The sequence below is a fragment of the Nicotiana attenuata genome, chromosome 10 (genome assembly GCF_001879085.1).
Source record: "Nicotiana attenuata strain UT chromosome 10, NIATTr2, whole genome shotgun sequence".
NCBI classification, from domain to species: Eukaryota; Viridiplantae; Streptophyta; class Magnoliopsida; order Solanales; family Solanaceae; genus Nicotiana; species Nicotiana attenuata.
In genome coordinates, this window is record NC_031998.1 from 21,714,707 (window position 1) to 21,858,885 (window position 144,179).

Sequence of the window (144,179 nt, forward strand, 5' to 3'; positions counted from 1 at the left end):
GCTGCTTGACGTTCGCAGGACCAGACTACTCTTCCTATTTCAGTTTTATTTATATATACATTTCCAGACTTGAGTATTTTCGTTTAGATATTGTTATTCAGATTGTTTTAGAGGCTCTGGACTCGTGACCCCAGATCTTTGGGAGCGTTTTATCAGACTTCGTATTTTATTCTCAGTATTATTCTATTATAAATATTGGATTATTATTCTGAAACTATTATAATCTCTTTAGATGGTCGGTTTGAGGTTTACGGTTGATTTGGGAACGATTGTGGTCAGGCTTGCCTAGCAATATTGTTGGGCGCCATCACGACCGGGTTTGGGGTCGTGACAGATAGCCCTTGGGCTTTTATGTTCGAGTGGGGATTTGCTCGAACTTGAAGTAAAGTTAGCCCTTAGTTTTTTTATATTGGCCCTTAGGCTCTTTAGATCAGCCCTTAGGCTCTTTTAGGTCGGCCCTTAGGCTCTTTAAGTTGGGCCAATTCGGCCTCTAGAAACGGCTATAATTTTTCCCTCTTTTCGGCTAAAAGACTTGGTGAAAATTTCTTTATGCCTTAGCATGTATTTTTTGTACCTGTTGGGTTTTTTGAGGGTTCAACGATCGGAACCCAATTTTTCGTTAACTTGTTTGTGTTAAGATATTTTAAAACCTCTTGAGGTTTCGAAGGCTGATATTATCGAAGCCTTTAAATTATTCGAGGGCTGATTTTATCGAAGCCCTTTTTTGTTTGCTTTGCCGAGGGTAGCCTTATTTAACCAATTTTTCGAAGTGTTTGAAGTCGGACGTCTCCGGGTCGCAATATTTCGGCCGTAGCCCTTTTATATGACCGTAGTCTTTAATATGGCCGTAACCCTCGGGTATGTCTTTTGGACTTGTTTCCCGATAATATTTCGAACTTGAGTGTGATGGCCTTGGCCTGTATATCGGGGGGGGGGGGTGCCTCTTTGAGGTCTTATTATTTCAAGCTTAGAAAGCTCGAATAGGTATTCCCCGAGTGTTCGAGGTATGCTTGCACTTGGGTTAAGATAGCCCTTGGGATTTTATGATCGAGTGAGGATTTGATCGAACTTGAAGTAAAGTTAGCCCTTAGGCTTCATAGATAGTCCCCGAGTGAGAGTTTGCTCGAACTCGGGTTAAGATAGCCCTTGGGATTTTGTATTTGTTGCGGATTACAGACATCTTCGATCCGCGTTAATTGGGTCGTAGCCTCTTTAGTTCGAAACTTTCCCCTTGGGTTTATCTTCTATTTCACTTCGAGATTGCCCGAAGTGTCAGTCCCCGAGTGGGGCGACTGTGCCCGTAAAGACGAGAATTGCCTTTAAGGTCTTATGGTCTCGAAATGTTAGTAGTTTGATTCTGTTTGCTTTTGGGATAGCATTCCTCAAGCATGTGTCAGTTGTTCAAATTTTCACCATGGTCGGCCCTTAAGCCTATTTACACAATAAATCAAGAAGAGTATAAAATATGAACATTTTCTAAAGGCAGGGGATATCGGCAAGGAAAAATACTTCTCTCAATAGATGATTATACATGCGCACATGTTGGATATTAGGGTCCGAGTAACCTATACGGGCACGGTTCATCTGACCGTTTGACCCTTACAACATTTTTTCTATCAAGACCCCATTATCACAAAGTGATTTCCTTGCAACACAGTAGATATTCGAGGGTAATGCCCCTAGTACTCGAGGCTTATTGTAGGGAACCTCGGATAATGTTGAATTGCTCTAAGTTAGCACGAACGATGGTTGCCTCGTTTAAAACCTCGCCGAAAAAATCCATTTGGGACAAAAACCGGTCTAAGGAAAAAAGAGTGCAACACATGCTTTAAGATCCAAAGCTTCGTGCCGATCTTTCTCGATAGCCTGCAAGTGTTAGTCGAAAAAATAGAAAGGATTGGATTGGGGTCGTACCTTTATTCGGATTTTGGATACTTAACGTGATCTTCCTCGGCATCAAGCCCCTGTGAATTTCGACCTCGATCATTTCTCCTCTCATTTCGTGCGAAGCTTTACCCGGATCAGCTGCCTCTATGGTCTCCGTTGTACGACTGATATCGATTTCTATTCGACCTCGACCCTCGATCGATATCCCTTTTGATCCTGTCCATGGACCTGCTAGGATAAACGGACCCCGAAGGAGTCCCCGGTTGATCATCCCCGACCCTAATCTTCGACTAATACTGATTATGTACGTCGGCCCAAGTGACTGCCGAGTACTCGATTAAACTTTGCTTCAACTGCTGTGAAGCTATGGAACTCCGAGTGTTTTGACCTTGAGTGAAAGCTTAAACAGCCCAGTCATCGGTGACCGTAGGTAAATCTATTCTTTCCGCTTGGAACCAAGATACGAATTTCCAAAGCATCTCGTTATTTTCCTGCCTTACCTTGAAAAGGTCTAACTTCCTTGTTCCAACTTTAATGGCTCCGGCGTGTGCCTTTACAAAGAATCTGCAAGTATAGCAAACGAATCAATAGAATTAGGGGGTAAGTTATGATACCATATTAAAGCACCCTTAGATAGAGTCTCCCCGAATTTCTTCAGCAGCACATACTCGATTTCACCGTCTTCCAAATCATTTCCTTTTATGGCACATGTATAAGAGGTAACGTGCTTATTGGGGTCCGAGGTCCCGTTGTATTTAGGTATATCGGGCATCCTGAACTTCTTTGGTATGGGCTTCGGAGCCGCACTTGGAGGGAATGGTTTTTACACAAACTTTTTGGAGTCCATTCCTTTTAAGATCGGTGGTGCCCCCGGAATCTGATCGACTCGAGAATTATAGGTCTCCACCTTCTTGTCGTTAGCCTCGATTTCTTTTCTCTCGACTCTATTCTCTTAGTAAGCACCTCAAGCATTCTCATTATAGCAGGGTCAGTTGTCGACGTATTGTCACCTAATCTTTCGGGCACTGGCTCGGTACGGCGAGTAACCTCTTGTTTGAACCTACTTGGTGCCATGTGCTGATTTTGCAACTGAGAAATGGCGTTCTGCTGGGCTTGCATCATTTCAATATATCTTAGAGACTGACACCTTCGTCTCCCCTACCCTGAGTACCTCGACTGTTAGTTCGGCCCTCTCTGTGTACGCTTCCATCGGGGTCCCCGCCTAAGTCTGCATTCAGAGTAATATGCGAACCGACATCGACCGGGTTGACGGGTGGTGCTCCTCCGATGTCAGCTTGTGGCACCTCGATTCCTGGAGCTATAATATTCTCGCTCTCTCCGTGGAGACCGTTGTCATCATGAGCAGCCGTGTTTTGTGAGTTTGACATGATTTATCCTGAAAACAAAATTCTTGACAAGAAACAAGCATAAAATAGTGTGTTATACCAGAATTAACACTGAACAATCACTATTATCCTTAGCCCCACGGTGGGCGTCTAACTGTTTACCTCGAAATACGAGTAACAATTAAATTGGTAATGTGGTTATAAGAATACGTGATCTAATTAAATGCCAATTGATAACTAGCTAAATAAATAAAGGAACTAAATGATTTAAATGGATCAAACCCGTGCAACTGCAAGTTATCGACCCCGATCTGGATTAGACTCGAGATCAAATGTCAAGAACAGTAAGAGCAATAATATCAGTATGAACAATAAGAACTATAAAGAGCGAATAAAAGAGTGTTTCTATTTCTTAGTAGAAGTGTAAGCAAGAACTCATGTATGATGATAATTCCTCTCCCTACAAATGAATAAGGTTCCTCTTTATATAGCAGAGGAATCCTAAATAAGGTATGACTCTTATTTCGAAAGTAAAATACATGTTTGATATCATTAACCGTTAATGGTTCTACCGATTCCGAGATTCTCGCCGGGATCGGTGGTCGATCGCGGATATCTCGTGATTCTGTTACTATGGTGTCGGTTTAGGCCGATCTCGATCCCTTAGTCTTCATATTCTCCGAGCCCGAGCTTGATTCGATACCGGCTCATTCTCGAGACATACCCTCGATCCCGTAAAATCGGATATCCTCGATTTTTACCGTATACAGTATTAATGTATGTCCCTAGTCATGGTTAATGTAATCAACATAAAAGTCAAATTTGACAATTTATTATTCTGGTATGTTGTCTACTATATAAAAAATTATCTTAATTGTTGAATCAATATAAAGAAAATCCCCTTGTAACTTTTTTCATAATTAATTTTAATTTACAAAAAGTTTCAAAATTATCATCAAGAAAACTTAGGGTGTGTTTGGTATGAAGGAAAATATTTTTCGGAAAATGTTTTCCAATTTTCCCATGTTTGGTTAGCTTAAATGTTTTGGAAAATATTTTCCTTATCAACTCATTTTCTCCAATTAGAGGAAAATATTTTCCTTATCAAGAGAAGGGAAAACATTTTCCAAAACTCCTTTTCAATATTCCCCACCCTCACCAACCCCCTCCCCCCTCTCAAAAAAAGGTTTTTCTTTTAAATTTCAGTTTTTCTGTTACCACCCAGTCTACTACCCCTCTACCCCACCCCCAATCCCCCCTCCCGTATTTTTTTTTTTTTTGCAATTTCAATTTTTTGTTGTTTCATTTTTCCGCACCACCCACCCCCACTCTCCCCTCCCCCCGGACAAAAAATAATTTTTTTACTTTTTTTTTTGTAATTTCAAATTTCTGCTTTTTTCATTTTTCTGCCCCCTCCCCCCTCCCCCCGAAAAAAAATTCAGTTTTTTTTTGTCGGTTTAAAGGTTCAAAATTTTACAAGCACCAAAGTTATGAGTTTGGAGGTTTATGTGTTTGGAAGTTTACGGGTTTAGAAATTATAAAGTTTGCGGGTTCGAAATTCTGCGGTTTCGAAAGTTTAGCGGTTCGAAAGTTTATGAAATTTGTGGATTCGGAAATATGTTGGTTTGAAAGTTTATGGCTTCATGTTTATTATATCTAAGTTATTTATGAATACTCATAAGAAGTCATTTTCCTTAATTTGCATACCAAACACTAGAAAATGAATAAGAATACTACTTGTTTTCCAAGAAAATATTTTCTTGAAAAATATTTCCGTTATACCAAACACACCCTTAGTCACCTATCAATTTCCTGCTGATTAATGCTTATGGACTAATAAAGTTCCTACAGGATTAGTACTGTTGTACTCAACTCTAAAATAACATTTCTATATGCGTCCCCCCACCCCCCATCCCCTAAAAAAAAGAAGAGAGTCCCCGTGCACTTGGAAAAACTGAGGATTTCGGGAATAGTTGATTTAGACCAATGTCTGTTTTAATTTGACTATATTTTGACTAAACACAAGTCAGTCTGAAAGCTCACCCGTTTTCTCTGCTGCGAGCAGCTTGTTCCTCTCACATCGGGCTTCTCCGGCGAACTCCTCGCCGGTCTCTTTCTCCGGCGAAATCGATCTGTAGGTTTTTACATCTTTCTCTCTCTTCCTCTCTCTCTCTCTCTATAAATTTGCTACTTTCTGTCTCTCACTCGACAAGAAAACCCTAATCCCCTCGCGAAGTGATTGTTAAAGGTACAATGCAAATGCAAGTGAGATTTTGTCTTTTTTCTCCTCTTTTCCGATGCATAAATATAGTTACAGTTCCGATTTGTAAATATTGCATTGTGCCCAAACTGATCCGCATTGTTAATTACTGTAATTTTTTCTCTCAAAAAGGGAAGACAATGGATTTTTTAAGGCTGTTGTCATTCTTAAGTGTTGAAGTTAGGTTTGAAGTTACATAAACGGACAGTGTAAAGATTTTTTACATTATAGTGAATTTTGACCTTTGATAGCAGGTTAATTACCATATTTATCGGATTATCAATTAATGCTTATCAAGAAGTTTACCTGTAACTACCTTATAAGTAACCTGATAGTGTAAAATACACGGACTGAATGAGCTTTCTTTTGTTCTGTTTGTATTTAAATTGTTTAATTTTATAGCAAGTATTTTATATGGAATTACTCTATATCGTATAGAATGCAAGATTAGTTTATTTATTGAAAAAATGCCAAGTCCTAGACTAAATTACTCTGTTTAATATTTGCCATTATGCTTTTTCTTTTTGCAGGTTATGGAAACTTCATCTAGTGGATATCGGTTTCGGAGAATACCACGCCACTCCTTTGCTGGTTCTGTGAATTTAGATCCCCTGGTGAGTTTGGTATTCAAGTATTTGGACTTACTAATCCTTAACAGAAACTGATTTAGAGTGGGAGGAAATGATTCTTTATTAGTCTCATTCTGTTATCTTTCTTTTAATTCTAGTGCTTTTTGAATTGTTAATAAGAATTACAAAGCCGAGAAATTTAAGCTTAATATTCTTTAGAACTAAGCCGACAGCGCTTCAGTTTGTGCTGCAAAGCAGTTATAGGCGAATTACTAACAAAGCCATACTGTTTGGTCCATAAAGATGCTAAGAAGACCACCACTCGCCTAACCAAATTTTTCATGTATTTATCTTCAGAGTCCCTATGTTGTTTTCAGACTAGATTCACCATGTAATTGTCATCGACTGCAGCCCCTATAAAGCTTGGCCTATTTCCTCCTGCACGATGTGTGCATTGATTTAGAGTTTTTTGCTCTTTGTATTGTCACCACTCACCACCCTTGCAGACCAAATTACCTCACTTGGGCCTTCTAGCCCAACTTATTTCCTGTTCTGTCCAGAAAGTTTAACAATTATGGGAGGGTACTTTGGTCAACTGTGGTAGTCTCTGGTTTGGGTATTTGGCTTTCTGTTCATTGCTGTGTCTCTTTTACACTAGGCCCGCTTATTTTCTGCCCAATTGGTATCATTTGATATTCAAAACTTTTGCATCTACCAATTTTGCCGCGCATTACATTTTCTTTCTAACACTGTTCCACCTGTTATATCAATCATTTTTGCTCTAATCTCTATCATCTTCAACTTGAGAGTATTCGGATACCTTCCCCTTATCCTCTACTATCAGCTTTGCAATTTGTGTTCATTTTTGCTGAAATCCAAATCGAGAAGCCATTACATAGATTGTCTACTTGCTAGAGTAGAGCTATGCACTACAAATGAATGAGGAGAGGAATAAACTTTCTAAATCTAGTGGGTCCCGATGGGGAAGACTGCTATATAGCATAAAAAAGCATTATCCTTACTTGTTTTTAGGACCCGTTTGACCTCAATTCTAATTGGAAATTGAAAAAAGGTAGAAATAGGTTCCTAGTTTTGAGACCTTCACCACGGTAGTCACTTTTCGGCAGGACCCACCGAGCGGTCTAATCTTCCCACAAGACATGGGTTCAGAAAGTTTCTTTGTCTCTCAATTTGACTAATGATCATAGAAAGCGTAAGTTAAGTAGTCTTTTGCAGTGTTTCCTTGTAAGATGACGATCAATATATTATTTTTGTCAAAAATAAGCTGAATCTTGAGAAGGCCTATGACTGTGGGAATTGAGAGTTTGTGGATTTTTATATGATAGAGATTTGGAGAAGTTGGATCATGTTTTCCATCTCAACAACCTGGTGAATAGGAGTTGCATGTGGTTACTTGAGCAGCCATAAGAAGTTGAGACTAGGGGACCCGTTGTCTTTTATGCTATTTATCTTAGTGGTAAAATCGTTGAGTAAGATGATAGATAGAGTCGTTGTAGGAGTTTGAGACTTGTTGCTTCAAAGCCTTAATTGCAGAGCAAACACATGTTAGTCACAGTCATTGTTTCACAGGATGCATTTGTATTCTCTAATCAAATATCTCCCCATTGGCATTATTAAAATGCATAATTGAGACAGATTCTCATGTGGTAACAAGTGGTGGTAGGATTAAGATCAACTCAAAAAGCGCAAGATCATTCTAGGGTTGGTGAATCATTTAGTACAGGTGCTTAATTATAGGTTTGGAGATTTCTCTACCATCTACTTGTGACTGCCCCGGGACCAAGTTGGGTGGAACCCTGTTGTTGTAAGAGTTGAGAAAAGGTACTCATAAGAAAAGGGAAGGAAATACTAATTAGTAGCACACTATCTAGCTTACACAGATATTACATGTCTCTCTTCCCGGCTCCAATTAATGTGATAGCTAAATTGGAAAGACTCCAAAGGAATCTTGTTGGAATCAACAGACGGAACACAAAAGTTTCGTCTAGCTAATGAGAAGGTTGTCACCTTACTGGGCTTAGGGTGAGGGTCCTTAAGAGTTTTCAACAAGGTACTACTTGGGAAGTGACTATGGAGATTCAAGATTGAGGAATAGGCATTATGAAGGGAGGTAAAAAGGGCAGCCTGGTGCACTAAGTCCCCGCTATGCGCGGGGTTTGGGAAGGGCCGGACCACAAGGGTCTATAGTATGCAGTCTTACCCTGCATTTCTGCAAGAGGTTGTTTTCACGGCTCGAACCCGTGACCTCCTGGTCACACGACAACAACTTTACCGGTTACGCCAAGGCTCCGATATGGAGGGAGGTAATAGCAAAAAAATATGAAGTTGTGGAAGGGGGATGCAGATCTTAAATGACCGTATGGACGCAACATTTTGGAGGAATATCATGAAGGGTTGGGACACTTCCAACCAGTGTTCAAAAAAGCGACCGCTTCCTCGCTTTAAGCGAGAAGCGAAGCGGAGCGCCGGGTGTGTCGCTACCTGTACTAAAAGCGACTCAGGTACAGAAAAGCGGTCGCTTCTACCAAAAAAGCGAGAAGCGGGAAAAGCGGAAGAAGCGGAAGAAGCGATCGCTTCTTGAAATAAACAGCCCAAACGAGTCTTTTTCAATTAAAAGACCCAAATCGAGTGAGTCTTCTGTTTTATTCATTCTTCAGCAGCAACCTAGGGTTTTAAACCAGCCCTTTCTTCCTCAAAAAACCAACGATTTCTTCCTCACATGAAGCAACGATTTGTTCAAGCAAACTAGGGTTCTTCTTCTTCAACATTAAACAAGTCAACAACAGCTTTCAAGTTTCAACAGGTATGTTTTTATTTTCATTCTTCTTCTTTTTCTTTTTCTTTTTCTTTTTCTTTTTCTTTCTAAACGTCCAAAAAGCGCCGAAGTGCTGGCGAATTTTTTCCAGAAAATTTCTGCCCAGATTCTGCCCAATTTCTGCCAAATTATATATTTTTTATTCTTAGTTCTTATTGCCTTTCTTACAATTACATGTGTTGTCTATGCCATATTTATTTTAATTTTTTTTAAAATTCCGCTTCACTTAAAAAAAGCGGGCGCTTCGCTTCTCGCTTCTCGCTTTTCGTGAAATGGGGGTTGTCGCTTTTCCTCGCTTCACGCTATTTTTAACACTGCTTCCAACAACTTAGTTACTTATAGGGTAGGGAATGGAAATAACATCAGATTTTGGGATCAATGGTGGTGTGGCTTATTCAACGTCTACATGTTTGAGGGAGGTTGAGTACTAGTGAAAGCTAATATGCAAACGTTGAATATATGGGTGAAATATCGGCTAGGACTCAAATTTAAACATAAGATTTCGTGTTGGATATTTCGAGAGAAGGAAAGTAACAATGCATTTGCATCTTGTAGAATGGTTGTGAAGGGGGATAGAAGTGTATGATTACAACATCGAAGAACTTTTTAGCAAGGTAGTTCCTATTGAAAATAAAGGGTCAAACAAGCAAGGTGGACGAAGAAAATTACATATTAAAAAGGTTTCTTTTTTCACTTGGCTAGTAGAGAGAGGAATGATCTTGAAAGCTGAAAACTTAAGAGGATAATAACATATATTAGTGGGTACCTCATGTGTAAGACTAGCGACGTGGATCGTCTTTTCATACATTGTCAGGCAGCTACTCGCTTATGGTAGGAAATTTGAGATGGTTTGAACTATATTAGTGATTCCAGCGACGTTGAATGAGACACTATTCAGCTGGGCCTTATAAGATCAAAAAGAAGAATGGAGGATGTTGCTTTATTAGCACTAATGTGGATAGTTTGGAAGAGAAATAAGAGAGCTTATGAAAAATTGATGAAGATTTTGTAATGTTGGCTAGTGGCCTCTTATTCCATTTTTTTTTTTGATGAAGTAATATGTTTCATTAAGAAGGCATCAAGAAGATGCAAAGTTACAAGAGGCATATGAGCTAAATAAACAAAAATTACAGGAGAACATGGTTTGCCCCAAAACAAAGTCTCAATCTAGGACAAGAGAGCTAATAAAGTCCAAAAGGTGTCCTGTACTATTTATGGGGGACAACTTTGTCCAGCAAAAAAGGTTGAGCAGGCATTTAGATTTGAGTAAGTGGTTCGGGGTTGAGGTATCATCAAAGCATCTTCTATTCCTCTCGTTCCTTAAACACCAAAAAATAGTTGCAGGGATCATAAGCCAGATCTTCTTGATGACCTTATCAACCTCCCAAAGACCCCAGCTCATATGTGCCTCTCTCAGGGTCTGTGGCATTACCCAGCTTAGACCAAAAATACAAAAGAACATGTTCCATAGGTTTGTGGCTACTGGGCAGTGTAGAAGTAGGTGATTAACTGTTTCCTGGTGTCTCCTACAAAGGTAACATCTGTTGACCAGCTGAAATCCCCTTCTGCATAGGTTATCTTGTGTTAAGCAGGCTTCGTGAAGGGCAATCCAGTTGAAGCATGTCACCTTCACAGGTAACCTTGTCCTCCATATCAGTTTCCAAGGCCATGAATGCAATACCTGATTCTGATTGTTAAGTTGCATGTAGCAATCTTTAACAGTATAAAGACCTTTACATCCCCATCTCATACTGTCTGGAGCATTCTCATCAATGTTGTAGGCCTCTAATCTTGCTAGCATTTCCATCAAATCTTCTATCTCCCAATCTTGAACTGATCTTCTGAGCATATCCCAATTATCATTTGCTCTGTTATGAGCAATAGAAGAATTCTTGTCCAAGGCAATGTTGAATAAGCTAGTATAGTCCTCCATGAGAGCAGTGTTGTTTAGCCATTTATCTTTCCAAAACTTGATATGACATCCACTGCCTGGTTTGAAATGAATATTCTGAAAAAATTCATTCCCCAATTTTGTAATATGCTTCCAGGGCCCTACTCCATGGGATGCACCGACAGTTTTGGTGCTCCAATTGTCTTTAATCCCATGTTTTGCATTGATCACCTCTTTCCATAGACTTGGTTCACATGTGCCATATCTCCAGAGCCATTTCATTAGCAAACCTTTATTGTGCTTGTCTAGATCTCTGACCCCCAATCCACCTTTGCATTTAGATTGCAATACCTTATCCCATTTAATCAAATGATACTTGTGAGAACTGCTGTTTCCTTCCCATAGAAAGTCCCTCCTGATCTTGTCCAGCCTTTTAAGTACCTTTTTAGGGATGGGAAACAGTGACATGACATAGGTGGGTATGCTGTCAAGCACACTACTGATGAGAGTGAGTCTTCCTCCCATAGAGAGGTATTGTTGTTGCCATGAAGCTAGTCTTTTCTCAAAATTCTCCACTACACCATTCCAGATATCACAACTTTTGAATTTAGCTCCCAGTGGAAGCCCCAAATAGGTGGTAGGCAATGACCCTATACTGCAACCGATGATCCCTGCCAATTCCTCAATGTTGCTCACCCGATTGACTGGATATATAATACTTTTCTGCTTGTTGATGTGAAGTCCCGTTAGTGCTTTGAATAGTTGAAGTGTAAGATTCAGGTACAAGATTTGGACTCTATCTGCCTCACAGAAGATCAGTGTGTCATCAGCGTAAAATAAAAATGGGAGATAGTGACTGAGTTTCCAGTGTTTGTGCCTACACTGAATCCTTATTCCACTTTTTTTGGTGCAACCATGAAGTTCCAATTTGTATAAAAGATTAGGTGTCTTTCATAGAGAATCCTATATTTTTGTAGATTCTTAACTTTTTGGTATACCACATGTATACATAAGTTATCCCCTTACCCTTAATAAAATTTGCATCTTATAAAAAAAGAAGTTTTAGAATGCCCAACAATATTAGCATTTGTTTACTCGAATGGTGACAAGAGCATTCTAATCCAAAATCTTCCTTGTTGGAAAAATAAAAACCTATGCATGACCCAAGTGATGATGAGATTGGCGGGTAAGTAGAAACTAGAGTACACTTGAGTTTAGTGCAACTAAGTGAAGAGAGGAGAAGAATGCGATATGTGCAATGACATTTTATAACGTGTTGCCATTGAAGCCTTATCATCCTTTTATGATATTCCTCAGATGCCTGCACCTAAATGGAAGCATGCTATATTCAGTCTTCGTACCCCTTCCATAACTCCATACTTTTTCAAAAGCACCTTCCTTCATAAAGCGTGCTTCTCGGTCTTGAGTCTCCATAACAATTTCCTAATAGGGCGTTGTTGAAAATCAGAGTTCTTTCACCGCAAGACCCCACAATCCTTTGGAGATGTAACATGCTCCCACCTGCCTAAGTGGAACTCCCTAGTCCAATTTGTTTAATCCCATGGAGAATTCCTTTAAAGCCTTTCAATTTACCTGGTGATATTTATTAACTTTGTTTTGGATGCTCTTTCTACCCATATGATGTCTTTATTTCCCTCATCAGCAAGTGTAGAAAAGAGGCTAGAAGCTTTGAGAAGAAACTTCCCGTGTCATGGAAACAACAACAACAACAACTACCCAGTAAAATCCCACATAGTGGGGTCTGGGGAGGGTAATGTGTACGCAGATCTTACCCCTGCCCCGGGGCAGAGAGACTGTTTCCGATAGACCCTCGGCTCAGAAAGACGAAAATATAGTAAAAAACAAGAGGAGAGAATTCATTAGTAACTCCAGTAGAAACCGTAATAGTAACAGAAACATAAAAATCGAAAGATGAATGACATGCAATAACAGTAACCATAATCTAAGGCCCGGGGCTAAGACAAACAACAAGAATAGTGTGGGTCCAACATAAACTGCAAGCCATCTAAGACCAACCCTAATCCAACCCCGCCTCACCCCCGGAATGAAGTAAGGAAAGCTTTATTACCCCTATCCTACAACCCTAATGCTTGACCTCGAGGCCTTCCTATCAAGGGCCATGTCCTCAGAAATGTGCAGTCGTGCCATGTCCTGCCTGATCACCTCTCCCCAATACTTCTTAGGTCTCCCTCTACCTCTTCTCGAACCCACCACGGCCAACCGCTCACACCTCCTCACCGGTGCATCGAGGCTTCTCCTCTGCACGTGCCCGAACCATCTGAGCCTCGCTTCCCGCATCTTGTCATCCACAGGGGCGATGGCCACCTTCTTCCGTATATTTTCAAATAAATCTTGTCTATCCTAGTGTGCCCGCACATCCACTTCAGCATCCGCATCTCTCTGCTACTTTTATCCTCTGGATATGGGAATTCTTAACCGGCCAACACTCTGCCCCATACAACATGGCCGGTCTAACTACAACTCTATAAAACTTACCTTTGAGTATCGGTGGCACTTTCTTGTCACACAAGACTCCAGATGCAAGCCTCCATTTCATCCAGCCCGCCCCTATGCGGTGAGTGACGTCCTCGTCGATTTCTCCGTCCCCCTGAATCATCGACCCTAGGTACTTGAAGCTATCTCTCTTGGGGATGACCTGTGGCCCAAGCCTCACGTCCCCGCCTACATCCCTCGACTCAGCGCTAAACTTGCATTCCAGGTACTCTGTCTTAGACCTGCTCAATTTGAAACTGTTAGACTCGAGAGTCTGTCTCCAAACCTCCAATCCCTCGTTAACACCGGCCCTCGTCTCGTCAATTAGAACTATGTCGTCAGCAAATAACATACACCGTGGCACCTCCCCTTGAATATGGTGTGTCAAAGCATCCATCACCAAGGCAAATAGAAACGGGCTAAGCGCTGAGCCTTGGTGTAATCCCATAACAACCGGGAAATGCTCCGAGTCGCCTCCCACCGTCCTAACCTTAGTCTTAGCTCCATCATACATGTCCTTGATCGCTCGTGTGTAGGCTACCGGCACGCCCTTCGCCTCAAGACATCTCCAGAGCACCTCCCTAGGAACCTTATCATACGCTTTCTCCAAGTCAATAAACATCATGTGCAGATCCTTCTTCTTATCCCTGTACTGTTCCACCAACCTCCTAATAAGGTGGATAGCTTCCGTAGTGGAGCGGCCCGGCATGAACCCAAACTGATTGTCGGATATAGACGTCGTCTTCCTCACCCTCACGTCGTCTTCCTGTGTCATGGAAACAAAGAAAAAAATAAGGATCCATTTAGTTAAATGGAAGACCGTAATTTTCAACAAACAAAAAGGAGGACTTGGGAGTTAGGAATCTAAGGAAGCATAAGAAATGCCTCTTGATGAAGTGGCTATGGAGGTTTTCAAAGGAGGAGCAAGCACTATGGGGCGATGTGATTAAGGTGAAATATGAAAAGAAAACTTTTGGATGACTAGAGGGGTTAACGCTCCTTATGGATTCAGTCTCTAGAGATCCATAAGGAATTTGTGGCCAAGCTTGAAGGATAAGCTTAGTCTTAATGTAAAAGATGGAAAGAAAACACAGTTTTGGGAGACAAATTTTGGGTGTTGGAAGCTTAAAACAATTATATCCTGACATCTATATTTTGAACCAACAACAGGGGGGTTATTTTGAATGAACTTTAGTCTACACAAAGTTGGAACCTAACTTTCAGGAGATGCCTACAAGATTGGGAATGCCAAGAGTAATTGAGTTTTGTAACATTTTAGAACAAGGCAAAGGACTACAGGAAGGTGAAGATACACTTAGATGGCAGAAGCAAAGTAGTGGAATTTACTCAGTCAACTCAGCATATAAAGATCTAGGTGCGCTCTCAACTTAGTTTTTGGCCTCGGAAGCATATATTGAAAGTAAATGTGCCTTATTAAGTGGCATGCTTTTCTTGGTTGGTGGTTAAGGAAGCCGGCCTTACTCAGGAGAACCTAAGACTGAGGGGTATACCAATTGTATCTAGGTGTTATGTGTGTGGACAACTGGACATGATGCTGAGACAATTAACCATTTGTTTCTATATTGTAAAGTGACCAACCAGCTATGGGATTTGTTTATCAACCTCAGAGATACTAGATGGATAATGCGGGGAGGACCTCTGAACTCTTACTAAACTGGAATACAGGGGCAAGCTTTACCACAGATAAAGACGGATGGAATATTGTCCCAACAACTATTTGGTGGACAGTTTAGAAGGAAAGGAACTCAAAATGTTTTGAAGATATAAGCAACCCTCTCCGGAAAATTAAGATAGAGTGTATTCTGCTTTTTGTTCTTGGTGTAAATCAGAATACATAGATGATCCTGTTTCAATTCTAGTTGTTTTAAGCTCCTTGTAAAGAAGAACATGGATTGTATTTTTGTTTCTTTTGAGTTTTGATGAAACACTTGTATTATGGTTTCCAGCATACGTGCTGATGATTTTATGAATATACTGGATACGTTACCTTCTCAAAAAAAAAAAAAACTTTTGCTGGTGATATTGACCAATGCGTGAAGCAATGACTGAAGTACGTGAGAATGTCCGACTATGTATTCTTAATTTTACCTTTTTCCCTCTTTTGCTAGGTACCTCTTATGTTATCCTGCTACCCTCTTCTCAGCTCTTTCAACCAGCAAAAAACAAAGCTAGTTGCAGAGATGCAAGAACTTTAATTTTAAATAACTGATTTTCCTCTTTACAAAGTGGTTTCCTTTCTTCCAAAACTTGACTCCAATTTTTTGCACGCGCTCATACCGTTTGATCCTTATTGGAAGCGCCAAGTGATAAACTGAGATAGGCGAGCTCCAACCCTGCTATTGAGCACCAGCTAATTCTCAATTGTTCACTTCATCCATTGGAATGATCTGACACTTCTTGTGGTTGATCATGGCACTTCCTGGAGCCATATAAGAACCTATGTCAAGTAATCCAGTGTATTAGTGTTAGTGTCATAGAAAACTGAAGTATTGTCTGCAAACAAGAGGTGTGAAATCGTCATTTTACATTGCACTCCGAACTACAATGTTTACGGGGATAGCGATGCATTTTGGGGGCTTCATATGGTCCAATTAGAAAGGGGCCAAGTTTTAGTACATTTTATTGGATGATCTCTAACAGATGTTTTGTGTGTCTTAGTAGAAAGTGTGTTTTGTATGAAACTATTTTTTATACATCTTATAGCCGTATTTCCCCTTTCAATCTCCCAAAGACAAAAAGTTACCTTCACTGTATTCACCAGATTCTGTGTTTAACTTGGGTAGCACATATTTAAGCAGCTTGAAAGCCATTCTTCATAAACCCTGTACAGAATTTACAATCTGCAGCTACTAACTTGATCAAGTATTCTCTCTTATTTATAGCTGGGTTGTGTAATTCGTGTATGGAATGTGGAGGTAGATAATGTCTGTATCCACTATGATAATTTATATTATATTGACCGTTAAGTAAAAAATCTACACAATAAACCAATTCATTCTTAATCACCTTTTTCTTTAATTTTTAAAATCACCACTTGATAAATTCCTGGCTTATTATCATGCTCTCATTATTCTTTCTTTTTTCTCTGCAGCTTGATGAAAATTTGGAGCAGTGGCCACATTTAAACGAACTTGTGCAATGCTATAGAACCGACTGGGTAAAAGATGAGAACAAGTATGGTCACTATGAAAGCGTCAGCCCAGCTTCATTTCAGAATCAGATATATGAGGGTCCTGATACTGATATTGAAACAGGTAAGTTACTACTGTGATAGCTCTTTTCTGAGTATGTCAAGATTAAGGGCATTCATATTCTGATGTATCTGTGTATATTCACAAGTAGATTTGTCATCTGGTGAAGGGGTGCCGACTTGAACAGATAAGTCATGTCACATTTCATGTGCATCTATCTCTGTGTATTCACAAGTAGATTTGTTCAACCATCTGGTGAAGGGGTGCTGACTAGAACAGAGAAGTCATGTCACATTTCATGTGCATCTATCAACTGTTTTTTCAAGCAGGACTTCTCCATGCTCTTCATTCATCATTCCTAAAGGACCTTGTGATTCCATGCATTCCAAATCTCTTAGTTCATCTCTTCCAACATAAACATCTTAGTGGTGCAAATGGTGTAAAATTGTCCACTAGTCCTTTTGTGTCATCTTATCTTAAAAAGCATACTCCCTTTCTGCTGTCCTATCCCGAATATAAGTAAACACCTAAAAAGTATTTTGATTCTTTCCCACCTTGCAAACTAATGAGAATTGTTTCTCATACAACTGGTCTAGTAAACAGGAGATAAACAGCTTTCCCATGGATTTGGTCTTTAAAGTCCCTTTCTCATATTTTTGCTTTTACTAAGAGAATTGTTGACATGCCTCTTCTTAAATTCGGCATGGTAGGATCTACTAGAGATTATACTTACTGTTGGGTTGTGCATTGAGCTATTTACATCCTTCTGATTAGCTGAAAGTAAAACATCTGAAAGTGTAGTTACAGCCCAACAGTGTGCTTTCTGCAATTTTATCACCTTTCTTTTTACTAATGCTTATATGGTGAATTGTCTTCAGAGATGCATCTTGCAAATGCTAGGCGACCTAAGATTGAGGATTCAATTGATGATGAAATCCCCAGCACTTCTGGGACACAACTCTCTGAAACTAATTTCTCTGACCTCTCGAACGCCAAAATCTCTAAGGTTGTTTCCTGTTACACAAATGCTGGCCTTTATAAAGATAGCCTTTCCTTTAAAAGTGACTCAAATCATTAATTTGCAGCATTTTGGTGAATCCCCCCTACCGACTTATGAACCAGTTTTTGACTGGGAAAATGAAAGGTCACTAATATTTGGGCAAAGGATTCCAGAAGCTCATATGTCCCAGTATACGAGGTTTTAATTCATTTAACATTCGTTTGGTCCTCCTGCTCCCTGAAATCTTTCTTATCAATTTTATGGCTGTGGTTATAGTGGTCTGAAGATTGCCGTGAAAGTCCTATCATTGTCATTTCAAGCTGGACTTGTTGGTGAGCTTATATTGTTGAATACTGGTCTTGATTATTAAAACGATGTTTCTGCTTAAGATTTCTCTATTCATTTGAGCCTTTGAGATGCCAGCACTCCGTATCTGAGTTTCAGAAGTTTTTTTGTAGAGCCGTTTTATGGCACAATTTGTTTATATAATAGGGAGCGAAGAGAAAAACTTTCAGAGGATTTTATTTTCCATATATTGCCTTCCGAAATGCAAGAAGTAAGCTGCTTATGTTTTGCTTTTCTTTTTTCTTGGTTTTCATTTTTTTGTTCCATTAGTTTCTTTTGATGCTAGCGTGTCGTAATATCTGCTTATTGTGATGCCATCCCCAGGCAAGCAGTTCCTGTGAACGGCGTTGTATTTTTCATCTTGATGCTCCATCAGCATCTATTTGTCTGCTAATCCAACTAGAAAAGCCTGCAACTGAAGAAGGTGGAGTGTCTCCTTCTGTTTATTCACGAAAGGAACCAGTAAGCTTGAGCTCTTCTTGCAACACCTAAGCTAATGATTGCTTCATTTCAATACATAATTCGATTTAAGTGATCTGGGGACACTGACACGAAAGCTTTAATTTGACGATCTTAAGAATTTATCTTTATCTTCTTTGCGGTTACACTTATTTAGCATTTCATACACGGTTGATGAACATTTAGGAGTTAGAGTTTGGGGGGGAATCCTATACAGATCTCCCATTAGCCTGAAAAAGTGAAGATCTTCTGTCTACGTCCTGCCATTTTGGTCTTCTTTTTTTTCCCTTAGAGTCTGAAAGAGAATAACTGTACTAGACTTAGGTATATAGTATTAGATATGAACTAACTGCAGCCAACTAGATAACTTTTATGCCAAAATCTTCTAAAACAGAAGTTTTAGGTGAGTTTGACAAGAGTCAAGAAATTAAACTGGTTTTTTGAATTAGTATAGGTTATCTTTTAAGAGATCTCTTTGCAATTAACAGGTTTGCTTATCATCTCTATTTACACCTTTTCCATCTTCGTGGTACCAAACAGAAGGGCTTTCTTCTGTTTTTAGTTTAGTTACAGACAACTCTGCCTTAGTTTGCTACAAGTTGGGTCGGCTATATGAATCCTCTTTGTCCATGATTCTCCATTTAGTTCATCTCAGGCTGGCATTATGCAGAATTAAATTAGATTAGTTACAGAATGTCCCTCAAATTTGATTTATCCTTTTCTGTTTTTAGTTTGATTTCAGAATGTGCCTCAAGTTTGATGTTATCCGTTTTATAACTACCCTATAAGCCGCATGTCGGTTTTCACTTAAAAAATGTTGAATTGTCAGTCTAGCAACTTTAATAGTACTTCTAGTCAGTGTTATCAAAGGCGAAAAGCGCAAAAAAGCTCTAAGGTCCGTTGGGGCTTTAGGCGCAAACCACAACTAAAGCTTGGACTTTAATGAAAAAAGGCGCAACTAGAGAAAAAGTAAAAATATGTATATGTCGTCCAAGACTAATAATTATAAACATGAATAACAAATATATGGACAAAGAAATTGAAAAAAATTTACAATAAAGCGAAATATCAATTGTTTAATGTCGCCGTTTCAGGATTACACCCACTGGCAAGGAAAAGTATGCCTTAGAGCCTTGATGCGACACTAAAGTGCCCACAAAGCGAGGCAAAGCGCTCAACATGTTTTGAGCCTCGCTTTAGGGCTTAAGCACGCCTTTGACAACACTGCTTCTAGTCTGTCTGTAGTTTCTCCTAGGAGAGGAATGGAGGTTCTTGATACATCTGAGTCATATAGGAATTGCTGGCATCCCTTTTATCTTCTGCGAGAAGTAAATCTTTACCAACTTTCTTGCATTTGTTTTATGGTGATTGGTAAATTCATTACTTTGCCAGCTCTTTTACCAAGTACAGCTTAAGATATGCTTTTCCTGAGGTTTACCTATGCTAGTTTCTTCTCCACCCGAAGAGTGTATCTTTACTGTCTTGTTGCAAATGTTGTTTTGCATACACTGATGTCCTCCAGCTTGTTTGTGAGTTGATACATTTCGCCTATATGCACTCATCTTGCATGTAATAAGATGGTTATTTTCTCTTTTCATTGAATATTTCTACCTTTAAATAGGTTCATCTGACAGAGAGAGAGAAACAGAAGCTACAAGTGTGGTCGCGGATCATGCCTTATAAGGAGTCCTTTGCCTGGGCCATCATTCCACTCTTTGATAGTAACATTACTTCTGTTGCTGGCTCTGCTTCTCCCAGCAGTCCTCTTGCTCCAAGCGTTTCAGCTTCAAGTTCTCAAGAGGGTATCACTGACCCAGTTTCAAAAGTTACAGCTGATGGAAAGCTTGGTTATTCAAATGGGAACTCTATTGTGGTCGAAGTGTCTAACTTAAATAAAGTCAAAGAAGGATATACCGAGGAATCACTCCAGGTTAATTTCATTCTTCATTTGTTATCTTTTTGATTCCTATTCACTTATTTGTTCAAAGAATAAAATAGTGGTTTCTGATTCTATCTGACTTCAATTTTACCATTAATTTAGTCTTCTTTAGTATGTACAGTATGTTGATCCTTCTCCTTTTAATTACATGATGTAGTGACATAAATCTTGTTTTTTTGGAACAAGATAACTTGTTTATTATTAACAATGAAAGCAGTCCTTAGCACAAAGACGTGCTAAGAGGAACCTGAGTTACAGGACCCCAAAAAGAACAAATACTTAGTCCTGTGCTAGTTACAAAGACCCCAAGATGTCAACCACTGAATCTACATCTTCTATTGGTGCTTCTTTGCACCAAAAATGAAACAAAAATATACAATTCATAATGATCTTCTGTTCAGAGTTGACTATCCCTTCAAAGCATCTTAAGTTCCTCTCGTTCCAAATTATCCACCAAATACATGCAGGGATCGTGTTCCCCCAAGTCTTGTTCCTCGGTAAGTTGGCTGGATCGTTCCAACATACTAGCATATCTGCAGTTGTCCTGGGCATTGCCCAGTGACATAAATCTTGTTCTCACTAATGTCCTTGTGTGTTGAAAATTTGTAATTGATGAATTCAGTCTTTCGGCGTATTTGCAAGAATACTACTTACCAACAACTATTTGTGCATGAACAGTGCAATAATTATCTTGTATCAGTCGGTAGAGTTTCAATATTTGTGCTAATAAGTTTGCTCAATCTAAATACCTTTGTATTTTCTCTTCTGTTTCGTACTTCCCCGTATTGCCTCATGAATTGGGACACATTTGATTCCTACTTATGTAGATGTGTAATTCCTTCTTTTGAAAAGTCATGTTGTGTAAGCATTTCCGCCAATGTGAATTATTCTGTCATTAGTAAAGTACTTCTTTATTGAAGAGAAAAGGATGTTTTGGAAGGAATTCTGAAATGTATTTTAGAAAAGGTCAAGAGGCTGAAGTTAAGGCACATCCCTCTCCCTGTGTTGTTTATACTTGCCACGAAAGCACTTAGTTTGATGATGGATAAAGCTGTTATGGGAGGCTACGCCACGGGTTACACAGCAGGGAATACTAATTGCTCCTAAGTTCGTTTTCCTGCCCTGCAGAGGGGCGCGCAATGTTGTTATCAACTTTGCTTATTCCCTATCTGTGCATTGGCTGTAATTGATAAAATGCTATAATTTGTTAAAGAGGGAAATATACTTAAAGTTCACCACCACTGAGCCTTATGAGGAATTTAATTTTACACCCATCCCTGCGCATGAGGTTGTTCTCCTGTTACTCAATTGAAGTCAAAAGCTAATTTAAACGTAGCTATTCAGGATCCCTTGTGTCAATTGATATCTGATTTTTTGCTTAAATTTCAGGATCCAAAGCGAAAGGTTCATAAACCAGTAAAAGGTGTCTTGAAATTGGAAATCGAAAAGCTGCCAGCTAGCTCTGCTGAAGTTGAGAATACTTTGGAGAGTGGGAGTCTGGCTTATGATTCTCTTGATCACGGAGACCATTTGACTGATTCGGCTTCTATGAAACGCCCTACTAATGGTTTCTTTTCTAAGTCTAAATCCTTTGAGATGAAAGAGCTTGTTCGGAATTTTTCAATTGCTCAGGAAAATGTGGAAAATTCTGCTGATGATGTAAGTATCATCTCTCAAATCAATGTTTTCTCTGTCTTTTAGTTCTACAATTTCAACTTTTGTATTGTATGGAATGATTCAACTGGCATGTTTCAGTGGTAGGTTGTTTCAGATTCATTTGTTTTTTCTGTTCAGCTTCTATGATCTAAACTGTTATATAGAAGCCTCGGCCTTCTGCCCGATGATCGGGTACATCTTTATCTGAAGATGATACTATGATTATCTTAGATTGGATACTAAAGTAAATCTTCTGCTCCAATAATGTGCCCAAAACAGCGTTCAGTTTATTGCAAGGGCTAAACTGCTGAGCAAGATGATTCTTACAAATCCTGCGATATAGTTTACTTTGCTTGGTGGTTCTTGCCTTTATCTGCTTGTTCAATGAGATTTGATTCATTTCCCTTCACTGATTCAGAATAATTATGTTCGAGTGTACAGTTTGAAGCTTTTGACTTCCGCACGACGACAAGAAATGAACCTTTCTTGCAGCTCTTTCACTGCTTATATGCCTACCCCTTGACTGTTAGTATGAGTCGGAAAAGAAACGTGTTTATACGTGTTGAACTGAGAAAGGACGATACAGACATTCGGAAATCACCTCTAGAGGTATGTATTTGTGCTTTCAGAGCAGTTTATCTTGTAAATTCCATGTGGTTGGATACCTATCTAATTGTATATCATTAGGCTATGCATCCAAGGGAACCAGGTGTACCACTTCAGAAATGGTCACACACACAAGTTGCTGTTGGGGCAAGGGTCGCCAGCTACCATGACGAGATCAAAATTTCTTTGCCTGCTATTTGGACACCATTGCATCACCTTTTGTTTACTTTCTATCATGTTGATCTTCAAACAAAACTTGAAGCCCCAAAGCCGGTAAGTTTGATGTTTATTGGCTTTTGAGGGACGCACCATCTTGGTTTGTATCCCCTGTTGTTCTTGTGACAATTAAACTGACAGTTTTAGTCTTCTTCTTCTTCTTCTCATGGGGCGTGTGTTGGTGTGCATGTCCACCTATTAGAATTGGTGCACAGCTTCATGGCAGACTCCTTATAAGTTGCTCTTTGCTTTGTTTACTTCTGCCAGGTGGTAATTGGATACGCTTCACTTCCATTGTCCACACATGCGCAGTATGTTTTCTTTTCTTTGACTTAAGAGTCATTGTCATTTCTCTTTAACTTTAATATCCATGTTTTTCTATGTCTAGTTGGATCTTTTTCCCCCTTCATGTTAGTGCCTTATTTACAATATTCTCTTTGAGCTTTGCTCTCAATGTGCTCTATGAAGAAAATCTTTTGTAATGGCAATAAGGACATAGTTTTCCAGTGAAGGGTTTAGGAAAAATCTGTAGGATTTTGTATGTGTCTGCATTTAATTTGGATACTAGTTAATAATCCACTTCAATTGATCTGTTATTAGCTTGACCATCTTTTCCACGACCTTCAGCCATATGTAAAAACCCTGACTAGACTGATATGATGAAGTAATAATCTCTGCCCCGACTCCGGCAAAAGAGCAGCGTAAAAGTGTGGGATTTGCCATCTTGGTAACATGTGTTTGTAACTGGCAATTAATGTTCAAAGCATAATTGATGTAAATATGTGTTATTTTGAGATGGATAAGCTTTGCCAGCCAAAGAAACTACTAATAGAATCGAGAAACTGGGAGCATTAAGGTAAGAAAATAGCAGTTTTTTTTGGGTTGGGTAAAGATAAGCTTCTCATGTGAAATAAACCGAAGACAAAGCTAATGGAACTTTAGAAATCTTGAATGAAGATAATTCATATCATGAGCTTCACCTGAAAATGTATGAACATTTGAAATCGGTTTACTTATAGTTGGAGAGAGCTGCAAAGTCATTTTCTCTTCATCAATTTTGGGTGATATATAGTTGGCAAATTATGGAAACAGTACGGTTATGTATGATCAAAATCTAACGGGCAATAAGAGAAGGACATACATTCCCTCACTTCTTTAATTTCTTATAGCAGGATTTAGCAAAAGGAAGATTAAGTAAAATTGAGGTAATGTGAAAGCAGATAGGATGGACTACAATTGATATGGTTTATTGGGCATTAGAATCTCAACTCATTTCTCACGTGGTAAATATTTAACATTTTTAGAGCCCCTTTGATTTAGGTAAATGAAAGTAGCTTTTAAGTACTAAGTGCTGAAATACACATTTCAAGTGTTGGTGCTTACAAATAAGTAGTTACATTTTTGGATAAGATTGCTAAAAGCGAAATAATCAGTTGATGCGTTTAGAAATAGTTTTCTAATCAATTAATAAATTTTATTAACAATGGGCAAGTAAATACCCGAATAGTTTCCTTTACAATCTTCTCTTACTTTGTCGGATAGCATCTCGCCCGTGGCGGGAAATTCTGAGATGTTTTGGAGTTGAGTGGGTGATGCCGGGCATGGTGAAAGAATCAATGTTTAGCTGAGAAGAGAAGAAGCAAGGCTTCGGATGTTGTTTCTCTAGTACTTCTGTGGGCCATATGGAGAGAGAGAAAGCTTTTTATGGAGTAGAGAAGGATTTTGTCCCCTCGAGGAATAGCATCCTCTCGCATATTACTTTTTGGAGTACCCATGAGATTCCTATATGTATAGAAGATTGTGTGTCTTTTGTAGAAAATCATTTCCTTTTCTGAGGTTTTCTACTTTTTTGGTATATTTCTTGTATACGGGCTTGTTTGCCCTTGTTTAATATAATTCTAATTACTTGATAGAAAAAAAATACCCGTATATAAGAAGTATTCCAAAAAGTAGAGAACCTTACAAAACTTCCTATCTTACCCTTAATAAAATGGTTTATAGCCATACAAGTGTATGACTTTTTTTAGACCACAAGTTTTAGAAGTTTTTCTTTCTTAAATTCGTACCCAGTCAAACTCCATCACATAAAATGGACGGGGGGAGTATGATGTTTTGCTTGCATACATTAGTCAAATTCAGTGTTGTGAAGAGCGTGAAGCGAGGAAAAGCGACAACCCCCATTTCGCTTAAAGCGAGAGGCGAGAAGCGAAGTGCTCGCTTGTTTGAAGTGAAGCGGAATTTAAAAAAAAAATTAAAATAAATACTGCATAGACAACACTTGTAACTGTATTCAATGTAAAAACTAAAGAGTAGCATCATTTAAAGCACAAAATGAGCATCCTATTCTTCTACAAGATTGTCAAATTCTGGTATTCCACTATCATCATTATTATATTGCTCGTCATCTTCTTCAACTTCTTCTTCTTCATCAACCAGGGCATCATACATCCACAGCGCAAACATTGTAACTATACGATCCCTCAAAATCGCTTTGGCATCAATTTGAGGATTACCACTTTTTCCTCCCTTATCTCCAGATTTTTGCGGGAAGTAACAATCCAGAGGACCTTTGGTCTTGCCAGTAGATACACAACTAGAAGACATTGTTTGCATCCTTCCCCGCTTTTGTGATTTTGATGGAAGCGACGAAGCATCGTCACCTTCTTCTATTTCATCGTCGTCATCATCAAGATTATACAGTTCTTGTTCATGAAGCATTTGAGTCTTTAACTCTTTTTTTTTAAGGAATGCTTTCGATTCTTCCTTCACATGCATCGGAACATCAGGACAAGATGCGACATTTGGATCACCGCCGATTAGATGCGCTTTTCGACGATAGACTCCCCCATTTGAAATCTTGTCACAAAAAAGACATCTAATTGCCATCTTGTTGGTCTCGCTAACTCTTGCAGAGTGAGCCCAAGCCGGGTCTTTCCTATCTTCTTTTGGTGCCATTAAAAGAACAATTACATAACACATAAGGAAGGCAATAAGAACTAAGAATAAAGGATATAAAAATAAGAGGAAGGGCAATATATCATTTTGTTAAAAACTAGGCAACATAAAAACAATGGAAGAAGAACTGGGCAGCATTTCAACGAAGAGGAGAAGACTTAGAAAGAAGAACCAAAGGTAAAAAAAAAATTCGCCAGCATTTCGGTGCTATTTGGACGCTGAAATAGTGAAAGAAAAAGAAGAAGAAGAAAAAGAAATCATCATATACCTGTTGCCGCTGAATCACTGTTGAAGTTGTAATGGGAACCCTAGTAGCCTCATTAGAGTCTCTGTTGGTGCTGGTCGTGTTTTAATAAAAGAACACTAAACACCCTTCTTTTTTTAATTAAATAGGCTGGCAGCTCTTTAAAACAAAGAAGCGCTCGCTTCGCTTCGCTTCGTCGCTTCTCGCTTTTTAGTGGGAAGCGCACGCTTTTGTCTACCTGACTCGCTTCATATAGTAGAAGCGGTTAAGGGGTCGCTTCGCTTCGCTTCTCGCTTTAAGGGACCATTTTTCAGTCAAATTATTACTCTCTCCGTTCCAGTTTATGCGGTATACTTTTCTTTTCAGTGTGTCCGATAAAGAATGTCATACTTCCTTATTTAGAAACGATTTAAATTAACCTTTCCATTTTACTCTTAACGTGGTGATTTATAGCCACAAAAATGTCTATAGCTTATTTTAGACCACAAGATTCAAAAGTTTTTCTTTCTTAAACCCGTGTCCAGTAAAACACCACTACATAAATTGGGATGAGGGACTAAAATGTTATTTGAATAAATAATTTGTAAAATAAGCTAGTCTAATAATTTCGGAACTTAAATGAATTGAGTCATAAATTTATTTATATTTGAATCAATTAATAATCTTTCAGTAATTTGCTCATTTTTAGTATTTACAGTTTTAAAGGCATTTTAGTCGTTTTAACCCACATCAACTTGCTCATTATCAGATTAGGCACTTCTATACAGACATAGGCTTCTTCGTAAAATCAACGCTAACACTTAAAAAGTGTTTTTAAAGACTTGGTGTCTAAAAGCTACTTTCATTTTGCTAAGCTAAACCGGTTTTTATTGCTTTTGGCCAATCCAAAGGAAGTCATTCTCCTAAAGACTTACTCAATCTAATAAGGGCATTCAAGAAGGGCCTACGGGAAAATGGACATGGATATTTGGTCTTGAGGAGCTGGCATTGCAGAGGAGAGTATTCAAGACAAGTATGGAGCGCATAATGGAGCATGGAGGACTGCGGGAATTAGCTTGCTATATGGAGGGGAAGGTATAGGATAAAGTTTATAAAAACATTAACCTAAAGGCAGGGAATGGTGCCTTGATCGACTTCTAGAATCATATGTGGCCTAATTCTGAAACTCCTCGATAATCTTTAGCATCTCCTCACAGCAAATATCAAGTGTCATAAAGATGATGAAACGGGAGTGAGCAGGACTTAGATTTAGTAGAAATTTATAAGATTGAGAAACTGAAGAATTCATAATCTTCCTTATCAAAAGAATTCCAAGGTGTTCTTCAACGACTGCACAAAAAGAGAATTTCCAGCTGCGATGATGATACCTGGAAATTGGAAGGACAAATGGTGGTTTATTGTAAAGTCATTCCATCAGATACTTCGTGAAGAGAGATAACATAGATTCCCCACCCCGGATAGATATTTATTCCAATAGCACCCAGGAAAACTTTTTTTTTTCCTTTTTCTGTTTTGTGGTCCTGTTGGCAGCAAGGAAAACCTTAGTCCTGAGAGCATGAGATTCGTGTCAGTCCATGCTTCATGTTTAAAAGGAAAGATGTGAATCGTGTACTGCTTCATTGCATTGTAGTGCATCGAATGTGGACTTCAATTTGGACCTCATCATGAAGCGGGGATGCTAAGAACAGTTTAAGGGTTACTTCACAGTTTGGTTTGCAAAAGGAAAAGGAAAAGAGCCACAGTATGATACATCGTCCCTTTGGCACTTAATGCAGACAACCTGAAGAGAAAGAAACTGGCGAGCTTTTTAAGGCGTAAAATTTAGCTTCATACAGATTAAAGAATATTTATATTTTTGGAATGCATTTCAGGTCCCAATTGACGTGGAGGACTGATGTAGAGTGTGATATTTGTTTAAGATTCTTTACTTTCTATGTGTCTTGTATGCTACAGTCTTCTCCTTCTAGCATACATCTTTGTCCTATAAGTAAAAGGAGGTGGTTGCTCAAAAGAGGAACTTTCATCCAAGAACTTTCACTAGTTGGTCTGCTTATTGTTGTTGTTTGTAAAGCTTTGGGAAGGGAAATTAAAGCTCTTTCTTTCCTTGCCAATGTATATTCTCTTGAGAAGTATGCAATTTTTAATGTGCTGGGGTTTAATACAGGTTCAGAGCTGAGATTTCCTTGCCAATCATGAAAGAATTAGTTCCTCATTATCTTCAAGATAGTGCCAAGGTTTGTTTCAAATTATGTTTGCCATTGTTAACCTTCCATCCCTACTCTTCATTTTTTAGTTGCGCTTGATGTATGAACTGATTTGCTTATCTTTGAGTTGAGTATATTTCAATATTCAACTCCTGATATCATCTCTTTTTCTGGGAGTTCAATTTCGTTTGTCCTTCATGGCTGATGTTTATAGCTGCACTGAAGGGCTAAGGCAACTCTTCTGTTTACCTATCAAAAAAGAAAAAAAAGATTGACATCTTCTCTAGTTGAATGTACCAAGTTGTTACTTTTACGTGAAAAAGTTCCTGGTAGCTTTTTCACGAAAATTAGTTTTTCTTGGTATGCTGAGGAAAGCCCTGCATTTAAGGTGTATACAATAATTAAAGAGCCCCACAAAAATGATACTTTACATAGAGCATCCAATGATCGAACAATATAATGCTTATCACAAAGCTCAACAACCTTCGACAATGAGCTCTTTCCAATTCCAAGCCTTTATCTTTCGATAATCTGCTGTCGTTGTGACAGTGAGTGAGACCTAGCCTGGGTTTTTCCTCAGTTTTCTTTCTTAATTTTTCAAGTAAATGCCATATCCTGAATCATTGCTTTTTTCAGCAAAGATAATATCAGAACTGCTACTCTTTTTCTGCTGCCAGCCGTAGATAATTGTTTTGTCCTAAGGCAGCTTCCATCCGTTGATTAGTTTTCATGCTACCTTTGCCATTTGTCCAAGTCCCACGGGATTTCACACTTTTGGTTTATTATTATTTTTTTGTTAATTTTTTGTTTGTTTTTGTTTTTGGCAGGTAATAGATATGATTGTTCTGATGATATCATAATTTCTTTATGTTTTCTTTCTTGCAGGAGAGGCTGGATTACTTGGAAGATGGCAAGAATATATTCAAGCTTCGTTTACGACTATGTTCATCATTGTACCCAGTTAGTGAACGCATTAGGGATTTTTTCCTTGAGTACGATAGGCACACTCTTCGGACAAGTCCCCCTTGGGGATCTGAGCTTCTTGAGGTAACTAAACTAATGCTGTCATTGTTCATTCTATGTTTTTACCTGAGGTAGTTATCCCATTCTTAAGGTACTGTGCAAATATTTGCACGTTGTTTTCCTTCTTTTTTTGTTTGTTAATTTGTTTGAAAAGTTTACTGAAAAAGACTGAACTTTCGAACTTTACAATTATCCAGGCACTAGCTTAGTGCCAGCCTGCCAGGCTTCTAAGTTTATGCTATAACACACCATTTTACCTTTTAAGTAACACTGAAACTTATAAATCAATGGAGATGTTGAAATAGATAGTGTGGAACCTATCTTCTTTTTTATGAGAAAGGTAACAAATGTTATAAATATCATCAGCACAAGGTGCTGTGTGCCATATCTAAAATTCAAAAAGCAAAACCAGTACTTAATTCTTCTTACAAGGATTCTAAAACCTCTAAAATAGGCTTTAATTCGTCCGTAAATTTCTCTTTGCAACAAAAGTGAAATAGAAGAAAACAATTCATTTTAATCTTTTTTTCGAAAAAGGTAACAACAGTTCATCTTAATCTTCTTTTTAAAACTATATCTATCCCCTATATTTTGAACTTCTTTCCTTCCAAATACTCCACCATATGCATGCAGGGATTACTTTCCATCTATTCTTCTGTCTGACACATCTGCCAAACTGTTCCAGCATGCCAATAGCTCTCTAGTCAATGTTGGCATTGTCCATTTAATGCCTTTCATGTTTAGAAAATTGGGAAAAGGCCATTATTACCCCTGTTCTATTGTAAATAGTACACGTTTGTCCTTTGTTTCACTTTACGTCCAAAACCCACCCTACCGTTAACAAACTTGATGAAATTGCCCCTAACCCTAACGGATCGCCAATGTGGCAGCTGCCCCACCCCATTTTTTCCATGTCAGCTGCCAAGTCACTTATTTACTCAATTAAAAAAGATTAAAATATATCCCCCAACCCCACCCCCTCCAGGCTCCCTACTTCTTCTTCTTCCATGAGTTCTTTCATCTTTGCTTCAAATTTTTCAATCCAAACAATGCCAAGTTTTTCATCAAACTGACTCAAGTTACAACCATAACTTCTCAACATTAATATTCTCAACAAATTCCAGCTAACACTTTGTTTAAACTTCACCAAATTAGAATACCCATTTTATATTCTCAAGCATTCTTACAAATTCTTCAATGGCGATTTTTTTTCCAAATCTGTAAACATCAGTGTTATTCTTCCCATTTCAAGCTCCAATTTTTATTTTTGTTCACTCGATTTCAGTAGGAAACAAGCAAGAATTTCAGATTCTTGAGTCTTTTTTCAACTTCAAATTTTGGCAACCCATAAAATGGAGTACAAATTTGTTCTTCACCTAAATCCACGAAATTAATGTTTGATTCATGATTTTAAGCTCCAAACAACAACACCCAGCTAATTTCCTCCATATATAACCGACAAATCGAATTGTCAACTTCAATTTTTCGACACCCTAAGAACACACCATAGTGGATTTCGAGATTCTCACCACTAAATTTTCAAACTTGAAATAGAGATTAGAATGCACGTCCAAACTATTCATCGGCACGGATGGGTGTTTTTACTGTTGTGATTACCTTGGACCTAGGTGAAAATAGGACCCAGTAAATTGGTTAATGGCTCTTTCCAGCATTTCTTGTCCTGTAGATTATCCTCATTTTCATGTTCTAGCTTTTGGGGTGGATTTTTTTGTAAGGACTAGAAACAGGTTGATCAGTTATTCTATGCTAATTGGGCATTGTTTCCTTCTCAAAAAAATTGGGCATTGTAAATAGATTGACAGACCAACGTTTACACATAATATAGCATGCAACTCAAGGAATATATCTGTAGTATATGATAACGAAGTTGAGTGCATTTGTGTGGGCTGTATATTACTTTTTGGAAAAAAGTGATAGAGGTTCCACCATTTTGGTGCTGCTTTTGTCGTAACTCAAGGAGAAAGAAAGAGAAGGGGAATAGTTGAGTGGAGATTAGGCTGACTTGGCAGCTGACATGGAAAAAATGGGGTGGGTCAGCTGCCACATTGGCGATCCGTTAGGGTTAGGGGCAATATTATCAAGTTTGTTAACGGTAGGGTGGATATTGGACGTAAAGTGAAAAGGAGGACAAATGTGTACTATTTACAATAGTACAGCGGTAATAATGGCCTTTTTCCCTAGAAAATTCTACCAAAATTGATTGGTGATTTCACAATGCAAAACCAATTGGCTGTTGCTTTCTGCGTCCTTCCCACCAGAACATCTTGAACAAAAGCTGAATCCCCCTTCTCTTCAAATTTTCTTGGCTCAGACAACAATGTTGTCAAAGGCGTGCTTAAAGCGCGCTTAAGCCCTGAAATGAGGCTTAAAACATGTTGAGCGCTTCGCCTCGCTTTGTGGGCGCTTTAGTGTCGCATCATGACTCTAAGGCATACCTTTCCTTACCAATGAGTGTAATCCTGAAAAGGCGACATTAAACAATTGATATTTTACTTTATCGTAAATTTTTCACAATTCCTTTGTCCTTATATTTGTTATTCATGCGTATAATTATTAGTCTTGGACTACATATACATATTTTTACTTTTTTTCTAGTTGTGCCTTTTTTCATTTTTTTTTTGAAAAGGTAACAAATTCCAATATATTGATAAGATTTGTCCCTAGCCAAAGATTGTGCTAAGGAGTAACAGGTTACAAGACCCAAAATAGACAAAAACCAATCTTGTAACTCCTACAAGGAGCCTATGAGATCTACTAGAGATTCTACATCTTGTACAAGTGCTTCTTTACACCAAAAATAAAACAAAAATATACAATTCATCTTAATCCTTTGTTCGTGGCTTGCCACATCTTCAAAACATCTAGAGTTTCTTTCCTTCCAAATGGTCCACCAAATACATGCTGGGACAATGTTCCACCACTTCTTTTGATTTGCGCCTTTTTTCATTATAGCCCACGCTTTATTTGCACTTTGCGCTTAAAGCCCCAACGGATCTTAGAGCTTTTTGCGCTTTTCGCCTTTGATAACACCGTCAGACAAACTTCTTTTGTTGCCAGCAAAATAAAACAAGCCACCTTGTATGGAATTTTGACTTTCCGAGGCCACAAATTAGCCTGTTGGCCAGTATGAATCAAAACATCATTTGAGAGTTTGACTATGGAGACTCGCTCGTCGTGTTTCAGCCAGACAAGCTTGTCCACTTGATCATCATTAGTGCCTTTGAATCGCTCCAGGGCCAACTAACGTTATGCATGGTGAGGTCCCGTGATGCATGCTTTTGCAAACGTTATTTTGCTAATTGACGAAACTAGCGAGGATGTCAACCAAAAGATTGAGTGATGCAGACGCACTCTAGAGAGTAAGGTTTTCTGGGTAATTTGGCGTAAAGACTAGATATATGCACTACAAGTTGAGTCTGAATAAGAAGAGGGAAATTGAGGTGAGATTAGACGTGATTGCGGTGCCTAAATGCCATTTCTGATATTTGAGCTTGATGTTCCAAGAGAATAGTATGATAATGAAGATGTTACAAAGTCGCAATAAGATGGTTGGAACGGAGAAGGGCTACCAGTGTGTTATGTCATAAAAGGGACACACCTATCTAATGGAGATGCAAGTTCTATATATTGTAAGACTAACAATGTTGCAGGAGAGAAAATGTTGGGCCTCAAAAGTTTAATATATCCCATTCTCCACAAAAAAAAAAGTTAACATATCCGCAAGATGAATGTTATAGAAATAAGGATGTTAATATAAATGTGCAGCCGTACAAGATTAAATTAAATTAAAAATGATCATGTTCAGCAGGAGGTGCAAGCAGCACACACAAAATATGGAAATGAGAGGAAGTCACTTGAGTTGGTTTGGTGATGTCCTATATCTACCTTTAGATGTATCGGTCTAGTAGGTGGGTGAAATCATGGTGAGTGGAGGTGTTATAATATCTTGAAATTACTGTAGACGTCACGAAAAAGGATACAATGAAAGAAAACGATCTATATAGGTGATATCAATTAGCTAAGATAAAGTGAGGATTCATATAGTCGGCCCCAACTTGCTTGGAATTGAGGCGTAGTTGTTTTTTTTGACCAATTTTGCTTTTATCATTTTGTAAGGATTCCTTTGCATAGCCGGAAATAATTTAGTGTTGCCAAATATATAGGTTAGGGGAGTGTGCATGTCCCTTCTTTGCTTAATTTAATGATGCAAATACAAATGTGCGGTGGGAGTAGTTGATCGCGGTGGTTGTCAATTGGGTTGCTGATGGTGGGTAGTGGTGATTATGCGGTGGTGGTTGGGGTGGAGGTGGTTAGTGGATAGAGTAGTTGTGAAAAGTCACATTCTCCAGTGTTGTCAAATGATAGCATCTTAATGATTTTAAAAATTTGTGCAAGATCATAATGAATCAGGCCTATTCAGAGCATACAAGTAGTTGTAAAAGAAAAAAATACAAACGCGCTTAATGGTAGGAGATTTGAGTTATTCAGATTCAAACCTCCATTAAGTGAAAACAAATGGAGCCTAAGTAGCTTCCACTTAGCTTTGCCGATTTATTTTATTATTTTACCATTCTTATCTATTGCTCATGACCATTCTTGCTTCACCTCGTCACTTTTCTGTTCTTGTACTTGGTGTTTTCCTCATTCAACTCGAGTTTGATTCATTTCTTCAAGACACCAACAGTGGTGAAAACCTCTTCCTTCATTTCAACGCGCAATTTAGAAGTTTCAACTGGTGTGTCAGTCCTATGTTCCTCATGCCTATGGATTATCTTGGGTCAACATTAGTCCAAGTCAGCTGACCTGTCAAGTACTACCTAAAATCTGAGTAGTCATCAATGTTTGTCAGATCACATATCAAATTAGCAGTTTATGTCAGTTGGTTTGTCTGGTCAACTGTCCACTTTAGTCGGTGACATATCATTCTCAGATCTTCGTCTGGTTAGCACCATGGATTGCCAGCAATTTGGTCAAATTGGCAACTTTAACTGGTAGCATACATGTCTTCAATCTAACCATGTCTAATTGATTAACAGTGGCATCATGGCCATGTCAATCGCCTGGCAATGCCAAGTCAGTTTGGTCTCACATCAGTACTAAATCAATTTTATTTCCGGCCGCACATTCAAGTTTTAATTTACAAATTCAAGCTGTTTCACCAGCTTTTATTTGTGGGGGTATGTTAAAATTAAGAGATAGAATATTCATGATGGTTATGTCATTGTTGAAAGTCAAGAGAATAACAAAGAATATAATATTCTAAAGGTTATGTTATAATAATTAAGAATCTCAAGAATTGGGAAACTTTGCTTGTTTCATGTAACTCGAAACTCTTGCATAATGAGTGCTCTTGTTAGTTGTTAATTACCACTTCAAAATAAAAGTTCTTTCTCTTTCTAAACTGTCATGACATCAAATTGTGTATTTATGGTGAAAAGCCTTATTTTCTAACCTCTCTGATGATGTTCTGCTTGTTAGCCGCTAAAAAGTAGTGGAAGCACTGAACATGTTGCTTTTCAACTGATGCAGTGTGATGAACTGGTACTTAAACTTGTCCAACTTTTGCAGGCAATCAATAGCCTGAAGAATGTTGATTCCACAGCTTTGCTTCAATTTCTTTATCCGATCTTAAACATGCTTCTCCATCTTATTGGCAACGGGGGAGAAACTCTTCAGGTCTGAGACAAACATTGCTGGTGCTTTTAATGATAGCTGTCTTTTTTATTTCACTTGCTACATAACAATGTCTTTTTTATTTCACTTGCTTATATAACAATGTACCTCTTTTCTTCCCTTCGCGATTGTTGTCTGCTGTGGGCTCTGCATCATAATTCTAAATGGTAAGTGCTGTGTTTTCTCTTTTTCATTTTCCACTTTCAGGTTGCTGCATTTAGAGCAATGGTTAACATTTTAACAAGGTACAGTTTATATTTCCTTTATGCTTCAGTTAACATGGTCATCCTTTATTATTAACATTAAATCTCTACCCCATAGGGTGCAGCAGGAGTCTGTTGATGAAGCTGAGAGAAATGCTTTCCTAGTAAACTTTGTTGATTATGCTTTTGATGATTTTGGGGGTCGTCAGCCACCAGTCTATCCTGGTTTGTCCACAGTGTGGGGAAGTTTGGCTCGCAGTAAGGTAAAACTAGTGACCTCCACTTTTCTTCAGTGAAGTATTTGGCTTTATATTAAACTTGGGCGTTTACTGGCAAGAACTCTTGGCAATGAAAGGGTTAGAAGCTTAGAAGAATTTCTCATAATCTGATGCGAGATATACATGTTGCTGAATGTTATCAATTCTGGTACTTAGATCAAATAATACAATGCAAAAGGTCAAATCTAAAATAATGGACCTTCAAGTATAAAGAGAACAACTGTCATGGATGACGAGAGATTGATGAATGAAACTTTCTCCACTCTTTTAACAGCAGACAGTTAACAATGTGGCCTCTCCATTCCTTTGTTTTCTCCTGTCTGTCAGTATACTGTATCCAATCATTCAATTGTGCTTTATCTATCATTGCTTTTCAAGAGTAATGAAACCAGAAGCGGGGGCGATGCATCATTAGTCATGACCAATGATAGTGAACATTCTATCATGGAATGTTAGGGGACTCAATAGAGTTAGAAAATGGAGGCTGATTAAAGGTCTGTCACGCAGAGATTTTTTGTTTCCAAGAATCTCAAATAGAAGGGGATATCAGGGAGATAGTAAAAGAATTATGGGGTAATAGATGGGTGAAATTTGCACAACTAGAAGCTAGTGGGACTAGAGGGGGTATTGTAGTTATGTGGGATGGTAGAATCTGGAAGGGGGAAGTTTGTTGCTTGGGAGCACATACAATTAGTTGTAAATTTTCTGGTAAGACTCAGGAATACACATGGCATCTTTCAGTTGTGAATGCTCCTAATGACATGAGAGAAAGGGGAGAAGTTTGGTGGGAGCTGGCAGGCGCTAGAGGTCTCTTTAGTGGGCCTTGGCTGGTATGTGGGGACTTCAATAATGTGAGGTTCCCATCAGAGAAGAAGAATTGCAATTGCATCAGAATCACAAGAGCTTTGAATGAGTTCTCTAAATTTATTGAAGACATGGAACTGGTAGACATCCAACTATCCGGAGGTGATTATACATGGAAAAAGGTGAAAGGCATGAAATAGCAGCTAGATTGGATAGGTTCTTGATTTCTGCTGACTGGAATGAAGATTTTAGAAACATAAAACAAACTTAATACAATCAGTGCTTCACAGCGTTACTTCATATCATTCCCCACTGATGCTTCAATGTGGTAACTGAGATCCAGTCAAATCCTACTTTAAGTTTGAGAATTGGTGGCTACAGACTGAAGGCTTCAAAGGCAGAATACAAGAATGGTGGAACGCTTTTGCTTGTGAAGGAAGGCCTGATTTCGTTCTAGCTTTTAAACTTAAAAGCTCTGAAGGTAAAGCTTAAACAATGGAGCAAAACTATCCAAGGTAATTTAACATTGCAGAAAGCAAGTATTCTCAACCACTTGTAGAACTGGAAGAGATACATGATCAAAGGAGCGTGACCGAGGAGGAAATATATACAAAAACTGTCTCGTCTATGGAATTTGAGGAGATTGCAAACCATGAAGAAGTGACGTGGAGGCAGAGATCTAGGGCCCTTAAGCCCTTTGGTTGAAAGAGGTAGATAGGAACACTAAATTCTTCCATAGAACAGCTAATGCTCACTTGAGATACAACAATATTGATCAGATGATAGTAGAAGGGGAATCTATGCAGAATCCTGAAGATATAATGGGGGAGGTTATCAAGTATTACCAAAACCTCTACACAGAAGAAGAGGAGTGGAGGCCACTAGGTGCTATCAGAAACAGTCAGATGATTACACCAGAAGACAACTTAATGCTTCAGAGTCCTTTTGGAGTGCAGGAGATATGGGATAGTGTAAAGGCATGTGCTGGAGATAAAGTACCTGGCCCAGATGGATTCTCAATGGCCTTTTTCATTAATTGCTGGGAAGTGGTAGCTGCTGTCCAGAACTTTTATGACCAGGGAATATTTGAAAAGTGCTTTAATGCTACTTTTGTGGCATTGATTCCTAAGAAGGTGGGGGCCAAAGAATTGAGAGATTTCAGGCCTATCAGTTTGATAGGCAGCATATACAAAATTATATCCAAATTATTGACGGAAAGACTCAAGAATGGAAGGTGGATTAACTGGATAAAATTATGCATCGTTACTGTGAGATTTTCGGTCCTCATAAATGGTGCACCAGCTGGTTTTTTCCCTTCTCAGAGAGGTCTGAGACAGGGGGATCCCCTATCTCCTTTCCTATTCATTATTGCTATGAAGGGATTGATTAATATGTTGAAAAGGGCTCAAGCAAACAATTGGATAAGGGGCTTCAAGGTGAATTGCAGGGCTGATAGCAATATGATGATTTCCCACCTTCAGTATGCTGATGACACTCTTGTGTTTTGTGAAGCTGATAGAGAACAACTGAAAGTATTAAGGGTGATTTTCATTCTTTTTGAAGTCACATCTGGACTACACATAAACTGGCACAAAAGTTTCATCTATCTAGTCAATGAGGTAATGGAGATACATAATCTTGCTAATATTCTTGGTGGGAAAGTAGGTGAACTGCCCGGTGTATATTCGGGGATGCCATTGGGAGCCAAGAACAAGTCAAAAGGAATTTGGAATGGTGTACTGGAGAAGTGTGAAAAGAAGCTAGCAAATTAGAAGAATCAATATCTATCTATGGGAGGTAGACTAATTCTGATCAACTCTGTACTTGATGCCATGCCAACTTATATGATGTCTCTATTCCCAATTCCTGCGGATGTAGTGAAGAGAATTGATGCATTAAGAAGGAATTTCTTATGGGAAGGCGATGGTGAGAAGAAGAAAATACATTTGGTTAAATGGAGTACTCTTACAACTAGCAAGAAGGCTGGGGGATTGGGAATTGAAATCCTGAGAGTTCAGAATCATAGTTTGATGATGAAGTGGTTGTGAAAATTTGCTGCAGATGAACAATCACTGTGGAGAGAGGTAGTTAGGGATAAGTATGGTATGGAAGGAAAATGAACAACCAAACTTGTGAGAAATCCATATGGTGTCCGTTTATGGAAGTCAATAAGGAATTTGTGGCCAAAACTCGTTAACAAGTCGAAATTCAAAGTAGGAAATGGTACGAAGATTTCCTTCTGGGTTGAGAATTGGCTAGGCCAAGGACCCTGAAGCTACTTTTTCCTTACATATATTTTGAATCAAAAACAACAAGCAACAATAGATGAGGCATGGATGTGAGAATGCACAGGAGAAAAATCTTATATTGATTAATGTGTTGTACAACCCTATTTATATACAGTAATTACATAATAATAGGTATCTACTTCCCGATGTGGGACACTAAACATGACTAACTACTTAACACTCCCCCTCAAGCCGGTGCATATAAATCATATGTACCGACCTTGTTACAGATGTAACTAATACGAGAACCAGTAAGAGACTTAGTGAAAATATCTGCTAGCTGATCATTCGACTTTACAAACTTTGTAACAATATCTCCTGAGAGTATCTTTTCTCTGACAAAGTGACAGTCGATCTCAATGTGTTTAGTCCTCTCATGGAACACCGGATTTGACGCAATATGAAGAGCAGCTTGATTATCACATACCAGTTCCATCTTGCTGATTTCTCCGAACTTCAACTCATTGAGCAACTGCTTGATCCAAACTAGCTCACAGTTGCCATAGCTATGGCCCGATATTCGGCTTCGACGCTGGATCGAGCAACTACATTCTGTTTCTTGCTCTTCCAAAAGACCAAATTACCTCCTACTAGAACACAATATCCAGACGTAGAACGTCTATTAGAAGGTGATCCTGCCCAATCATCATCTGTGTACCCAACAATCTGCTCGTGGCCTCGATCCTCGAATAGTAACCCTTTGCCTGGAGCTGACTTTATATACTGAAGAATGCGAACAACTGCATCCCAGTGACTATCACAGGGAGAATCCATAAACTGACTTACAACACTCACCGGAAAAGAAATGTCAGGTCTAGTCACTGTGAGGTAATTCAAATTGCCAACCAACCTCCTATATCTCGTAGGATCTCTAAGAGGCAGAAGCTTAGCATTCGGATCCATAGGAGTGTCAACAGGTCTACAACCCTTCATTCCAGTCTCCTCAAGAATGTCTAAGGCATACTTCCTCTGTGAAATAAAATACCTGAGCTAGACTGAGCGACTTCAATACCTAGAAAATACTTCAATTTGCCCAGATCCTTAGTCTGGAAGTGCTGAAAGAGATGCTGCTTTAGATTAGTAATACTATCCTGATCATTGCCAGTAATAACAATATCATCAACATAAACCACCAGATAAATACACAGATTAGGAGCAAAATGCCGATAGACAGAGTGATCAGCTTCACTACGAGTCATGCCGAACTCCTGAATAACTGTGCTGAACTTACCCAGCCAAGCTCGAGGGGACTGTTTCAAACCATATAGTGACTTGCGCAATCGGCATACAAGACCACTAGACTCCCCCGAGCAACAATACCAGGTGGTTGCTCTATATAAACTTCTTCCTCAAGATCACCATGGAGGAAAGCATGCTTAATGTCTAACTGATAAAGAGGCCAATGATGTACAGCAGCCATGGACGAGAAGAGACGAACATATGCTACTTTAGCCACGGGAGAGAAAGTGTCACTATAATCAAGCCCAACCCAAAAATCTAAGTGTATCCTTTTGCAACAAGACGAGCCTTAGGACGATCAACCTGGCCATCCGGGCCGACTTTGACTGCATAAACCCAACGACAACCAACCGTAGATTTACCTGTAGGAAAAGGAACAAGCTCCCAAGTGCCACTCGCATGTAAAGCAGACATCTCCTCAATCATAGCCTGTCGCCATCCTGGATGAGATAGTGCCTCACCTATAGACTTTGGGATAGAAACAGTGGACAAAGATGATATAAAAGCATAATGAGATGATGATAGACGATGATAACTTAAACCGACATAATGGGGATTAGGATTAAGAGTGGATCGTACACCTTTGCGGAGTGCAATTGGTTGACTAAGAGGAGACAAGTCCGCAGTAGGTGCATAATCTGATGCAGGACGTGAATCACCTGGACATGATGCTGGATGTGGAAGACGATGATAAGTCAAGAGTGGTGGAGTTGCACAAGGTTGAACTGGACTAGGTGGTGGAACTGGAGCTATATGTGGTGGAACTGGAGCTATAGGTGGTGGAGCTGCAACTGGAGCAGTAGGTGGTGGAGCTGGAGTTGTAGAGGAAGATGAATGGGAGATAGTGACTGAATCTCCAAAAGATGAAACTAGTAGCACCTCAGAAATATTTAAGTGATTACCTGGACCTGTGAAGTATGATTGGGTTTCAAAGAAGGTAACATCAACAGACATATGGTACAACTGGAGGTCAGGAGAATAACATCGATACCCCTTTTGCTTTCTCGAGTAACCCAAAAATACACACTTAAGAGCACGAGGAGCTAACTTATCTTTTCCTGGAGTAAGGTTATGAACAAAACACGTGCTTCCAAAGACACGGTGTGGAAGAGAGAACAAAGGCAAGTGGGAAAACAGGACAGAGAATGGAACTTGATTCTGGATAGGTGAAGATGGCATACGATTAATAAGATAGCAAGATGTAAGAACTGCATCCTCCCAAAAATGCAACGGAGCATGAGATTGTATGAGTAGGGGAGCAGTTTCAATAAGATGTCTATTCTTTCTTTTAGCTACCCCATTTTGTTGAGATGTGTACGGACAAGATGTTTGATTAATAATCCCATGAGAGTTCATAAACTGCTAAAATGGGGAAGACAAATACTCTAGGGCATTGTCACTACAAAATGTGCGGATAGAAACTCCAAATTGATTTTGAATTTCATTGTGGAAGGTCTGGAAAATAGAAAACAACTCAGACCGATTTTTCATTAAAAATATCCAAGTGCACCTGGAATAATCATCATTGAAACTGACAAAGTAGCGGAATCCCAAGGTAGAACTGACCCGACTAGGACCCCAAACATCTGAATGGACTAAAGTAAAATGTGACTCTGCTCTATTATCAAGTTGCGAGGGAAATGGGAGCGGGTATGCTTTGACATGACTCACACTCTAGAGTGGACAATAAGCCAGGTACCATTTTCTGAAGTTTTGACAAACTGGGATGTCCCAACCGTTTATGTAATAAATCTGGTGACTCGGTAACGGGACAAGTTATTGAAGGAAGACAACATGTGAGTCCATGTGATTTTGCAAGGATAAGGTAATAAAGTCCATTTGATTCAGGTCCGCTACCAATGATTCGCCCCGTACTGCGTTCCTGTATAAAAACAAGGTCATCAAGAAATAAAACAGCAGATTTAAGTGATTTGGCTAAGCGACTAACGGCTATGAGATTAAAAGGACTACCGGGAACATAAAGAACTGAATCTGAAGGTAAGGAATGAAGTAGACTTGCTTGACCTATTGCAGTTGCCATGGTTTGAGACCCATTGGCCATTTTGACTGTTGGAAGCGATTGAGAATATGAAATACTAGTGAAAAGATATTTGTTACTATAAATATGATCAGATGCACCTGAATCAATGACCCAAGACTCAGAAGTTGAAGATTGGGAGATAGAAGTCACACTACTATCTGTTTGAACAACGGAAGCTATCCCTGAAGATGTCTGTTTACATGCTTTGTACTGAAGGAACTAAATATATAAAGAAACCATCTGGATTGGATTCAATGCATTGGATCCAACGGATTGTGAGTTAAAGGCTTCAGATATGAATGCCATTATAATGTTGCACCGGAAAAAAGCAGATTTTTTTTCTTCTGGAAATTACTGTTCACGCCGGAAAAATCACTATTCACGTTGGAAAAATATAAATGTGGTCGGAATTTGATTTAAATTGGAGGGGTAGGCTCGAAATTGCAAGGGGAACAAGCTGTGGTGAAGAGTCGTCGCCAAAAAATGGCTGGAAGGTGCCCCACGCGCCGGCGCGTGACGTCGGAACTTCGCGTGGGAGCGTGTGGAGGGTTTTCTGACTGAGATTTTTTTACGGGTTGGTCGGCGGAGGCCGATCTACTTCGTGGTGGTGTTGGTTCTTGCACAACACTGACCAAAAGTGGATTTTTAGTTGCAGCAGACCTGTGTTTGCCAGAAAAGACTTCCGGTTGACTGATTTCTCTTCGCGGAGTCGCTGGAATTTATGCACAGCGATAAATCTCTCACGATTGCTGTGATATCATGTGAGAATGCACGAGAGAATAATCTTATATTGATTAAAGTGTTGTACAATCATATTTATATACCGTAATTACATAATAATAGGTATCTACTTCCCGATGTGGGACACTAAACATGACTAACTACTCCCTCCGTTCCAGTTTATGTGAACTTATTTCTTTTTTGGTCCGTTCCAAAAAGATGAACCCTTTCTAAATTTGGAAACAATTTAGCTTAAACTTCCAATTATATCCTTAATGAGAAGCTTTTATAACCACACAAATACTCTGACCCCATTTTAACTTGTTTAGGACCACAAATTCCAAAAGTCTTCTTTTTTTCTTAAACTCCGTACCCAGTCAAACAGGTTCACATAAATTGGAACGGAGGGAGTACTTAACAATAGAGTTCTACAATACTTTTGGAGCTATTATGTGGAATCAATACTACTCAAGATCACATGATATGGCAAGGGAATGGGCGTGGGAAGTTTTGTTAAGTATGCTTATAAGGAATTCAACCTTTCTAATAATCAGGTTGGATGTTGGCCATGGAAGATGATATGGAAAGTAAAAAATTCCCAGCAAAGTTGCTTGCTTTACATGGTTATTAGCAAAAGAAGCGGTTCTAACACAAGATAATTTAATCAAGAGAGGTTACCACTTGTGCTCTTGATGTTACTTATGTGGAGAGGAGGCAGAGATAATTAGTCATCTCTTTTTGCATTGCAACGATTGGAAACAGCCTCTCTGCCCTTTCGGGTAGGGGTAAGGCCTGTGTACGTATTTCCCTCCCCAGACCCCACCTTGTGAGACTATACTGGGTAGTTGTTGTTGTTGTTGTCGTTTTTGCATTGCAAGTTGACCGTAGAATTATGGAGAATTTTCATCAACTTTAGGGGAATTTTATGGGCAATGCCAGGAAGAATACTAGAAGTTCTAGCTTGCTGGAATAAAGAGGGTAATCTTTCTAGTCATTAAGAGAGATGGAGAATTGTCCCAGCTTGCATATGGTGGACAATCTAGGAAGAGAGAAATTAGAGGTGCTTTGAAGACAAGTTCAGTAACATCCCGAAGATGAAGATGAAATGTCTAGCTCTTTCTATTTTTGGTGTAAAGGAAAGTTTTTGGAGGATCATGAATCCATTTTTGATGTTCTAGAATCCTTGTGAGAAGTCCAAAGACCAAGGATTATAAGTGCTTTGTTTTTTTTGCACTCCCTTTTGTAATTATGGGTGATTTCACAATTTTAGTGAAGTCTATATACTAATATACAAATATGTTACCTTCTCAAAAAAAAAAAAAAGGATGACATTTGGAGGTAAAATGGCATGCTTGTTAGCCACATAAGTTTCAAATATCTATTTATAATGTGGTTGAATGGAGTGGCTGGATTTCAAGGTTCGAAAATCTGCTTTAATAGCAACTGAAATATAGAGATTAAGTGCAGAATCTGAAACGTAATAGCAACTTCCAAACGGAACTGGGGAGAAACTAAAAAGTATATTGTTTCTAGGTTCAGAAGGTTAAAAAGGCATGGAACTCCTCCTCCAGTATACCAGAAAGAAGTCGCTGCCATCACAACCCCATGACAACCTATGTATAAGTGATACTTAACCCTAGTGTTGATCTAGTAAAGTTACATGGTTCATATATATCAACTAGGAGCAAAGATAAGGCTGGGCAGTTCTATATAAAACTGACTCATCAGAGAAAACACAGAAAACATATAGGGATTTAGCACTTAGCAGGGGACTGCCAAATCAGATAGTTCTCTATAAGATTCTCCTGCATCATTTTGTAAGGTTTTCTATCTTTTTGGTATACTTCTTGTATATGGCACCCTTTTCCTTTTGTTTTAATGAAATTTATTACTTTATAAAAAAAAAATATATTCTCCTGCATCATTAAGACTGGAATTTCATTTAGTAGGTGAGCTTTGGATCCAAGTATATCATGTTGACTTCTGCAGTGTCATTGTCAGCTCTAGTTTACTGCACAATAAATATTTTAGTGTCACAGAAAAGGACTCTATGTATATGACATCTGCTGGTTCAGAAACTAAGAAACTAAGGAACCATTCAGTTGTTTTTTTCTTCTTATGTTTTAACTACTTTGGTTTCTGTTATAGGCAAAAGGGTACCGCGTTGGGCCAGTCTATGATGATGTCCTGGCAATGGCTTGGTTTTTTCTTGAGCTGATTGTCAAGTCAATGGCACTGGAGCAGGCTCGATCCTTCTATCACAATCTTCCATCGGGTAATTGCAGTTGGGCTTGCTTCGATTTGTCATTATTGTTATAATCTTATGCTTTGTAATCATGCTTTGCTTTGAATCCTCTTATCTGAAAAGTGCATTCAAATAAGGTCTTTACAAAGGGTTGTACTCATTGTTTTCCTTCTACCTGGTCATCTTACAATACAGAGTAATAGAAGAAAACTGATCTTTTGCATGTGATCAGGAAAAAGAAACAGATGTAGTTTCCCAATTCCATTAGTGATCTTTATTAGACGGTCTTTTGACCAGATCTCCTTCAGCCCTAAACCACAGCTCTGGTAGGTGTTAGACGATCATCTGAAACTGTTATATCATGTTATTTGACTGGATAATCCTAATGATACATCCTGGATTGTGCGGATTGCACAGAAGCGCGAACAAAGTCGTTTGGATGGAATATCTCAGTGTTGTATTAGCTAGTGATCAGAAAACTCGATTAAGGTATTCAAGGCATTTGTCGTTGCGCAACGCACTGAGGGAGAAAGATAGAAAGAGAACTCCTAATTAATCTGGAAAAGGCTAATGTATAAAAGAATCTTACAACAAAGAGAACAGTTAAAAAAGTTCCAGCAGGCCAATCTACTCCAAAATGTATAAGTCGCGATAAACCGATACATAAGACTTCAAAGGCTGAAGACATAGAAGAATATGTTGCTTTCCTTTGAGTGCAAGACATGCCCTTGGCTTTATATGCTTTGTCAAAGTCATTTGATTTTGTATTTTAGTGTCAAAAGTGAACACACTTTTCTCAGTCTCGTCAATCTTCCTATTTACACTCTCTGGCCCCGTAGCAATCACTCTCTGTAGACCACAATTATATAATATATACGGCTAGATGCTTGGTAAGAAATAAAATTGTTTAATATGTAAGTTGGTAGCTTTGGTCAAACCTTTTTTCATGTGTCTCTTCTACATAATAGTCTAATCAATGTGCAATGGTTTTGCTTTACTACCCAACAATCTCATTTTCATTTAAGGATGTATTCACGTTGTCGAATCCATTTATATCCATCATGAATGGTGAGCCTGTGTTTGCTTCGTGGTTTCTTAGCATTGTTTTGTGCTAATAACCATGGCTTCCTTTAGAATAATGCTCATTCAGAAGTCAGGTTTTGGAGTCTTAGACTACTCGTTATTGAATTGGTTTGGATGCATTGTCATTCTTTTAAAAATTAGATGACTGCTGAATAGTTGTGTTTGGAAATTCACCAAATAGGGGATTTATATTGATAATCTGCATTTTCGTCCTTTTGAGCACAGGTGAAGATGTCCCGCCAATGCAGTTGAAAGAAGGTGTTTTTAGATGTGTTGTTCAATTGTACGACTGCCTTCTAACAGAAGTTCATGAACGCTGCAAGAAAGGTCTAAGCTTGGCCAAGCATTTAAACAGTAGTTTGGCTTTCTTTTGTTATGATCTTTTATCCATCATCGAGCCTCGGCAGGTTTTTGAACTGGTAAGCTTTTCAAACTCGACTTTTCCTCTTCATTCTAATTTAGTATTCACCCCTAAAACTGTTATTCTTGTTCTTCATCACTCAGCCTATATTTCCTCTCTTCTCCAGTTGATGGTTGTGACATATTCCGGTGCTTCAGTTCCTATTGGAGTCTTCCTAGAGGTGTTTAGCCCAATATTTGAATAGTTAAGAAGTCTGGGAGCTCTGGAGTGCTATCTCCAAATCTACCCAGCAGTCATCTGCTAATATAGTTTCTCCCCTACTTCAGAGAATCTTCTTCCGCCATAATTGTGCTTCCCAAGATGTTCTGATCCTTCCAATAATTTACTTTCATCGTCCGGCCGTTTATTCAGTGCTGCTAAATTTATTTATCTCCTAATCATTGGCACAAAAGTGGAAAATTTGCTGTTACTAGAGCCTTGCTCAACTAAATTAAGATCCTTTTGGCCACATCCAACCAGCTAGGGTTGGGGCTAATCTCAAGTGTGATTGCTGCCTCTCTCTCTCTCTCTCACTCTCTCTCACACACACACACAATATTATTACAATTAGAACAAATCTACCATACCTATTTTATTTTATATACAGTTCTTTCCGGAAAAAAAGGGTATTGTAGGTTTGTTCTAATTGTAATAATATTGTAGGTATTATCCTATATTCATATACTAATCTGTTTTTGCTCATCTACGACAAATCTTTCTAAGCACCCTGACGCTAGATTCAGAACACTACATTCTACATATAAAACAACAATAACAGCCTCAATCGCAAACTAGTTGGGTTGGCTATGTGAACCCTCAAAATACATTTGGGCCCGATTTGGAACAGTTCATATCTACACCGAATTTATGTTATAAACTTTTATACTGCCAACGCCTTACATGATTTCTTCTTTTTCTTTTCTGACCAGCACATACCAACCAGTAAAAGTTTCCTTGGTTGGCTCAGAAACACTAATCCACACCTAATTTGCACTAACAACCTTTTTATTACTAACAAGGTTCCTATTTCTTTTCACCACCATAGCAATTAGTGGAATCTTCCTTTTTGCTCAATTAACTAAACAAGCTTCTCTCCTGCAAGGAAATAATCTCTCTATGATAATTACTAAACATGTTGCATCTGCTAAAGCTTCATGCCCCCCTAAAAGTTATGTTTCAGTTACTTTGATTTCAGATTTTAATTCTATCTTGTAGCTGTCTGATAAAATAAGGTCAGATTAGAAGTCCTCGATCTAGTTTTCACTGTTTGGTATACTATTCCTTTAACATTAGAAGAAAATGCCAAAAGAAACTGAATTTCTTAGCATGATTAAGGAAAAACAGAAAGTTGATTATGTATGCTTAAATGACATTATTTACAGAAAGATGTTATTGTGTTGGTCATATTTAATTTACAAGGAAACATAGATTTTCTTCAGCCCTGTTGGTTTATTCTTTTTTTGATAAAGTAAGTTGCTTCATTGAAAGGCATCAAGCTGATGCAATGATTATAAAAATAAATATGCTAGCTCCATTACAAGATGTTATGATGGGATCTTGGAGCTAGCCAAGAACAAGAGAATATACCTCAAAGAGGCTAGTCAAGAGTAAGGGAGCTCAAAAAATCTAAAAAGACAGTAGAACTATTTACATAGGACTGTTTGGCCCAACAAAAAAGACTAAGTAGACATCTGGCCTTCAGCAAGTGAATTGGAGTTGAGACTCCATCAAAACATCTGAGGTTTCTTTCAGTCCATAGGCACCAAAAAATGCAAGCTGGTATCACCCTCCAGGTGTCCCTGAGGTTTCTTTCAGCCCTGTTGGTTTATTCAGCAACAAGTAGAGTTTTCTTTATATCATTATGCTATGTTATGTTACTTTAAGTTGTTCTATTAATTATTCTTCCCACAGTCTAATAGATATACATCTTCCCCATTATTGCTGTCGTGTACAGGTATCCTTGTACCTCGATAAATTCTCTGGAGTGTGTCAGACGGTGCTGCATGACTGCAAGCTTACTTTTCTACAAATTATATGCGATCACGATCTTTTTGTTGAAATGCCCGGACGAGATCCTTCTGATAGGTAAATGTTCAAATATTTTCTGCCATCTTCTTTTGTTCAAATACCTTGTTTATATTGCTATAGCACTACCCTGTTTTATAAGACATCTATTCTCCAAAGTCAAAATGGCTAATGTTCGGTTTTTGAAAAGTAAAATCTATAAGTTTATTATATATTTGAAAACACAAAGAACTTCGAATTTAAATATACTTTAAATAAGGAAACCAACAACAACAACATGATTTAAAAAACACGATGACCAAGTAGGTCAATAACTGGGAAATTCAAAGACTTTTAGAATGAATTGGAGCATGATGATCCCTCGTAAAAGTTATCTGGATGGGAAAATTTTAAATCTATATATTGAAGGGGTGCCTGCCTTGTACAGAAAGGCTACTAAAGGACATAAAAAGGACTGAAAATTGCTTAAGAGGTCCTAGATGTAAACAGTCTTGTCTATACTAGCAGTAACCTGTCATATGAGCAATAACTGGGAAATTCAAAGACTTTTAGAATGAATTGGAGCATGATGATCCCTCGTAAAAGTTATCTGGATGGGAAAATTATAAATCTATATATTGAAGGGGTGCCTGCCTTTTACAGAAAGGCTACTAAAGGACATAACAAGGACTGAAAATTGCTTAAGAGGTCCTAGATATAAACAGTCTTGTTTATCGGAAGGTGATCCTACCCAATTAGCATCTGAGTAACCACCGATGCTCATGGCCTCAGAATTATCCTTTGCCTGGGGCTGATTTTGTAAATCGAAGAATGCAGATAACTACATCCGAATGACTATCACACGGAGAATCCACAAACTGACTCACAACACTCACAAAAAGGAAATCTCGGATCCATAGGAGTGTCAACAGGTCTACAACCTGTTATTCCTGTCTCCTCAAGAATGTCCAAGACATACTTCCGTTGCAAGATCACAGTACCTCCCATAGACTGAGCGACCCCAATACCTAGAAAATACTTTAATCTGCCCAAATCCTAAGTCTGAAAATGCTGAAAGAGATGTTGCTTCAACTTAGTAATACCTTCCTGATGGACCTGATCAAAACAAACAAATAATAGACCCAGTCTAATCCGACAAGTGGGGTATGGGGTGTACGCAAACCTTACCCCTACCTGATCATTGCCGGTAATAATAATATCGTCAACATAAACCACCATATACATACAGAGATTTGAAGCAGAATGCCAATAAACACAGAGTGATCGGCTTCACTTTGAGTCATGCCAAACTCCTAAATAACTACACCGAACTTACTGAACCAGGCTCGAGGTGACTGTTTTAGACCATAGCGTGATCAGGGCAACTGACATACAAGACCTCTAGACTCCCCCGTGAGCAACAAAACCAGGTGGTTGCTCCATATAAACTTCATCCTCAAGATCACCGTGAAGAAAAGCATTCTTAAGGTCTAACTGATAAAGAAGCCAATGGTGAGCAACAACCATGGATAGAACGAGACGGATTGGTGCTATTTTACCACGGGAGAGAAAGTATTACTATAATCAAGCCCAAATATCTGAGTATACCCTTTGGCAACAAGGCAAACTTTAAGCCTATCAATCTGGCCATCTGGAGCAATTTTGACTACATAAACCCAATGACAACCAACGGTAGATTTACTTGAAGGAAGACGAACAAGTTTCCAAGTACCACTCGCATGTAAAGCAAACATCTCGTCAATCATAGTCTGTTGCCATCCTGCATGGGACAATGCTTCACCTGTAGATTTAAGGATTGAAACAGAGGACAAATAAGATATAACAGCATAATGGGGTGATGACAGATGGCTTCACCTGTTGATTTAAGGATTGAAACAGAGAACAAATAAGATATAACAGCATAATGGGGTGATGACAGATGATGATAACTTAAACAGACATAATATTGATTAGGATTAAGTATGGACCATATACCTTTTCTAAGTGCAATCAGTGGACTAGGAGGAGACAAGTCTGCAGTAGGAGCAAGGTCAGGTGCATGACGTGAATCAATTGGGCCTGATTCTAGACATGGGCGACGGCGATAAGTCAAGAGTGGTGTTCTTGTGGTTGGGATCTAGGAGAGCAACACTAGATTCCTTCACGGTTAATATATATGTAAGACATCTGTGAGTGAGGATGTAGGAGGTGCTATCGTAAACTCTTCTGGAGTTGGTTTAGGTAAGACCTTAGATGTATCAAGGTGAGCAGAAGAGGTAAAGTAAGGTCGAGACTCAAAAAATATGACATCAACTTACATAAGGTACCTATGAAGATCAAGTGAGTAGCAACGATATCCCTTTTGAACTCGAGAATAACCAAGGAAGACACACTTAAGAGCACAAAGAGCTAACTTATCTTTTGCCAAAGCTAAATTATGAACCAAGCATGTGCTCTCAAAAACACGAGGAATAGAGTATAAGGGTGACTGAGAAAATAATACTGAATGCAGAATCTGACTCTGGATGAAAGATGAAGACATCTAATTAATCAAATAACAAAGCCGTGAGAATTACGTCGCCGAAAAAACGCAGCGGAATATAGGACACAATGAAAAGTGTGCGAGCAGTCTCAATGAAGTGCCTCTTCTTTTTTCTTTGCTACCTAATTCTATGAGGGGTATACGGACAAGATGCCTGATAAATAATTACCCAGAAGTCATAAACTGCTGAAACTGAGATGGTAAGTATTCTAAGGCATTATCACTGCGAAAGATGCGAATAGAAATGCCAAAGTGATTTTTATTTCATCACAAAAAATCGGGAATATAGAAAACAACTCAGAATAATCTTTCATTAGGAAAATCCAAGTACATCTTAGTAATCATCAATGAAACTAACAAAATAACAAAATCCTAAGGTTGAACTTACTTAGACCTCATATGTCAGAATGAACAAAAGAAAAAATAGACTCTGCACGACTCTCAGCGCAACGTGAAAATGTGGCTCGAGTATGTTTTCCAAGTTGACACGTCACAATCTAATATAGTCAAACTAGACAAACATCATCTTCTGAAGCTTGGATAAACTCGGATGTCCTAAAAGTCTGTGAATTAGCTGTGGAAGATCTGTAACTAAACATGTTATGGAGGGATTGAGTGAGTTAAGGTAGTAAAGACCTTGTGATTCGCGCCTTGTGCCAACCGTCTGTCCCGTATTGCGGTCCTCCATAACAAAAAATTGTCAATAAAATATATACCACAATGGAGGGCACGAGTCAAATGACTAACAAATACAAAGATTAAAAGGACAGTCGAGGACATAAAGAGCAGATAGGGGATTAGCTTGTCCAACTCCTTTTGCTTTTGTTTAAACTCGATTGGCTAAAGTAACATTGGGAATAGACTGTAAATAGACAATATATGTCAAAAATGACCTATTAACAAAAATATGTCCATGACCCACAATCCAAGAGTAGTAGACCTAGGAAACACAAGCAAAGGAATTACTAGCAACAAAAGTATCAATATGAGCAACATAGGTTATAGAGGTGTTTGCTTACTTGCTCGATACTGAAGGAACTTATTATACTCCCCTGCAGATAAAGATATCCCATGTTTACCTGCAGTCTTGGTTTGAGCAACTTGAGCATTTTTAGATGGTCGGTCATGCAAAGTGTAACACACCTCATGCGTGTGTCCAAGCTTATTACAATAACACCACTTGGGTCGAGATCTAAAATGACCTCCTCCTCTATTCTCCATAGTTTGGAGGTGCCTGACTTACCACTGTCTGGGATGCGAGAACAGAGGATTCATTTGTCTGTGATGAGATCACTGGTGACCGGGTGCTGTAGCAAGGCTAAGTAATCGAGAGAATAATTCGTCAACTGTAGGGACAATCGGACTAGCCAAAATTTGGTCGTGTATTGAATCAAGGTCATTACCAACAAGTGTAAGAACTAGGAGCATCTTCTGTTGTTGCTCTTGTTGCTTTTCAACACTAGCAGAAACGAGCATCAAATTCTGTACACCGGAGCCCTTGCACCACAACGCAATACAGGAAGCCCAAGCTAAATAGTTTGAACTTCCCATTAAGGGCTCCGAAGTAATCATGAATCTTGAATTCCCGTAACCCGTATTTTTAGAACCAAATACATCAAATCCCAACGACATTGTTGGATTGAAGAAAGGTCTAGCAAAAATATCACGTAATAACAAAAAAAATCAACTGGGTCTTGCCGAAACAGGCGAAGGAAACATCGTTTCTGCCGGAAAAAATTCAAAATGATCGGAATAAAAGAAAATAGTATGGTTAGGCTCGGATTCACTGGACTACCAAACTGTCCTAAAAGACAATTAGTTAATCAATTAACAACTACTCCTCAATCCCAAGCTAGTTGGTCCGGCTATATTTATTCTCTATATCCATTTCATCTGTTTGGACTTATTTCATTCTAATATGGATTTAATGATTTGTCTTTTAGCAAATTAGGAATTCATTTAACTTAAAATTGTATGTCTCATACTTATCCGTGTCTGATATAGGTTAAATAAAGCTAGAACTCAGTAAGCCAACAGGTATAAGAATCTTCATGTATCTCCCCTGATGTTCTCAGACTTGTGATACTCCCCTCGTAATATCATTTTCACCATTTATGTATTTGATATTGAGTTCTTTCTTCTCAAGCACCCATGACCCACCAAGGACTCTCTTGACAACAACATTAAAGTACTTAGGACACTATGACATAAACAGTGAAAGTCACTAGAAAAATTGCGTAACTGCTTTTGATTAGGTTAAAAAAGAGGTTTCACGATGAACCATTTTGTGTCTTTGATCACAAGGAAAATGATGCATGTGTTAGTGCAAGTCCAAGTGAATGAATTTAATTTTAAATGAAGCCTCAGTTTAAAACAAAAGCAGGGGAATGCCTTGAATAGGGGCTAATTTCATAAATGTTTGTGGTTGTTGAGAAAGGTACTTAATGCGAAAGGCTTATGATATTGATAGCAAGACGTCTAATGATTGCATAGTTGTAACAGGCCCTATTTGAACAAACTAAATTCTTATTATTGTCTAGATATCTAATACTTTTTCTTTATTGGGATAAAGGTAAGATCATTATTGATATGAAGAGGAATCTTGCATACAAGGTACATAGACAACTAGATAATTAAAATCTGCAAGCACACATGACTGTGTTGCAAATAGCAGCCAAACACCAAAACAGATTGGAATGTCATGTTTGCACCTATACAAATTCCACTAATACCTACAGAAGCGTTTCTTTTTCTCCTTCCGTGCACTTCTGTTTCTCTCCTTAAGCATTTTCCACATGAATTCTAGAGGAGACACCTCCCATGCTTTTCTTCTATTCCTTTTCCTTCTATAATGTCATTTGAAGAGCAGCTCCTTAATGGTTCTTGGTATTACCATTCAAGCGCAGTAAATGATACATTCTCTCCTGCATTCTTGCACGTGAAAGACCAGCTAATACTAATTAAATTTGTTTTTTCACAAATTTTCTACTGATTGAATGGATTCCTGTGGCGCTCTCCAAATTGAGAAATGTGGAAAGTACCTGTCATAGAGTTCTCACTTTTCCTGCGCAAATTATAGAAAAGCTTTTCCATGAAAATGTTGCCCAATTCCAGCAATCTCTATCTATTATTGATGTTTTGTGCTTGTAAAGTAGTTCCTACAAGGTGAGCTCTTCCATCTCGCAGTCTTGTAAGTTTCTTATTGAAGCTCAAGTCCCTTGAAATTATGCCTTCCACTCTTTGCAATCTCGACAACTACTGCAATCTGCTGGCTGGAGACGTTGAATATAGCTAGATAACATCCACATAGACGGGCGTCAACGCACAATTTCTACTTCCAATAGTTTCCTTTCAGCTCTATTTCCTACTTTAAATCTCACAGTTCTATTGAAATTATCTTCCCTTTCATTGTGCTCCTCCATAATGGTATTCCATATGGTCGCTTTACATGATAATAAAAAAATGTTACCTAAAATATGAACAGTACTTTCATGGACAAAAGAAGTTTCTCTAAACATCATATTTGAAGTATTCTTCAATGCATCATGGTATTCTATTCCCCAAAACAACAACCTATCATGGAACGATGTATTTTCTTGGTTTAAACTTCTTATTTTGATTTGCTTGCGTTGCCAGTTGATGATGCTAGCCATGTTTCACTGTGTTTCTAATTTAAGGCCATTTTTCATTAGTTGGTTGACCTGATCGCCAGTTTTAATTTGTGGGTTTATATTTTTAATGTACAGGAATTATCTTGCATCTATCTTAATTCAAGAGATTTTCCTTACATGGGATCATGATGACTTATCAATGAGGGCAAAAGTGAGTACTTAATTGGATGCTCATATACTTGGTCAAAAATTTCCTCCATCTAGTATTATGCTCTTTGTGAGGAATTTTGTGCTATCATCTTGCCTAGTTCAGGCTTCCGAGCTATACATAAACCTTTCACTTTCTTTATTTGAAGGCTGCAAGAATCCTGGTGGTCGTCATGTGTAAGCACGAGTTTGATATTCGTTACCAAAAGCAAGAGGATAAATTATATATTGCTCAATTATATTTTCCCCTTGTTGGCCAGGTGCGTGATTCTAATTGAAATGTCTTATGAGCTTTGGTGTTCCCTTATCGGTAATGTTGTTTCTTATGCGTCTTGTTCGAAAATCCTTATAATGTTTGAAAATTTCTTGCAAAGCCTCTTGAGTGCTGTACATTACAAGGTTTCTGAGAACATATTTACTGGGATTAAATATGCACTTGACATTAAGGATGTCTGCCTTTCGGTTTTGGTATACTTGTAAAAACGAGCATTTTTTGGCCCAAACATTTATAAAAATTTAGTACTTTATCAATTAGTAATCTACATCTGAATCAGAAATACAACAACAACCACGACCCAGTAAAATCACTAGTGGGGTATGGGGAGGGTTGTGTGTACACAGACCTTACCCCTACCCCGAGGAAGTAGAGAGGCAATAAACAAAGGAGATGCTCTAGCAAGATTTCTGAATCAGAAATCTTGAACGATTTTTCTGAGCTCGATTGACATGTTTTTACCTCATATATCTGCCTCAAGCTTGTGCTTTGCACTTGATGACCTAGTAGACACGCTGAGATTTTCTATGCTTTTCGCCTTTGGTAACACTATAATGTTCTTCTTGCCTTTCATGACATTTTTATACGTGTGTGCAGATCCTAGATGAGATGCCTGTCTTCTACAATCTGAGTACAATTGAAAAACGTGAAGTCCTGATTATCTTTCTGCAAATAGTACGCAACTTGGATGATGACTCACTTGTTAAAGCTTGGGAGCAGAGCATTGCACGGACCAGATTATTTTTCAAACTCTTTGAAGAGTGCTTGATGCATTTTGAGGTTAAAATATGTCTGAACTGCTACATTACTTAACGTTCACAATGCATTCAGCTTGAAGCTCGGATTTCATGATCATTTGGCAACCATGTTGTTGCATCTCTATAATGATGTCAATAGCCAAATAAAAAGATCTTTATAAGTTCGATGATAAAAATTTCTGAGATGCTACCCAAACTTAGTAGTCTCTCATTAGAAAGTAGAAACATAACTTAGCTGGATGACATAAATTAGGTTTTTCGTGGAGAAGGACCCAGTGTGTCATTAGCAGTAGATTTTATCTGGTTTATTTGTCATTCTGGTCTTCCAAGAGAAACAGAATTCACTATGTCAAATGCCTTTTGTTATTTTCCTGATCAAACTGTAGAATGGTGGTAATTGGACCTTCTAACAGTTATGAATGCTTCAGGAACAAACTTAAACTACTATGGATGATGTATGAGAGAAAATGTGATCTGTTTCTAGATTAAAGGTTCTGCCGCATTGCTAATTATTCTAGAACAGAGCATATCATTGGAGCTTCGTGGGAATTAATTTCAACTGGGCAATTTTGCCACTCTAGGATGCTGGTGTATGGTATTATTTGTCTGTTACTAGCCGGTTTGGCTCTGAGGCACTCATTTTGATTCTACATATTTTGCAGCATAGGAAACCTGCTGATGGCATGCTTGTTGGTAGTAGTTCTCGTAGTGTGATGGGGGATGGACCTGCATCCCCAAAATATTCTGACATTCTTTCACCTGCAATAAATCATTATATGTCTGAAGCAGCGCGGCAAGAAGTCAGAGTACGTTATATGTTTCAAAGTTGACCAATTCTTTTAAGATTCATAATCCCCCCCCCCCCCCCAAAACCACCCCCATCCTTTTTTTGTGATAAAACTCTGTCTTCCTTTTCTCTTCTGCGGTGCTCAGTATCTAAGATCTATGCATCCTCAGGGAACTCCGGATAATGGTTATTTGTGGCAGAGAGTCAACTCCCAATTAAGCTCACCTAGTCAGCCATATTCTTTGAGAGAAGCGTTGGCTCAAGCCCAATCTTCCAGAATTGGAGCATCAGCGCTAGCATTAAGGGAATCTTTGCACCCAATCTTAAGGCAAAAGCTGGTATTCTTCTATGGGTTTTATTTGTATTACTTCCTAGATTGAGAAACCTTTGATTGCTCAATTATGATATTGATGCCTATCGCTAGTTAGAAGTCATGAACCTTGTGATTTTCATAACATACATACTCTGACTTTTAAAGAAGTACATTAGTCTCTGTTACTTAATGGTAAGAGAATTTCAGGAACTTTGGGAAGAAAACCTGAGTGCTGCTGTTAGTCTTCAAGTTTTAGAAGTTTCCGAGAAGTTCTCACGGACTGCTGCAACGAAGCACATTGCTACTGATTATGGAAAACTTGACTGTATCACATCTATATTTATGAACGTGTTCTCACGTAATCAACCACTCTCCTTCTGGAAAGCTCTCTTTCCTGTCTTCAACAATGTCTTTGAACTTCATGGAGCTACACTGATGGCAAGAGAAAATGATCGCTTCTTAAAGCAAATTGCTTTCCAAATTCTTCGACTTGCAGTTTTTCGGAATGACAATATCAGGAAAAGGGCTGTAATTGGCCTGCAGTTACTTATTCGGGTAAGGCTTGTAGCTGAGGTTTGTGTACCAATGTTCCTTTTCAATTTACTATTTTGAGTAATCTTTATCTATTGATTGCTAAACTTTGTTGAATGTTTCAATCTGCAGAGCTCGTTTTCTTGTTATATGCAGACGGGAAGATTAAGAGTCATGCTAACCATTACATTGTCAGAGTTAATGTCTGAAGTTCAAGTAACACAAATGAAACCTGATGGCACACTAGAAGAAAGTGGTGAAGCTCGTCGTCTTCGAAATTCTTTGGATGAAATGGCAGATGAAGCTAAGAGTTCCTCCTTATTATTAGAGTCTGGGCTCCCTGAAAATGCACTGGTTGCTGTTCCAGAAGGATCGACAGAAAACCGCTGGTCCTGGTCTGAGGTTAAAGTTCTTTCGGACAGTCTTCTTATGGCTCTTGATGCCAGCCTGGAACATGCACTTTTGGTATGTGTTGACCTTCTTAATCACTGCTTTGATTCCAAATTACTACTATTATTCTGCAATGATATTTTGTCATTGACTCTCTTGAAATTCCCTTGCCACTACTATCTGTAGGGCTCTGTTATGAATGTTGATAGGTATGCAGCTGCAGAGAGCTTTTATAAACTAGCAATGGCATTTGCTCCTGTACCAGATCTTCACATAATGTGGTTACTGCATCTTTGTGATGCTCATCAGGAAATGCAGTCTTGGGCTGAAGCTGCTCAGTGCGCTGTTGCTGTTGCTGGTGTAGTGATGCAGGTATAACTTGATTGGATCACCTTTCCGTTTCAAGTAAGGGAAGGAGAAAGTAATCCTTCTTCACTAATAAAAGACATCTTTTGTTATTTGTTCCCAAGTTAGTGCCAAAAATCCTTTTTTAATCTATTTCCTTATTAATGTAGGATACATAGCATATTTTTCTAGATCACTTGGACTGATCGTCCATTCCCTGAGCCGAGGGTCTTTAGAAACATCCTCTCTATCTTCACAAGGTAGGGGTAAGGTCAGCGTACGCACTACCCTCCCCAGACCCCACTTGTGGGATTACACTGGGTATGCTGTTGTTGTAGGACTGATCTCCAATTTCCATGAAAATGGTTGTGGATTTACGGCTTCGTATCTTGAGGTCTCTTTTCTGCTAAAGCATTTAATGCTACTCAGCAATAACTTGATTTTTCTCTGTTGCAGAGAATGCAATCTTCTGCTGATCATATTAACCTCATTGGTGTGATTTTTTCCTTTCTCGTGTATTCGCCTTTAGCAATACCATTTACTTCAAGTTAAAGGTACAAAATGCAACCAAAAAATATCTTCAACAATGCGTGTTGGGGTCTTTACATTTTTGTTAGAGACTTGTGCAGAGATGTAGGGATAAGGTGGTTTAAAGAAGCATCTCGTTTTAGAGAACTAGTACTAGTTTTCTTTAAAAGACAAATATTTAGTATTTAAATGAAATAGATCGGAATGAATAAAAACAATAGTTGATTGACTGATGCAACAAAATGTAATGATTTCTCTGATCACTTCTATTAATACTTTTTGCATGCAAAACTTGTATTAAGCACTTGATAAAAATGCAATATATGTGTTTTAGTTTATCAACAACTCTACTCTTGATGCATTACGAACCTAGACTCATCCTGGTTCTTTACACGCTAATCTGTAGACCTATATTGCTCAAAACCTTTTTGGAGTTGCCATTTGCCTCTGCTATTCAGAGAGCTAGATTTCATGAAAGATCAAGTCATCTACTTGGTCGTTGGTCTAGGAGAGACCTAAAATAAGTGATTTCTTAGAGTTGAGAAGGCCTTGTTCATCTGGTCGGAATGGTTGCATTATGTGCACAAATAATAAGGTCTATTCTCATTTATTTCAAGAATTATCCTTTTCCAACAGAATTAGGGAGATATCTAGGCTACCTGAGTGATTCTATATGACTCCTTTTTCTCTTGGTGAAGTTTATCTGCTTAACTAAAATTTTGCCTATATGAAGAATGGTAAGTTTTTCAAAAAGAAGTGTTTAATTGATTATGATCTGGTGTTTTTATACAAGGCATAGGCGCTAGAGAATGTTCCTAGGTCAGTTTATATCCGAACATTTTTTAAATATAATATTATATGTGGCGTAAGCAGTAGGCCTATTCATGACATCCCCTTTATCGATCCTCACCGAGATTGGAGGGTTTTCTCAATTTGATGCTACTCTGAACAGGTTCTCAAGTTATTTCCCAGAAAGAGACATTACTTACTGACTTCTTTGTATGCGCTGTGTAAAGCTGTCCTTGTTTTGTCACTGTTATTATTGCCGTGACTTAGGGCCATGTTAAACACTGTGGAATGAATAAGATGAATTGGAATGGAGCATTATCTAATTTCGGTGTACAGCATGAAACATCTTGAAATATTCTATATCTTTACTGGAAGCAAAAATCTGTCTAGGCAATAGCAACTAGTTGAGATTTGCATTATGTTTGGCGTTTGATAGAAGTATCTTTAGTTTGTTTGGAGATTATATGTCAGTGTAGGGATAAGTGTGAGACTTAAAGAACCTCTAGTTTTAGAGAACCATTATTTATCCTAAAAGACAAGTTGTTGAGTGTTAGAGAAAAAGAGGGGCAGCACGGTGCACAAAGTATCCCGCATTCACGCAGAGTCTGGGGAAGGATCGCACTCCAAGAGGTGTAATGCAGACAGCCTACCTAATACAAGCATCAGTGGCTGCTTCCACGGCTCAAACTCATGACCTATATGTCACACAGAGACAACTGTACCATTGCTCCAAGGCTCCCCTTCAAGCTATTGAGTGTTAGAGAAATAGGCATAAATGGTGGGGAGTAGTTATTTAGAATTCATACAGCCGAGCCGATTAGTTTAGGATTGACAAATGGTTGTGTATAGGCTCGAGTTTCTTATGATTAGATTCAGTGTTTTGGAGAGCGCAAAGCGCAAAAAAGCGACAAGGGCTCGCCTCGCTTCAAAAGCGAAGCGCACGCTTTATTAAAGTGAAGCGCAATTCTTAAAAAACATAATGTAAAATTATAAATAATCAAAAACATCAATTTAAATACTTAAAAGTGGGTACTAGGTACCACCAAATCATCCACAAACCATCCACAAACCATAGGACAAGCAAAATCAAAGCTACTAAATTACTAGAAGTCAATCAACATCTTATTCTTCTACTCTTCTTCNATGCTGAAAATATAATAATAATTTTATATGCTGAAATAAAATAATAAATGAAATACAATAATTAAATATATATATATATATATATATATATACAAACGAAAAGGAAAAAAAAAGAAGAAAAAATTGTTCCTTCCCCTGTTCTGACTGTATAAAGTCGAAACAGAGAGAGAAAGAAAGAAGAAGCAGAAAAATGAAGAAGAAGAAGAGTGGTCAACTGGTCTGAAGAAGAAAGCAGAAGAAAGAAAAAACAAAAAAACGAGAAGAAATTACCTGGGTTGGTCTTCGAGGTCGACTGGTCGAGCGACTGAAGAAGAAGATGGAACCCTAGCTTTTTTTTGTTGACTGAAGAAGAAGATGAGCGACTGTCGAGCCTCTGTTTTTGGTCGAAGAGGGTTTTTTGTCAATTTAGGGTCTGTTTTGTCTCAGACCCAAAGTTCTTTTTTTTTTAAAAAAGGCCCCTGCGCTTTTTTCAATTAAGCGATCGCTTCATCACTTTGGTCGCTTCGTCGATTTTTTCGGGGAAGCGTGCGCTTCTGCAATTCGAGTCGCCTCAAGGAACTGGAAGCGAGACAGCATCGCATCGCCTCGCTTCGCGCTTTAAGCGACGAAGCGCTCGCTTCTTTAAACACTGACTAGATTTCTTCCCTGCGGATGTGCTTGAAGTCATCACCTGGTACCGCCTGTTGCCTTTGTTCATCGGTCACTATTGACGCTTTTAGTTACAGTTAACCTAGTTTTCGTAGATCCAAAACTGGTACTAAATGTTATGGTGTTAGATATTGCGGCGCTTGAACTTAGCCTACTAGGTCTTCGATCAACATTGTGTTTTAATTTGTAGAAGTTAAAACATGACAAGATTTGTGTTGATATGATGCTGACATGAATCTGTACCATCTCTCCAGGCCCTTGTGAGTAGAAATGATGGTGTCTGGAGCAAGGATCATGTGAGTGCATTGCGCAAAATATGCCCCATGGTCAGCAGTGAGATCACTTCTGAGGCCTCAGCAGCTGAGGTGGAGGGATATGGTTCTTCAAAACTCACAGTTGACTCGGCTGTAAAGTATTTACAGCTTGCAAATAAGCTTTTCTCTCAAGCTGAGTTATTCCATTTCTGTGCAAGCATTCTAGAACTTGTAATTCCAGTATATAAAAGCAGAAAGGCGTATGGACAGCTTGCGAAATGCCACACAATGCTTACTAATATCTATGAATCCATCCTTGAGCAGGAATCAAGCCCTATACCTTTCACAGATGCCACATATTATAGAGTAGGATTTTACGGTGAGAAGTTTGGGAAGCTGGATAGGAAAGAATATGTTTATAGAGAGCCTCGTGATGTGCGATTAGGTGATATAATGGAGAAATTGAGCCATATCTACGAGTCGAGAATGGACGGAACTACATTACATGTAATTCCTGATTCTAGACAAGTCAAAGCAGATGAGTTGCAGACTGGAGTCTGCTACCTGCAAATAACTGCAGTCGATCCAGTTATGGAGGATGAAGATTTAGGAAGCAGAAGGGAAAGAATATTCTCTCTCTCTACGGGAAGTGTCCGTGCTCGAGTCTTTGATCGGTTTTTGTTTGATACCCCTTTTACTAAAAATGGAAAGACCCAAGGAGGCTTGGAAGATCAATGGAAGCGGCGAACAGTTCTGCAAACTGAGGGATCTTTTCCAGCGCTAGTGAACCGACTCTTGGTTATCAAATCAGAATCTCTTGAGTTCTCCCCGGTTGAGAACGCTATTGGAATGATTGAAACTAGGACAGCTGCATTAAGGAACGAACTTGAAGAGCCTCGAAGTTCAGAAGGCGATCAACTTCCCCGTTTGCAGAGCTTACAAAGGATTCTTCAAGGTTCTGTTGCAGTTCAAGTGAGTGTTATATCTTTGTATATTCTCTATAGTTGTAATAAATCACCTGATTCTTGTCAATTATTCCTGATATTTCTGCAATTTTTATGCATTTAAAGAGCTTATCTTCAGCTGCTCCCTAGTCTAGAACTTGTCCAACAGTGCATTTCATGTTACTTTCGATCTGGTTTTCCTGTTGGAGTTTGCTTATCTAAGTACAAATAAAACTTTTACAGGTTAACAGTGGAGTCCTCAGCGTCTGCACAGCTTTCCTTTCTGGTGAACCTGCAACTAGGTTACGTTCGCAGGAGCTACAACAACTTATTGCTGCTCTTCTTGAATTTATGGCTGTGTGCAAACGTGCTATTCGGGTACACTTTAGGTTGATCGGGGAAGAAGATCAGGATTTTCATACTCAGCTTGTAAATGGGTTCCAGTCTCTCACTGCAGAACTATCACATTATATTCCTGCAATTCTTTCAGAGCTGTAGAAGTAATTTAATTGATATCCTTAGTGTTTTTTTGTATGTTAGTCTGTGTTCCTCCTATGATCTGTTTATATTATTTGTAACGATTTGGTTTCTCTTCAGGTTGGTCTTTGTTCATAAATTAGCATTCGATCTCCATCTTTGTATTTATTCATCCCTTTGCCTTCAACCATACATCATCTGTTCTATGATTCTCAATTAATAGGCTATTTATAGAAACTCTCCAGGTCCTTCATCCTGAAACTATGACTGAACTCAGCAATTTGTTCTGTGATTCTCAATTAATAGGCTATTGATTGAACTATGCGTTCACCTTTACGAGCCATCAAAGATGAAAGAACGCCGTTTATGGGACAATTCTCCCCTATAATTACCCAACTTAACGATTGTTTAGGACTAATTTTTGCATGTTTGGTTTGTTAAGAATAGTTTGATGTCGCTAGTTCAACTGTCCCTCAGAGACAGGGTCGAGTCCCATGACGAAGCAACTGTTGATATTGAAGCAGCTAGCACGTCTCTGAACATACCTATTGACCAGAAGTACAGAGTAAGCAAAGCTACGAATTCCTCAAGAAAGTTGAGTACTAGAAAATATTCTAGGATACATACTTTAGACAAATCATTCTATTTTGATTTTTTACGCAAAGTCAACTACGTTATATTCTTTTATCTTCCATTTGGGAAAGTACCCTACTTGTGATGAGAACAGATTGATGTTGAGAGAATTTACCTAACAAAAGGGAGGAGTTAGTTTTTAAAGAAAAAAGGTCAAAAATGACTAATGGTGCAAAAATAGCCATTAGGCAATGATCAATTGCGTCTGACCGTTGCTTGCCAACTATCTGATTTTAAGGCTAAAAAGAATCTATCTATATATTATTAGAAGGAGTTCGAAATTTTTCTAATGATTTTTTGGACAAAAAATACGTTTTTACTACTAAAAAAAAAGTTACGTAACTACCTAATTGCAGTACTATAGTGCGAATTACTTTAACGGAAATTTAGCCGTTAAAGTAATTCGCAGTACAGTATTGCGAATTAGTTAAAAAAAATAGTAATTCGCAGTATAGTACTGCGTATTATTAAAAAAATATTTTTTTTAAGTAATTCGCATTACAATACTGCGAATTACTTAATCGCAGTACTGTACTGCGATTTCTGTATTAATTTGGCCCCATCAATAATTAACTGACATAACAATAATTCAAACACATAAAACGTAGTATTGTACTGTGAATTCCTTAAAAAAATTCTGCACCCCAAGCTCGGACTTGCCTTATTTAAAAGCGTTTCAATCTTATGAAAATTCATTCAATACAAACTTCAAACTTCCGTTCATACTTCTCTCTTCTTCTTATCAATCATTTTTGTACAATGTCTGAAGAGGCAAAAATAAGGGTTTCATTATATTGGAGGGGGGGGGGGGGTGAGGTTGTGCTGGAGAATAACTGTATGAGGTATAGCTCACCTCCACAGTGTCATGTTAAATTGCCGCTTACTATGGAGTATGATAAATTGGTTTCGTTGTTATGTAAAAAAATGAGTGTGAGAAAGCGTTCGGTTAACCTTAAAGTAACTGGTAGGTTTCCGTATTCAGTGACTCCGCAGGGGTTTGCTTATTATTCTGAGTTTAACATCGAGGATGATGAAACTCTTAGAGATTTTTTGCGGATTTCGGATGAATACAGGGAATTTATTTTAATAAAATTATTGAAAATGTATGTCAAGGTGGAAGACGTTCCCAATAATGAGGGCGTGCATAGTAGGGATAACCCCCAGTCATAGGGTGGTTATTCTGGAGCAGTTTTTGTCGGACAGATTGCTGATGAAAGAGCTTGCCTTGATTTAAACTTGTCACCACCGGCGAATGAGCAGCTACAAAATAATTTTTCGACTTTATATAATCCACAAGACGACTGGTAAACTTCAATTTTACTACGCTTTAGCGATGTTTATTTTATGTTTTAATTGGATTTGTATTAACACTTATATTTTTCATAGGGGGTACCGTCCGGATATGAATTTTACAAGTTATGACCCCGTCCCTAGTTGGAATATGCGTAGTTCTGGAGTATTGGAGCACGGTGGTCCATCCGGGAGTCATCACCAACAAGAAAATATCCATCATGAAACGTCAAGACAGTACGACTTGTAAGTAAAGTGATATAGCTATATCAAAAGTATTTATGTAGTTGGGTAACTTATCATTTTGTTCTTTTTGTGCAGTGAAAACGAGCTTCTTGATGTTCCTGACCTCACACAGTTGCCCATAGACGACGTATTGACTCGTGATTTGGCTGATGCGCAGAGTCAGGAAGATGATAGTGATTATGACAACAATGCGGATGAGTTTGGGGATGACACACCCTTCCATGATGAGGGTGATAATGAGGAGGAAGTGAATGTTGAACCTGAGCTGACGAGGGAGCATGTTCCTCCACCTCCCGCTAGACAAAGAGTGTACGAGTCCCACGTGCTATTTCATGAGCGGAATATTCCCTACCTTGATAATTTGCCAAGTATGCCGAACGTGGATGCCCTCACAAGGGATGATGACGAAATTCGGTCAGCGATGTGGGATGAGTCTAGACCAGCTGTTCTGACAAAGGGCATGTATTTCCCCGATAAAGCTCGCCTAATTAGGGCTGTAAAAATCTACAGTATAAGAGAGTGCCGTGAGATGACGGTAAGTGAGTCAACTACGGAGGTATACAAGGCTGTATGACATAGGTGGTTTATGGGTTGTCACTGGATGTTGCGTGCCAGCAAGAAGAAATCAGGTTTGTGGAAAGTGGGTAAATTTATTAGCGAGCACAGATGTGAAATGGACACATTCAATGAGAATCACTTCAACTTGGATGTGGACTTGATTTCTCTTGTCTTGATTCCATATTTGGAAGTGTCCATTAGGTTCAAGATTAAAGAGTGTATTACAGCCGTCCACCAGGAGTATGGTTGTACTATAACCAAAAGAAAGGCATATCTCGGTCGCAAACGTGCCTTTGAACTTATTTATAAGTCTTTTTCAAATCTGCCCAGGTACATGGCCGCACTGCAATACTTTAACCCCGGGACTGTTGTTGAATGGAGGCGTGAGCGGAGTCCGGACAGACCCGAATATATTTTCAACTATGTGTTTTGGTCATTTAAAGCAGCAATTGATGGTTTTGTGCATTGTCGTCCTGTAATTTCCATAGACGGTACTCATGTCTATGGAAAGTATGATATTAAGCTTTTGATTGCAGTTGCAGCTGATGCCAACGGACAAATATTTCCACTAGCTTTTGCCATATGTGCCAACGAAAGCGAAGAGACGTGGACGCTTTTTTTGAACCACTTGAAGCAGCACGTTGTCAAACAGCGTTCAGGTATTTGTCTAATATCTGATCGGCATGGTGGTATTTTAAGTTATGTACGCCACTTGCCTGAATGGCAAGAACCATAGAATGAAGAGACTTATTTAAATTCGAGACGTGAAGTGATTTTTCAATTATGAAGAAAAAAATACAATAGATAATATCACGTAATTAAAGCCTTAGTAAAATCAAAATCAAATAATATTGAACTAATAAAAGAATTTCAAGTAACGAATAAATAAACTTATTCACAAGAAAAAAAGTTATAAAATTATATAGATAAAACTTATTTGAAATTCAGATGAGAAAGTATCGTTTAAATTATAATGAGAAAATTCATTCAAATAACAAAACATAACTAAAATCATAATAGATAAAGTCCAAAATAAAAAGTTATAGAACAATGAATTAATTTCAAGTAAAGGAGTAACAAACTAATAATCAACTTTCTCAGGTGTAAGAAAACTATATTATCTCTATGTTATATTAAATGAGGTAATAAGCAAGGACAGTAAATCTAAAGTCAAACAAATAAACAAATCACATAATAGTGCAATTACACTGAGCAACAAATAAAGCAATAACAATAATCGAGGAAGAAATGAAGAAAAAATGGTATAAAATATAAAATGATAAGATGTATTAGAATTTCAAATTCAGAAAGCGTTTTTGAGTTATAATGACAAATTTCATATAAAAAATCACGTAACTTAAATCTTAATAGATAAAATCTAAAACCATTTAAAGAGTATCATGCAGTAAAGCATAATTTTAAAAGATAGTTGACTTTAATAATTAAATTTTAAAAATCAAAATTATAATAGAATGTCAAAGGAGAAGAAAAACTATAGGCATATAATACAAAAATACCAATTATTTAAAGAATTGGTAGATTTATGTCACGACCCCACCCCGGTCGTGATGTGGTCCAACACACTGCTAGGCAAGTCCGACCAAATTAATAACCTTAACCATTTTAATCCAGTTCATGAATTAATTAACACGGATAAATTACTAAGTCATAATACTGAAATAGAGTTAAAACATGCGGAAATCCCAAATATCAATACTACTACACAGCCCGAAGAATCTAGTGTCACAAGTCTGAGCCTCTAATACATGAGTATCAACCTACTACATATCGTTCTAAAGAAATGCGGAAATGAAGCAATAAGATAGAAGGGAAGATCAGGACTGCGGACGTCATGCAGCTACCTCGATACTCCCGGATATGAGCTGCTCGGCAGAAAAGTCCTCACTCAGCCTCAGATGCACCTGGATCTGCACGCAAGGTGCAAGGAGTAATGTGAGTACTCCGATCCAGTGAGTAATAAACATAAATAAAGACTGAGAATAAGAAATCCTGAATAGGCACATAGTAATCTATAGATGCAGCAACTTAAACCAAGTGGTATAGAGTCAGTGAACCAATGAAAATAATTATGGAAAATACTGCAACTGATAGGCAAATAAATGACAGTCAAATATGAAATGCAACACGTAGTACGATACTCTCTAGTACCCGTTGCGGTGTGCAGCCCGCTCCATTTATTTATCGTCGACGGCGCTCACTGAGGGTGTGCAGACTCCGGGAGGGGCCCCTTACCGCCCAAGCGCAAAATAAAGCCATCTCGTGGCATCAATTAGGCCCTCGGCCTCATATCAGTATCAATATAATACCGCTGCGGCACGCGGTCCGATCCCATACTCAGTCCAGAATCACATAAGCCCCTCGGGCACAATAATATATAAATATTCAGCCCAAACTTCATTAGAAATATTATTTAAGTTTCAAGTTTGAGAAAAAAAATGGCTGAGTTTGCAAAACAGTATTAAATACTAGGACTGAGTTCAATTATATATAAAAATGGTAAGAAACCAGTAATAGCAATCCCTGAAGGATTCAATCAGTTGGCACGAGGCCCAAATACAGTAATCAGCTCAAATTATAATGATAACAAGTGATATTCAGTCAAATACGCAGTAAATTCATCTATCGGGACGGACCAAGTCACAATCCCCAACGGTGCTCTACCCCACGCTCGCTATCCGGCGTGCAAGTCACCTCAATATAGCACTACGATGTGCAAATCCGGGGTTTCAAACCCTCAGGACATCATTTACATCTATTACTCACCTCAAGCCGGCCAAAATCCTAGCTCGTTGTGCCCTTGCCTCTCAAATGACCTCCTCGCGCGTCGAATCTGACCAAAACCACAACGAATACATCATAATATGCCAATGAAACAATACCCAATCGAAAACAATAGAAAATATCAAAAATTTCGAAATTAGCAAAACCCGAGCCCCGGGCCCACTTCTCGAAAATCAAAATTTTTTACATCAACGGGTTCCTTATCTCGCCACGAGTCTATACATATAAAGATACCAAAATTGGAGTCTAAATGACCCCGCAAATCCCAATTTTGCTCTCTTAAGTTTCAAGCCCTAAACCACCATTTTTGCCCATTAATTACTTGAGTTTTCAGCTCTAATCTATATATTTACACCATAAAATCGTGTTTTAAGTCCAAGAATCCATACCTTATCGAAACCCCTTGAAATCCTTCTTCAAATCGCCCACAATCCTCCAAGTCCGAGTTAAAAAATATGAAACCCTTCAAAAATTCGCGAAGATGAATTTAAGTACCTCTGCCCAGTCGAAACCGCTTCTGCGGTAAAAATCCCGCTTCTGCGGTATTTTCTCCGCATTTGCGGATTCCACTAAAATCTCAAATACCGCATCTGCGGTCAACCAGTCGCATCTGCGACTCCGCAGATGCGGTTCCCACTCCGCATCTGCGGTCCCTGACGAGCCTACACAAAATCGCACCTGCGGTCCTCAACCTCGCATCTGCGAGACCGCTTCTGCGGTCCCATTTCCGCAGAAGCGAAAATACCAGAAGCAGCAAGCGATTTAGAATCTTTCAAGACCAAAACTTCCCGTTAGCTATCCGAAATCACCCCAAGGCCCCCGAGACCTCAACCAAAAATACCAACACCTCCTATAACATCATTCAAACTTGTTCCAATAATTAAAACACCTCAAACAACACTAAAACCATCATTTCTCATCGAATTCAAGCCTTAGTTCTTCAAAAACTCCCGAAGCACACATTCGATAAAAAATCCAACCAAATCACCTCCGAATGGTCTAAAATTTTGCACACACATCCCAAATCACCTAACGGAGCTACTGCAACTCTCGAAATTCCATTCCGACCCTCGGATCAAAATCTCACCTATCAACCGGAATTCGCCAAAATACTAACTTCGCCAATTCAAGCCTAATTCTACACCGGACCTCCAAAAACACTTCCGATCACACTCCTAAGTCACAAATCATCCCCCGAAGCTAACCAAATCATCGAAAATCATATCCGAGCCCTCTAACACATAAGTCAACATCCGGTTGACTTTTCCAAACTAAGCCTTCCTTAAAGAGACTAAGTGTCTCATTTCTTACCAAAACTTCTCCAAACCAACTCGATCACACAAGACACGGTAACGAACCATAAAGAAGCAGAAAATGGGGAAAACGGAGCGGTAACTCACGTGACGACGGGTCGGGTCGTCACAATTTATAACAAGGAAAAAATTAATTTATATTTTTGACGAATTGAAATGAAGATGTACAATAAAAAAACGTTTCAAGAAAAGGTTTTAGGAATAACAAAAATATATAGCTATATCTATATTTTACATTATTAAAAAGAGATAATTAACAAAAATATTAAGTCAAGCAACAAGCTACTAAAACGTCATAATAATAATAATAGTAAAATTTTGTATTAAAGAAAAATGAGGAACTGAAAAGTTATTCGACGACCATACGAATCTTTTTCTAATTTTATTCGATTTTCTTATTAACATGTTTCACTGGATAAAAAAAAAGAGAAATTAAAATTTAATTCAAGCAATATGATATAATATGGTCAAACAAATTAGATCATAGAACATGATTTATATTCTCCGTGCTAGTTACTCCCTCCGGCTTAAAATAAGTGATTTTTTGGCCTTTTTCTTGTGGTCCAAAATAAGTGATTTTTTCAGATTTCAAGAATGAATGAATTATTTTTTTCCTACATTGTCCTTTGAGTAAATTGTGCTGGAATATGTGTTAGGAGTGTTTATGTGAGATAGTAAAGGTTAATATGGTCAATTCCATTACTAATTAATGCTAAAATGTAGATTTCTTAATCTGTGTGAAAATATCCAAAAAATCACTTATTTTGGACCGGAGGAAGTATAGTGTAAAGGTTGAAGAAACTAAAATAAAAAAGTGAAAATTGACCCGTATGGTATTTAATAAGGTCTAGTTTTGGTATAATACTTTTAAAAAATCAAATATCAAAAATATCCTATCGATTTTTTTCAAAATCGTACCAAACTGATCAATGAGCACCCTTGTTGTGCATATTGACTATATGTACGTTTGTGTACTTCAATAGATCGAGAGTTTTGATTCATTTACTCGGCCTAAATTTGAAACTAAGTTGGACTCTCACACCTTTTCGTCATTGTTATTTCTCCTAAAATTGTCTACTCCATCTCATCTTTGGGTCTTTCTTATTACTCCCTCCGGTTACTTTTACTTGGCATGTATATTAAAAATAGATGTTCACTTTTACTTGGCACTTTACGCATATCAAGAGAAGACAACAAATTTTTTTCTGTTTTACCCATAGTATTTATTACTCATTTCAAATCATTTTCTCAAATTCAGTAAAATATGCATCAATTAATATGGGTATCATGATAAATTATACACTTCATTTATTATTTCTTAAGGGGCGTAAAAAGTCAAAATGTGCCAAGTAAAAGTGACCGGAGGGAGTAATTAATGGGAAAAAGATTGAATTTATCTCTGAATTTTACGAAGTTAGTCATTTATGTCCTATGTTAAAAGTTTGCTTAAATCATTTCTAATAGAGCTCTAACTTTAATAACTATTTTAATGGTACATATTTAAATTTTCACGTAAAGTGAGATACATAAATAAAGTAAAAATATCAATATTTGCCCTTGAACTTCACAAATTACTTAATCATGCCCATCTTATCTTATTTCTTAGAGCCTGTTTGGATTGGCTTGTTTTATGTGTTTTTAAGCCAAAATCGCTTTTAAGCTATTTTGTAGTATTTGGATAAAGTAAAAAAGTGCTTTTAAGCACTTATTTTTAAGCTAACATGATAAAAACAAGCCAAAAGCCAAAAGTTAGAATTTCCAACTTATGACTTAAAAAGCTATTTTGACTTAAAAGTCACTTAAAACAAACTCATCCAATTGGGCTCTTAATCTTTGTCTAAAAAGAAAAGTACTATCATCATAGCCAATGACTATAAAGAGCTTCCACATCTTGAGCAATGGTAAACTTTTCTAAAAAATTTTGGTTGAGAACAATTGCTATTTAGGTATTGCATGTAGACCTTTTTATGGCTATTGCAAGTAGGAATTTTTTTTTTTTTTTTTTTTTTGATGATACCTATGAGAAAGGTAGTAAGTCCAACTTACAGATCCATTCACAAAATGTTTAAATGTTTAGAAAAAGTTCTATATTGCTTAGGACGGTGAAAGCTCCTAGGGTGGTGATTAGGGGTGGAAAATGGTCGGGTCGGGTCAAATATGGACAGGTTGAAACGGATAATGCAAAAGCGGATAAATTATCTGACCCAACCCATATCTAATACGGATAAAAACGGTTTAACCGGCAGATAATATGGGTATCCATGTTATCCGTGGCTTCTTAAATATGACCACTTTTGGGAGAATTCCTAGTCTCCTAAATTTGAGGAACCCCAAATTTGAGAACTTATAAATGTAAAAGTCAAACCATTAGTTATTCATTATTTATCTACATTCTAAATGAATAATATGGTTCTTATCCATATTTAACCCGTTTTTAAAATTTTCATAATCCAATCTATTTTTCAATGAATAATATGGGTGGATAACTATATCCTTTTAAATATTTTGTCACTACTAGGTGTATGGGACAAAATCTTGCTGAGGAAGTTGGGCGTGGGAAGATCGTAAGGTGAAAAGACTGTGTTTCGATTTGGGCAGATAGGCCGAGGTCGACCAAAGCCCAACAACGAGCAGTTGCTGAACGAGCCATAGAGGTCGATGTCGAGTACCGAAGAGTAGGAGTAACGGGTAGTGTAGTCTCGGAACTAGTGACAGGAATATTCTCCTGGATATTCCCCTTGTTGTACTTTTTAGGGGTATTAGAGAATATCCCATATAAATAGAAAAGGGGGGAGAAGAAAGAGGGAGACACGTGAGATTGAATCAGAGAAAACTACTGTAAGAAGTTGACCTTTGAGAGAAAATACAAAGTTCACCTTTCCATAGTAATTGATTTTCGATTATTCTTCCCTTTCACTCACATGATCCAAGAAAGCATTGTTCATATTCTTGTTTACTGCCACGTTTCGTTATTAGAAGGAAGAATCTTTCACATCATTTGATATTTGGGTGAAATGTTCTTCCTATTTACATTTATTGTCATTTCCCATATTTATTGCTCATTATTCATTCTTCATTTATTCTCTAAAGTGTGCATTTAGTGATTGAACACACGACCCTGGGCATTAGGAAAACGGTATCACTTAAACTCTTAGCTAGATCTAAGAATTATTATGTTTGACTAAGATTCACCTTTCACCTCAATTATCTTTTAATTAATTTAACAAAGAGTGCTATACTTTTTGGACAAATAATTTGACGCTGTCTGTGGGGAGTTTCTAGTCAAAATCACAGTCTTTCTAGATCTACAAAAACACACCGATAGCAAAGCACAAAATTCTCTTTCCCCTACTTGCATAATCTAACATGTCAGGAAATGGAGAAGAAAGACTAAAAGCAGTGGCAGACCTTACTACTAATCTCCTAAATACCATCAATGAAGCTCATGGAGAAGACGAGGAGAATGTGACACCGAGCGCCTCACCCAAGCGAAGTGATTCACCCCTCCCCCCTTCATGGCAGCGTTACCGCTTCTCATAGAAGGGGAGCCTCCACATCCACTATGGGAGAAGCACCACCGTCAGTAAAAAAGCTACTAGAAGCATGGCTAACGAGCCGTATACTCGATTAACCCACTCAGATGGCAAGCAGAGAAGGTGTGTGAATCTACATCGCCACAACAACCAATGAGCAACATGCCCAACCTCCCTCGACAGGTATCACTCACCCTGTTAATGATGTAGGTAACGACGCCCTCGCTGCCATTCTCAGAAAAATGGAAGAGATGGAGAACGAGAACAAAGCACTCCGCGACCAAATGAGGGAGCATCAAGAAAGGATAGATAAGATACCGGGCACCCTAAAACTCCTATCAAAACGGACGCCGACCGGCTTGTGGAACAACCATATAGCAACGAGGCCGCACCACATGCTATACCAAAAAGTTTCAAAATGCCGCCATACCTGAAAATATATGACGGCACGTCGGACCCAGAGGATCATGTGACCCACTATGTCACTGCAGTGAAAGGCAGCGACCTTGCAAAAGAACAAGTATCATCCATATTGCTGAAGAAGTTTGGAGAGACCCTAACCAGCGGGGCCCTGACTTGGTACTCACAGTTACCTAAGCGCTCCATAGAAATGTTCGAAAAAATGGCCAACAAGTTCGTCACCTCCCATGCCGTGGCCAAGAAAGCAAAGGCAAGTATGGGTGTTCATAAAAAATCGAAAAACCGAACCAAACCAAAAACCAAACCAAACCGACCAAAAAAATCGATACTTTTTGGTTTGGTTTGGTTTTGGTTTTGAATTTTAAAAACCGATAAAATTTTGTTTGGATATGGTTTTGATAAAAAAAAAAAAACCGAAAAAAAATCAAACCAAACCGACTATAGGAGTAGCTATTTCAAATTTATTATTACACCTATATATATATATATATATATATATATATATATATATATATATATATATATGTATATTTTTATACAAAGTTTTAAAAAATTGATGGTAAATGTTAATAGATTGTACTTTTAGTATAGTTCACTACCTTTATATTCTAGTTTGATTGGTAGTTTTTTTTGTTAAGTGTAAGAATCCATTTCGTGTTAAAAATAATATATTTTTAATTGAGTCCTTAAATTATTCATCACTATTTGATTCAATTATCATCAATATATCTTGGTAAATAATAGATTTCTCAAAGGGCAATTGATTTGACAGTGTTACGTTGAAAATGTGGTCGCCAAAATATGTGTTTGGTAGTGTATGTCTTATATTTAAGAAAAAACCGACAAATAACCAAAAAAACCGAAAACCCGACATAAACCGTATCGAGAAAAAACCGACTTAATTGGTTTGGTTTGGTTCTAATATTTGAAAAACCGAATTACTTGGTTTGGTTTCTTTTTAGGTAAAAATCGATCCAAACCGAACCATGAACACCCCTAGAGGCAAGGGTGAACGACATATTCGCCATCAAGCAATCTCCTGGCGAGGGACTTAGGGACTTCCTCGTCCGGTTCAACCGTGTAAGAATGACCCTCCCAAATGTATCTGAAGGAATAGCGGTGGCCGCTTTTCAAAATAGGCTGAGCAGAAGTGGGTCGAGGGCGACCAAAAAGTTGCTAAGCCGACTCATGAAATACCCTCCAACCACTTGGGATGAGATACACAATGCCTACTGTGCCGAGGTAAGAGCCGACGAGGATGATCTAAATAGGCCTACTCAACGCCTGAACTTGGTCCAAATGGAGTCTAGGAAAGACCGAAGAAACGACAACATAAGAGATCTAGCAGGGTCACGACCTAATCGAGAAAGACATCAGCCTTACATCAGAGGCACCCTCATGCCGTCTCCATGTCATGACGAAGGTCCATCCAGGCCGCGAACGGGAACCCACCGAAATGAAAGAGGTATGCACCCTTATTATCGGCTTATAATTTTTATGTTTCCCCCTCAGAAATAGTCCACACATTGGAGAAGCTCGGCCCAAAGGTAAAGTGGCCACAGAAAATGAAATCCGACCCAAGCACCAGAAAGTCAAATGCCCTCTATGAATTTCACCAGGTTCGGGGTCACAAGACCGAGGACTGCATCTCCCTTAGACAGGAGGCCGTGAACATGCTTCACCTAGGGCACCTAAAAGAGTTAATGAGTGATCGAGGGAGGGCCAACTTCGCCCGAGGGCGAGAATAGCATCAGGGGCCGCCAAAACCACCTATCCCGGTTCGGACCATTCAAATGATCATCGGAGGAAGTGATGACACATCCATCAACAGCGTGAAGTTCACCACCACTCACAAGCTCAAGCGATTAATCACCCACAAACGGTATGACGAACTTGAAGAAAGTATCATCTTCGATAAGTCGGATACCCACGGTTTGGTCTTTCCTCACTATGATGCCCTTGTCATTACTTTACCTGTTATTGATACTGATGTAAGGCGTATCATGGTCGATGATGGAAGCGGCGCATGCATCATCCATCCTCGATTTCTCACCCGAATGGAGCTCGAGGACAGGATAGTGCCACGTTGTATCACACTAATAGGTTTTAACAATGCAGTTGAGCGAACGTCTGGAGAAATCACGCTGCCCTTCTTGGCCGGTGGCGTTACCTTGGAGACCACGTTCCACATCATGGACCAAGATACGACATACAACGCCATCATAGGCCGACTATGGATACACGCCATGAAAGCCATCCCCTCCAGCTTATACCAATTCATTAAATTTCCCACCCCCTGGGGAGTATTCAGCATCCGAGGAGAGCAACACACAGCCCGAGAATGCTACCGCATTGCCCAAGATTGCACATACACCCAACAGTTGAAAGGAAAAGCCGAGGAAGCGTAGCAATTAACGAAGTCGGGGTAGGATGGAGAGGAAACGAAAGACGTCATCAGTGACCCTGAAATCACAGAAGCCACGGGGTCAACCGTAGAGGACCTCAACCCCGTCCAACTAGATGATGGCGACCACAGCAAGAAAGCTTTCATCGGCCATAAACTCCAAGATCCAGGTAAATTTCATCAGTTCTTAAAAAGTAACGTAGACCTATTTACTTTTTCCCATGCGGACATGCCAGGTATCCCAAAGGAGATAGCAACTCACAAGTTGAACGTCGACCTATTTTACCCCCAGTAAGGCAAATCAGACGAAAGTTAACCTCTGCAATAAACGACCAACTCATCGATGCCACAGCCGGGCACGAACTGCTAAGTTTCTTGGACGCCTACTAGGGCTACAACCAAATCCTCATGGAGGAAGAAGACCAGGAAAAAACCACCTTCATCACCCATTAGGGGACGTACTGCTATAGAGTGATGTCGTTCGGGTTAAGAAACGCGGGGGCAACGTACCAGAGGCTAGTGACCAAAATGTTCAAATATCAACTCGGCAAGACCATGGAAGTTTATATTGACGACATGTTGGTCAAGTCAAAAAGAAAGGAAGACCATATCGACCATTTGAGGGAGGCCTTTGATATATTCAGAAGGTACGACATGAAGTTAAACCCCGAGAAGTGTGCTTTCGGCGTAACATCTGGAAAATTCCTCGACTTCTTGGTATCACAACGAGGCATCGAGGTCAATCCCGACCAAATCAAGGCCATAGAAGGAATCCTAGAAAATCTAACCAGCAAAAAATAAGTGTAAAAGCTGATCGGCTGAATAGCCGCCTTGTCAAGGTTCATCTCGAGGTCATCCGATAGGTGCCACAACTTTTTCGCCGTACTCAAAAAGGATAACGGACTCCAATGGAATATCGAATGCGTCAACGCCTTAAAAGAACTGAAGGCCTACCTATCTTTGCCACCGTTGCTCGCCAAGGCAGAACCCGGAGAACACCTCATTGTCTACTTGGCCGTGTCCGATGTCAAAGTAAGTGCAGTCCTGGTACGAGAAAATAAAGGTACGCAATCTCCAATCTATTACATCAGCAAAACTTTGGTCGACGCTGAAACAAGGTACCCTCACCTCGAGAAGCTAGCTCTGGCCCTCGTCATAGCCTCACGGAAGCTTAGACTTTATTTCCAGTGCCACCCTATCTCAGTGGTCACGACTTTTCCTTTAAGGAGTATCTTGCACAAACCCGAATTCTAGGGTAGATTGGCCAAAGTGGGCCATAGAGCTGAGCGAGCATGATATAACCTATCAGCCGCGAACAACGATAAAGTCACAAGTTCTTGCCGACTTTGTCCCCGACTTTAGTGCGAAGGTAATGTTCGAAGTCAAAAGGGAAACCGCCATTAGTTCTACCGAAGTACACGACCAATGGGTCTTGTACACCGATGGCGCTTCTAACGTATCAGGATCTGGACTAGGACTCGTGCTCGAGGTCCCAACAGGCGAAGTGGTTCGCCAATCCATACGATGCCCTGATATGACTAACAACGAGGCCGAGTTCGAGGCTGTGATTGCAGGGTTAAAATTAGCACTCAAATACGGATCACGGCGAGTCATCCTTCGATGCGGCTCGCAACTCGTCGTCAATCAAGTCACAGGGACTTTCCAAATTAAGAAGCGACAGTTACAGAAATATCAGGTCGAGATTTGCAAACTATTACCCAAGTTCGACGAATGTCAGTTCGATCAAATACCTCGAGCGGAGAACATCGAAGCGGTCGGTCTTGCCAAATTGGCAACGACCACCAAAAGCATAACCGGAGAGGGGGACGTGGTAATTCTCCTCCATTCATCGCTAGACCAAATCAAGGTGCGCTCTATAAACCTAACTTGGGACTAGCGCAATCGTATTATCTCATACTTGCAAGACGGAGTGCTCCCACCCGACAAAAAAGAAGCCAGGAAGCTTCGAGTGTAGGCGGCCAGGTACAACGTCGTCAATAACGACTTGTACAAAATAACATTTGGTGGCCCCCTAGCAAAGTGCTTAGGGCCAAATCAAACACGGCGCGTCCTCGAAGAAGTACACGAGGGCCACTGCGGAGCTCACACTAGCAACTGAGCTCTCGTCAAGTGCCTCATACGGGCAGGCTACTATTGGCCCACGATGAAGAAGGAAGCCGCCGACTTCGATAAAAGGTGCGAGCAATGCCAAAAATACGCCCCCATGATTCACCAAGAGGGAGAACACCTTCATTCAGTCACTTTGCCCTGGCCTTTCATTAAATGGGGAACGGACATCGTTGGACCCCTTCCGGCGGGACGAGGTAATGTAGGATTTTCTTTTAGTTTTAACTAATTATTTTTCCAAATGGGTAGAAGCAGGTGCATTCGCGCAAATACGTGAACAAGAAGTAATCACATTCATATGGAGAAACATCATATGCCGCTTTGGCATCCCCAAAGAAATCAATTGCGACAACGGTCCCCAGTTTATTGGAAAAAAGAGCACCGAGTTCTTTGAAAAATGGCACATCAAAAGAATACTCTCCACGCCATATCATCCCGCAGGTAACGGTCAGGAGGAATCCTCCAACAAAATGATATTGAATATCATGAAAAAGAAACTCGAAGGGACTGTGGCCAAAAGTGTTACTAGAAGTGTTATGGGCATATCGCACTTCGCCAAAGACGAGCACAGGGGAAATGCCATACTCACTAGTCTATGGGACTGATGCAATGATACTAGTTGAGGTCGGGGAGCCCAGTCCGAGATACTCAAATAAAAGCGGGCCAAGCAACTACGAGAACAGTAGGCAAGACCTCGATGAAGCCGAAGAGCGAAGAGACATGGCATACATAAGAATGATAGCTCAAAAACAACAGGCAGAGCGGTACTACAACAAAAAAGCCAAAATCAGGCCACTCAAAGTCGGGGACTACGTACTCAAAGCCAAAACACAAGCAAGCAAAGACCCACGAGAAGGCAAATTGGGAACCAATTGGGATGGCCCATACAAAATCACGGCGACAGCAAGCAAAGGGTCATTCCAACTGGAAACAATGGAAGGAAAATTACTACCAAACAATTGAAACGTCGCCCACCTCAAATACTTCAACTTCTAAGGATAGACGTTTCCCGAGTCGTACTCTTTTTTCCTTACCCGAGTTTTGTCCCAATTGGTTTTTCTCGGGAAGGTTTTTAACGAGGCGACGGAGAGAGCGTCTCGGAGTTTAAGTATAAGTTCATCGCTTGATCTATCAACTACTTTTCAAGCTCGACCAATGAAGGGACTAGATAGACTAGGACTTCAGAAAAACATGCAAACTTCAACGTATGTAAACTTCTCCAATGAATGTATAAAAAAAGCGAAATATGCAAAAACATGAGTTTTTCATCTCCACCAAGTTCCTAGATTACGCCAAGAGTCAAACATTCGACCTCGCTCGAATCGACTCACATTCGACCTCGTTCGAATTTACTTACATTCGACCTCGTTCGAATTTACTTACATTCGACCTCGTTCGAATTTATTTACATTCAACCTCGTTCGAATCACTTAAAGAGTCAAAATTCGACCTCGCTTGAATCGACTCACATTCGACCCCGTTCGAATTTACTTACATTCGACCTCATTTGACTCACTTAAAGAGTCAAACATTCGACCTCGCTCGAATCGACTCACATTCGACCTCGTTCGAATTTACTTACATTCGACTTCGTTCGAATCACTTAAAGAGTCAAACATTTGACCTCGCTCGAATCAACTCACATTCGACCTCGTTGGAATCACTTAAAGAGTCAAACATTTGACCTCGCTCGAATCGACTCACATTCGACCTTGTTCGAATTTACTTACATTCTGTAACGACCCGACCGGCCGTTTTGAGCTCTAGCACGTCGTTCCACAGTTTGAGGACATGAGAAGCTTCATTTTAGATATTATGACTTGTGCGCGCGGTCGGAATTAAATTTCGAGAAATTCGGAGTTGATTTGGAAAGAGAATTCTCATTTCGGAAGCTTTAAGTTGAAAGAATTGAGTAAGATTGGATTTTTGAGTAAACAACCTCGGAATCGGGATTCGAGGGTCCCAGCAGGTTCGTATGATGATTTCAGACTTGGGCGTATGTCCGGATCGGGTTTTGGAAGACCCGAGAACGTTTTGGCACCTATTGTGGAAGTTAGCATTTTGGAGGAATTTCATAAGTTTGGGCTGAAGTGCATTTCAGTGTTATCTATGTCTCTTTGGAATTCCGAGTCTGGGAATAGCTCCGTATGGTGATTCTGGTGTTGGGAGCGCGATCGAAAGTGAATTCGGTGGTCCGTAGGGTAATTTTGGAGTCATTTGGCTAAAGATAGAAATTTGAATGTTTTTGAGAAGTTTGACCGAGAGTTGGCTTTTTTATATCGGGGTCGGATTTCGATTTCGTAAGTTGGAGTAGATACGTAATGTCGAATATGACTTGTGTGCAAAATTTGAGGTCAATCGGATGTGTTTTGATAGGTTCCGGCATCGAATGTTGAAGTTTGAATTTCTCAAGTTCATCAAGTTTGATTTGGGGTGTGATTCGTGATTTTAGCGTTGTTTGATATGATTTGAGGCCTCGAGCGAGTCCGTAATGTGTTTTGGGACTGGTTGGGGTCCCGGGGGCCTCGGGCGGATTCCGAGTGGTTAACGGATCGAATTGGAAGTTGGAGGAAGAACTGAAGTTGCTGGCTGCTGGTGTAACCGCACCTGCAACACTTGGGCCGCAGGTGCGGAGCCGCAGAAGCAGCCCTTGTGTCGCAGAAGCGGAAAATGGCTGGGCTTGGCTGGGGGCGCAGGTGCGACGAATCTTCCGCAGAAGCGAGATCGCAGAAGCGGTCATGGATCTGCAAAAGCGGACTTGAGCGAGTTGGCTGAGACCGCACCTGCGATGGAAATTTCCTCAGGTGCGGCTGGTGCACCGCAGGTGCGGAAATGCTGGAAGCAGTGTGTTCTTTTAAAAATCGGGAGATGGTCATTTTTCTCCCATTTTCAGTTGGTGTGGGCGATTTGGAGAGCTTCAAGTGGGGTTTTTCATCATCAACAACAAGGTAAGCTAACCCCACCTATATTGAGCTAAATATATTGATTATGTATGGATTTTAGCATGTAAATTGGTAGAAATTTGGGGGTTTGAGGAAAACCTAGAAAATTTGTATTCATGGATTTGACCACGATTTTGGACATGAAATTAAGAGTAAATTATATATTTGAGTTCGTGAAGTTATGGGTAAACTTTATCTTCGAAAACAATTTCGGAATCCGGGCACGTGGGCCAGGGGCAATTTTGTCAACTTTTCGATCGGGGTTAGGAATTGTTATAAATTGGATTTTAATGGGTTATTGAACATATATTAATGGATTTGCATAATTATTGGCTAGTTTTGGAGCATTGTGCATCGATTCGAGTCTTCGGAAGGGCGTGGAATGCCGGTTATGGATCTTCGGAGCGAGGTGAGTCTCCTTTCTAACCTTGTAAGAGGGAATTGTCCCCATAGGTGAGTTAATTGGTTATGTGCTCCTATTTGTGGGGGCTACGTACACACGAGGTAACGAGAGACCGTGCGTAGCTACTATTATGTTTATGTCCGGGTAGTCTAAGACCCAAAATTATGCTATACTTGGAATATTTGTAATCTTATTGACCGTTTGACTTGCTTAGATCACATCGAATGAGTAAATGAATTCCTAAACAGATTAAATTTCATTTTCTGGACTTGTAAAAGAGAAGTTTTCACCTCCTTGAATAATCGCTTTCCTGATGAAGTCTTGATTGACTGTTAAAACGTGTGTTTTTATGTGTACCTGCGTCGCACGTATGATTCGCGAGCGGGGTAATAGATGCATCTATGGTTCGCGCCATTCGACCTTCTAGCAGTGTGCAGTTTAAATATTTTTTGATCGGGTCGTAGTCCTCGGCATGATTTGCGCATACTTGTATTGCTTGCCTTGAGATTTATTAAAGTGATACTCTTTCTTCCCGGTTTGAGAATAAATGTATAAATGATGAAAAAGGGATTTGAGATTTTCTTATAAAAGAAATAATTGCTTACCTGCTTTACTTTATTGAACTATAATCATGCTTATATAAATCCTTAATTTGTTAAATTATCGATTTAACATTATTGGACCACTAGTAAGTGGCGAAGTCGACCTCTCGTCTCTACTTCTTCGAGATTAGGTGGGATACTTACTGAGTACACGTTGTTTTCATACTCATCCTACACTTGCTGTGCATTTTGTTGCACAGGTGCAGGTATCCCTAGCGGCCTTCTGGGCGTTGCAGCATGGATGATACGGAGACTAGGTGAGCTGCATTTCTCGAGGAAACCCGCAGCCAGTATAGTCTCCTTCAGAGTATTGTGCTGTATTTTTTTATTCCTGTCCACTTTATATTCCGGACAGTTACTGTATTTTATTTCATTCCCTAGTAAACGCTCATGCACTTGTGACACCGGGTTCTGGGATGTCTATGGGATTATTCAGTATTTGAAATTGTTAAAGATATTATTATTTATTTAGTGGACTTGTTCTTTATTGTTTAAATATATAGAAGAAGTAAATTCAGAGATTTCTAAAACAAGAAGTTATTAATTAATTAGTGTTGGCTTGCCTGACAATAGTGTCCGGCGCCATCACGACCCTTAGTGGATTTTGGATCGTGACAACATGGTATCAAAGCACTAGGTTCCCGTAGGTCTCACGAGTCATGAGCAAGTCTAGTAGAGTCTCGCGGATCGGTACGGAGATGTATGTACTTATCTTCGAGAGGCTACAGGGCTGTTAGGAGTACTTCCCTTCTTGATTCCTCGTGCGGTTTGATTCCTTCGAGGCTTATGCCTTTATTTCCTTCCTATTCAATCTTATGCGACGTGGAGCGCTTATTATAAATCAGGAATTGAGAAATTTTAAAGGTACTATAGAGGTGGTACGGGATGCTTCTCCCGGCGTAGTTGATTGACTATTGTCGTCGCCTTGGGGAAGGATATTCTGTCGTTTCAGCTCGGTAGCTGTATTTCTGAGAGCTCTGAGGCTAGGCACAAGTTGCCATGATTCTTATGAACGATTGTCGCACAGCATTGACGTGATGGTTGGATGCTTGCCTACGTGTTGGGGCAGTGAATGACTTGAAGGGAGGTTTACTCAGAGCATGATCTAGAGATTCGGTATTTTATTACCGGCGGGGGTAAAGCAATCGGGCTAAGAATGTTCAGGCTTGGGTTGATGGAGTAACGAGGCTTGGTGGTTGCGAGCCTGGTGGAATTTTCATCTGTGATGAGGTGCCATTGTCCTTGTTGAATGTACTAAGTCCGCCGGTGTTAAGACCTTCTACAATTCGCCCTTGGGGCAGGATCTTTTAAGATAGTATTGGAGAAGCGGCTGTTAGAGATCGCGGGGTGCGGTGGTTCAGGATTGAATGTGTATTTCTAATGCTGACGGCTCGAGAAAGATGATCTACGGAAAGGTTTAAAAGTTAGTCGCGGTCTGTTGGTTCAAGTGCTACCGAAATAGATTTTGATCTAAGGCATCAGCAGAGCAGCAAAGGATGAGGAAGGACGTTTGGAAAGTGTCATGCGGTGGTTAAACTTCTAGAAGGCCAGGTGTAAGAAGTGGAGGTCGAGTAGCTTCTTAAAGAAGTGAGTTTGCCCAAAGTGGGAGAGGGGCAGAGTAGCGTATGGGGTCAGTGACAGGATAACTACACACCCGGAGAAAAGGTCTAGAGTGATTTGGGATTCAGGGTGGTCAGTGACTGGGTCTACGGACATAATTTGAAATATGGGCTATTATTCGGCGGGGGATTTGATATGACGGAAAGGAGCTGCTTGATATGAAGAAGGATACAACATAACTTTGAATTAGAAGATATTGTCGCATATTTAATTAACGTCCACGAGGAGTGAATGGACTTGTGCAGCTGGTGGATGAGCACGGGTTCAGGATGAGTTATTGATGTCGTAGTTATTGTACACTGTGCAGCGGCGTTGGAAGATGTCGGCGTGAAATCTCCACAGGTGGGTTAACTCCTGTGAGTAGATCAACGGTCGCGTGGTTGGCGAAGCTTCTGCGAAGAATCCTGCTGGCTATCTGGTGAGAAGGTCGGGCATGTGAATGTGGTTAATAAATTAGAGTATTCATAAATGGTTCACAAAAAGATTTCGAGGATCTTGGCGGGTTGGTTGTGCTAGATTATGCCAACAATGAAGAAAAAATCTTGTTGGATTCCAGAGTTGTGTAAGGGTGGCTTCAAGGTAAGTGGGAGAGTCCCACTGCCTACGATTGGGTTGTATGATTATCTTCTTATGAGGTTTCGGGTTATCGGCGTATTGGTAAGTTGTTTCGGCTAAGGAAAGAGAACATCAGTAGTAATTTGAGCAAAGGAATTGAAGAATGTGTCCTATAATTGGCATCATCGATTCATGTTCGAGCTTTGGGAAGACTCAGGAATTATGCTTCGCGTGGAAGTGAGTTGCAAGGAAGGTATGAGATGGCTCGTGGGATTTGGGACAGCATGGTCTCGTGTTACAAGGCCACTCGGGTTGAGCGCATTAGGTGTTAAATGAAATTGTTATTGTTCTAAGGCAATTAAGGATAAATTGGAAGAGGTTGGATTGGTTAGCCATGGTTGAGTTGGCATACTGGTGGCAGTGATCGGTTCCTTCAGCGTGATTAAGTTATGCAAGTGATTTGGGATGGTTCGTGTGAGGCTTGTCGGCCGTCGTTATTGGATTTATTCGGAAGTATTCTAGTATTATGGCCTGCTATGTGTAGGCGGATCCCGGAAGGGGGCTATGGTGGTTTAGGCCACTACTTGAAGAACTGCGTCTTCTACGGTTGTGAGAATTCACTCGTGTGTTGCTATGGTTCTCTTGGAATGAGTTAAGTAAAATGCTTCCATGTGAGGAAGTGTTTACCATGTTAGTGGTTCAGGAGTTGTAATGAAAATCGTGTTCTATCGCATGGCTTGTTAGGTGCAGTGACCAGTACAAAATTTGAAGGTGAGGATCAAGGTTGTGGTTCGGTGTTTGATGAGGATAACGAGCTTGGATGAGCAGGAAGGGGATTTGGATATTTGGAGTAAGTAGGTATTGTCTACAGCGTCGCCTGAGATCGGTGATTTGTGGGGAAAAAAAGGGGGCTTCGCATCCTGGTTGAGGATTCTTGATCGCTTTCCAGCGTCAGTGCGGCCGGTAGAATGGATGTGCAGGCTTGTTATCTGTTACGGAAAGATCATGGGAGCGTGCCCCACAGGAAGATTGTATAAGTGTGGCATGTAGTCACTTGATTGATTGGAGAATGAAACCATGTATAAAGATTGTGGTGATATGGTTAATTTGAGAATTTATGCCCGGAGGGCACTCAGTTTATTGGGTTGCGGACTGTGGAGGATTACTTCGATTATGATGGTAGTCCTTGTGTGTTATGGGAAAGAGGGTTTATTATGCACTCAAAAAGATTATTGGCCTAGTTCGGTACAATCATAATCGGCTTGAGGTCTGTGGATGGATTTAAATATGAATGTGGGCTCTATATTAGGTCGAATGTGTTCATTTCAGCATAGCTCTCCTTATGGAGGAGTATTCGGACGTTGGATGTTAATCCGTCGTCGGCTATTTCATGTAATGCTATATTGTGCCGTGTGAGTTGCGAAACGGCTTGGTAAATTTCTTATGTGTTGAGATTTCCGCGTAGCGACGGTATTATGTGAGCAGGATGGCTCTTCAGTTTCAGAAGATATATCGCACCCCAGTTGTGCTTGAGTTTGTTAGCTTATGGCGCTATATGTCCCCTCAGGGATGGTGTTAGGCACTTAGCGTGCTCGTGACCGATATCCGGTAATTTGTTTTAATGATCAATTTAGCTCGATGTGTATCTCCTTATGTGAATTTTATGTGTGGATCGGGTGGCACGCCGCCATGGGTATGTTGTTTGGATCGGGTTGCAAGCCGCAACAGTGTGATGATGATTGCAGTCCCTTATATTCTATTTTGTGTGTTTTGTTTCCATTTTTCCGAGGAAATTCCATATTTGCTGCGTGAGTGGAGTAGTCCCTTCCAGAGTTCGTATTTCTTATGTATCACGTTCGAGTTGGTAGCCTATTGGCACGTTGTGGCATCATATGAGACTTTTGGCCATGTCTGGGGTGGCTTGTTGCCTGAGCAGTTTGTACTGGGTGAGACAAGGTTATTGGATCTAAGATCAGTGCAATCGGATTGTATAAAGTATATTAAAGAGCAAAGATCATTATTTGGTTCAGAACGAGGTAATGTTATTGTCAGGAGTGTAGACTCAATGATTTGTTGACTTGGCAGTTGGTTATGAATTTCTACGCATCTCCTCCGTCGTGGCGGTATTGTAAGAGTTGGAACAAGACTTATACATGTCATGAGATGCGTTGTGAGCATCAGATTCGAGGGATGTTGGTTATTATGATCAGAGGATGTTATTATGGTCCTGTGAATGATGTGGTGCATGGTGAGAATTCAGCAAAGGTATGCAGTCATGTTCTGGTACCTCGTGTAGTGATTGCTACGTTGTTCATATGTTGGAAGCACGCCTGGCGGAGAATTCCGGGTGTTGGAATTGGGTTATAAGCTTAATTGTTTGAATAAAAGAGAATATCTTTAGATTTGATCGAGTTAATGTGCTCAACTGAGCTGTGGTAGCACGGGTAGGTGCTCAAGGTGTAAACAGTGATTTCGGACAACTCCGGTGCAGTTCCCAACACGTTCGAGGATGAACGTATGTTTAAGTGAGAGAGAATATAACGACCCGGCTGGTCGTTTTGAGCTCTAGCGTGTCGTTCAGCAGTTTGAGGCTATGAGCAGCTTCACTTTAGATATTATGACTTGTGCGCGCGGCCGGAATTGAATTTCGGGAAGTTCGGAGTTGATTTGGAAAGAGAATTCTCATTTCGGAAGCTTTAAGTTGAAAGAATTGACTAAGATTGGATTTTTGAGTAAACGACCTCGGAATCGGGATTCAAAGGTTCCAGCAAGTTCGTATGATGATTTTGGACTTGGGCATATGTCCGGATCGGGTTTTGGAAGATCCGGGAACGTTTTGGCACCTATTGTGGAAGTTAGCATTTTGGAGGAAATTCATAAGTTTGGGTTGAAGTGCATTTCAGTGTTATCTATGTCCGTTTGGAATTCCAAGTCTGGGAATAGCTTTGTATGGTGATTCTGGTGTTGGGAGCGCGATCAGAAGTGAATTCGGTGGTCCGTGGGTCATTTTGGAGTCGTTTGGCTAAAGATAGAAATTTGAAGGTTTTTAAGAAGTTTGACCAAGAGTTGGCTTTTTTATATCGGGGTCGGATTCTGATTCCGTAAGTTGGAGTAGGTCCGTAATGTCGAATATGACTTGTGTGCAAAATTTGATGTCAATCGGATGTGATTTGATAGGTTCCGGCATCGAATGTTGAAGTTTGAATTTCTCAAGTTCATCAAGCTTGATTTGGGGTGTGATTCGTGATTTTAGCGTTGTTTGATATGATTTGAGGCCTCGAGCGAGTCCGTAGTGTGTTTTGGGACTGGTTGGCATAATTAATTGAGGTCCCGGGGGCCTCGGGTGGATTCCGGATGGTTAACGGATCAAATTGGAAGTTGGAGGAAGAACTGAAGTTGCTGGTTGCTGGTGTAACCGCACCTGCGAGACTTGGGCCGCAGGTGCGGAGCCGCAAAAGCGGCCCTTGTGTCGCAGATTCGGAAAATGGCTGGGCTTGGCTGGAAGCGCAGGTGCGACGAATCTTTCGCAGAAGCGAGGCCGCAGAAGCGGTCATGGATCCGCAGAAGCGGACTTGAGCGAGTTGGCTGAGACCGCACTTGCGATGGAAATTTCCGCAGGTGCGGAAATGCTGGAAGCAGTGTGTTCTTTTAAAAATCGGGAGATGGTCATTTTTCTCCCATTTTCAGTTGGTGAGGGCGATTTGGAGAGCTTCAAGTGGGGGTTTTCATCATCAACAACAAGGTAAGCTAACCCCACCTATGTTGAGCTAAATATATTGATTATGTATGGATTTTAGCATGTAAATTGGTAGAAATTTGGGGGTTTGAGGAAAACCTAGAAAATTTGTATTCATGGACTTGACCATGATTTTGGACATGAAATAAAGAGTAAATTATATATTTGAGTTCGTGAAGTTATGGGTAAACTTTATCTTCGAAAAAAATTTCGGAATCCGGGCACGTGGGCCCGAGGGCAATTTTGTCAACTTTTCGATCGGGGTTAGGAATTGTTATAAATTGGATTGTAATGGGTAATTGAACATATATTAATGGATTTGCATAATTATTGGCTAGTTTTGGAGCATTGTGCATCGATTCGAGTCTTCGAAAGGGCGTGGAATGCCGGTTATGGATCTTCGAAGCGAGGTGAGTCTCCTTTCTAACCTTGTAAGAGGGAATTGTCCCCATAGGTGAGTTAATTGGTTATGTGCTCCTATTTGTGGGGGCTACATACGCACGAGGTGACGAGAGTCCGTGCGTAGCTACTATTATGTTTATGTCCGGGTAGTCTAGGACCCAAAAGCATGCTATACTTGGAATATTTGTAATCTTATTGACCGTTTGACTTTCTTAGATCACATCGAATGAGTAAATGAATTCCTAAACAGATTAAACTTCATTTTCTATACTTGTAAAAGAGAAGTTTTCACCTCCTTGAATAATCGCTTTCCTGATGAAGTGTTGATTGACTGTTAAAACGTGTGTTTTTATGTGTACCTGCGTCGCATGTATGATTCGCGAGCAGGGTGATTGTTTATCTATATTTGACCGCGTCGCATGTATGATTCGCGAGCGGGGTAATAGATGTATCTATAGTTTGCGCCATTCGACCCTCTGGCAGTGCACAGTTTAAATATTGTTGGATCGGGCCGTACGTCCTCGGCATGATTTGCGCATGCCTGTATTGCTTGCCTTGAGGTTTATTAAAGTGATATTGTTTCTTCCCGTTTTGAAAATAAATGTATAAATGATGAAAAAGGGATTTGAGATTTTCCTATAAAAGAAAGAATTGCTTACCTGCTTCACTTTATTGAACTACAATCATGCTTGTATAAATCCTCAATTTGTTACATTATAAATTTAACATTATTGGACCACTAGTAAGTGTCGAAGTCGACCTCTCATCTCTACTTCTTCGAGATTAGGCGGGATACTTACTGAGTACACGTTATTTTCGTACTCATGCTACACTTGCTGTGCATTTTGTTGCACAGGTGCAGGTATCCCTAGCGGCCTACTGGGCGTAGCAGCATGGATGATACGGAGACTAGGTGAGCTACATTTCTCGAGGCAACCCACAACCAGTATAGTCTCCTTCAGAGTATTGTGCTGTATTTTTTATTCCTGTCCACTTTGTATTTCGGACAGTTACTGTATTTTATTTCATTCCCTAGTAAACGCTCATGCACTTGTGACACCAGGTTCTGGGATGTCTATGGGATTATTCAGTATTTGAAATTGTTAAAAATATTATTATTTATTCAGTGGACTTGTTCTTTATTATTTAAATATATAGAAGAAGTAAATTCAGAGATTTCTAAAACAAGAAGTTATTAATTAATTAGTGTTGGCTTGCCTGACAATGGTGTCCAGCGCCATTACGACCCTTAGTGGATTTTGGGTCGTGACACATTCGACCTCGTTCAAATCACTCAAAGAGTCAAACATTCGACCTCGCTAAAATTGACTCACATTCGATCTCGTTCGAATTTGTTTACATTCGACCTCGTTCGAATCACTTAAAGAGTCAAACATTCGACCTCACTCGGATTGACTCATATTCGACCTCATTCGAATTTATTTACATTCGACCTCGTTCGAATCACTTAAAGAGTCAAACATTCTACCTCACTCAAATCGACTCACATTCAACCTCGCTCGAATTTATTTACATTCCACCTCGTTCGAATCACTTAAAGGGTCAAATATTCGACCTCGCTCGAATCGATTCACATTCGACCTCGTTCAAATTTACTCACATTGGACCTCACTCGAATCGACTCACATTCGACTCCGTTTGAATTCATTAACATTCGACCTTGTTCGAATCAACCAGCAATTCGACCTCGCTCAAGTTAATTGATATTCGACCTCGATCGAGTTAACTAAGTCAGGAACTCTTACAAAGGAAAAAGCATATGAAGAAAAACGAAAAGAGCCAAAAACATACAGCAAAAAGACAATAGCCATTCCATTCCAAAATAGAGTATATCTTACAAAGGGCCAAAAAGACCCCCTCCAAAAAAGAAAAAGAGAAAAGAGCAAAAAACTATGTACAAGAAAATCTTACTGCATCATCTCCGCCCGGCCCAGCAGCACCATCTCCACCCTCGCCATTTAAGTACTCGTCTTCGTACCAAGCATCCGGCTCAATCTCGTCCAAATCTTCCTCGTCATCGTCCATCCCTGGGTCATAGCCGCAAGGTAGCACGTGCCTTAACACGAGCATCCTTAAACTCTGCCTCAGAGGCTTTCCCGGCTGCCGTCAAACCTCTGTATATGTCAAGATGAGCCTCAACATGGATCTACTTCTCGTACAAGTCTTGTGGGACATTGGGATACGTGGAAGCATGAGAGGTAGACGACTGAGCCTGTTGTTGCGCTTTCTCGACCTTAAGGACAGCTATTTGCTCGTTCAAATATTGAACATCTCCTTCCAGTCCGCCTATCCTCTCTTCGATCCTCGCCTCTTTAAGAGCAAAGGTCTCTACTTCACTAGCCCGCTCTGATCTGAAGACGCGAAGGGTGCCCACTAGTGCCGTCGTCTCCGCCACAGCAGCCGATCTAGCTCTATCAACTCGCTCCAACTCCGCAGCTTTGGAAGCCAGCTTGTCCCTTAAGTCGTTAACCACAGTTTCACTCTGCTCAAGCTCGACCCGTAAAGACGTCACCTGAGCTTGGAGGTCGACGCACTCAGCCGTGACCCCCTTGCTCACCACGAGCTCATCATTCTTGGTCCTTAACGTTTCTTTGAGCTCGCTACACCTGCCAATAATCCTCATGAGCTCACCATCCTTCTCCTCCAACTCGTCATCCTTCGCCTTTAACTCCTCACTCTTCTATTTGATGTTGTCACGGAGAGTAAGGTACAAAGCATCCTCACCAAGCATGTGGACCAAGGCTTTGTGTTTGGTACGGTACTCTCTTTACTTCGACTCCATCTTCTTATAGACTCTCATCCTCTTCTCCTCCCGATGGGCACTCTTAATCTCCAAGATGAGGGTCTGATAAACAGACGAAGAAAGGTCAGCAAAGACAAATAATGTAAAAGGAAGAAATCAAAACGATAAGAAAGGACTTACTTGCAGGGCCATCCCCAAAATGCCTAACGATAGGTCCTCATCCTTCAACGTTTCCAAGGTCCTGTTCTCGGGCTCCGCGCATAGGGGGGCCAAAAATGGAACCACGCCCTCCAAGTTGACCAACAAGTTGAAGTCCACGGGGATGACAATATTTTGAGTGGACCCCTCGGTCCTCACCTGCACTCAAGTAAAATTCTTGTTACATCTCGCATTTTTCGTACGTTAAAGTTTCATCTTCAGTCAATTGACGTACACTCGGGGAAGAGATTATCTTGAGGTTAGCATAGTTATGCTATTTATACCAAGCAATAAGTAAGTGCTATGAAGGAAAGGGTACACGAATTAAAGAAAATGAGTTTCGTTGAAGGTTGTCGAATTTGGATAAAATACGGTCCGAGCTATACTACCCGATACTTATGGACTAATACCATGCAAGGTGCCATATGACCACGATAGTATGATATATAAGGTATATTAAAAATAAGTAGAATTTTAAATAATTTGAGACAATTCTTAATTATGCGGATAATTGGTTAATTACCGGGTAACGAAATATTACCTAATTAATTAATTGGTTATGTGATAAGATTAAAATTACCCCCCACCCCCACATGGAAGCAAGCCATTTCATAAAGAGATGACTCTTAGTCATTCTTGATAAATGGCAAAATGACGTGTCACCAAAATACTTCAACAACGTGCAGTGTTATCAAAACACTTCAATTCCAAAGATCTTTCAAAACAAAACCATACTACAATCAAATCCTAAATCTCATTCCTAATATTTTCAATACAAAGACCTTACAACCAGAAGTAAAAGTTATCAATTCTCCTTGCAACCAATTCCAGCGAGAATTTTTAGAGTCTTAGCAACGGAGTAATTTTGCGATTCTAATGAAGTATAGTGCAACCTTTGCCCAGAATATCATACGGATTTTTCTCTACTCCAGGTATGTTAAGGCTAAGCTCTTCCTTCATTTTGGCATGACCCCGTAATTACATGAGTTTGATAACGAGGTATAGAGAAATATTCATATCCTGGAATTTACATATATTTTCCTAGTTTTGTAAGTTACAATATTCTACTTATCGGGACTTCATATTCAGAGTATTTCCTTCTTCCAGTCAAGAGCGCAGAGAATCTACATAGATTGTATTACAGTATTTTCATTACCATCGAGCTATAATCGATGGGCAGACCCCTATTGGGCAACCTCTGATCAGATGGTAAGTTATATACCGAGCCTGCTGTGGCCGAGCGCCTATGAGCGAGCCTAGTTGGCCGAGATACAGAGCCTAGAATGGTCGAGCGCCTATGACTGAGCCTACTACGGCAGTGCAGTTATATATATGTACCGAGATTTATAGGGCCGGACAACTATTTTACTTACTATATTGAGAGAGTTGAGTTAGTATCAGCAGGTAAGCATATGTTCAGATTATCAGTTCAGTTTCAACTTTTAGTATATTGCCTTACATACTCGGTATATTATTTTGTACTGACGTCCCTTTCTGGGGTCGCTGCATTTCACGCGTGCAAGTTCAGACAGAGAGACGGGTAGACCTCCTTAGTAGGTGTTGCCCGAATTCAGCTTTATCGGTAGGCTCCCCGTCCTTCGGAGTTATCGTGTCTAGAAGTTTTGTGTACATCTTGTGTATTTACATAGATAAGTTATGGGTAGGCCGGGGCCCTGTACCGATCACAATACATCTGTCAGTAAAGGCTTGTAGACATATCTTGTCTGTTAGTGCAGTATGTTGGGATTGTAGACCCTGTACGTATATTTTGTTGGCTTGTCAGTTATAGTGGTTATGGCAGCCTTGCCGGCCCAGCTTTATGTTGAAATTTAGCCAGAGTTAGTCTCTATTCAGTTTTATATTTTGATTCGCACAATATCTTGTAATGTGGCCCATGGCCAGAGTATGACATTACATATTCAGAGCCTCTTAGCCGCAAGTGGTACGCAAGGATAGTTAAGGCACCGGGTGCCGGTCTCGCCCCCAGGCTCGGGGCATGAGAAAAGTGGTATCAGAGCAGTTCTGTCCTAGGGAGTCTACAAGCCGTGTCTAGTAGGGTCTTGTTTATAGATGTGTGGTGCATCACATTATATAAGCAGGAGACTACATGGCATTTAGGAGTTGGTTACCCTTCTTTCAAATCTAAATCGTGCTGTAGCATTGAGTTATAGAAAATTTGGGTTAAACTTACGTGTTGGCGTTTGCATGCACAGATGATGGTAACTAGGAAGACTACGGCTAGCCAGAGGAGAGAAACAGTAGTAGGTGAGGGGACTAGCAGGGTACCCCCAGTAGATGGGGCCTAATCGGAGGCCCAGTGAGAGAACCCTTCTCAGCCATTACCGGCTCCTCCACCACCTGAGGAGATTCCTAGGGAGACCACATATCTAGTTCCCCTTCCGCTTCCATCAGATCAGGAGTTGAGAAGTGCGGTGCATTTGTTGGCACAATTAGTGGCTACCCAACAATAGGCTAGGGCATCCGCTAGTGCAGGACCTTCCGAGGGATCTGGGAGTTCAAGGGTCTAAGAGTTTATTACTTTGAGTCCCCCAGAGTTCACGGGGACAGATCAGAGGGAGGACCCGCAAGATTTCATAGATCAGCTTCACAGGATATTTCGGGTTATGCATGCCACGGAGAAAGAGGCAGTCAAGCTAGCAGCTTTTCGACTCCGAGATATAGCCATCCTTTGGTACGAGGGATGGGAAAGGTCCAGGGGACGTGATGTACCTCCAGCTATTTGGGAGTATTTTTCAGATGCCTTTCTTGACCAGTACTTACCGCGGGAAATCCGACAGGCCCGAGTCGATCAGTTTTTAGCCCTCAAGCAGGGCAATATGAGTGTTCGAGAGTACAGTCTTCGTTTTGACTCATTGGCCAGATATGCACCATCCATAGTTGCTACTATGCGGGACAGGATCCACATGTTTATAGCAGGGTGGGCCCCGGAGTTGACCGAGGCATGTACCACCGCTGCATTGCAGGATAGTATGGATATCTCCAGGATTCGGGCATTTGCCCAAAATATAGAAAGGGGTAGGCGTTGGCAGCAGGGTACGGAGAGGACTGAGTCAGGGCAGCATAAGAGGATGAGATTTGCCAGGTATCAAGAGTAGTCTCAGGGTAGTTACAGGCCCCAGTAATTCGAACGGCCACCTAGACCTCCGCCACCTCAGCTACAGGGTTACAAGTATGACCGCTATACTCAGTCAGAACCAGGTGAGAGCTCCCAAGCATCGGGTTTGCAGTGACAACGAGGTTTAGGGCATACATGGCCATTTCCGCCGCGGTGTGCCATCTGTGGTAGAGGACACTTGGCCCAATGCCGAGCTGGTTCCGATGCTTGTTATACATGTGGACGTCCGGGGCATATGATGCGAGATTGCCCAAATAGAGATTCTGGGGGTATAGCGCAACCAGCAAATTCAGCATCAGGATTATCTATGTCCGTGTATCCTTCAGGGAGCGAGTCTTAGTCTTCAGCTGGTAGAGGTTGAGGCAGAGGTAGAGGTTCCAGTTCAGGTGGTAACCAGAATCGTAGCTATGCGTTAGCAGGTCGGCAGGACCAGGAATCCTTACCAGACGTTGTGACAGGTATGTTTACCATTTGCTCCCACGATGCTTATGCCTTAATAGACCCAGGATCTACTTTATCGTGTATTACCCCATTTGTCGCGGGGAAGTTTGGTATAGTGCCTGGAATACTAAGTGATCCTTTTGCGGTATCTACACCGGTCGGAGAATCGATTATTGCTAGATGAGTTCACCGAGGTTGTACGGTATCATTTTGCGATCGTCAAACCTCAACCGACCTAGTTAAGCTAGAGATGTTGGATTTTGATGCTATCATGGGCATGGACTGGTTGGCAGCTTGCTATGCCACGGTTGATTGTCGAGCAAAGATAGCTAGATTTTTCATTTTCCGGGTGAGCCAGTCCTTGAATGGGTAGGTAATCCAGCGCACCCAGAGGTAGGTTTATTTCTATCTGAAGGCGAGGAAAATGATCGCAAAAGGGTGCATTTATCATATTGTGCGAGTTAGAGATGTGGATGCAGAGATACCTACACTTCGGCCTAATCCAGTAGTAAAAGAGTACGCACATGTATTCCCAGATGAACTTTCAGGTATTCCTCCAGAGCAAGAGAATGATTTTGGCATCGATTTGCTTCCGGGAACTCAACCAATATCCATCCCTCCGTATAGAATGGCACCTGCCGAATTGAAGGAGTTGAAGGAGCAGTTAAAAGATTTGCTGGAGAAAGGTTTCATCAGACCCGGTACTTCACCTTGGGGTGCACCGGTACTGTTTGTGCGAAAGAAAGACGGCTCGCTGAGGATGTGTATCGATTATAGGCAACTGGACAAGGTAACTATTAAGAATAAGTATCCACTTCCAAGGATTGATGACCTGTTTGATCGGTTGCAGGGGTCTAGATGCTTTTCAAAAATAGATTTGAGGTCGGGGTACCACCAGGTCACAGTTCGGGAGGAAGATATTCTCAAGACAGCTTTCAAGACCCGATATGGCCACTTCAAGCTCCTTGTCATGTCCTTCGGGTTGACGAATGCACTTACCGTGTTCATGGGCTTGATGAATAGCCTATTCCGGCCATTTTTAGATCTGTTCGTGATAGTATTTATTGATGATATCTTAGTTTATTCACGTTCAGAGGATGAGCATGCGGACCACCTGCGAGCGGTGCTCCAAACCCTCCGTGATAGTAAATTATATGCTAAGTTTTCTTAATGTGATTTCTGGTTGAGGTCTGTAGCATTCTTGGGGCACATTGTATCAGATGGAGGTATAAAAGTAGACAGTCAGAAGATTGAGGCTGTGAAATCCTGGCCTAGACCTACCACTCCGACAGAGATTCGTAGCTTTCTAGGCTTAGCAGGATACTACCGGAGGTTCGTAGAGGGTTTTTCTTCTCTTTCAGCACCATTAACGAAGTTGACGCAGAAAACAACTAAGTTTCAGTGGACAGAGGCCTGTGAGCAGAGTTTCCAAGAGCTTAAGAACAGGTTGACCTCAACACCAGTTCTAGCACTTCCAGAGGGTCCAGATGGTTATGCCATGTATTGTGATGCCCCAGGAGTCGGGTTAGGATGTGTCCTAATGCAACATGGGAAGGTAATTGTATATGCTTCAAGGCAGTTAAGGAAGAACGAACAGAATTATCCGACCCACGACCTCGAGTTAGCTGCGATTGTCCATGCACTTAATATATGGCGATATTACTTGTATGGTGTTCATGTTGATGTATTCACAGATCATAAAAGCCTGCAATATATCTTCAAGCAAAAAGAGTTGAATTTGCGATAGAGGTGATGGCTTGAGTTATTGAAAGATTACGATGTTAACATTCTCTACCATCCAGGGAAAGCTAATGTTGTAGCAGATGCCTTAAGTCGCCGATCTATGGGTAGCTTAGCACATGTAGAGGCCGAGAAAAGACAATTAACTAGAGAGATTCACCAATTGACTTGTTTGGAGGTTCGGTTAGTAGACTCTGGCAATGGAGGAGTTGTACTCCAAAATACTGCAAAATCATCTCTCATAGCTGAAGTAAAGGAGAGGCGGTACGAGGATCCAGAGTTGGTCGAGTTGAGAAAGCGAGTTCCACAGCAGAAGAAGCCGTTGTTAGAAATTAAGGGATATGGGGTTCTCAGATATAGGCGGTCGTTTGTGTGTTCCAGATAGAGCAGGGCTACGAGACATGATTATGTCATAGGCACATTATTCGTGGTACTCCATTCACCCTGGGTCAACGAAGATGAATCATGGCATTAAGGATGTGTACTGGTGGAACGATATAAAGAGGAACATTGCTGAGTTTGTCGCTCAGTGCCCTAGTTGCCAGCAGGTGAAGATAGAGCACCAGGGGGCTAATGCAGACTATAGAAATCCCGACATGGAAATGGGAGGCGATAAACATGGACTTTATCATGGGTTTACCTCGTTCTTACCGTAAGTTCAAATCCATATGGGTGATAGTCAATAGGCTCACGAAATCAGCTCATTTCCTACCGGTCAGATCTACATATACACCAGAAGATTATGCAAAGTTATATATTAAAAATATATGCGACTACACGGAGTACCAATATCTATTATATCTGACCGTGGGGCCCAGTTTACAGCACATTTGGAGGTCATTTCAGAAAGGTCTGGGGACTCAGGTGAATCTCAGCACAACTTTTTATCCACAGACTAATGGACAAGCCGAGCGCACAATTCAGACGCTTGAGGATACGTTACGAGCATGTGTATTAGATTTTAAAAGGAGTTGGGATGAACATCTAACTCTTATCGAGTTTGCATATTATAACAGTTACCACTCCAGTATCCAAATGGCTCCGTATGAGGCTTTGTATTGGCGAAGTGCAGATCTCCTATAGGGTGGTTTGATGTTGGAAAATCTAGGTTACATGGGCCAAACATGGTTCAGCAGGCCATAGAAAAAGTAAAGCTCATCCGGGAGCGACTGTTGACAGCTCAGAGTCGTCAGAAGTCATATTCTGACGTGCGGCGACGAGATTTAGAATTCGGGGTTAATGACTGGGTATTCTTAAAGGTGTCACCTATGAAGGGTGTGATGAGGTTTGGCAAGAAAGGCAAACTTAGCCCACGGTATGTTGGGCCTCATAGGATCATTCGGAGAGTGGGCCAAGTAGAATATGAGTTATAATTACCCTCAAAATTGGAGTCTGTCCATCCGGTTTTTCACGTATCAATGCTACGGAAGTGCATTGGCGATCCTACCCAAGTGGTGCCCACGGTTGATGTACAGATTACGGAGAACTTGTCATACGAGGAAATCCCGGTTTCCATCCTAGAACGACAAATCCGCAAGCTACGGAATAAGGAAATAGCCTCCGTGAAGGTTTTATGGAGGAGCAAGAATGTGGAAGAGATGATGTGGGAAGCAGAGGAAGAAATGAAGTCTAAATACCCCCACCTATTTCAAACTGAAGATATGGCTCGAGGTGGGATACCACAGCACAGCTCTATTCAGGCCAGTAGGTCATCAGGTATGCTCTCATTTTGACTCTCAAAATTTATAATGGATAGTTGTGTGAAGCCAAGTGTTGCTATTTATAGACAGTGGCTATGTGTGGCATGTATAGTATGTTTTCTGGCTGCGTACAAGTTGGGTTTAGTCTAGTTTACGGAAGAGACTCCGGCAAAAAAAAAATTCCCAAAGTATCTAAGAGTATACATTCGAGGACGAATGTTTCTAAGGGGAGAAGAATGTTACATCTCGTGTTTTTCGTACGTTAAAGTTTCGTCTTCAGTTAATTGACGTAAACTCGGGGATGAGAATATCTTGAGGTTAGCATATTTATGCTATTTACACCAAGCAATAAGTAAGTGCCATGAAAGAAAGGGTACACGAATTAAAGAAAATAAGTTTCGTTGAAGGTTGTCGAATTTGGATAAAATACGGTCCGAGCTATACTACCCGATACTTATGGACTAGTACCATGCAAGGTACCATATGACCACGATAGTATGATGTATAAGGTGTATTAAAAATAAGTAGAATTTTAAATAATTTGAGATAATTCTTAATTATGCGGGTAAATAATTAATTACCGGGTAACGGAATATACCTAATTATTAATTGGTTATGGGATAAGATTAAAATTATCCCCACCCCCATGTGGCAGCAAGCCACTTCATAAAGAGATGACTCTTAGTCATTCTTGATAAGTGGCAAAATGATATGTTACCAAAACACTTCAACAACGTGAAGTGTTATCAAAACACTTCAATTCCAAAGATCTTTCAAAACAAATCCATACAACAATCAGATCATAAATCTCATTCCTAATATTTTCAATACCAAGACCTTATAACCAGAAGTAAACGTTATCAATTCTCCTTGCAACCAATTCCAGCGAGAATTTTTAGAGTCTTAGCAACGGAGTAATTTTGCGGTTCTAAAAAAGTACGGTGCAACCTTTTCTCATAATATCATACGGATTTTTCCCTAGTCCAGATATGTTAAGGCTAAGCTCTTCCTTCATTTTGGCATGACCTCGTAATTACATGAGTTTGATAACGAGGCATAGAGAAAAATTTATATCCCGGAATTTACATATATTTTCCTAGTTTTGTAAGTTACAATATTCTCCTTATCGGGACTTCATATTAAATTGAGTATTTCCTTCTTCCAGTCAAGAGCGCAGAGAATCTACATATACGATATTACAGTATTTTTATTACCATCGAGCTATAATTGATGGGCAGGCCCCTATTGGGCAACCTCTGATCAGATGGTAAGTTATATACCGAGCCTACTGTGGCCGAACGCCTATGAGTGAGCCCAGTTGGCCGAGATACAGAGCCTAGTATGGCCGAGCACCTATGAGCGAGCCTACTACGGCAGTGCAGTTATATATATATATATATATATATATATATATATATATATATATATATATATATATATATATATATATATATATATATATATATATATATATATATATNTGTCCCGGAATTTACATATATTTTCCCTAGTCTTGTAAGTACAATATTCAATTGAGTATTTCCTTCTTCCAGTCAAGAGAGCAGAGAGTCTATATATATATATATATATATACCGAGCCTTATAGGGCCGGACAACTATTTTACTTACTATATTGAGAGAGTTAAGTCAGTATCAACAAGTAAGCATATGTTCAGATTATCTGTTCAGTTTCAACTTTCAGTATATTGCCTTACATACTCGGTATATTATTTCGTGCTGACGTCCTTTTCTAGGGGCACTGCATTTCATGCGTGCAGGTTCAGACAGATATATGGGTAGACCTCCTCAGTAGGTGTTGCCCGAATTCAGCTTTATCGATAATCTCCCCGTCCTTCGGAGTTGTCGGGTCTAGAAGTTTTGTGTACATCTTGTGTATATATGTAGATAGGTTATGGGTAGGCCGGGGCCCTGTTCCGATCACAGTACATTTGTCAGTAGAGACTTGTAGACATATCTTGTCAGTTAGTGCAGTATGTTGGGCTTGTAGGCCCTGTACGTATATTTTGTTGGCTTGTCAGTTATAGTGGTTATGACGGCCTTGCCGGCCCAGCTTTATGTTGACATTTAGTCAGCGTTAGTCTCTATTAGTTTTATATTTTGCTTCGCACATTATCTTGTAATGTGGCCCATGGCCATAGTATGACATTACATATTCAGAGCCTCTTAGTTGCAAGTGGTACGCAAGGATAGGTAAGGCACCGGGTGTTGGTCAGGCTCGGGGCATGACATCTCTCCTCAAAAGTCCGTGCCTCCTCGGGGTCGATATCAGAACCGGACCCGTCATCCTTCACATCGACCATTTTTCCTCTACCACCAGCGGAGGATGAGCCCACCTGGGCTGCCCCCGGTGTCTCTATTTTCGCAGCAGCCTCCACCATCTCCAACGGCCTCGCTTCCACGACATTCTCCGGTTGGGGAACAGTCCCCGTAGCTGAAGCGCATATCGCCTCCATATCCACGATCATGGCCCATTCAGGTGCGACCACGACCTCAACTCGTCGCCTCTTCAACAGCGCCGCTTCCTCCTCACCGGGGGAAGATTCGTCCACTAGATGAACCATCGAGCAGGCCGGGATCTCCACTGATGGAGTGGCCGTCTGACGACCAGGCTCGCTTAATACTGGAGTTTGGGAAGAAGTATTTCGCACAGACTCGACCAACACAAACTGCATCCCTGCCGAAGCAACCGCCTGGCGAAATGCGGGGACATGAGCCTTCACCTTCTTAGAAGTTCTCTGACCTAGCATCAAAGGAAAACCATGAACAACAAAAAGTAATGTACCGCAGCAAAAGCAAAATAGTTATAAGAGCTAAACCCGACTTACCGATCGAGGGCTTGAGCCCGAACCTCTTATAAGGACGCCCAGTCACGGATCCCTATGCTGTGAGGCACAATGCGGGCCACCCAATCGCTGATATCGGTGACAAAAGAAGGGGGATGCCTCTCAGCTGTAAAAGGAAAAATGACGTAACAAGTCACGAATCACGAAGAGAAGGAAAGAACGTACTCCAAATAACGATACTTACGAGCAAAATTCCATCGTTCAGGAAAGCCGCTAGGGTTTGCCACCACGTGCTCGATTTTAATAAAGAAATAATGGGCCCAAAATCGGCGGTTCGTCCTATCATCCATCCCTGCCACCAACCCTTTGGTTCCTCGGTGGCGGAGGTGAATCATCATGCCTCTATGGAAGCTCGGCCCGAAGAGATGCAGTAGATGGCATATAGAGACTTCGCAGTCGGCGAGCTCCGCAAACTTCGCCAATATAAGGAAAATCTTGTAAAGGTAGGGAGAGAGCTGTGCCGGACAAATGTGGTAGTAGCGACAGAACTCCTCCGCCAACGGGGGAAGAGGAAGAGAATAACCTATCTGGAATGGGTAGGCGTAAACACACAATACCGAGGCCTGTAAACTTGTATCACGTCATCTCTGGCCGGAACCAGGTCAATGTGGGCTGGAATGCCGTATTTAGTCCTAAGGGCGGCGAAGTGTTTCGCCTCCATCTCTGACTTCGCTGACTCCGATTCAAGGGTGGGTTCCTTAGAGAAGTCGGACCTAGAAGTAGGGTTACGAGGAATGATCTCCTCCATAGTAGGAAAGTTGTCATCCTCTATCACCGCTGATTCTCCGCCACCAGAAGGCATGTCCACTGATAATGGAGTAGGGTCAGAAATTATCTCAGCGTTGGGGGTCACGGTAGCCATTTTCCGATGATGTGTATACGAAGGGACAGAAAAATAAAAAAAGGTGGCAATGGCAGCAGGTACAGGAAGCAAAAACACAAGAGGGAGAAAAGGAAGCAAGTGCAGGGCTTAAGAAACTAGAAGAATGCAAAAGTTTCTTTGAGAAGTTTTCGCTTCTTTATTTATAGACCTCAGGGGCGTTCGAGTCAATGCAAGCAACCGCCAGTGGCCTTAGAATCGAAACAACAGGGACTCGAGGAACGAGGCAACGCATCAGGAAGATGCGCAATGATGATGCCTGTGTTGTGACGTCATCCTGCACCAACCCTATGACCCACGAATCTCAAAGCGACACGTTATTACTTCGGCAACGGACACCTCTACTCGATCACCACGCCAAAAACTTCTTCACAAATCGCCGATTGAAAAGGTCCGCTCATCGGGGCCGACCAGAAGGCAACCCCGACAAGCGGAGGGACTGACTGTATGGGTCAAAATCTTGCTGAGAAAATTGGTCGTGGGAAGATCGTAAGGTGAAAAGACCGTATTCCGATTTGGGCGGATAGGCCGAGGTCGACCAAAGCCCAACAACGAGCAGTTGCTGAACGAACCATAGAGGTCGAGGTCGTGCAGCGAAGAGTAGGAATAACGGTTAGTGTAGTCTCGGAACTAGTGACATGAATATTCTCCTGGATATTCCCCTTGTTGTACTTTTTAGGATTTTTAGAGAATATCCCATATAAATAGAAAAGGGGGAGAAGAAAGAGGGGGACACGTGAATTGAATTAGAGAAAATTATTGTAAGAAGTTGACCTTTGAGAGAAAATACTTCCATAGTGATTGATTTTATCGATTATTCTTCCCTTTCACTCACATGATCCAAGAAAGCATTGTTCATATTCTTGTTTATTGCCACGTTTCGTTGTCAAAAGGAAGAATCTTCCACATCATTTGATATTTGGGTGAATTGTTCTTCCTATTTACATTTATTGCCATTTTCCATATTTATTGCTCATCATTCATTCTTCATTTATTCTCTAAAGTGGGCATTTAGTGATTGAACACACGACCCTGGGCATTAGGCAAACGATATCACTTAAACTCTTAGCTAGATCTAAAAATTATTATGTTTGACTAGGATTCACCTTTCACCTCAATTATCTTTAATTAGTTTAACAAAGAGTGCTATAATTTTTGGTCAAACACTAGGGATGATTGTTTAAAAATCAAATTTACGACAAGAGGCATGAATGGTAATTTGACAAAGTTTAAGGGCATTTCCTAATTCTTTTTTCCGCTCCTCAAGTGGCAAAAGGATTCTAAGGCCCCGTTTGGCCATAAGTTTTCCCAAAATAAATTTGGAATTTATTTTCAAAACTCATGTTTGGCCATAAATTTTGCTCATATTTTGGCCAAATCCCAAATCCCAAATTTCAAATCCCAAAATCAGCTATTGAGCTAGTTTTGGGCCAAAATTCCAAAACTTGGGAATTATATACATGTTTTTCCAAAATAAAGTTGGAAAATATGTTTTGAAAGCGTATGTCCAAACACATTTTCATCTTCAAACCAAACTTCACCCAAATTGGATTTTTCAAAATAAATTTGGGATCTAGCCAAACGCTAGCTAAGAGTATTATCTAGAGCCCGTTTGGATTGGCTTAAAAAATGGCTTTTAAGCACAAGTGCTTAAAAGTAATTTTTAAGTGCTGGGAGCTTGTTTTATAAATAAGCAGTTACCTGTTTGGATAAAAGTGCTGAAAGTTAAAAAAAGTTATTGAAGTGTTTGGTAAATAAGTGCTGGTAAGCACTTTTTTCTATTAAAAAGACAAAAATATCGCATAAAAACAAATAAAAAACCTACATCCTCCTCTTGCTTACCAAACAAAGACGAAATCAAAGGACATGGTCATATATTTGAAAAATGAAAATAGACTACTGCCCGTTGCGATATGGACATTGAAACTTTATGTAAAAATTACAGAAGCAGATTTCTCCTCCAAATGTTGAGGAAAAGGGTATTTGTATTTTAATGTTATGTTAAAAAAAAGAGCATTTATAAGGGAAACTTACACAAATGTCCCAAATAAATTTCAACTTACCAACCTCTAGCCATTAGTCATAAACTTACCAAAACTAGCCAACAAAAATTGAAAAACCAAATAATAGGGTTCTTTCTCTCAAAGAATCACATGCAAAAATCACCTTTCATATTTTTAAGCGTGATTAGCAACATTAGATACAAGACGGAAAGGAAATTTCATGGACGGGGTAGCAAATAAGGTGATGAAATACAAAAATCTATACAATATTCCAAAAATCTAAATAAAAAAGGAATTTTTTCAATGGGTATAGTTGAAATTCATTGAAAATATATAGATAAGTCAATATACAAAATTTGAGGAAGATTGGAGGTGATTTGGACTAGTTTTGTATCAAAATTCGTAATTAAATCGAGTTCAAAAAAATCTTCTACGACACATGTATCAAACATGTATCATGCATGTATCTCACACACAGGTATACATGGATATACATGTGATACACAATTGATACAAATATGATACATATGTTATACACAAATGATACATAGTGTGATACACATATCAATTTTTTTCATGTTCAGCTTTTACTTCGAATTTTTAATTCAAACCACCTCAAAACTTCACCAAATCATCCCAAAACTGAGATTCAAGCTCCTTAAGTTGTGCCCAATCTATTCTAATAACACCCACTCAAAACAAAGCAAAAATTTGATATTTTTTTTGCTACAAATAGCTAATTGGCCAATTTAGCTAATATTAGTAATATTTTACCAATTGGCCAATTTTTGTAATGAACTACTTATAAATGGACATAGCTGGTAATTCCCCCATTTATAATAGGAAAATAGAAGTGTAGATAAGCATGAATATCACATAGGAAAGGTGAACGTGTGGGTAAGAATAGAACATAAAGGAGAAGAAGAGGAAAGAAGATGAACAGAAAGTGAGTAGTTGGATGTTTTATTGTTATAAGGGAGAAGTAAGTAATTTCGTTGGTCAAAATAAGTTGGCTTTTAAGCCAAAAACGGAGAAGTTAGGATATACTAACTTGTGGCTTTTAGCTTTTTCTAAGCCATTTTAAACTTTTTTTAAACTGTTTTTTATTTTGCCAAAACACTCCAGTTACCTAAAAATGGTAAGCCAATCCAAACAGGCTCCTAATCTTCCACATTAACCAAATTGCTCAATCTAACACTTCAATTCTCCATTTCCACAGACATAAACCCGAAAGTCCCTCTTCTTCCCCACTGCACTTCACTACTCCCCTTTGCTTATCCTTCACTCTCGGATCATCCCTTTCACCTTCAAAAAGCAAACAAATAGTAGCATTCTGAACTCTTTAACAGGACCGGCATTTGCATTTTGCTTTCCCCCAAATTACAAGCCGTTCTTGCTTCTGTACTACAATTTTTCAGAACTGGAGTCGTCAATAACAGAAACCCAGCCCAAAAAACCAGCACCGGGTAACGGTCAGATCCGATACCGATCACCTTCAGCAACCGAACTTTTATTAGAACAAATACAACAACAGGACCCGGGCCCGCCACTTCAAATGGAGCATGAGAAAATGATAAAACGGAACAAGCAACAACTACACGGTGGAGATTCGTCACTCTCCGATAAGATCCATAGATACCGTGGGGTTATTTTAGTAATTTCGGTTCCGGTATTGCTTATTTGTTTTGTGCTTTTTGTAATGCCGACGAGTGAATATTCTGAATCGATGGGAGGGTCAGTTAATAGGAAGTTTTCACCGAAATTTGGATCGAGGAATTATGCGGTTATATTTGATGCGGGTAGTTCGGGGAGTAGGGTTCATGTTTTTTGCTTTGATCAGCATTTGGATCTTGTCCCCATTGGCAATGATCTTGAGCTCTTCGTGCAGGTAAATTTTGGAACTGTGTAAATAATTCATACATACTTTATTTAATAAGCATTAATTAGTAACCTGATATAACAGGTTGAGTTATACTGATGATGTAAAAATAAAATTGCTAAGTATTTATTTATTTATTTATTACGGATATAATTTTATCTCCCACTTTCTTGATTATTCAAACTTGCATTAATATAATAGCATATTTTAATCAAGCATAAATTTTGAAGACAATTTTGTCTTTAACTAAGCTAATGCATGCGTTAAAACCATTGCATTGTTAATACCATGGTTTCTTATGCATTAGTTATGCATAGGATAATACCAAATGGGGTGTATAACTAATGCATATGTTCAAAAAGTGTACCAAACATGATAATTTGTATATTAATACACAAAGCTAATGCATGCATTAGTTTATCTAATGCATCCTACCAAACGACCTGAGTTATATTGATGATGTAAAAATTCACTACATTGTCAGTTTATTTGTTCTTCAAAATGCTATTCCCTCTGTCCAATTTTATGTGGCCTCATTTGATTTGACATAGAGTTTTCTTCTTCCATTGCATTTATTCACTTATCCTTTGAAGGGCAGGAAAGAGCCTCTTGCACATACATGGCTCATTTTCCTCTTGCAGGAGCACTGTAAAAAGTTCTCCCCCTTCAATGTCAAAATGTGGACGAAGGATTCTGTGATGGTTACTACGTCTTATTTGAGATTCATCAAATGTCAAATTGTTCCCGTTTGGATCAATGTTCGCTCTCACTCGGACCAAAATCTTTCATCTCGCTCCCACTTGGAATAAGATTATTCTCGATCCCACTTGGAGCAAGATCACGTTCATTCACATTAAGTGATGAAGGTGGGTCTTGATGAGAAACTAAGAAAGAACATAAGACTTTTGAAAATTGTAGTCTAAAACAAGTCATGGAATTGGTGTGACTATAAATCATCTCATTAAGGGTAAAATAAGAAGTTTAAAGTTAAATTGTTTTTAAATATAATGTTTCGTTCTTTTTGGGACATACTAAAAAGGAAAGCGTGCTACATAAATTGGACAGAGGGATTACAAGAATAGACTCCATAATTGCAGGTTGAACGACCTTTATGTTCTACTTATTGAGCATATTTGGTGTGACAAGAATGTTTTGTAGGAAATATATTTGTTGAATGAAATCATTTTCCAGGAAAATTTAGAAAAGTGGGAAAATAATTTCTGTCACTTAGACTCTGCCACTTATCAGTGGAAGTTAATTTACTTGATGAATATCGAAACTCGAACTTCATATTGGTTACTTCAATTAACATTTAGACGTTGTTTAGCCTTCAATACTCAAAACTATCATCAAGGACGTTATATTGTACTCTTATTACCCATTTTAAATTAGCATATCCAACCTACTTTTATACACAACCGACATTGTTAATGACGATTTCCCAAGGTAAAACATTTCTCGTAGAAATTTTTTCTCCATACTAAATGTACCCTGTAAGTTTGGATGAGTGCCTATATATAGTGTAAAGGCTTTCTCTTGGCACCAAATGTTCATCTCTAGTTGGCTTTGGCACTACAGAAAAAACCGGGTTTGAGTGCATATGCTAGTGACCCTGCAGCTGCTGCAAATTCTCTTCAATCACTTCTGGAGAAAGCAGAGGATGTAGTTCCGGTGGATTTGCGCAGTAATACACCAGTCAGAGTTGGGGTGAGTGGATAATGTTGTTAGAATTATTTCGTTAATTGAGATTTGGATTCTCTAGCCTGCCCTATATGCTGAATACTGATGTGGAGTCTATCTAGGCAACTGCAGGTTTGAGGCAGTTGGGAGGTAATGCATCTGACAAGATTCTTCAAGCGGTAAAATTCATTTCCTTCTTAGACCATCATTTGGATTCTTCTCCGATTTTGGATTTCTTAATACTTAGAATCACTAAAATATCATTTGAAGGTGAGGGATTTTCTGAAGAGAAAAAGCAGCCTCAAGTCAAAGGCGAGTTGGGTTACTGTTCTTGATGGGAATCAGGAAGGTGCTTACCAATGGGTATGTAATGTCAACTTCAACTTGTTCTGCTTTTCTTACTTAGAACTACCACTCCGTTCTATGTTAGAGGTGGTTGCTTAATTTAAATTTGAGCTTCTTAGAGACTAGCGAAAAAAGAAAAAAATAGGGTAGTGGTTATGATCTCTTGTCAAGGATCCATTTTGTGTTAGTTTACCTCTCATGTGATGTTGATTCAAGATTGTTGGCTCTTTAGGCTCAGATCTAGGGTAAATAGAATGAAAGGAGTGAATTCTAGCTCAGGTTCAAGTAGGGAACGACTAGAAGCATAAAATGCAAGATAATGAATGAGGTGGGGCCCTTATGCCAATCTTTCAGTATTACCAATTAAAATCTTGAAGAAGCTGCCTTTCAAGAAGCTTCATGAATAGCAACTCAAGTTGGAGTTGTTGAGCCATAGAACAAGACTCTCTCTCCTTTCCAAATGCTTTCATGTTGCATTCACTTTCTATCCCTGTAATTTCCACAGAAGTATTTCGGTCTCCTTCAAGCCTTTAAGCCATGTTTAGTGACACTAGACAGGATTGCAGGAAAATAACTGATTACATCTGAAAGATGAGATTATTTATCCTACGTATGTAGGAAAGGAGAGCTTTGTGATGGGCTAAAGTCAGAATAACCTATCCCTTCCATAGGGGTAGGGATAAGGCGTTGAGTGTTAAAGTTTGGTGAATAACTTATTCTATCCTAAAGGTAGGGATGAGGGAAACAACTTTTAAATTTATCCTTAGTCCTGTCCTACAGTATTTGAAACAAAAGGTAGAATAAGAAAATTGGAAAGACCCAAGCCCTACGCCATGCAAACTAAGCCTGGTATTTAAGTGGAGAAAGGTAGAGGGACGGGCCCATTAATCCCGAGTTTGGTCCTAAGGGTTGGTCTAGACGGATTTCTCGGTCATGACAAAAGGAAAGATTTTCCTATTTTATCCTGTGTATTGAACGTTGTTTTGGATTATTTGGATTATACTTTTAGTAAGTGATCATTTTATTTCCAATAAAGAGTTGTGCAGAAAGGAAGTGTTGCAATCTTGATCAAAATCTAACAATTGTAGCTCAAAAGTGCTTGACAGAGTGTCAAGGCAAACCTATTTGGTTTTGAGGGCTTGAGATGAAGGCATAAGTTTGAGTAGACACTTGAGTTTTGGATTGAGGCATGTTAGGAAATTGGCCAGAGATAAAGGCATATGTCTAAGTAGACATCTGTCTGCTGGACTGAGGTTTGCTTTTGGGTGACTTTGTGGAGGAAAAAAAAAGAAACCTTTGCGCATGATAAGTAGATGAACATGTTGTATGCCTAAAATAAGTAAGTAAAAGTGTGATATTTCTAACAATTTAAATTTTTAAATGAGAACGTTCGCATAATGTTGTAATTCGATATTGTATTACTCATACGAATGATCCAATATGGTATTAGAGTAGGTAGTATTATGGACTTTAAGTTAACTATAATATATCAGCTAAACATTTCCACGTGTGTGACAACAAAAAGCATCCCTCATGAGAGAACTTGTTTTGGACCTATAATAAACAAATAAAAGTTTCTCCTCTTTACAAGTTAAGCTTTTCGAGGCAATTTACATAATTCAACATGATAGAAGTGAGCCACGTGGGTAGAAATTTGATCTTGCCTGTGGTAGTAGCTTTGAAATAGAGAAAGAAAAACATATATAACCTTATACTTGATCGGAGGTCATTTAGCGTTTCTTAATTCCTGGCTACTCGTCTTGATGAATTTGGGATGAATTGGCCAAGGGTTTTGGTCTAGTGGTAAGAGTACAACACATGATGTGTGAGTTAGGCAGATGTCATGGTTCAAATCCTACCGTAGACAAAAATTTGGTATTTAAGTGGAGAAGGGTAGAAGAGCAGACTCATTATCCAAGTTTCGAACCGTGCGCCAGTAGCCCTCGGGGATTTCTCGGTTAAAAGGAAAATGAATTTAGGATGAATTAAGAAGTGTCATTCTCTTTGTTTTTTCTCAGCTTGATTTGCCATACTCTTCAGATAGGTGATGTTACCTACAAATACCTCGTGTGAATCAGAATCTAAAAGGCATATGGCTTGCATTATTCAGCATCAGAGTCATCACCTTATCTTTTGAGACAGTGTTTTTCTTTTTTTATTTCACTAGCTACATCTCAAGTGTATGTCACTTATCCTACATGTGTTGTGTGTAGGTAAATGTAGCTTGTTACCAAATTCAATTCATAGCTTTCTAATTCTCCCTCCGTGAAATAGTGAACTCTAAGTTATCCCTATTCAGTAATGGTGGAAATTTGGGGAATTCATTAGAAAAAGTTAAGGCTTGCCCCTTTTTTCCCTTTACATGATAACTATCAAAAACAACATTAAGCTAATCCATGGTACAAAACAAGGAGGCTTGATTTTCTAGTAAAATTGTTTTGCTATTAAGATAATTGTATATGTAGATAGAACTGATCACATGGGTTGTAGAACTTGTCTAACCTTGTGTTCATAAACTGAGGGTGGGATAGATGAGACAACCAATTGATACAACTAGCTGAATTTGTATTGCCAATGTCTGTGCAGGTCACCATTAATTATTTGCTAGGCAATTTGGGTAAGAAATATTTTGATACTGTTGGGGTGGTTGATCTTGGAGGTGGCTCAGTACAAATGGCATATGCCATCTCAGAGGCAGATGCTCAAAAGGCTCCAAAGCTATCAGGTGGAGAGGATACTTATGTGCAAGAAATGTATCTCAAGGGGGCAAAATATTACCTCTATGTTCACAGGTCCGTCTCGTCCTATATAAAGAAATGATCTCAGAAAATATCAGCGTACCCAGTTGCCGCCTTTTCAATTTACCTTGAATTTCTTGTCTGACTTATTGACATCTCACTTGTCATCTGGACATGTGGCTTTCCTTGTGTTTACTCACCCTTTACTTGTTTGCAGTTATTTGCACTACGGCTTGCTAGCAGCTCGAGCTGAGATTCTGAAGGTGACCAAGGAATCTGGCAGTCCTTGCATCTTGACAGGGCATCATGGTATTCACTACTCTCAATGCTGCTATATTCTGTCCCATGGTTGCTTCTTCTGTTGCATTGTTCTTTTAAGTATCACTTACCCTACCCTTACCCCCCCCCCCCAACCCAACCCACCCCACAATGATTAAGTAAGAGAAATGCCCCCTTTTCTTGTTGAAGTTCAACTTTTCTTTGCCCCATAAGTCAAGGGTTGGCCTTAAATGTTTCTCTTAAAGCAACTCACTCATCTATTTCCAACTTACGGCAATTCTTTTATCTATCCAATTCAAAAATTTGCCTGAACTTATAAAAAAATAATCTGTCTGAACTCCAATAATAATAATAATTTTCCTGAACTCATGGCAACACACGCAGATCACGTTATATTTTATCCAACTCCATATCTGAAAATGTATGAAATACGGACAACTGGAGAAAGAAAGAGACTTTTTCTACTGGAATAGAACTGAATTAGAATTAATGAAATTATCAGAAAGGATTCACTTATGTTCTCTATCATCATTGAAAATGTTGCAGAAAGTAGTAGCATAAGATACCTAATTTACAAAGGCCTGTAACTCCTATTGGTATTATAATTATTCTTTTTAACTATAATTTCCTATATGAGCAAATGTATTGACAATTTGTTCTCTACAAGGGTCCTACAAGTATGGAGGAAAGACTTACACAGCATCAGCAATGTCTCAAGGATCAAGCTTGACAAATTGTAGGATGGTAGCCCTGAAGGCTCTGAAAGTTAATGAATCAGCATGCACCCACATGAAATGCACCTTTGGTGGTGTGTGGAACGGTGGAGGTGGAGATGGTCAGAAGAATATGTTTGTTGCCTCATTTTTCTTTGACCGAGCTGCTGAGGTAAAAGTCACTGTTGAGCTAGATGCTTACCAAGATTTGATGGCTTTAGAATAGTATACCTTTTTTTGCTGTTCTAAGAAGGATAAACTCCCTATTTCTATGGTTATCTGACTATCGTAATGTGTTGTGGGCATAGGTTGGTTTTGTTGATCCAAATGTAGCTGTTGCAAAAGTTCGCCCAATTGATTTTGAGAGTGCAGCTAGACGTGCTTGTGATACTAGAATCGATGATGCCAAAGCTACATTTCCTCGTGTGGACCCTGATAACTTGCCGTTCTTGTGCATGGATCTTGTCTATCAGTACACTCTACTTGTAGATGGATTTGGTAAGACTAGATATCCTTCAGAAAATACGCGATCCCACTTCATCATTTTTAGTATGTTTCAGTCAGACATTGTATTCTTTATTGGACAGGACTTGATGCTCGTCAAGAAATGACATTGGTGAAAAAGGTGAAATACAAGAATTCCCTGGTTGAAGCCGCATGGCCATTAGGCAGTGCCATTGAAGTCGCGTCATCAATGAATTAACTTGGAGATTCAAGATTAACTCAAACCAGTTTTGCCTTTTATTAGCTTGTGGTTATCAACTATCAGCTATTTCCGACCTGCAACTGGGCTCGCCGTGCTCTAGAACATCATCCTTGCCATTTAGTTGGATGCCTGGTCCGAGCAAATTCAGATTGTTTCCCCTTTTATTCAGAGAGGGTGGGTGATTAAGAATAATGATAAGATCTGTTTGTGATTATATTATAGGAAACACTGATTTGTTTCACGATATGATAGATTCATATTTTTACTTGATTCTTTTCATTCATTCCTCTTTGCCAGTTCCGACACCAACCACTTCTGAAAGATAACTGGAAATCTTTAACCTAGCAATCCTGATATGGGCTTCGAAATGTGAATTTGTTGAGTTGACTCTTGCAATTATCCAATGAGACGAACATATACACAGTATATCACAAACTAGTTCCCCCAGCTGGTGGTCTTTATTTAAAATGAGTTGCAAAATCTCCTAAAATGTTCTTAATGGTATATTAGCTAAAGTAGCTCTATAACATGAAAAAGAAAAATGAGACCAAACTTGCAGTTTGCAGCCTGCTTGTTAAGCCGTCTCAACTGTTGCCTCAGCTGGTCTTCAGAAATAGAACAGGAAGAAATCCATGAGGAAAACTACTCTTAGAAATAGACAGACTTAGGTCGACAAAAGGTCTTTGACCAACAAAATGAGCTTTCTCCAGAAATTGAAATTTTTGTGTTTTTTACTTATTTTTTGTCGAACAATTTGTGTATAAAGTCGATTTCCTTGTTGATTTCACTGTTCAAATTACGAACTTGCAGCAAAAAAATTTAATTTTATTTTTGATTTCTGCTATTTGGAAGTTGGAGAGAGAGAAATTAGAACTTTTGAGTTGCATTATGGCTGATTTATATTTTTTATTAAACGCTTAAGAATCAAAGCAAATCAAGAGCGTGAAAAAAGCTGGTTGTATGAAGAATAAACAATAGGGAAATTACCAGCTATGTCACTCTACAAACTTTCCTAACAAAAAATAGCCCAAAACAAAATATCTACTAAAAAGGCCCAAATGTCATTTTTGGCCCAAATAGTTTCAAATAATGTCAGTTTCTTTTTGTATCCGTTATTATACAAAACCGAGTTCTCTCTCTTTCTCTATATCTCTCACTCTCTCTCTCTCTCGCTCTTTCTGCGATTTTTTCCTAAATTCAACCAAAATTGATGAAATTGACGACAAAACAAGATACATTTTCGGTTATTTTCGTCTGATTCCGGGTATTTTGGAGTAGAAAACCTCTTATTTTGTATATTTTTCTGATTGCATGTGTTTTGTAGATCGATGTTGCTTTTATNCATGTGTTTTTGTAGAATCGATGTTGCTTTTATTTAGGCTTTTGCGACTGATTTTGTAAGTTTTTGTCGAGTTTTTGTATTAATTTCTTCACAAATTTCTGTAACCTTTTGTTCGCATATTTTTTTAAAAGAATTTGTCATTGAAACAGAGCAATATGAGAAGACAAACTCGTTCGATGAGTTCATCACCTTATTCAAAGTCTGTTTCAATAGAGAAATCGAGCAACATCAGAAGAGAAACTAGGTCGATGAGTTTATCTCCTCATTCNTAGAATATAAGTAACGTCGTCGAACGGGGTCACCTACAAAATTTATCAACTATCATTAGTGGTGACAAAGCAGATGCCCTCAAAATACATATACTAGAGAGCCTACAAGATTAAAATAGCTTAATGTCATGTCAAACCAAGCAATATTTCAGGAGTGGGGTAGACATAAATGCTACATTAAATTGAAAGCCTTTGCTTTTGTGCAGGTGGACACTAGTTTAACAGAATCACACAAAGGGTTCAAGATATAACAGATCCGTAAATTCGGAATGATTACATATTCTATGCACAAGTATCTACAGATTCCAGTCATACCTTCATCTGATGTGACAATTCAAGATTGTCCATCAGCATTGTATCATATTTTTTTCCAAGATCAGTGAATGACTCTACTGCATTCTTTAGGTCTGTAACATTCCATCGTCCGATCAATTGCCTTATGTAGTCTAGCAAAGGCAGTACTGGGAGTTCCCTAGCAGCCTTGAGCGCTGCATTGATCGACTCCGCAATGTTTGAAGTCATTGTCAATGTTCTGTTGACAGTGGAATATGCTCTCGACCATCTTTCATACCCAACATTCACTAAGTAATCTTTGACCCTCTTATCAATTTTCTCTACCTTGCCATGTGGTAATCAAACTTCTCAACTGTGTATGCTTTGGCCATAGCAAAGAATATGTCTTTGAGCAGCAAATGGTTTTTTTTTTGTAATTTTTTTGTACATTATTCCATAGATGCCATATGCAGACACAATGAGGTACTTGTGGATACAATGTTGCCGCTGCATTTTCAATGCCTTTATGCCTGTCCGAGACTATGAACATTCCCTTCCTTTCCCCAAATGCATCCTTGAATCTCGCAAAAAACCACTCCCAGGAAGCATTATTCTCTGAATCTACTATAGCATATGCGAGTGGTAGGATATTACCTGCTGGATCTTGTGTTGATGTTATCAATAATGTTCCTCTATATGCCGATTTAAGTAAAGTTCCATCTACAACAACAATCGGTTTGCAATACTACCATCCTTTTATAGACGGATATAGTGCAACGAAAGCATACATGAACAAGTCTTCCTCTATTTTTTTCAAATTTACCACCGACATAGGATTTGTAAGAACCAACATATAAAAGTAGCTTGGCAGCTTTTCATATGATTCGCTTGGGCTCCCTCTCAGTACTTGAACTGCATATTCTTTCGATCTCCATGCTTGCATATATGTCATCTGAAGACCATACTGCTTGTTCATGTCTCCAATTATGTCATTAGGAGTGTATATTGTTTTTGGGTCTTTATACTTGTCTATCAGAAGACTGCCGATGAGTTTTGCAGTAGCTTGACGTTGTGCATAAGATCTGTCTTTCAGGGGGCATGAGTGCACTTTGCTGAAATTTCTGACCTTGAAAACGTTTGTTTTTTTCAGGCTCGAAGACTTAAAATACCAATCACAGTTGTTGTTGATGCATACTAGGCAGTACCTACGACAAGGATATAAACTTTTCCATCAATAAACAGAGCGACATGAAATACAATGATACATAGTGATACACACTGCAATCAACAATACTAGATGAAAAAATACAACGACTATACAGTACTAGACGGTGACAACCACAATTTAAAAGTGTACAGCCACATACTTACAAGCAACAACTTATTTTCTGCATAATTATGCTTCTAACATCAACTACGATATACATTGAGATACATAATTATACAATAAAAATTTTGATACCTGCTTTCACTTGATCTATATTTTTCCGTTAATGCCAAGTGCTTCATGACTTTGATTATCGTTGCCTTGTCTTTATAAATTTGACCTTCTTCTACATCTGTGTGTTGAGGGTCAGTTATTATTGTATTTTCATTAGATTCTGTATCATTCCAGTCTTCTCCATCCCCAAACTCGATCATCTTAATTGTATCGCCATTGTATCTCTCCTCTACAACTGAGCTTTGTGCACATTCAGAGGAAATCACAGTAGAATTGGAATTGTAGCAGATCATGCCCATATCCTTTTCACTCGATGTTATACAAAGGGGATACATTGTAAATTCTGAGCTTTTTTCCAGCTCAAGATATACACATAGACCCATACTATTGTGTATCACTATTGGCGGAGAACTGTTTTGGACAGTGTATTTGATTTCAATATCATTCAATGAAGTATCTATCTTAAGTTGTTTCGAAATCACGTCTACAAAATCTTCAAAACTTATATTTAGAGTAACTATTACAGCGTCTGCATTATAATCTACAAAGTTGTTGTCAACATTCCATCGGCCACCATACTGAATAAAAATTGGTAAATTTGCCATAGAAGTAGCTGAAATTAGGTCAAAACTCACTAATTCCTTGATTGATTGTGATTGCAGTTCGCAGTTCCTTCTACACAGAAATTGCAAAAGCTGTATCTACACAGAAATTGCGAAGGTATATAGTGAAATTGATCGATTTTGAGTGAAATTTGGAGCTCATTTTGAGATTTTTTTGAGAGAGAATGCCGTGATTTACAGAGGTAGAGAATGTCGTGATCTGTTAAATTAATACACACAGGGAAGGAAGGAGGATTTTTAGCGTGATTCTCGGATAGAAGAATCCTTCCTTACGTGTATCTCTAATTTTGGGCTACTTTTGGTAAGTGTCTAAGTTTGGGCTACAGCTCGGTAAGTTTGTATTTAAATTGGCTATTTCTGTACTTTTCCCTAAACAATAACAGTAGTTTTTTTTTATCAGTAATAGGATTATTATTACTTACTTAAACATATTACATAGCATGGGATCACCTGAGGTGACATTTGGGTAGGGGCTTGGGTACGTAGACCCTTCATTCAAAAGGACATTGTCACTTGCAATGTTTTGGTTACCTAGAGTTCTAAGCATATTACAAACATTTATAGGTAGTTTTTTTGATGAAATATAATTCCCGCTCATATCCTTGGTAAGCATTTTCTTCACAATAAACGACGGTGCAGCAAACATCTTAATTTCCCCGGGCAAATATTGTTTGGTTTTTTGGTTTTTTGCATCCTTTGCAAGCGCATCCGCAATTGCATTCCCTTGCCTAAAATTATGCCGTAGTAGAAGGCCCTTCTCCTGGTGCATTAATGACCTGCAATGGTGAATTAGATTAGTTAATATGGCATGACCGTTCCTAATAGCCTTAATCACTTCTATGGAATCTGTTTCTATTTCCAGTGGAAATAGATTGAACCTTTGTGCTAGTTGTAGTCCTTCATGGAGTGCCTGCAGTTCAATATGAAGTGGGCAAAGAGCGTGACTAAATTTTTGAAATCCTATTATCCATTTCTCATTATTATCTCTGAATACCCCGCCTAGACCACTTTTTTATTTTCAAAAGCTCCATCAATATTAAGTTTTAGCCAGCCCCTCTGGGGTGCATGCCATTTGATGTTGATGGCTCTCATGCTTTTGATGTGTTGGTTCGTAGAGGTCATGAAGTAGAATTCTAGGGCATGATTTGCGATTTTTTGGATAGACAGACTGAGAGTCGTATTGTTGGTATTATTCTTATTTCTATTTATCCAAATTTCCCATATTATGAACGGGAAAAGCTGTTGCCAATTGATATAGGTGGAGCTGAAACTTTTTGTAAGGTTTTTTATTTCCAGCAGCCAGTGTTGGGTTATAGATATGGAGAAAACATTAATTCCTAGGTTTGCCCATAGGTTATGACAATGAAGCATCTTAGAAAAATGTGACTAGGGGATTCCTCTTTATTGTGGCACATGGCACAGGTATTATCTATATTAATGCCAATGTGATGCAAGTATTGGCGATATGGGATTCTGTTATGAAGGCATTGCCAACCTGATTTTATTAGGGCAGTTAAGTTTCCAAATCCACGTGAAATCGTATTGATGGGGACTAGCATCTTGTATAATTTTGGAGCATGATTTAGTAGCAAAGCAACCATTGGAGTTAAAGGACCATTTTAGAGTATCTTGGCTAGTATTTAAAGGTATAGGAATTTTCTTGATGTTTGTTTTGATCTCCTGAGGAATAGTGAACGATATTTTTGATAGGTTCCAGTGATTATTGCAGAGAATATCCTTAATCTTCATTGTTGATTCTTCTCATTTGAGAGGACCTTCTATGTGTTGTCTTAAGGTTTGACAGTTTGGTATCCAATTGGAGGTCCAAAGGTTGAGATTTGAATTTTTGCTGGATTCCATGTAATGCCTTTTGAGCAAATAGACCACCCATTGAGGATACTTTTCCAAACAAAAGAATTATTTTTTTTGGGAGTATTTTTTGCGTATTTTTGAATTAGGATCCTGGACCATAGGGCATTGGTATTGGTCAAGAGTCTCCAAGCAAGATTGCTTAGAGATGTTAAGTTCTTGTTTTTTGTTGTTGTTAACCCTAGGCCACCTTCCTCTTTTGGTCTAATAATATTGTTCCAGCTTATGTAGTGAATCTTTTTTGATTGACTAGTGGATCCCCAGATAAAGTTTCTTTGAATATGATCAATTTGTTTTAAGGCTTTATTGGGAAGATGTGAGTAATGCATGGCATGACTAGGAATTGAGTTGAGGATGGATCTGGCGAGGGTAGTTCTTCCAGCAATATTGAGAAAATTTGCTTTCCAGGAGGTCAATTTCCTTTGCGTGATCTCTATAATATATTGATAATCTTTGGGAGCAGGGTGGTTATTGAGGATGGGGTACCTAGGTATTTCCCAAAGGAATTGTCTATCTTTATGTTGAAAAAGGATGCTACTTCTTTAGCTATATTGGGGGGGGGGGGGGCAATTTTTTGAGAGAATAATTTTGGATTTTTGAAGATTGATGTTCTGCCCTAATAATTTGCAAAAGAAGGAAAGACTATTTTGTATGGGTTTGCAGGATTTCTCATTGATTCTAGACATAAGAGTTAGATCATCTGCGAAGAACAGATGTGATATTCCTGGGTCTCTTGAACTGAGATGAACGGGGTCCCATTGGCAGATGTCTACTTGATGAGAGATCAAGCGGGAGAATATTTCCATACACAGAATGAAGATATATGGAAATAAGGGGCATCCCTGTCTTATTCCTCTACTTGGGCTAAAGAACTCAGTCATTGAGCCACTGACTAGGATTGCAATTTTACTAGAGCAAATGCAGTTCAAAATTAGTGTAGAGATTGTTGGTGGAAAATTGAAGAATTTAAGCGTTCTATAAATGAAGGACCATTCTAATCGGTCAAAAGCTTTTTCTAGGTCGTTTAAGGACCATATTGGCCTTCTTCCCTTTCATATTCTTAAATTGGTTTATGATTTCTTGTACTAGGATAGCATTATCACTAATTCTTCTTCCTTTTATAAAGCTAGCTTGAAAGGGGATAATCAAATTATTTAAAAAAGGTTTTATCCTGTTTGCGATAATCTTGGTAATGACTTTGTACAAAGTATTACAGAGCCCAATTGGCCTAAAATTTTTTAGGTTGTTAGCATTACTAATTTTTGGAATAAGGCAAATATATGTATTATTAATATTCATAGGGAGAGAGTTGTTACGGAATACTTGCATGCAAAAATTTATAATTGAAGGTCCAATAATTTTTCAATATTTTTGATAGAAGAATGAGTGTATACCATCAGGACCAGGAGCCTTGAATGGTTTAAAAGAGAAGACGGCATTTGTGACCTCAATAGGCATTAATGGGTTATCCAGGATCTTAAGATCAATTTTATTAAAATTTGGAGGATCAAGGCGGATACTTAATCAGTTTGTGAATTCATGAGAAGTTGTGAAAGAGTTGTGGAAGAATTATTTGGTGTGGTTTAGTATTTCTACTGGATCATTGATCCAATTGCCTTGATCATTTTTAAAGAACATTATTTTATTTCTCCTTCTGTTATTCGTGGTCATAATGTGGAAGAACTTAGTGTTTGCGTCTCCTTCTTGGACCCAGGAGATTCTGGCTCTTAATTTCTAGTAATCATCCTCAATTTTTAGATAATTGTTATATTCAGTTTGAAGGGAACGTTCTAATTCCTATAGGAATATACTATTATGGTAATGACTAGATTCTTGGATGCATTTTAATCTGGCTAGTATTCTATTTTTTTATCCTGTGCATGTCCCCAAAAATATTATTCTTCCACACCTTGACACTGGTAATGAAAGAATTGGAAGAATCTTGATAATTGGAACCTTTCCAGCTATCTTTGACTAGGTTATTAAAACTAGGATGTCTGCACCAATTTCTAGTCTAAAGGGTGGGTCTTGGTAGAGCAGTGGTTGATTTAGGGATTAGTTGTAAAAGTAAAGGGTTATGATCTGAGTGAGTTTTTGGCAAGTGAGTAACTGAGGCATTAGGAAATGCACTGATCCATTCACTATTTGCTAAAATCTTGTATAATCTTTTCATAATGAGGCCTTTATTTTTCCTCATGTTGACACCCAATTTTTTCCTATATATTTTCAATATGCAAAATACTTTCAAAATAGCGTATATATACAATATATAAGCATGTCCAAACATTTTTTTAAAAATAATTTTTAAGGTTTTAAATTGATTTATTTCCCTTTTATTTCATCCATAAAATCCCAATAATTATGTCCAAAATTATTATTTGGGTAATTCATCTATTGGATTTTCATATTTATGCCAAAATATGGCTACACTCATTTTCTACATATTTTTACAAATTCATTTAGTATTTTTAAAGCTAAATTGCACACAATTGCAATATTAGCCATTTTTAAGGTTTAATTGTGTCATATATTCATAAAATTAAGTCTGTTATTTTTAAATTATTAATTATGTGTTATAAAGCATTTTAGTATTTTTAATTTATTCTCAGAAGCCATTTACTATTTTTTATAAATTAAAAGGGGAAAAAGTGGCTATTTAAATTTTAGCCTAAATTGGCTTTCAATTTAACCCCAAATTAAACCCAATTCCCCAGCCCATTTCTAATTTAACCCGACCCCTAAACCCTTTAAAACCAACTCGAATCCGGATTTCCCACCTACCCTTTTAATCTAGGCCGTTGATCATTCAGATCAACGGCCACCATAGCCCCTTACCTTAATTAATCCCAAACGACCCCAAAACCCTACCATTTGTTACAATCCGCCACCTTAGAATCCCCTTCCTCTCAAACTCTCTCTGCAACACCGCCTAAACCCTAGCCGCCGCCACCCAAATCTACCCTAATTCCCTTCAATCCCTACATAATCCATGGACTCCCATGGTGATTGGAGGCATGTACTCGTCTCCTATGTCTACTGGTTACCTACTTTCGTGGTTCCATGGACAGATCTCGAAGGGATCTGGTCCAATCCCTGCACAACTTCTATCTCTAGTCTTTTTCCGGCCATCCATGGTTGTTCAAGTCAGATCCTTGACTTTTCCGGCTAGATCGGTAACTTTTCAAAGTCTTTCTCACTTTCTCTAGGTTCTTTGAAACCCTAGCTTTAAGAGATTTTCGATTTTCCTTCAGATCTATCTTAGATCTGTGCACGTTATGAACTTCTTGATGTTTTCCAAAAGGTTTTTCGATTTCCTTTCAAAGTGACTCTTCATTTTCAAATTAGGGTTTCTTAAAACTCTTCTTAAAGACCTCTGCTCCGATTTTCAGTGTTGTTTTACTATGTTTAAACGATGTGCTTATGTTTTTCTACTATCTGGTTCATCGTGTTGAAACCCTAGGTACTTTTGGGTTTTAACCGAGTTCCGAAGCTGTCTTTTGTTTATTTGTATGAATGTTTGTTTTGATTGATTCCTTTGTGTTTGAATCATTTTCTTGCTTGAATTACCTGGTTCTGAGTTCTTACCATTTTTAACTCGACTATGGCATAAACCCTAATTTCTTAAAAGGGTTTTCCTAACTTATTACTATGAGTTCTTTATTTGTTTCTGACTTTCTTTACCTGTTAAGACTGATTTCTGCACTTTGGCTCTACGTATGATCCATGACTACTTGACTTTGTTGCCTACTGTGCTTCGAGTAGTTTTCTTTACTACTGAATCCTAACTTACTACCGCTACTGCTGTATGTTTAATTTGCTCCTCTTTGACAATATGTTTGACCCTGCATGTCTAGTATGCATGTCCATCCCTTGCTATTTATATGTTGAAAAGCAGAATCATGATTCTTTCTTGATTGATCTTGATTTCCTCAATGTTACGATTGATTGCAAAGGGTTCCCTTATAAACCCTAATTTTTATTCATTTTGTTTAAATTGATTGATTCCCTTCCTTTCATTACTGTGATATTTTTACCTTGAATCATTTCCCCAAAATTAAGCATATTTTGTACTTAGACTTAAATATTTACCTTATACTTTTACTACCCCCTTATATGACAAGAATCAATCTGTCCCAAACTGATTTCTTTCCTTTATTTGACCCCGTTAGTATCCGTTCAAGCTGTGATTCCCTAATTAAAAGGAAGTACTTGTGTTAATTGATTCTGATTGTGGTTATTTCCATGTTTGAGTTGAAACTTTACTTGTTACCTTATTCTTCACTCGTTTTCAAAACTATAAATACCCTACCCTCTCTTCTTTCAAACAGACGAACAATTGAGTTCAGAACACATACTTACACACTCTAACTCTTTCCTTCTTTATTATTACTTGTGCTACTGCTTTGTCTAGCCGGCTGAAAGCCAAAGCTAGACTGTGGAATCGTGCTTATTTTACCTTTCTGCACCTTGCTTTCTCTACTGGTATGTCCTAGTTAATTTTTCAAGCCTCAACAACAATATGCTTCTTTAATTGTTTTAGTTTCCCTCATTCTTGTTTATATCTGCTTGTGGTTCTGCAGTCAAGTTACATTACTAGCATGCTGTAATATCCCCTTTCCCTCTAGATTAATGCACTCCCTTATGTTTGTCACTTACTATGAACTTGCTATCCTAAGTCCCTATTCCCTCAATGTGATTATGCTCTTTCTGACTAGCCTGTGATCATGCCAGTATGAGCCATTGTTGTGCAGGTCCAACTAGTCCTAAGACCCTTAATGGGGTTATGTGTTCACAGTCAAATGTATGTGTGTCCCAAACCCCTTGACCCCTTTGTATGACTGTGATTCTGTGTGTGATCCCATCTTGGGAATTTGAGTTTCATTTACAACTGATTTCATTCACCTCTGTCACTAATTGCTTTCAAAATGGACTATCAGTCCAGCTTTTTTTAAATAAATCTCTTTCAACATGTGTTCTGCACTTCCACTATATTCTTAGAATCTAGGTTCTGTCCCTCTTGTATAAACCTTGCCTTGGGACACTTGAGCTCCCTCTAAACTTGGACACATAAGAGTTGGCCCTTCCACACTGCACTCATTCTGTTTGGTTATGCAAATCTGGGTGTGAGCACTGCCCGGGGCCCCTTGAGGTCCTCAGGGAACTCTGACACACCCAGATATGAGAAGGCTTTGGAATAACGTTGGCATTGAAGTGATTAATTACATAACCCAGAGAGGAAGTCAAGATCAGGCTTCCTTTGGTTGTAATTTCTTATTCTGCACTTCTTTTGTAATTCAATCATCTGGTCTGTAATAATTTGTAAACATTATGGGGTTGGCTAGTGAAAAGGGATGGGCAATATGCATGTTTTAGCTATTAAAAGGGTAGAAAGCATGTTACTAGGTTTACATTCCTACTTGCGCAATAGAATCCATGCTTAGGACTCATTTCATGCATTAGAGATCCTGTTCCTTAGGATTTACACTTATCATTTCTCAGCATGTCCATTTCACTATCATACCACTTAGCAATTCCTGCATTAAATGTATTAATAACCGGTATTTCTGCAATCATGTTCCTACTGCCATGTATACTTAGAGATCCTGTTTTAGGCTAAACAACATTAACAAATATATCATCTCTGCATGCCCTAGTAATTGTAATATTTTTGCATATAGAAATCTTGTTTAGGATTCTGCATATATACATCATTCTGCACCTCTTTTCATTTAGATTCCATGTCTTTAGGATCTCACTTATATTCTCTTGAGCACACTTAGGCTAATTACGAATGCATGAAAAGGAATAAAACAATTTCATTTAGTCTTTACAACTAATTGGGCATAATTTCTATGTGCTAAACACCTAGAACAACATGTTTAGGTAATAACAATAGTCTCCAACTGTTAGTAATCCTGAATAACTATTGAATCCTGTTCACGCCTAGGCAAGCCTTAGGTAAGTACTTAAATAAAACTGGAACTGCCTCTGTTTAATTATCAACTGCTACAACCAGCAGACAGGCTGGATTCGGACTTCTTTTCTGAGTTATATAACGAATCTGGTTCTGACTCAAACACCCTGCTTTAGGATTTAAAATTCAGACCTTAACTGTGTTTAAGTCATGCTGCTTATATGCATTATTTGCGGAGGTATACATGAGCCTTTTAATTGTTTATATGTTTCCCCTTTAAATGCAGTTCTACTTGTTTTGTATGTCGCCTTAGCATTTTACTTTTAAACCTAAGAGTTAGCTTAGAACCTCCTTCTTATAGGAATAATAGTCCTAAATTCCTCCGGGACTGATAGGAATAGGACGGGTAACAGCATGCAATAGAGGTCGAGACCAATCCTCGCTTTAATACCTTCACGGGGTGGGAAGGGTAGATATGGATATGATGACCGGTGCGCTAACACCACGTGTAGCCCCTCTTTTGAGGAGTGATTACCGGGTATTGCATTGATGTGATCCATATTACAAACAAACTTAGGACCCCTTTTTCATTCACAAGCATGCTTAGATTATAACTCTTTTCAAAACCTTGCTTTTATTGTTTTTCAAACACTTGTGTATTTAAATTTAAAATCCTCTATTATTTGAGCCTTATTTGTTTACTTGCTAATTGCACAAATTCACAAAAAACTATCTGGCCGGGAACCACACTAGTGGATCCTGAGGGGTGCCTAACACCTTCGCCTTGAGATAATTTCAAGCCCTTACCCTATCTCTGGTTATCAAATGTAGTTGTAGTTGAACCCTATAGGTGTCCTAACGCACCTTAAAAATCGTTAGGTGGCGACTCTTCAAAATACCCAATTCCCAAAAGGAAATGAGTCTTTACACCCCATGAATGTCGAAACCCGTACTCCTCCCCGATGGAAGAGAAAGAGGAAAAAAGGGGGCGCGACACCTCCTACGATTTGACCAAGTGTACTTACAACCCTTATACCCTAGATCAGTAAGACCACATGTGTTAATGCAATTCCAAAGATATTTAGTACGTCTACTGCTTACCAAATTACCCCCTAACTTTTCATTAGAGTCTAGGACATCGTTAAAATCCCCCTACTAGATATGGACCCTTATAGTTATCATACATGCTGATAAGATTATCCCACATATGGTTTCTTTCGCTGATCTTAGTACTAGTATAAATAGAAGTAAATAACCAAGTAAAGTGAGTGGGGATTACCTCAATAGTTGCACTGATTTCTTGGTTTCTTCTAACAAAACTATGAACATTAACAACAGTGTGATTCCAAAGAATCACCATACCCCCCGATTGACCATTGGCCGGAATCTCGATCATGTCAGTGAAGCCAAATGGATTTAGGAGTGGCATATGATTATCCATTCTTGTTTCCAAGAGAGTGACCATACTAGGGTGATGAGTATCAATTAATTCCCTAAAGTGAAGCCTGAAGGTGTCACTGTTCCCTCCACAAATATTCCAAATAATGAAAGAAATGGGCCTATTCATGTTTAGATTCCAATTGTGAAGGTCTCCATTCTCCAGTATCTTTGGTGCATGTACTGGGTTTCTCCTTTGGAAGGGCACTAGGATCATTGCATGTTGCCCTACTGTTGGATCGGCCGGTGGTATTATGTCCATTATGCACTTGTAAAGTTCCATTGGACATTTGAGAATTTGCCTCTATTCTTGCGTCTCCATGAAGATAAACACTTTTACGTCTTCGAGATTTGAATCTTCCATTATTGATTATGGGATTAAGTTGATGGGTTCCACTGCTTCTTCCATCATATCCTCTTGAAGTGGAATATTTAGTTGTGCATGGGACTGTGGAGTTGTTTGTTGATGAGTTTGAGTTGCATGTTGGACATTGGCAGTTGGAGCTTGTATTGCATGCGTGTTCCGTGGAGTAAAGATTGGGTTGATGTTGGTGGCTATTTCCGGAATGAAGAACGAAGGTTCATCACTGGTTGGGCTGTTTGGAGTGGGACAAAGTGGGGTGGCATGAGCCATTCTCCCATCATCATTTGGGTTGCATTTGGAGATAGAATTGGCGCAATTGGTTGGAGAATATTGTTCAGCCAGATGTGATTCAGATAATTGTTCATTGATAGACGGATTCCTTCCAGAATTAGTTGATCAAGATATTGCGAGTTGTGGAGGACAATCACTGTTTCTCTCCCGTTCAACATGATGTTGAAGGAGAGGGCATGGCCCATTAAGCCCAGTTCCACCCAGGATTGGGGTTGGTGGTTTTCCGGCATTGGTGGTTGGATGAATATTGTTGGGGTCTCGTTTGTTAGTTGATTGGGTGGAGTTAGGTTTTCCATGTTTTGATTGAGACGGAGGATTTGTAAAAGTATGAAATGCCTCTTGTTGGATATTGGTAGTCTTGGCATTTTTTGACGAGTGAGGAGGGGTTTTAGAGATGATCTTGGATTCTTGGGAAGTCACAGAATCGACTTCAATGATTGTTGTATCCTTTTGCATGCTATTTATTTGGGGGTAGCAAAAGAGATTTATTAAGGGAGGGAATGAATTGATTTTGGGGTACGTGTTCCATGGCATTGGCCATTTGAAACACTGGTGATTCTTGCACTGACAGGTAGGCTTTGTTACTTAGGGCATGCAGTGGATTATCATTGTTATTAGTAGGCTGGGATATGGGGTTAGGGGTGGTAGTGGTGGTAGGGGGGGTTGTTTCCATTACTAGTATTATGGTGGTAGTGGTCGAGAGGGGGGTCCCTAGCCGACACGTGTTCTATGGTTTTTGTTGAGTTGTCATTGTGGGGAATTTTATTAGGGATATCATTATTAGTGTTATTAATAAAATTATTATTAATATTATTATTAATTATTTCGTTTTGTAATTCAGCAGTGTGGTTTTTGATATCTTCCAAAACCATGTTCTGAGTAGATAGCGAAGAAAACTGGTTTTTTGAATTGATATCCATTTCGAATGTCGATTGATATCCAGTATATGATTTGTTACCAATTTTTTGTCCCCCAAAACACCTTGATTGTATCGTGCTTTGTAATTAAAGGTTTGACATGTAAGAAACTTATCTGTGGAGGTATTAAAAATATTAACATTTATACCTGTCTTTGAAACAACTTCCTTTCTTTGATTTTGCGTGGTCTTTTTTGTACCTTTTTGGAATGTTACTGTTTGCTACTCCTCCTTTGATATGTGTTGATCTATTTGTGTGTCTTTGTCTTGATCCTCTTGCATGGAGCTGCTTTGGCTTTCCTCTTCTGCTTCTTTTCTTTTTGTTGTTAAGGTGTTTGATTGAATCTTCATTGTTGCACATTGGCCAGTAGAGTGGCCCAAGTAACCGCAGTTTAGGCATAAGAGTTTGTCACACTCGTATAGGATTTGTTGTTTGTGTGAGCCAATCCATACATTTGATTTAACCTGTTTATTTAGTGGTAGTTTTACACATATTCTAGGATATCGTCCACGAAGGGCTGTCGATGTGCACGCATCTACCTTGAGGAGTCTTCCTATTGTGTTACCCACTTTATTTAGGATTAACTCTGTGGGTAGTTCTGGCAATCGTATCCAAATAGCAGTGAATGTTTGTTTGGCTCTTGAGGGCACGAAATTAGGTTCCCAACATTGCACCGATAAGAAGTTACCGAATATAAACCAGGGGCCTTTTTGTAAAGCAGTTGCCATGTTCTCTTCTTTGTTGAACTTCACTGTGTAGTAGTTCTCTCCCAAATCAATGAGGTGAAAGGCCTCTGTAGGCTTCCATAGGTCTGTTATCTTGCGTTTGACAACTTGGTGGAGGATTTTTTTCCCTTGAAGTTTGATAATAACAGAGAATCTTCATGGATAATAGATTCGTTGTTTGTCTTCCCCCCACCCCCCCAGTAATTGGTACTAAGTGTTCGTTTTCCTGTCCTTTGGATGTCTTCTCCCCTTCTACCTCGATGGAGTCAATTTCCATAGGCAATAAATATGGGGGAGGTGAGGATATAGAAAAGCTTCTCTGTTGGTCATTGGTTAGGAGTTTTTCCTTGAAGGAGATGTGTTCATTCGTTTAGAGGGGATTAATGTCAGGTGGTTTTGGTGGTGGATCCACTCGAACAGTATGTTTTTCCATTTTTATTCCGGTGCGGATTATCTAATGATTGGTGGGTATAGGATTGTAAAAGGAATTTTAACAATAAATTGTGTGACTTTCCAAACCTTAAGCTATTATATTTGGGCTATAAATTTGCGAATTGTAATTGGGTCACTTGACTGTAATGTATGTGTTATTCTCTATTCCAAAGGACTCTTTTCAATTTCTTTTTATATTGTATCAGTGCATCTTTGTTTTATATACAAAGTGGTTGTCCACTTCTCATTCTAGATACGGAAAATGACCAAAATTGCCTTTGAATTATTGGCCAAAGATTACTCCGCCCACCTATGAAAGAACCATGATATTTAGCCTGCTTTCATTTATGATATTTAATTGCTTCCTTTCATAACATATGTAATTCTATGATCTTTGGGTATGTATATAAATCTATCTTAATATGCACAATATATTCTTATATTGTTGGTAATGAATTACAAGCACGTTAGAGAAAAAAAAGTGTCTTTCTTTGTGATTCTTATAAATTGGTAAAAATGAATAAATTTTAAGATAGATTTGCTTAAGGTGAAAAATGGGTTTATGGTGGATTTGGGTATATTTCAGGTGGGAGAATTTGCTGGGTTATTTTTAGCCGGCGGTACACAGAGGGTATATTTAGCCCTTGGTCAATATTCAAGGACAATTTTGGCTCTTTTTTATTTATTTAATTGGATTGGACCAGTAATAAAATAACACGTGAAATTAAAATAATTTTTTTAATTCAAGTTGACTGTTAGTCATAAGGACAAAAATGAGCCAAAAAGATAACGTTGGGTCATTTTTAGACCGATTGGATAGAGGATATATTTAGTCCTTGGCCAATCGTTTCAGGGACAATTTTGGCCCTTTTCCGCTCTATATATTAGAAGATCTAGCTTGTGGTACTCCTTTTTGTGCACTTTTTGGGTTTTAGTAGCTTGCAGTCTGTATGTGTACTTTTTGGGCTATCCACCCGATACTTAAATATTCATATTGGGATTCAACTAAATTTGAATTTATGCTGGGAAGTTTCATATTGGAAGAAAAGCACATAATTCGATCGCTCATTAAGGATGAAGAAATACTTATAATTTCACCAAAATCCTTGTTGGTCTTTTTTGTGTCCTTAATATCATATTAAAATAGCATCTACACATAAGAAGAAGAAAAAAAGTACTAAGTGTGAATTTTATGAAAAATTAATATTTTTGTGAATTATCCTGATAATGCCAAGATTATGTAATTAAATATTAAATTACCTAGCAGGTTTAAAGTTTCGTGCCCCCCCCCCCCCCCCCAAACCCACAAAATAGGTAACATGAGTCGGTGATTAATGTAATATTATAATCGTAGGGAAACCTATATAACAAGAACCTCATTCAGATTTCAGGAACACAATTCCCTCAAACAACACACAAATATTTGCTTTCGTCGCAATTTCAAGACGCTCTCGTGTTCCCTGCTGTGTGCGTGCTTTTGAAGAATCAGTGCTTTGATTCAATTCCATCCCGGCGTTTTCTGTCTATAAATTTGAATTGGTTGTTGTTCGTGCTCGGCCCGGATTGAAACCCTAGTGCCGACTGAAGCCTGTTGAAGAATCGTGAGTTCGTCAAGAGAATTAGCTTGATACGATTCTGTTTGGTGTTATTTTGGTACAACTCTGTATCGATTCTGTTTGTATTTCAATATTTTGAACTAGCCCTATTGTATTCTTGTCAACAGGGCCTCTTTGTTATTATTGTTCTTGATTTCTTTTTTCTAGGAAAAAAGAATTCAATCATGGCTGTGTATTTCAAGTATAAAAGTGCTAAAGATTATGATTCAATTCCGATTCTTGATCAATTTATTTCTGTTGGCAATTTGAAATTAAAAATATTTGAATCCAAGCGTTTTGGTAGGGGTAAAGATTTTGACCTTCTTATCACCAACGCTCAAACTAACAAAGATTATGTAGATCAAGACACTTTGATTCCTAAAAATACAAGTGTTTTGATTCGTCGTGTTCCTGGTTTACCTCGCTTGCCCATAGTAATCCCATATCTTACAGACCAAGTCCAAGTGTGTAAGGAGAATAATACAGTAGTAAAAGGAGAGTCAATTGCTACTAATAATTATCAGGATATTGATTACGATGATTTTGGGGATGATGTCTATGCAATTCCAAAATTGATCCCAAATCAATCAGGCAATCCAGTGTTAAATGCCCCCACTAGTAGTATAAATGATGAGGAGACTAAGATCAAGAATTTAATTGATACTCCAGACTTAGGGCGGCACCTCCATTCCTCTATCGGCTATGGCTTTGGTCGAGATGGGATGGAATGGAAAAAGCCACCACGGGGTTATGTGTGTCATCGATGCAACGAGCCTGGCCATTTCATTCAGCACTGCCCTACAAATGGTGACCCCAATTATGACATCAAGAAAGTGAAGCCTCCAACAAAGTCCAATGACGTTGCTTCTTCAAAGGAGGTTCAAGGGTTTTCTTCCTCTTCGTCTTCTTCTAAGCGTTCCTTTAGTAATATACCACCGGAGCTACATTGCCCATTGTGTAAAGGATTAATAAAAGATGCAGTTATCGCAAGCAAATGTTGTTTTAGTAGTTTCTGCGACAAATGTATAAGGGAACATATTATCTCTAACTCTATTTGCGTATGCGGGGCTAGAAATATACTCGCTGACACCCTCTTGCCTAACATGACTCTAAGAGACACAATAAACAGAATCAACAAGTCTAATAGCAGTAGTTCAGAGCATGGGGTTAGTGCTCCTCGAGTTCAAGATATGGTGTCAGAACACAATTCCCTCCCTAAAGTACCATTCCCATCAGAGTCTGCAGCTGTGAAGGTAGAGATATTATCTGTACCTTCTCAAAAAGAAGAGACTTCTAGGGCTTTAAAGACTGTAGAAGAGTGTCCAATAGCTGTTGGGGAGGCAGTAAAGATGAAGAAAAGGAAGAAACCAAGCATGCCTTTTGATGGTGCTGCTGTAAACAAGCAATGGAGAGTCACTCAAGAACATGTTGTTGCTGAGAATTACATGTTGACCATGAATGCTACTGCCTATCATCCTCATTGGACAGGCATGCAATATACGAGCTATGGCCATAGTCCCATAGATATTCAGTTTGGCCATCCTGTCTTACCAAGGGCGACTCCACCTCTAGGCCAATAAAGCTCTTGGTTTAGACCCCTAAAATTCAATGCCCCTATAGCTAATCAGAGAAAACAACGAGTGGGAGTCTCTTGCCTAAGCTGCCAAGAATTACAAACCTAGTGTCATTCAATTCAACAATTTGTTTTTGCTTTCCTTTTGAATGTTTCTAGGCTTCTGGTTCTATACTGTATTTCCACAAAAATCATGTATAACAGTCATGAATGTCTTCAATGTACTCTAGTTTGGTCCTGTCTTAGCAGTCTGCGATCCTAGCAGCATTATGCTTGCATTGTTAAATCTGTAGCTACTTTTATCTGACAATAAATACCATTTTTATTTGGTTTGAAAAAATAATTGTTATTACTTCTTATTAATGATAAGTAAGCCCTTCTCACCATTTGTTGTCAGCTTGTTACCTATCATTAATCACCAATTATCATCACATAATTCGTACTTTATACGGTGTTTTTGGGATTTTGTTGAGGGTAATTATAGATGAAACTGGTAGATGCTTAAAACTGCAGTTACTTCCTGCTTCTTTCCTCTTATTGGCTGAAACTTATTGAATCAACTTTTTTACAACTTTGGCTTTGTAAAGTTTCTTCTTTAAAATAGAACAAGGTTCAAGCATGAAGAGAAAGGATAAATGAACAAAATCACTGAAATGGAAACTTTATACTTAGTAGCGGGGACGGCCTTTACATCTTTTGCAATGCTTGTTATCAATAATGTGCTTATCTTCTTTAATTTTCTGGCCACGGTTGCATTCCAGTGATTCCTTGATTAATTGAATGGTTTGGCTTTTATGGAATTTCAAGGGCTTCTATTGCTATGAAACAGGGAAAATGTCATGGTTGTAGTTGGATTTCTTTTTACACCATATACAGTGAAAGAAGCAGGTTGGGCAAGCATGCTAGTGCTTGTTCTTTTTGCATTAGTCTGTTGTTATACTGCTGGTCTTATGTGATATTGCTTCGAAAGCAAAGAGGGAATCACGTTGTTCCCCAACATGGGAGAAGCTGCTTTTGAAAACTATGGACGTATTTTATTATCTGTAAGTTTATAAATTCAGCGTATTACTTAATTATAGGCTAGGTCTATCGGAAACAACCTCTCTACCTCTATAAGGTAGGGGTAAGGTCTGTGTACACACTACCCTCCCCAGACCCCATTTTTGGGAATACACTGGGTTTTTTTTTGTTGTTGTTGTTGTTGTACTTAATTATAAGCTAGTGGATCAAGGAAATAGTTGGTTGTTGCTTCAAAGACCATAAGGTCTCTTTTCTTTCATCTGATATAAATACAGCTTATTGCCTAGTTATAGGCTAGTGGCCAGGGGATGTTTGTTTACTATGTCAAAGGCCATGGCAGCGCCTTATTCATTTATCGTGAATATAGCGACATACAAGCCCAACAAAAAGTTTGCTACTCTCAGCAATTATAGATGAATTAATATCCCCTTTATTTGCTGTTTAACAAAATCATTTGACAAGTCCTCATATGTCAGAACTATAAGTATCCATCTGAGTGCATGAAAGGTCTTGGTCATTTCGGGTGACTGAGATAAGAGGGAAGGGGGGAAAGCAAAATAAACAAGTCAATGAAGTGGAAAGGATTAAGTATGTCGGAGTACAAAATGAATATAATCAATAATCAAGTGGTGGTTTCAAAATGACTGTATGCTGCTACCCTATGGTTTTCTTGGTTTTGAGCAGATTATTTTGTACATAGAGCTATATGTAATAGATGCAATCCTCAGCCAGATTTGCAGATTGTTTGGTTTCGTTTGACATTGCTCAGTTCCTTATAACTCTTCCTTGACTTGCAGTCCTTTTGTGTAGAATTTATTATACTTGAAGGAGATAATCTCACGCTACACCCTGGAGCACACATTAACTTTGTTTTGTTCTCGATTGGATTCCATGCACTTGTTTCAATCATTAGAGTTCTTGTCATTCTTCCCACAGTTTGGTTGAAAGATTTACGATTAATCTCTTATCTTTCAGGTTTCCAAATAGTTCTGCAGCTAACAATTTTTAGTTCTTTATCAGATCATAATACTTTACTGCTCTTTTTTGCGGTTGGAGGTCTTATTTTGACAGCTTTAGTTGTTGTATATCTTCTCTTATAAGAAGTTTTATTCATTGTTTTCAATATTCTTACGTCTTGTTGAATTCCTTTTCACAAATATTCCTCGTTACTGAACCCATTAGCAAGAAGTATCAAGGAGTTGTTGCCTTCAACTTTAGCTAATAGTTACTGTGTTTTCATTGTCCTGAGGACAGCATTGGTTATATCTACACTTGTGTTGCATTTCTTCTTCCCTTTTTTGGTAAGTAATATCTTCTTTCTTGTTCATTGATTCAGACTGCACTAGTTGTAATCGAAGTAGCATTTTCTATGTTTGATTAATCAGACAAGAATACAGAAACTTCAGTTAGTAGGCCAACTCTCAAGTGTTTCTGTATTCTTGTCTTGATTAATCAGTTCTTTAAACGATCTATCAGACTATGGAGCGAATGATGTGATCATTTACATACCTGTTAGTCTGTTACTATGTTGCATGAGTAATGTTTGGGGCGGCAGATTTATAAGACTGATGAATTCAATTTTTGTAAGCATAGTATTTGTGCTAGCGAAGAATGAGATTTCACGTTCTTTAATGATTGAACTGAGATATAAGAAGAAAAAAATTGGTTTTCATTATAAAATATAAATTAATATGCTGATAATATAATAACGAAAACACAGTATGTATAGATATTAAAATCAAACCAACACATATATATATCTTCGACCCCAATATTAATTAAACCAATCTGCCCAGGTCTTATTTTGAGCCGTTCCTGTGTGTATTTTGTGTATATTCTCTACTAGTAGCCCCTTAGTTATAATCGTATTATTTTCAATAATACGATTATTTGAATAGCAAACCACATTAAAAAATCTGATACATACCCACTTGAATGAAACTGCGATAAACTTAATTTTATAACTAATGCAGACACGCAGATTGATAAGTACGTAGACATAGGTTTTCACAAACTTTATGCCTTTTTATTTATATTGGGTCTTTGTTATTGTTGTTGTTATTGTACCGTATTTTTAATCAAATATTAGTCCTATATTTATCAAATTGCAAAATCGATGAGCCAAGTAAATGCCTACGAAACTTTCTTTTCATCAGTATAATTGTTGGTACTGAAAAACAACACAAGATGGAGTTCCTTAATGTTGTACCTTTAAACGGGTCAATTTTGGATATCCATTTTTTCTAAAACTCTGTATTTGTTTATCATTTAAATTTTTAATTCTCAAATTAAAGTGGTGATAAGTCTATTTTTCCTTAAGTTATAATAAGTCTTGAAAATCATACTTTATAATTTTTCAAAAAAGCATATAAATTACGCTCAATACGGAAATCAAATTCAAGAAAAGTTAATCAAGTACAGACTTCATATGTAACGTTACAACTTTACAAGTTGGGTCAAAGTGTTTTTATCCACGTGGAATTGATATGAGACTTTACAACTTCAATAATAGATAGGAGACTTGATATCTACTGTCTTAATAATATCAGTATAATGATAACAAGACAGCTGAAGAGAGGATGACGTGGACAAGAATCAACCTCTTCCCGGTGAGGTTTTGATGTATCGCAGAATTCGAAAAGCAGCTTCTAAGTAAGATGATCTCGACTTGTCCTATAAAAATGGGCTGATCACTCCCTTCTATGTTGTAAGTTCGAGCTATGTATAGCGATAATTAGCCAGGTACTAAAGAGTCCCAACAAGTCTCCGCCCCTATCTCTTAAAGCTACGGCATCCCACCGATCACCGAATCGGTTATGCTAGTTGGCTTTGTTGCTATCAAGGCATAACATTCTATGGACTCTTTCCCGCGTCCACAAATGGTATGCCAACAAATACCTTTTCTCCTTAGCCAACTAAAGTTTTCGGATGGCAATAACTGCATTTTCTGTTAAAAATAAAATGAAATTCTCTCTACGCGTTTTAGAATTCCATGTAAATACATCTAGAAACAAGTTCTAAATATTAAAAATTTACCCAACAGGTAACTATCCTTTTGTAAAATGATTGTAAAGAAATATACCTATGTCCCGGAATAGGTGAATTTGAAATATTAATATTACTAGAACACCTATTCCTCCCAAACATGTCATACACCTATATATATCATGTAATGGATTATGGACACCCACATAAGTTAATCCAAAAATTTATACTATTTTATTATAAATAAAATGTGAATTGATAATTAAATTAAAGTAATAATACATTAGACTTAATCAACTAAAATGAGAAAAATTAACTTACATAGAAAATCTTTTATTTGAATAAATTAAACAGATTATATTTCAAATTATACGTCGCGTATCTCTTATTAATACAACAAATCATATTCCACAAAAAAATCAATTCAATAGTATTCCAATTGAACTGCAGTTTTATTTTTTCAGATATCATTAAGAACTCCGATTCTTTGTACTGGTCATCTCGTCTTTGACAGAAGAAGAAAAAGAAAAAGAAGATGTCTCGAGAGAGAGCCAAACGTGCGACACTGCCTCCAGCTCAGGAGGTGCCATTTAACTCTACTTCTTCAGTTTCCAGATTCATCAATTTGTTTTCTTCTAAATCTGAATTAACCCTTTACTATAAATCTATGGCAATTTTTTCTTGCATAAGGATGTCAGATTTACACGATTTATAATTTTGCAGAATATTGACAAGTTGGAAAAAGTAGTAAAACAAGGAAATTACTATGGAGCTCAACAGATGTTCAAGTCTATTAGTGCTAGGTAAGCAATCCCTTTTGATAATTTGGCCTCAACTCTAAAAGGGTTAATCTTGAATTCAGTTAATATGCTTTGCTTTTAGATATGTGTCTGCTGAGAGGTATTCTGAAGCTTTGGATATTCTTCAGTGTGGTGCTTGCTTACAATTGGAGAATGGACAGGTTATAATCTATTCACTCCTATGGAAATTGCATAACCTTCTCAATTTTATTTGATTGTATTTGACTGAGCCCCAGCGTTTAAGATGCTAATTTGAGTAATATGTTATATTAGTGCTAGTAGAAGGTTCTACCTAAGTCTTGGCCGGTGGACAAAGATACTTGGTACCTATGCTAGTGGGAGGTAGTAGGTGGTGGAATAGTCGAGGTGCACACAAGTTGGCCGGATATTATTGTGAAACAAAAAAAATTAGTAATAGTAGAAGGAAGTATTTTAGTGATGGTTGAAAAGTTAGTTTGATACAAAAGACATTGTATCGAAGTTTAAAGATTGAATAATTTATAAACTTGAATCTTGGAGGTTGTGAAAGTTGTATACAATGAAACATTGTCAATATTTTGGGATGTTCTAAAATGGAAAAAATAGCTGATGGTCGACTGGAAACAACTTCTCTACCTCCACAAGGTAGGGGTAAGGTCTGCGTACACACTACCCTCCCCAGACCCACTCGTTGGAATACACTGATTATGTTATTGTTGTTCTAAAATGAAAAAAAGTGTTATAATTTTTTTTTTTTTAGGGGGGTGGGGTGGGGGGGGGGGGTTGTTTACACTTTTTTTCAATTTTCCTGACGTATTCCCAGTAGGAAGATAGCTTATATGTATTGTGGACAATTCAGCAGATAAACTTACCACTTGCAACTAAGTTGTACTATGTAATTTGGATTGCTTCATGATTCAAACTTAAGTAAGCACATGAAAAATGTAGACTTGGTGGAGTTGGTAATGTCATTAAAATATACTTGAAACTTGAAATTCAAAATAATCTTGATTCTTATTTGAAGACTAAGCAAAAACGTCTTTTACTTATTTATTGATGATAGAAGATTTTGACATTTTGCAGGTCACCTGTGGGTCAGAGCTTGCATTGTTGTTTGTTGAAACTCTTGTAAAAGGAGAAGTTCCTTATAACGAAGAAACTCTTGGTATGTCTGCTCTTATGTTTTTTACCATCTGGTAAATTTTCCTATCCCATGCACTTTATAATTTGTCAAGCTGAGAATTGTGCGACCCTTGTTTTATCACACTTTTTAATATTTGGTATACATGAATATCCCAAAAAAAGTTCAGGAATTTTCCAACTTATTTCTAGTTCTACAGCTCCTTAAATCAGGAAGCTATTATGGGGAGATTGCCAAATGGGAAATGGCGGAAATGTTTTGCAACATTCAATTTAGAAGAGCCATAAATTGTTGGGGTGGGAGGAGCTGGATGATTTACTTACCCTTTTATATATTTCATATAATAATGATATATTTATGTCTGCAAAGTAGTCGGAAATTTTTTGATTTACTTTTATAATCTCTTGGCGAGAAGTAATACGGGGAACTTCCCATTAAAAGGTGATAGGAAAAGTGAGCACCTAAGAAAGATAATTCGTTCATGTGAACAGCTGCATATGCAATGTAATACTTCTTGATGAGAACTTGAGGAGAAGGAAATGGGAGAGGACATCCACCACCTAAAGACGACAGTAAGATTGCTGCCAATCTTTGGAATCCCGTTATCAGTTTTTTGGTTGAAGTGAATGATGTCAAGCAGTGTCAAATCGTTCTTGGGGCTTGGAAGTTTAGAGGATATGGAAATCAGAGGGGAAAACCTGGAACTAAGTACCTCAAGGAGTGTGTTGGACCATATGTAGGGAAAGAAACCAAAGATGCTTGGAGGAAAGGGAGGACCATTCATCATATTGAGGAATTTAATAAATGTTTGGTGTACATGACATCCCAACAAGTTAATATGATCTGGTCGATTTTATAGATGGGAACTATAGTTCTACTCTCTAGAGCCTTGTTATATACCCTTGTCTACAGGAATCAACTGTACTCTAGATCATAGTTCTGTATTCTACGCCTCTTGTCTACGGGATTGATTTCCCTTTTTCACTTATTTTACTCATAGATTGCTATACTTCTCAAAGAAACATCTTAACATGTTCAAAAAAAAAAAGTTTCAAGTATTTATTAGTGAAATTTAGAAGATTTTACTGAGAATACTTTTAACCTGGCAGTTATTCTGTTTAGCAGCATGTATTAGCACAAAATTGACATAAAATGCCCAGCAAAAGAACTAGAAAGAATATGTACGCAAATCATTCGCCTTTCCAACTTATTGAAATTAATGATACAATACAAAGTTAAAATATTACAACTTTTTTAGTTCCAAAATCTAATATGCAGAAAGGGATATTGAGAAAAAAAGCTAATTAAGTGGTACGTCCCCCTTTTCAGAATGAATATTCATGTTTTCTCTTTCTCTTGGCGCCAAAATTATAAAAAGAAAGTCCTTTTGCATTAAGAGAGGATACCCAATTATAAACACACTGATCAAAGTAGATGATACACCTATTGTATTGTGAGAAGGGAGGCCAGGATAGTCAAAAAAGGCTTAACCTTTGATTATTATGAAAGTAATTTCTAGACTGGCTTTGTACAATTAATGAATGCATTTTGATTTATAAAAAGATAATAAACAACTTCAAATGAATAATATTTCATTAAAAGTTTAGGGACCTATATCTATTGTTCTTTATACGAGCTTTCCCTATCCGTTTCTAAAAGATCCAAACATAGCATGTGGACCTATGTGTTCACCCATTATGTATTTTATTTCTTCTCTTGATAACTCTATAAAGTCAAAGTAACATAATCACCTTGACACAGAGGGAGTGTGAAAAATTAAATAATCGTTAATTAGTCCTCCTTTGGCAACATATTATAGCTGTTTACTTGGGGTGGGTGGGGGGACTAGACTAGGAAAAAGATACCAAAATGTCCTGAAACTTAACCAGCATGTATTAGATCCTTATGCGACTTCATTGCTGTATCATAAAGTGTAACTTCAGCTATACTGCTTGTCTTTTTCTGTTATTGATGCTTAATGAGTAGTTTTAGTCTTGACTTGATTATAATGCAATTCTCCTTAGACCGTGTCAGGAAAATCTACGAGAAGTTTCCTCGACCTTCAGTGCCACAAAATTTGGACCTCGCTGATGATGATGATATGCAAAAACTTTCTGAAGCCATTGCGGCTGCCAAAACCCGAGTAGAATGTTGTTCTTCCTTTTTAAAAGCCTCTATCAAGTTAGATACTCTCTCTCTGGTCCTTCCACAAATTCCTCCATATTTCTTTTATTTGTATAATTCCTTAAAAACATATCATTTTAGCTGCTTGAATTCTGTTGCTGTTGACTATGTATATTATACTCGCATTGATTTGCTATCGAGTTTGCTTTTAACGACTTGGGTTTTAGTTAATTTGTACCATACTTATTGGACATTTGATAGAAGAAAAAATAAAAAACTTAGCTAAATGTTACTTAGATCTTCAGAAGGAGCGCTGGACGTTTTAAACAATCTGTTGAGTGTTGGGTAATCTTAAATTTAGACCCGTCCATACTTTTCTTCAAAACTTAGTCCTGGGCATCCTATTTGGAAGACCATTGATCCATCAAAGAAAGGCCTCACGCTTCCATACCTTTCTTCAAAACTTATTCGGTCTTCGTTTTTTTTGGAAGAAAAAAAAAAGTAGCAATTTGTTCCCTAGAATTCAAACCTTCAATTTCAGAGTCCCTTTCAACACTTGGACTGTCCATTCTGCAGACATCTCTGGAGGATCCACTCCACAGTGCAATCTTCCAGCAAGACATTTTCAAATACTCTCTTCGCCTCTTTGTTACTGCGTGTGAAACAGTAAAGATTACCTCATCTTGCAATCTTTTCCAGTGGCAATTTCTGTCAAGGGTTAGTAACAGCTATGCCAGTCTCCTTTTAAGAGCTCATACACGATTAAGACTTCTCGGAGAAGATTATCTTGGTTGTTTTATTAAGCGAGGACATGTTGTCCTCTTCTAAATATGTTCTATAACCTCATTTATATTAGTATCTTTTCCGATGACAAAATGCTATTCTTTTATAGGTGGTCAGCAGAATTTGGTGCACATAGGTATGGATCTCCAGAGTTGCATGAGATGCTGGCAGATTATATATATTCTCAATCTACTGAAGTGGTATGTTCTCCAAAAAGCTTGATGCATTGACATGCTTTTAGTAGCTCTAATATATTTGCATGTCATGACTGCAGTATCTTGACCAGTAGTGGTCTTATTGTTTCCTCGCAGTACTTTGCTATTTGACATTAGAAAAAGATAGGGGCTTCTGATAGATGGCAATTAGCGGAACTAAATTTCAAGTTGGTTTAGCAAATCATTGGAATTGCAGTAGACCTCCTTATATTCTTCTTGATTTGCAGGACATGGTTAAAGTATCTTTTCATTTTGTTAGAGGAAGGAATCTGAAGAAATTTGCTTCAACTATCATAAATTTCATGGGCAAGGTAAGCACTTGTTCTGCTATGTTTTTGCTAACACGATGCTATGAGCAGCAGATATTACAAGGTCCAGAAGCTGGATCGCCATTTTCTCCATATCTCTTTCCTGTTTATTTAGAGCTTCCCGAGGAAAGAGGGTTTCTCTTTTTTCCATTGTTGGGTTTATTGCTTTTGCACAGCAACAATTTCATGAAGTTGTTTGTGGCTATTCACTTAATGATGCTCAATGACAGATTGAAATTTGATATAATTCATACAATTTAACATGCAGTGCTATCCAGGAGAGGATGATTTGGCTATTGCCCGGGCAATTTTGATGTAAGCAGAGTTATAATATGATTAAGTGCCTTGCATTCAGTTACTGTTCTACCGAGTTTATCCCATTTGTGCTGGTCTATATTAGGAGCATTATATTTCAGTAAACTATTTAAAAAAAGAGAGACTATTTTACACTTTAACAGTCACTACCAGGTCAGTAAATACTTGCAGTTTTCCGAGCATTTGCACACCTGTAGCTCTGCATATTATTGCCCCTTTCAGTGTAATATTTCTGGAAACATACTTACATATCTCTCAGACAATGCTTAAGTTTCTGATAAGAGGTTTGAAATTCAATCTTTGTGCATATTTTGAACCAGAGTTACTGACTTTCAGTTTGTTCATTTAAGTCCAATTATATGGAACAAAAATGGGCTACCAGAATGCAAGCTAGGTGGAACGTGGTGACAAGGCTTCTTAAGAAATGCACTTGGACACAAATTTATCTATATTTTCATCTTGAAACATTCTTCTTATGCATATGCCTATCAATTTTTATATGACCGTAAAAGGCCATGATGAGAGCCATAAACTAGAATATGTTTTTTTAGCTGTTTAAATTTTCTATTTGTCTGATGTTTCAATTAAGAATCTTCTTTATGCCATTTAGTTTCTAACTGTAGGTTGAGTTTATAGTTGCATTTTTTCATTCTCTTTTGGCAGGTACTTGTCTCTAGGAAACCTTAGAGATGCGAACAAGCTCATGGAAGAGGTGGAAAAGGAAATGGAGGCGAAGCATCTTGGATTTCCTCAGTCAGAATTAATGCAGTTTGTCAACTACCTTTTGCTGACGTAAGTCTTAATATGTTTTCTGAATACATTTCTTTTGATGTGTTAAAAGTAAAATTTTATTTTCATATTTCATATGCTGTTGCTGAAGCCTCTTTCTCATTTTCCTTGACTATTACGTTATTAAGCTGTCCATTTTCAAGAATTCAACAAATATCCCTCCTCCTCCCCGCCCCGCCCTCCCTATTGTCAGGTTTTGCAAAGTTGGTATATTCTGCCCAAGCCTCGAGGCCTTGTGCTCATCCACATGTTTTTTACTTCATTTATGTCCAATTAATTGACTATGTTACAACTTAATTTGTATTTCAGGTTGCAGAGAGATGCTTTACCTCTCTTTAACATGTTGAGACAGAGCTACAAGTCTAGTATAGATAGAGATCCTCTATTAAATGAGGTAAGCGCTTTGTATATGAAAGTCATGTGCTTTCATTCATTCTTTATGATAAATGATTGTTTTTGTAGTTTTTCTTGTGCTTATTAATAACACTGTTCACTGTCAGGTGAGAGTGCTGGTTTTCCTCCTAATTCACATTTTTTGCTGTTCTGTGGTTTAGTTGCTAGATGAAATTGCAAAGAAGTTCTATGGCGTACAGCGTAAAAATCCTCTTCAAGGCATGTTTGGAGATATCTTTAAGGTACTATAATATTATCAACTTTTTGCAATTTAAGAGTTTACTTACAAAAAGCAAAGGGTTAATTACACCTATCCTCTTGTGTTCTTTTAACTGTGAGAACCCATCCTCTAGGGGTGCTTGCAAATTAGAACATATACGGGTAATCTCCCAAAAGTTACAGAGGAAAATGAAACAGTTATTTTGTCCAATAACAAGAAGCATGCTTTAATTGCCAGTATGAACATCAAAATCTATCTTCCACCAGAGCCACTGATCCTATGACGAATCAGGAAGCTCTTTCAATATGATCAGCAACTTTTTCCTTTGTCTACCTTGTATCTTTGGTATAAACAGGAAATTCGGGCTTGCATAGATGACTAGCTAGAATTTAGGGAGGCTTAAGCGTGCTTGTATTAATGCTTTCGTAAATTGATATCAACTTGATGTAATGTATGTGTGTGTGTATCAACTTTCTCAATTGTTATCCTGTAACTTGCCATATTATGTTCGGGAGAATAAAGAGAGGAATTTCTTAATTTGAAGTGGTTAGGTCATTTTCATTATCATACTGGTGGAATGGTAGGGAAATATGTTTTTATCAACAGCTAAGGTGGCTTAGATATAAGTCCAGGGGTCAACTAGTCGACAATCAAGTTGTTGGTTCCCTCTTCACTCCCTAAACCGATTTTCTCCTCATTTCCAAAAAGACAAACTTATTATTAATGAACCTAAAACCGTATAAAAGCACTTGGAATCATTCTTATTCACTGGGGAAGTGGGATCGCATGTTTTTCATGAAAGCCTCGGTATTTGTTAGGTTCAATCTACATGTAGGTGATATGAGATTCTAGATGTAGCTCCCGAGATGGCTCCCATTGCTAACAATCTAGCAGTTACTCCCCCATAAAGTTAGATGTTGGTCTCACACTCCTGCTGGTTCAACCTGGGATTACTAGGTGAAGTGAGATATTCTTTTTAGGGATAATTACCTTATTGGGCCGCCCTCCAAAGTAATAGCCAGAAAACGTATATGTTTTGTATATAATATACAAATATAAATATAATATACACAAATATACATATAATATAAATATACATAATCAATGTATATGTTGGCTAGCGCCTGCAATTAATTTCTTTCGTTGGAACAAAAATGTAAAAAGCCCCTTTTTTAATCAGTTCTAGGTGAAATGAGATTCTAGGTGCCTGGACAATGTGCATCTCGCTGTTCACGATATTGCACTTAGTCCCAGTAAGATGATTCTAACACGGCACAAGCAGGTTGTAGCACTTAGACCCCAGGAGCCTTGCTTCGTGCTGTTATCCATTCTCACTTTAAAACCATTTATAATGACCTGAGTCCAACCACTAGCTAGATGTCTGAGTTGTTTTCATTCTCGCTACTGAATTAGGTTCATTGTGGCTCACACAAAATCTTTAATCCATGTAGTTAGTGAAGAACCAGAAACCACTCAATTTAGTTTGACCTATTTGCTGTAAGTGATCACATTACTTAAGTTCTTACCCTTCCAGCTGTTCATTCAAACAAGCTTTGTAGAGTTAGTTTCTACAGGTAAAATGCACTTGACACTAGTTAGATGGAAAATAAATTCACACATTCTGTAACTTCAAGGTAGTTATGTGTATATAGTGAGAGTATAGGGGGTTTTCTTGCAAACTAAAACAA

At 38.8% G+C, this 144,179-nt stretch overlaps 5 protein-coding genes across 6 annotated transcripts in view; all 5 read left to right on the top strand.

The window, feature by feature from the left end:
* Positions 5,142–62,892, top strand: LOC109233138 (guanine nucleotide exchange factor SPIKE 1). 2 transcript variants are annotated; one of them, XM_019398915.1, is made up of 31 exons: positions 5,142–5,367; positions 6,024–6,107; positions 16,416–16,578; positions 17,394–17,521; positions 17,601–17,713; positions 17,792–17,847; positions 17,974–18,071; positions 18,185–18,322; positions 19,941–20,249; positions 21,648–21,917; positions 22,356–22,523; positions 22,602–22,793; positions 23,004–23,047; positions 28,100–28,169; positions 29,025–29,186; positions 34,752–34,859; positions 35,064–35,101; positions 35,178–35,322; positions 44,578–44,704; positions 45,983–46,176; positions 48,112–48,242; positions 54,450–54,525; positions 54,671–54,781; positions 55,393–55,575; positions 56,216–56,359; positions 56,511–56,678; positions 56,861–57,208; positions 57,317–57,649; positions 57,761–57,946; positions 61,282–62,253; positions 62,469–62,892. In XM_019398915.1, the coding sequence occupies exons 2-31, from the start codon at positions 6,027–6,029 to the stop codon at positions 62,721–62,723; spliced, it is 5,511 nt and encodes a 1,836-aa protein (XP_019254460.1). In that variant the 5' UTR covers positions 5,142–5,367; positions 6,024–6,026; the 3' UTR covers positions 62,724–62,892. The 2 variants fall into 2 exon arrangements, with proteins under 2 accessions (XP_019254460.1, XP_019254461.1); XM_019398916.1 differs by lacking the exon at positions 5,142–5,367 and adding an exon at positions 5,385–5,481.
* LOC109233637 lies at positions 97,026–98,300 on the top strand. The gene is made up of 3 exons (XM_019399513.1): positions 97,026–97,219; positions 97,640–97,814; positions 97,998–98,300. The coding sequence occupies exons 1-3, from the start codon at positions 97,026–97,028 to the stop codon at positions 98,298–98,300; spliced, it is 672 nt and encodes a 223-aa protein (XP_019255058.1).
* Positions 105,097–112,637, top strand: LOC109233140 (apyrase 1-like). The gene is made up of 9 exons (XM_019398917.1): positions 105,097–105,902; positions 107,472–107,600; positions 107,696–107,752; positions 107,844–107,936; positions 110,505–110,710; positions 110,874–110,965; positions 111,603–111,820; positions 111,957–112,146; positions 112,236–112,637. Exons 1-9 carry the CDS (start codon positions 105,570–105,572, stop codon positions 112,349–112,351), a joined length of 1,434 nt encoding a protein of 477 aa, XP_019254462.1. The 5' UTR covers positions 105,097–105,569; the 3' UTR covers positions 112,352–112,637.
* LOC109233869 (uncharacterized RING finger protein P8B7.15c-like) lies at positions 129,632–131,721 on the top strand. The gene has a single exon (XM_019399722.1). It carries the CDS (start codon positions 130,032–130,034, stop codon positions 131,424–131,426), a length of 1,395 nt encoding a protein of 464 aa, XP_019255267.1. The 5' UTR covers positions 129,632–130,031; the 3' UTR covers positions 131,427–131,721.
* LOC109233141 (Golgi to ER traffic protein 4 homolog) overlaps positions 135,850–144,179 on the top strand; it is an 8,805-nt gene continuing 475 nt past the window's right edge. Inside the window, exons 1-11 of the mRNA XM_019398918.1 lie at positions 135,850–136,007; positions 136,148–136,227; positions 136,307–136,385; positions 137,287–137,368; positions 139,369–139,525; positions 140,361–140,451; positions 140,694–140,777; positions 141,043–141,089; positions 141,753–141,881; positions 142,188–142,272; positions 142,433–142,513. Coding sequence (XP_019254463.1) covers positions 135,960–136,007; positions 136,148–136,227; positions 136,307–136,385; positions 137,287–137,368; positions 139,369–139,525; positions 140,361–140,451; positions 140,694–140,777; positions 141,043–141,089; positions 141,753–141,881; positions 142,188–142,272; positions 142,433–142,513 — 963 coding nt within the window. The 5' untranslated portion in view covers positions 135,850–135,959. The remainder of the gene's footprint in view (positions 136,008–136,147; positions 136,228–136,306; positions 136,386–137,286; positions 137,369–139,368; positions 139,526–140,360; positions 140,452–140,693; positions 140,778–141,042; positions 141,090–141,752; positions 141,882–142,187; positions 142,273–142,432; positions 142,514–144,179) is intronic.

Bases quoted from the DNA above. Each gene is read 5' to 3' on its own strand.
- LOC109233138 (XM_019398915.1), top strand. From the start codon at position 6,027: ATGGAAACTTCATCTAGTGGATATCGGTTTCGGAGAATACCACGCCAC. The intron at 17,848-17,973 runs GTGAGCTTATAT...GTTTTTTTGTAG, and splicing joins ATTTCAAGCTGGACTTGTTG to AGCCGTTTTATGGCACAATT. The intron at 54,782-55,392 runs GTGCGTGATTCT...ACGTGTGTGCAG, and splicing joins ATTTTCCCCTTGTTGGCCAG to ATCCTAGATGAGATGCCTGT.
- LOC109233637 (XM_019399513.1), top strand. From the start codon at position 97,026: ATGAATCATGGCATTAAGGATGTGTACTGGTGGAACGATATAAAGAGG. The intron at 97,220-97,639 runs GTAAGTTCAAAT...GGCGAAGTGCAG, and splicing joins GGGTTTACCTCGTTCTTACC to ATCTCCTATAGGGTGGTTTG. The intron at 97,815-97,997 runs GTATTCTTAAAG...ATGCTACGGAAG, and splicing joins AATTCGGGGTTAATGACTGG to TGCATTGGCGATCCTACCCA.
- LOC109233140 (XM_019398917.1), top strand. From the start codon at position 105,570: ATGGAGCATGAGAAAATGATAAAACGGAACAAGCAACAACTACACGGT. The intron at 105,903-107,471 runs GTAAATTTTGGA...TTGGCACTACAG, and splicing joins ATCTTGAGCTCTTCGTGCAG to AAAAAACCGGGTTTGAGTGC. The intron at 110,966-111,602 runs GTATTCACTACT...GTTCTCTACAAG, and splicing joins CATCTTGACAGGGCATCATG to GGTCCTACAAGTATGGAGGA.
- LOC109233869 (XM_019399722.1), top strand. From the start codon at position 130,032: ATGGCTGTGTATTTCAAGTATAAAAGTGCTAAAGATTATGATTCAATT.